The sequence below is a fragment of the Nymphalis io genome, chromosome 25, assembly GCF_905147045.1.
Source record: "Nymphalis io chromosome 25, ilAglIoxx1.1, whole genome shotgun sequence".
Lineage (NCBI taxonomy): Eukaryota > Metazoa > Arthropoda > Insecta > Lepidoptera > Nymphalidae > Nymphalis > Nymphalis io.
Genome location: NC_065912.1, coordinates 8,212,911 through 8,357,089, shown reverse-complemented (window position 1 = coordinate 8,357,089; position 144,179 = coordinate 8,212,911). Strand labels below are relative to the sequence as shown.

Here is a 144,179-nt window from a genome sequence, read left to right as displayed (position 1 = left end):
AACCGAGACTTCGAGCGTCAGAGTAAGCGTAAGATTTTGAGCGTCAGATGACGTCAGGGTTTGATTTGTTATTTACACATCAATTCTCGTTTATCTCGACACTATAACCTTTTTTTAAAACATACCTGGAGTATTTTCTGTAACTGTTCTTATAATTAATTATTGTATAACTCTGTTTACTTGATAGATCGTTAGGGTGTTTTTTGCGTTAATTGAAGTATCTTACAATTGATACATATACAATCAATCAATCAACAGCCAATCGTTGTCCACTGCTGAACATAGGCCTCTCCCAAACATCTTACCCCCTACTCCGCTCGCCAACACGCCTGCCCAGCGCGGCGAGTATGGGCAAACCCCTCCCTTAATGGCAGATGCGCCCAAAAAAAAGGCCCCCAGTTACATATACAATATAAGCAATTATTTTATATAAACTTATTTCATGTATCTCACTAAGGCTCTAACGATTTATATTTATTATTGAATTTAGATAAAATTTAACAGCAAAATTTTATCTAAAATCGATTTAAATAATGTGTTTTCACGAAGTACAAATAATTATTAGAGCTCGGTGAGGCTCGGCCGCATGTAAAAGCAATAATTTGTTATAATATCATTTGTTGTTATAAATATTACTCTACTACTGTCAATTAAATATAACAATTTAAGTGATTTTCTGTTATTATTACTATTATATTTTTTATTTACATATTTGTTTTGCATAGTATATTTTTTATACGCGGATTTGTAACATGTAATAGTTTATTTATTTCTTTTCTTTTGGTTTAGGACAGTTATAAAAAGTAGTCTATATCCTTCCTTGGGTTTTAAGCGTTCTTCACAACAAATATGATCAAAATCAGTTCAATGATTTAGTTAGTAGTGATAGACAGACACAGTCACTTCCTCATTAAAAATATTAATATAAATTCTACAGTCAATTATCGAATTGATTTAATCACAGAAATATATATTTAAAATAAATTTAAATTTATTAAACAGGCAGGTTCACGTCTGCGAGATTTATCTAAAATATTCAATCGCCATAAATTTTCTCAAACGAAAATACTTATGAACTTAAACTTTGTCAGATATCTTAAGCTACAGAAGCGTCCATTAAGAACGGATTTTACGGAAGTCGATTCTCAGGTGAGACCGGGATAAAGTAGGACGAGGGGGTGACAGCTTCTGAAACTGCATCTTAATATTATTGAATAAATGTTAATTTTATACAATATTTTCATGTTATTAAAATAATTGGTAATATGCTAGCAGTTAGCTGTTTTCAGTCTTAAGTTTGTCAAGTATAACCAATTGACTTTTCCAAATTCGTTTTTGTTTAACAAATTTTCAATATTAATTATGATCGAATTTCCTGTGGTTGAACTCTAATTTAATTCGAAAAATGATAGACGCAACTGTAGACTTTATATAATTATTATGTTAGTATACAACGAAGATTACATACGATATTCTGATAAGGGCAATGCTTTGTGAAATTAAATTACAGGTTAATTTGTAATGTGGCTTGGTATTTTTTTTAATAGCCGAGATGGCCCAGTGGTAAGAACGCGTGAATCTTAACCGATGATCGTGGGTTCAAACCCGGGCAAGCACCTCTGAATTTTCATGTGCTTAATTTTGTGATTATAATTCATCTCGTGCTTTACGGTGAAGGAAAACATCGTGAGGAAACCTGCATGTGTCTAATTTCACTGAAATTCTGCCACATGTGAATTCTACCAACCCGCATTGGAGCAGCGTGGTGGAATAAGCTCCAAAACTTTTCCTCAAAAAGAGGAGAGGAGGCCTTTAGCCCAGCAGTGGGACATTCACAGGCTGTTACGGTTAATTTGTAATTCCACAGGGGAATTATGTTGATGTCTTTGCCGTTAAACCGGAAGGTAATAATCTGTACAGTCTTTTTTATATATAAAATAGGTTGGTTGGTGGGCAAGTGGGCCACATGTTGATAAACGATCACGCTTCTTTTATATTTCTAAGACATTGGTGGTCTAAGAAATATTACCATTCCTTAGACAGCCAATGTGCAATCTTGTGTATTAAGACGTTATGTCCCTCGTGTCTGTAGTTACGCTGGTCAACTTATCCTTTAAAGAGGAACAACAATACGAAGTATTGTTCCTTGACTGCATAATACGTGGTAACCATGACGGTTTAGCAAAAAGCCCTATCACCACCACCTTTTTCTAAATTTTCTTACGTGACCAATGCCAGTGAGCGGTGGTGACCACTCACCATTAGGCAGCCCATTTGCTCGTCCGCCTTTTTTTTTACAAAAAACAAACTGAGAAGATAATTAAAAATAAAATTTACTTAAGTCTTCAAAATGCTAAAAGGCTAACCGAGAGCACTAAGTGCATGGTTTAAACAGCTTAGATACTTGAGCTCAGCTTTCAAGCTGAATTCTTGGCACTTAAACAAAAAGCAACACACAATTATCTTTAAATATATATAAATGTAATAATATTTGAAGAATAAGATACATACACTACTATAGAGTATTTCTATCACGGGAGCATTTCATATAAGCGACTTAGACATTTAATTTTCATCACATCATTGATTTCTTTTGTTTTTATAGAATAGGCAGACCTGATGATAAGTGATCATCACTGTAAATAAACATTGAAACTGAGATATTATGTCCCTTATGTAAAGAAAAGCGAAAGATTTATACGTTTGGAAGGGAAACCAGAGTGTGAAATCGACCAAGTGGCCGCTGCCCCACACGATGGTCGGACCAAGTTACCAGCCTCACTGGTCTCCAAGTGACCACAGCCCTGAGGAAAGCTGAGGACAGGAAGGACTGGAGAAAATTCACAGAGATCGTGACCCAGACCCTAGATCAGAGTGGACACGACCTTCAGCAATGAAGTAAACGACCGAGAAGAAGTCCCTTATGTTTGTCATCGACATGAGCTCACTCACCCTTTAAACCAGAACACAACAATACTAAGTATTGATGTTTGGCGTTAGAATATCTGATAAATGTGTGGTATCTACCCAGACGAGCTCGCACAAAGTCCATCACCAGTACACTGTCTAATTTACGCTATAAACAGAACACAACGATACTTTATAGTGCTATTTAGCGATAGAATATGTGTTAAGTAGGTAGCACCTGTCAAGACGAGTGAGCGCAAAGCCATATAGCCATAAGGCTTTCGACGTTCCGATAATAACTTCACTGATAATTAACACGCCATTTTTTACGAAAAAATAGATTATTCAAGATGATGACCAATTATATCATGCTTATTTGGTTGTAGGCATTGTGCGAGATAGTATAGACTATATCGGAACGTATATCGGAACATCGAAAGTAAAATTAAAGATGATAAAAGTAGTTAATTGCCAATCTTAAGACCGAGCGTGAGATAAATTATAAACACAAATTAATTACATGTAAAATGAAGTTTTAGAACTTCGAACTAGCTTGCGTGTTTACGTGTTCTATCAATTTCATTTAAATACAGAAGTGAGAAAGTTTAGAAGCATTTATTATAATAATTAGTATTAACAAACGCTTAATACTATATTCCCAAATGATAAATTAATCAGTGTGATCAAGAACGCAAAGGGAGTAACAATGGTTCTTATAGGATATTTATTGGCAGTAAGTAAGCATAATTGACATTGATAAGGCTTAACTACCATGAAATGGTAGATTGGAAGCTAAAGTGATGGGTATTTAGATGTTCAACTTATAATAATTAGATTCACATTCTATTTCATTCACAACAAAATAGTAGCTATTTTTTTTATTATATAATAAATATGTTTTTTTTCTGAGTCTAGCGGTGCAGAGAGGCAATAGTGCCTGCTATAAGACAAGCTTTTGTTATGTGTATTTTGTTTTTTTTTTTTATTTTAATTTTAAACATTATAAAAATGTCTGTACATAGTTTCCGTTAATTTATTTAAATAAATGCTTTATACATATCACTATTTATACAGCTATATTAGTACAGTTTTTAATAATTAAATAATTTTAAATGATGTATTTTTTTTGACATTAGGTAACTGATGTATGGAGAAGAATCTATCGAGCGGTAGGTGTTCTTATCCAGACTTATATCCGAGACGTATATCATGACTGTATGTCTCCGCGTTCCATATAAACTTGGTGCTTACACACTTGTATAATATGATTCAAATAAGCATATAATGGATAAAAATTTGTAAATTTCTTAAGCCTCACATAGATGGATCGCGATGAAAATTTTCAATTTTACAAACTACGATAACCTATCGACCCGTACAAATTTATGAACCGTTTAATGGAGCTATGAGCATAATTATCTGTTAACGTTACCTACAAACACTGATACTTCTTTCACCATCAATGTGCCCGTAACAATTAAATCTTAGATCGGGAGAATATTCAAATAGTTGGAACCAATTCAGGTAGAGGAAGAGACCCGCTATCAAATGCTGTATATAAATACCTATTACATATATAAATTTATAATTACATTAATAGCAAGTAGACGTAGTAACTATGCACCAATCACAACACACTATGTTTTTTTTTTTAATTTAAAACAAACATGTCATACGAAACAAAAGTCGTTATTTTATTACACTTTAATACCCAACCGTTACTTTAGAAGACATACGTTGACCCAAAAAAATACGGAAAAATGTAGACAATAAACAAGGCAAATGGCCTCGAAGGGCGTAGCTGACATTCATTCAAGGATAGCCTTGGTTGAAGGCGACGCTCCTAAAAATAATAAATGACGTTGCATGCTTTTATTGTGTTCTTGTCTTTTGTAAGAGATCTTTTTGTTACAATTGTTTTACAACCAATTACATGCGTTATAATATTCACAAGCGGTAGACGTTTAAGATTAAGATGAATGTAATTGTTTCACAGTTTCAAATAAATCATTTTATTTATTATATTAGGATATGCAGCCAATTGGCCTTACCTGATGGTAAGTGGTTACCACGGCCTTTGAGAATGCAACACCAATCTTTAGAATTAATATTTTTTTTCTGGTGGTAGGATTTTGTGCAGGCTCGTCTTGGTAGGTACCACCCAAACATTAGGTATTCTAACGCAAAACATCAGTACTTGGTATTGTTGTGTTTCGGTTTGAAGGGTGCACTCACCCTTCAAACCGAAACACAACAATACCAAGTACTGATGTTTTGCGTCTCACCAGCCAGTGTAATTACAGGTATAAGGGACATAACATCTTAGTTCCCAAGGAGGCGATGTAAGCAATGGTTAACATTTTTTACAATTCCAATGTCTATGGGCGTTGGTGACCACTTACCATCAGGTAGCCAAAATGCTGTTCCGCCTACCAATACTATAAAAAAAAAATTATGTTAATAGTGCCTGTTTTACAGCAACATTGCTCTACTAAAAATACATGGCATATTTTAGACTTCATGCATAACACTAATTAATATATATTTAGTAAATAAAAAGCATCTTATATAAACCAGCAATTATTTATTTATTTATTTCGATCTCCAACAGTTGTACATATCACACATTCAAATCACTTTTTACGTTAACTTAAAACTAACTAAGCACAACCAATTACAGGAAAAAACACCATTCTCAAACACAATTACAAAATATACAAAAAATAGAATAAAAACAGAAAATTATATTAATATTTATAAATAGACGTTGGTTGTTCTAAATTATCCTCTAAAAGTTCTTTATTAATTAAAATATTTTGCACGGCGTTTTATCCTTTTCTAAGCCCTCTAAATCTTAACTAAAGGGCTGGTTCAAATAGTTTTAACTTGTTTATTATTCAAGTCGTGTTCGGTTGTGTAAGAAAATAACACGAGAAAACTCACGTGATATTGGAAGAAAATTTGTCATATGCATCCACTAATTCGCTGTGATATAAAGGTGATATAAAAATCTCATAAATAGACCTACCTTGAGGCTATTCCTTGCATTGTGACACTTGTGGGTTGGTACTTTACTTTATATATACCTTAACATTATAAATGAACTTGCTGCTGTAATTTTTAAAAATCTGTGTTATAATAAATATAAAATATTTAAGAAAAGCTTTACGTTTAAGTTCCGCTGCTAAGAGAGTGAATAGTTTTATTGCAGCTACGACTAAAATAATATAACAATGACAATTACCACGGATTAGTAAGTGGCAGTTATTTAGTGATAGGGCTTTGCGCTCACTCGTCTTGACAGGTGCTACCTACTTAACACATATTCTAACGGTAAATAGCACTATTTAGTATCGTTGTGTTCTGTTTATAGCGTAAATTAGACAGTGTACTGGTGGTAGGTACCACCCACACATCAGATATTCTATCGCAAAATAGCAGTACTTGTTATTGTTGTGCTCCGATTTGTAAGGTGAGTGAGGCAGTGCAATTACAGGCACAAGGGACATAACATCGTAATTCTCAAGGTTGGCGGCGCATTGGCGATGTAAGCGATGGTATCTTACAATGCCAATGTTTATGGGTGTTGGTAACAACTTACCATCATCTTATCATCGTTGGCCCATATGGGCCAACGATTATATGACCGTCTGCCTACCTATTCTATAAAAAAAGTGTAATTACAATCTCAAGGAACAAATTTCTTGGTTCTCAAAATTAGTAACACATTGGTTATGTAAGGAAAGATTCATATTTCTTAAGGCGCCAATATCTACAGGCAGTGGTGACCAATGTAAATTCCATTAGTCCATTAGTCTATTCAGTTCATTAGTTCATTTCCAATTATAAAAAATATATAGCAATAGATTGCTATTAGGAGAATTAAAATTATATCTTGACTTTTGTGTAACGCATAGCTATTATTTCTTCAAGTGCTAATGTCTATGGGCAGTAGAGACCACAAAGCCACTTAAAGAATTTTTACTTGATAAATATTTGTCTCGTAAAAATAAAATGTGAAAAATATCAAAAGTTCTTAAAGCATACTTTTTAGTTATCAGATCGTCGTTTGCCAAACTATCGTTGAAGTGGTTTGCAGACGAACCGACGCCGGCTGCTTTCATTCAGGTCAAGAGCAAGCATCGAACGCTACTGAACACTTATGTAGTTGATATCGATTTTAAAACACGCTTATAACCTTTGAAGAAGTTAAATTTGCATTTAAAAGCGAGCGTATTTTATCAGAATGAATATAATTATATGTATGTGTGCTATAATGTGTAACTTGGTTTTTAAAGTATAATGTTCTATATTCAATGTATATTTATTATTATTTTGTAATAATTTTAATTAGTTAAAAATAAGTTAAATAAATGAATGTAAATATCCCACTGATGGGTTAAAGCCTCCTCTCCTTTTTGAGAAGGTTTAAAGCTTATTCTACCACTCTGCGGGTTCCATTGAAGGGTCGGTGGATACTCGAGCAGATTTTCATCCACCACATGTATTTTTCCTTAATTATAAATAATTTCAAAATGTTTTTAAGTTTGAATTTAATTAATCGATTGTTAATATCAATATTATAAGTCGATTTCATTATAAAGATATTTGTTAAGATATTGGGCTTAGCGTAAGAAACATTACGCTACAAATCATGATCTACACACACACACACGCTTTGGAAACCGCCGAGTAAAAATAATTGTCAAATTAAAAATTCATACAATCGAACTTATTTCAAACCTTCAGTTAAAAAACTTAATAAGCAAAAGTTTATATTAAATCAAGATTACATTTATACAGAAAAAGTTACAAATAATAAACTAAGTATGGAATAATTCCATTACGTACAAATTTTACGAAACAGAATATAAGTTGCATTATCAAATATATATGTATATGTATAAATCAGTTCGGCGTCTTTCAGTCCGCTACAACGCGAACGAGGTCAATAGTCAAGGTTAATCGACGTGAATCTATATCCGAAACTGAAACTTGGCTTGCATTGAATTTCATGTAAAAGGAAACCGTACATATTAATGTAAAATGTACATTAAGATGTTCTATTTCTGAATTGTTTAAATAAAAATCTGCATACATACATAATGTATAATAATGTCGTTACTTTCTTTTTAAACAATTGCTAGCTCTTACAAAGACGTTGGTATTTAATTTATGTGTTAATGTTTTTATATGTGGTTGTTATGACTACTTTTATTTTTCGTATTGTTTATTGTTAATTTTATGAAGGTTTATCTTTTTTATATACCATAAATTTTCCCTTTTAATACCTTCTTATAATTTCAAGGGGATGTGTAAACTGAAAACATTGTGAACCTTTTTACGAGAAGAAATTTCAAGACGGTATTATAAATATAAATTGTAAGCTGTAATTCAGTTCAGGGTATTTTTATACAAGCTTGTTTACGTATAAAATTTTATAATTTGTCATGTAATGTTGCAACCTGTGTTCGTTAGTTGTCTAGGTTGATTCTTGCTAATTTTGGAATTTGAACCACATCTGCTTATCCTACGGAGTTGAAATTTTGCATGTTGGTTCAGTACCGATGACAATACCCTCCCTGGACGGAAGATGGAGCTTCGGGCAGCATTTTGTCCAACTTGGCCCGAAGCTCATCAACGCTGCTGCTGCCTTAAGCCGGCTCCTACCAAATGTGGGAGGGCCGGAAACGCCTTGCCAGCGATTATACACTGGTGTTGTGCGGTCCATGGCTCTGTACGGTGCTCCCATCTGGGTGGACGCTCTCACCGCTCGGAACAAGGTTCTCTTGCGAAGGCCGCAGAGAATCATAGCAGTGAGGGTGATACGCGGATATCGTACGGTGTCGTGGACGGCGGCAACACTTCTCGCGGGCGATCCGCCTTGGGAGCTCCAGGCGGAGGTGCTCGCGGAAGTGTACCGGTTCCGGGCGGAAGTGAGGTCGAGTGGCGACCGTCCAGTGTTGGAGGAGGTGCTGCGAATCGGGACTCTCGCCCACGACTCTCAGGTTGTGGTTCAAGCTCCACTTGGTTCTTCGGATCACGGCCTTATATCTACCAAAGCGCCACAGGCCAAGCTGCCGCCATCAGCGGTATGCAAACGTCGCGTTTGGCACTATAAGTCGCCAGATTGGGACGGTATGCGCGATTACTATGCGTCAGTCCCTTGGAAGGAACGTTGCTTCAGTGGGAATGACCCGACAGCTAGTGCCGCTGCTGTTGCTGATGAGATCATGTTAGGAATGGAATACTACATTCCTTGCTCAGATCTCATCAATAGGGGTACGCGTAACCGTTGGTTCACTCGTGAATGTGCCGACGCTGTGTCATCTAAGCAGGCGGCATATCGCGCGTGGATCAACGGCTGCATTAGCGGGGCATCTAACATTGACTCACTGAAACCAAACTACAATAAAAATTCCAAGTCCTGTAGGAAGGCATACACGAGAGCGGATGCACAGCGCATTGTACAGATTGGTCATGACCTTATTTCGCATCCTAGGGGCTCCCGTAGCTTCTGGCGTCTGACCAAGTCTGTGCAAAACAATTTCTGCCAACCTTCGCTGCCACCGCTCAGAAATCCGGACGGATCGCTAGCTCACAGTCCGCAGGAGAAAGCCGACCTCCTGGCTAAACTCTTTGCCGACAACTCTGTGATCGATGATTGTAGTGCGCAGCCACCAACAATACCTTCATGTGGCCACACGATGCCTGACATCAAAATCAGGCAACGTGATGTGCGTGCGGAGCTGCAATCACTCGATATACGGAAAGCTAGCGGCCCCGATGGAATACCAGCCATTGTGCTGAAGAAGTGCGCGGCGGAGCTGTCTCCTGTGTTAACGCGCCTGTTCCAACTTTCTCTCTCTTCGGGATGTGTGCCGGAGGCTTGGAGAAGAGCTAATGTGCAAGCGGTTCCCAAAAAAGGGGATCGGTCTGACCCGGCAAATTATCGGCCAATAGCTATCACCTCAGTACTTTGTAAGGTGATGGAACGGATTTTAAACAACCAACTGATCCATTACCTAGAAGATCACTGTCTAATTAATGATCGTCAGTACGGGTTTCGACCAAAACGGTCCACAGGTGATCTTCTAGCGTACGTAACGCACCTCTGGGGTGAAGCTATCGACAAGCATGGAGAATCGTTGGCTGTCAGCCTCGATATCTCCAAGGCTTTCGACAGGGTCTGGCACAGAAGTCTTCTCTCCAAACTACCGGCATATGGTCTGCCTGCTCAGCTATGCACCTGGATTGCCAGCTCCCTACACAAGCGTAGCCTTCGTGCTTTAGTAGATGGTTGCGCTTCACAATTCTATGTAGTGAATGCTGGGGTCCCCCAGGGATCTGTGCTATCTCCCACACTCTTTCTTTTGCATATCAATGATATGCTCTCTCTTGGGAGCATACATTGCTATGCAGATGATAGTACAGTGCATGGTGGATACCACGGACGCGCAGTGGCTGGGCGGGCGGAAACTGAGGAGAGGCGGGAGAATCTTGTCATTGAACTCGATAGGACATTAGAGCTCATCGCCAAATGGGGTTCTGATAATCTTGTTGAGTTTAATGCCGAGAAAACACAGGTGTGCGCTCTCACAGCGAAAAAGTCACCATTTTACCCTCATCCCTCCCTCTGTGGCACACCGCTGATGATACAAAGCAAAATCGCCATGCTGGAGATGGACGTTCGCTGCGACCTTAGTCCAAGGGATTACATCGAGGCTATTATAAAAACAGCTTCACGAAAACTCGGAGTTCTGAACAAGGTGCGGCGTTTTTTCACGCCACAACAACTATGCCTGTTATACAAAACACAGGTACGGTCTTGCGTTGAATATTGCTCGCACCTTTGGGATGGATGTCGTACGCATTATTGGCGACGTAAAGGTCACAAACACCCTTGAACCTTTACAATTGCGTCGCGAGATAGCAGCACTGAGCGCTTTCTATCGTCTGTATCACGGCGAGTGCTCTGAGGAATTATTCTCTCTAATTCCTGCTTCCCCCTTCCTTTTTAAGTCCACGCGAGCTGGTTCTCGATGTCACCGCCTAACTGTGACATCAATTCCATCGCGCATAAAGAAATTTGGCAACTCCTTTCTTTGCCGCTCTACCAAAGAATGGAATTCCTTACCAGCTCACGTGTTCCCCTCCTCTTACAACCCGGGTTCCTTCAAACGAGGCGTGAAGAGGCATCTTGCGGGCCGGCAAGGCGGGGACGGCTAGTACAGAACATTCAAGAAAGAACTGTACCGGCCGTCGTCGCGTTTGGACTCTGCTACCACTTACCATCAGGTGGAGTAGAGTCATTTGCCATCCCGGGGCATATAAAAAAAAAAAAGCAAGCCCTGATTCGCAGGTGGGAGGAGGATCCGTCCCCACTTGAGTCGCTGGGTAACGAGAAAAGGCGGCACACTGACCTTCAGACTGACTCAGGTGCTTACTGGACATGGGTGCTTCGGTAAATACCTGCACGGAATAGTCAGGCGGGAGGTAACGCCCTCCTGCCAAGAGTGTGGTGCGCCTACGGACACGGCATGCCACACTCTGATGGAGTGTGCCACTTGGGGGCCTCAGCGCCTTTCCCTGGCGACTTTAATCGGCGGAGACCTTTCGTTGCCGAGCGTGATAAATGCCATGCTTGATAGCGAAAGGTGCTGGATGGAGATGGTCTCCTTCTGCGAAAATGTCATGTCGCAGAAGGAGGCCGCAGAGCGGGAGCGCGAGGAGAGTGCCTCCGCTGACCCGCTTCGCCGAAGAAGACCGGGGAAAAAACGTCGGCGCTATGCGCATCTTCTCCTCCCGCCGTGAGTGTCGCCGGGGCCAGGGGGTCTCTGTACCCCGAGTACCCCCTAGGATTTGGAGGCCCGCAGAAGCGGGCTAACCGTCGGGACGGCACGGTAGTATGCGCAAGCGATCCCGTGACGTCCCCCGACAAGACGGAGTGGGTACCGCGGGTTTTTTAGTAAGTATTCCGGCGCCTTCAGTGCCGGCGAGTCCCACATACCCCCCCACCTCATGTGGGGGAAACACATAAATGTGTTTTTCCGGCGAAAAAAAAAAAATTACCGATGACAATGCATATGAATGGTAAGCATGATCTGGTTTTTTACCCAGAATTTGCTCCAAACGAAGGCCAAGAGCATAGACAAGATATTTTGTACATAAAAGCTTGTTATTTAATTTTTTTTACTATACTATATAATTACACAAAAAACGGATAAACATCACGTTAACAGTTTTACGTGTTCATTAAGTATAACTTATGGATGAAGCTGTATAATAAATTTCATTATCAGATAGAAATAATATAGCATCTCTATATGTGCTAAAAATAAAAAAATGACTATCTTAAAAAAACGTTTTTTAATTAAAGATAGCCCTTTAATTATTCTCGTGTTCATGTGATTGCGTTGATGTGAGCGATTATCACTGATTCTATCAAAACAATTAATGTTGTTATCAATATTCATAATATTGTATTAAATATACTGTAACGCCGTTTTTGTCAAAAAAAAAAAAAAAAACATCCGGAAGGAGTCCTGAGTTTCAAGACCATAAATAGATCGGACAGCTCTCTTTTGTAAAAAAAAACATTATAATATCCTGAGACATTTTTCACACACGGCTATCTGATCCCAAATTAAGCTTGTACAGAGCTTGTACTATGGAAACCAGACAACTGATATACTACATATACTATTTTTCTTTTGTAAATACATACTTATATAGATAATTACACCCAGACTCAGGATAAACAGACATATTCATGCACACAAATAATTGTCCTGGGTGGGAATCGAACCCACAACCTTTAGCGTGAAAGGCAAGCATCCACCAACCACGCCAAAAGCCTCGTCGAAAATTATAAACTGTAGCGATATATCAAATTAATATGCAATAAGATAATGCTGTGAACATAATCAACATTTACTAATCATAATATATATAATAGAAATAAATAAAAAATACATTTACATTTCAACTGTCAAATATATAATTCAAGAATATTTCATCCAAAAAAAATAAAATCTAAATAAACTTATCTATGGCAATGTCTGTATGTACAATAACCATCCAAATATCAGTGTTATAAGTGGCATAATTTATTAGTTTCCGGCTGCTTCGCTTTGTCTGCCAAATCGAAAAGCTCAAGGTCAGAGATCAAGGTGAAACAAATGTTGCCAAATGTAATTGGAAAACTTAACCAACTTGATAGATCACATTAAACGTAACACACTCGTTATAAATTTATATTTTAATTGAGACTAACAATCTTTATTTGAGACAAGTTTTATAATTATTAAATCTTATAAAATCTGCAGAGAGGCAATTGAATATATAAATTTTTAATTTTAGTCTTTTGCGAAGACATGACTCCAATGGCTGCTGCAGCAGATCGTTTGCTTTTCTGTTGTTCAAGAGTTTTTACTTTTGCAATATGTAGCTCCGTAACTGGCGCAAGTTCAGGTTTTTTTTATATAATTTTGAGGTATTATAAAAAAACTCTGTAACTTCAGTACTTTATCACTTCAAGGGCAAGTGCGCTCTCTTACCCGCGCACACTTTCCCCGAGAACCCAAAATTCTAAGCGTTGAACATAACCTCAAATTACGCTTACAAATATATATATATATATATATATATATATATATATTTGTATATAACCATCTTACATATATATATATATATATATGTCAGAGGCCTATATATATGCCTCTGACATATTTGACAGATGATTTAAGCAGCATCGCGAAGGCACTTGCGTTCATAGCTAAAGAGACCAATGTGAAAGAGGATCCCTCGGCCGCAATCCCGACAAATGTATGCGCCCTCAGATGGGCGGGGGTTTGAAGCCCGCTCATTACGCCTAGTGGGTTTTTTTTAATAATTCAAACCACTTTAACGATTAAATCGAGAAAAATACTTTTTTGTAAATTATTAAACAATGGAGGGTGATGCGGTGCAATGACGTATATCAACTAATTTGCGTTAACTGCAACTAAGATTAATTCAAAAAAATATTAATTCCATTGTCAAAGAACTTTCTTTTCATGTTACTATGTATGTTATCGTTTTACGATGGATGTCAAGTTATAGCTTAACAATATTTAGACGCATAGCGGATAATACCGAAGCGATTGAACGCCGCAAATTTTCGACTATTTATCCAAATGATATATTTGTTCCGTTTGCAATTAAAACATTTCGAATCGTAAAACATTTCCAGAACATATAACTCTTGACTCATTGCCATAGGTGACAGATTGGTTGGCTTATTTTTCAAAGAAAGATTTGACATTCAAAGGGAAATGCTGCTAATATTCTTGCCACTATTCCACTCGTACATGATTACAGTAGATATTTTTAGATTTGTATACTCATTTAAATTTTGTATAAAAATAGCTTTTTGAAATATTTTAGATAAGGATACTGATACTTGTATTAGAACTTTTATCATCAAATACTAAAATCCGATGTCTCTTTAAATTCAATGATTTTATTATAAATTTGGAATACCAAGTCACGATAACTCGACTTACTTAAACACCTGTATAAGACTCATTCGTTATAACTTATTTATATTTAGAATAGATTATGTGGACATTGGGATTATATTATTTATAAACTTTTATTTTATATTTTTATTATACTATATTTATAAATATTATTTTATTTTGTAATATATAATCATGTAATTTTTATTGTATTTAGCTAAAATTAGATTGAGAATTATATTATATTTGCACGCCAGATTGTAATGTTATGTAACTCAATCTACACAAATAAAAAAATTGAATTGAATTATTCTTATTAAACTAAAGGAAATATCGTTTTATGTGTATTTAGGTTAAAAAGTCCATTTCAATTTTATCTGGTCATATTAAAGGCATGAGAAGGAAACCACGAGGCATGCGGTAAAATTGCATGTCACACGGTGACTGACTCGGTTCGAGGGAGATTGCAGGGGACGGATAAACTTCAATATTGAAAATGCAAAGTTCAACGAATACTTATATATATGTATTTATAATAGACTAGCTGCCCGCCCTGGCTTCGGCTTAATAAGGGTCTGCATAAAATGTTTACATCGTAACAGTAACAGTCTGTTAATGTCCCAATGCTGGGCTAAGGCCTCCTCTCCCTTTTGAGGAGAAGGTTTGGAGCTTGTTCCACCACGCGGGTTGGTAGAATACACATGTGGCACAATTTCGATGAAATTAGACACTTTCAAGTTTCCTCACGATGTTTTCCTTCACCGTAAAGCACGAGGTAAATTATAAACACAAATTAAACACAGGAAAATTTAGTGGTGCTTGCCCGGGCTTGAACCCACGATCATAGGTTAAGATTCACGCGTTCTAACCACTAGGCCATCTTGGCTTATATCTCTTGGCTTATATCTTCTAATAAATAAATAAATAAAATAAATTTGTAATCAAAGTTTACCACTAATTTGCCAACTGAGAGATCCATTCGTTTATTTTTACCATCAAATCCTATATTATTTAACTATATTTGATTCAAAAGAATTCTCCCCAACAGCGTTATGGTTAAGAGAAAATTAATTTATATTTGAAAAAGGTTCACTTCAACATCATCTAATTGATTCCAACCCTTGAAAATAAATACGAATAGATTGAAAAGCCACTTCAATTTCGATGTCCTTATATTGTATACATATATATATTGATAAAATATATCTACATGCTTAGAAAAGCCATTATTAATGGAGAATTATCAGCCCTTAAATGCACTACTAGAGAAAGGTCTCCCCATTATTGTTGAGGAGGTCTAAATGAATAAGCATAGGTCAGATTTTCTTTTGATATAACAGGGATTTACTGACAGTTACTTAAAGTTAAATGTTCATTTGGCTTTTTTTTATAAAATTATAGGTATTGATAGAGGGAGACGAGGCCTTAGCCCAGCAGTGGGACATTAACAGGCTGTTACTGTATTGCTGAAATAGTTGCCTCATTTTTCTAGATAACTAACATAGTTCTAGATCAAATGAATGAAAAGTTATATTAACATCCTTTCATTCCCAAGGTGCCACTAAGCTAGAGAACTAAAATGTTACGTCTCTTGTGCCTGTATCTACACTGGCCCACTCACTCCTCAAACCGGACCGCAACAATACTAAGTTTTCCTTGGTGAGTGGGTGGCACCTACCCAGACAGGCTTGCACAGAGTACTACCACAAAATAAAAACTTATTTAGGTTTTCTGTCATCCTGTAAAGCTGCAGTCACGGAAATCGGCTATGAGGTCATCATTATTAATCTAAAACATTAGATATATATGTGTATACTATGTATCATGTAGCTTTTTATGAGTACGTTTTCATTTATATGGATTTAGGTTACACAGTTTGATTTATCCTCTGAGAACTATTTCGTTTTCCAGTATCGCATGGAGTAGTAAGGATTATCCTATATGACCCTGGAGACCAACTGTCACTATTCTGGTCTTCATTAAGTTGATCTACTCGACGTAGTTGGTAGGACTGGCCTGTTGGTGCAGTTGGCCCTTACGCCCCGGGGCTGCTCCCCCGGTCTAGGTGTATTTTGTGTATATACATTTACTTAATGTCGGCTGTCACACTTATTTACCTACCGTAGGAACAGTAAGTTTAAAAAATTTAGTTTAAAAAAAAACTTCCGTCATCCTAACCATCGTGAAATTTGTATTTCAAATTTTTTTGAAGTATTTTTCTTTTTACTATCACTTTTTGAGAAGAAGTACTATTCAAATATATGAAAACATATGAATATTTCTCACAATTTAATAATACTATTCATTGTGATATAAAATTGTAAATATCCTCCACTCCTAAGGAGAACGCATAGAGATCACTGGTGGTAGAGCTTTGTGCAAGCTCGTCTGGGTAGGTACCACCCACTCATCAGATATTCTATCGCAAAACAGCAGTACTTATTATTGTTGTGTTCCGGTTTAAAGGGTGAGTGAGCCAGTGTAATTACAGGCACAAGGGATATAAAATCTTAGTTCCCAAGGTTGGTGGCGCATTGGCTATGTAAGCGATGGTTGACATTTCTTACAATGCCAATGTCTAAGGGCGTTTGGTGACCACTTACCATCAGGTGGCCCATATGCTCGTCCGTCTTGATATTTTATAAAAAAAAAAAAGATTATCCCACCAATACGGACTGGTTGACAGGATTGTATGTGTAGAGTGTGTTTGTATGTAACCACCGAAGATTTAACTTAGCTTTGTGCAAGCCCTTAGTCACATATTAGTTCCCATGATTGGTGCCGCATTTACGATGTAACGAATTAATATTTCTTCGAGTGCCAATTTCTATGGACGGTGGTAACCACTGAACATAAAGATCCATTAGTTTGGCTATGTAAAATGTTAAATAAATAAAATAAATCTTTACTTATAACACTTTATATAAAACATAAGGATGTAAAAACTCAGTTTTTCTAATTCGATAAAGTTTTTTATCTACTTATAGACAAATAATTCTCAATATACAATATTATTTAATTATATTTTGTAGGTTCATTTACACAGACTAAAGTTACAATATAAGTAATAAAAAAATCTTCGAAAGAGATAATTTAAAATGGAAAAGTCCAGAAATGGCTTTAAAAGTCCTACGCGAAGAATTCCTTCTAAATGGAAATTGTATTTCTGTTTCAGTCCATTCTTTGAAAGTGAAACGATACCTAATATTTTTAGATATAATTTGTTCATTAAATTTATAGGTACAAAAACAGAATACACTAAGGGTATACATTAAAATTACGAACTTACATAACTTTAAGCTAGATTATATTTCTAAACACGTGTACACGGCATACTCATTAAAATAATATTAATACAGTCAGTTGCTCTTTGTATAATAATCAATAAAAATAGTGAATTACTAAATTACGGTAATTAATAATTTAAAATCATGATTTTTATGATACATGTATCAATACTATTAATTTATTTAAATACAATGAGCTCTTGATCAAGTTTCGACTGTTTCAGCCAGATGAGAGATGTTAAAAGTACGTGATTCTGACATAACACATCCTAGCTACTAGAGCAACAAAGTTGTGCAATTCAATTCATTATTTAATAATTGTTTATAATTGAATTAAATCTGTTCCACGGATGATTAATTTTAAATAACTTTATACAGCTTGACATATGTTTCTGCTTGTATTCTTATATATTGTATTTTTAAAGACTTTATTCGTCTGTACTTTTTTTTGTCCTTTATTGTATTGTTTATTGTTGGAAACTTTAAGCACATAAAGCCGATGTTTCTACGCCTCTTTCCGGTCGTGTAGGATTGCCGTCCCATTGGATGATGACATTTGGAGAATAGAGAGTGCACCTCTGTTTGCGCACACATTTGTGCACTATAATATGTCCTGCGCATTTGGCTAATCTCTCTTGTCATTGGCCGCCTTGACCGTTGTATTCATATAATTTATTGTGTTATTATATTCATATTTCTGAATTATAAATAAATAAAAGGGTTTCAGTAAAACCTAATGTTGTATAAATAGTCAGTGAAATTAATATATAATATTAAATTTTGAACTATAATAATCATTAATGTTTTCATCAAGTATTGAATATTATATGAATATTGGTTCGTTTTGATACAAGCCTATATTAATTATAGAAATTCGAAATTCGGAACAGTATTTATAGCCGAGATGGCCCAGTGGTAAGAACGCGTAAATCTTAACCGATGATCGTGGGATCAAACCCGGGCAAGCACCACTGAATTTTCATGTATTTAATTTATGCTATAATTCATCTCGTGCTTGACGGTGAAGGAAAACATCGTGAGGAAACCTGCATATGTCTAATTTTACTAAATTTCTGTCACATATGTATTCCACCAACCCATTCCACCAACCCACGAGATAAATTTTAATAACAAATTCACGCGTTCTTACCACTGGGCAATCTCGGTTTTTTATATATATTTATATTTATTTATAAAATTGAATAATTTCGTACCATATCCCGAGCAGGTCTGGATATAGTATGAAATTATTAAATTTGACCATCATATTGTAATCATGTTCGACGCTTCCAGAAAAAAAATATTGCTTAAGTGAAAATAAAAAATATTTCCAATAAATTCTCAATCCATGTAACGTAAATTGAACCTTACACTATATGAGGTAAGAATGAAAATAGAAATTCGCTTAGAACCTTTAATAATAAATAGCTTGGCGAATGAACATCGAAATCGATAAACTTCTCGCTGTTAAAAATAGCAGCGAAATGAGGATTGACTTTTTAAAACCAATGTTTCCTCATATATTTCTTCCTCTTACAACATTTCTTGTTGTGATATAATAAGAACTGTTTATTGCATTGGTTTCTGGACTGGTTGGAATCTAACGATTAATTAATTATGCTTATGATATATAATATTTTCTTTATATGGTTTTACAACAGGATCACAAAAAGCAACTAAACTGACTTTGATGCTTGAAAAAGATTATTATTTTATTATTCGATTATTCAAGTAGTATGTTACGAGAACTTGAATTGTCATTTTACAATATGCATTCGAATTCAAAGCTATCTATAATATCTGAACAGATGGGACACGTTAACCGGCTATTCATCATTATATATAAAATCAGTACAGTAATAGCCTGTGAAGGTTTTGGAGCTTATTCCACCACGCTGCTCCAATAAGCTGGTGTTGTTTTATCTGTTGGTAGATACAAATGTGGCAGATTTTCATCCAACGAACGCTGTTTTCCTTACGATGTTTACCTTGATCAGCATGAGATGAATTATAAACACAAGCACGTAAGGCCTCCTCTACTTAGAGTGAGAAATCCAGTGCGGTACGTGTGGCAATTCACCCGTCAAACACACGTTTTATTGTTTTCCTTCATCGTACAAGATGGCTTGAATAAAAATTCCACACATCGTGGTAATAAAATTGGAAGGTAGACTTACAAATGGCTATGATGGTAAGTGATCACCGTCGTCCAAATACATTGGCACTGCCATAAATATTCATCAATGTTGGTGGCAACTGGAGATGGAAGGGATTTCTCGAGTTGCCAGTTGGAGACTAAAATGTTATGTCCTTGTTCCTGTAGTTACACTGGCTCACTCACCTTTACAAGGGAACACAACAACTCTAACTATTGCTGCTTGGTAGAATTTGCGATGAGTACAGGCTTGAACAAAGCCCTACCCACAAGAAGAGTTTAAAAGTTGTCTGAAATAACTCTTGGGCTTCCAGTTGATTTCAAAAGTAGTTTCATTTAAAGTTTTGAATTAAGTATACATTGTTACAAATACAAGTATATTTGTTAAAAATAAAACGTTAATGTCAGACGACCGCATTCAATTTCGATACTTCATTTACTGGGAATTAGCAAAATAACAGTATTCCCTTTGAAAGCTTAGCGGTATTGACTATGACTTGCGTAGGTCATTGATAGCCGGGGTCTGATTGTTTGAAATGTTTTTTTTTTATTTTAAATTTAAAATGGAGGCCAATTTAACTTATCTTTACTTTAAGTATCGTTACCTTTATAGCCTTAAGAATTTAATTAATGAGTGAATGGGCTGAAATCGTTGGGGCAGACAAAATATCGAAATATTAATTAATGAACTAATAATAGATTCGAATGGTATATAAAGTGTAAAGCATTGTTGAAGCCACAATGTGTACCAACTTTAACATCAGGTATTAGAGAAGATAATTTTTATCGATACTAAAAACGTACATTAAAACAGAAATACAGCGTAGAAAACATTTAATTCAAAAATGAAATAAATTGTCAAATGATCAATATCATCTCTTGGTCTAGATGTGAAACGCGACATTTGCAATTTAGCTTTTGATACTGCAAATGGCAACCGCGGTTGTGGTATTCACACAGCGAACGTTTGAGGGATTGAGAAAAGTTTCCTTTCAGAGGATTCTATAAAATTGAAAAAGGGTTTTGACTACAATTATATACAAATATATATAATTCAAATATACAAATCTTACAATTTTATCTAGAGGAAGTAAAAAATATATCTGAAAAAGGTTATACCTAAAAATTACTGGCCGGATACAATTGAATTGTATACCTTTATGCGTATCATCACATAGTACTCGTATGGTACATACGAAATCGACTGTATGTGGTTTTTTTTTTATATTCGCCGGGAGGGCAAATGACTCTACTCCACCTGATGGTAAGTGGTAATAGAGTCCAAACGCGACGACGGCCAGTACAGACGGGAAAAACGTTCTGCACTAGCCGCCTTCGCCTTGCCGGCCCGCAAGATGCCTCTTCACGCCTCGTTTGAAGGAACCCGGGTTGTAAGAGGAGGGGAACACGTGAGCTGGTAAGGAATTCCATTTTTTGGAAGTGCGACAAAGAAAGGAGTTGCCAAATTTCTTTGTTCGCGATGGAATTGATGTCACAGTTAGGCGGTGACATCGAGAACCAGCTCGCGTGGACTTAAGAAGGAAGGGGGAAGCAGGAATTAGAGAGAATAATTCCTCAGAGCACTCGCCGTGATACAGTCGATAGAAAGCGCTCAGTGCTGCTATCTCACGACGCAATTGTAAAGGTTCAAGGGTGTTTGTGACCTTTACGTCGCCAATAATGCGTACGGCACGTCACTGCAACCGGTCCAAGGCCTCAAGTAGGTACTTAGCGGAGCCATCCCAATGGTGCGAGCAATATTCCACGCAAGACGGTACCTGTGTTTTGTACAGCAGGCACAGTTGTTGTGGCGTGAAAAAGCGCCGCACCTTGTTCAGAACTCCGAGTTTCCGTGAAGCTGTTTTTATAATAGCCTCGATGTAATCCCTTGGACTAAGGTCGCAGCGAACGTCAATCCCCAGCATGGCGATTTTGCTTTGCATCACCAGCGGAGTACCACAGAGGGAGGGAAGAGGGGAAAATGATGACTTTTTCGCCGTGAGAGCGCATACCTGTGTTTTCTTGGCATTAAACTCAACAAGATTATCAGAGCCCCATTTGGCGATGAGCTCTAACGTCCTATCGAGTTCAATGACAAGATCTCTCCGCCTCTCCTCAATTTCCGCTCGCCCAGCCACTGCGCGTCCGTGGTATCCACCATGCACTGTACTATCGTCTGCATAGCAATGTATGTTCCCAAGAGAGAGCATATCATTGATATGCAAAAGAGAGAGTGTGGGAGATAGCACAGATCCCTGGGGGACCCCAGCATTTACTACATAGAATTGTGAAGCGCAACCATCTACTAAAACACGAAGGCTACGCTTGTGTAGGAAGCTGGCAATCTAGGTGCATAGCTGAGCAGGCAGACCATATGCCGGTAGCTTGGAGAGAAGACTTCTGTGCCAGACCCTGTCGAAAGCCTTGGAGATATCGAGGCTGACAGCCAACGATTCTCCATGCTTGTCGATAGCTTCACCCCAGAGGTGTATTACGTACGCTAGAAGATCACCTGTGGACCGTTTTGGTCGAAACCCGTACTGACAATCATTAATTAGACAGTGATCTTCTAGGTAATGGATCAGTTGGTTGTTTAGAATCCATTCCATCACCTTACAAAGTACTAAGGTGATAGCTATTGGCCGATAATTTGCCGGGTCAGACCGATCCCCTTTTTTGGGAACCGCTTGCACATTAGCTCTTCTCCAAGCCTCCGGCACACATCCCGAAGAGAGAGAAAGTTGGAACAGGCGCGTTAACACAGGAGACACCTCCGCCGCGCACTTCTTCAGCACAATGGCTGGTATTCCATCGGGACCGCTAGCTTTCCGTACATCAAGTGATTGCAGTTTCGCACGCACATCACGTTGCCTGATTTTGATGTCAGGCATCGTGTGGCCACATGAAGGTATTGTTGGTGGCTGCGCACTACAATCATCGATCACAGAGTTGTCGGCAAAGAATTTAGCCAGGAGGTCGGCTTTCTCCTGCGGACTGTGAGCTAGTGATCCGTCCGGATTTCTGAGCGGTGGCAGCGAAGGTTGGCAGAAATTGTTTTGCACAGACTTGGTCAGACGCCAGAAGCTACGGGAGCCTACGGGATGCGAAACAAGGTCATGACCAATCTGTACAATGCGCTGTGCATCCGCTCTCGTGTATGCCTTTCTACAGGACTTGGAATTTTTATTATAGGTTGCTTTCAGTTAGTCAATGTTAGAGGCTCCGCTAATGCAGTCGTTGATCCACTTGCGATATGCCGCCTGCTTAGATAATACAGCATCGGCACATTCACGAGTGAACCAACGGTTACGCGTACTCCTACTGACGAGATCTGAGCTAGGAATGTAGTATTCCATTCCCGAAATGATCTCACCAGCAACAGCAGCGGCACCAGCTGTCGGGTCATTCCCACTGAAGCAACGTTCCTTCCAAGGGACCGACGCATAGTAATCGCGCATACCGTCTCAATCCACCGACATATAGTGCCAAACGCGACGTTTGCATACCGCTAGTGGCGGCAGCTTGGCCTGTGGCACTCTGGTAGATATAAGGCTGTGATCCGAATAGCCACGAGGAGCCTGAACCACAACCTGATATTCCACCGGGTGAGAAGTCAGCAGAAGGTCCAGTAGAGAAGGTGCTTGCCCATCAATGTATGGGATCCTGGTGGGCTGATCAACCAGTTGGGTCAAGTCATGTGTGAGAGCAAAAGCATGAGCAGTCCTTCCAGCATGGTCAGTTTTGAGGGGTTTCAACCATGATTCGTGGTGAGCATTAAAATCCCCCAAAATCACCAATTCCGCGTTAGGAAATTGCTCTTGCGCAGCATCTGCCACCCGACTAAGATGGTCAAATAATCGGCTTGTCTCCAATGGTAACATTAATATTTATTTCGTTAAAAATTACAAAGAAGCTATAATAAAAATTTCTCATCAGATATTCTACCGCGAAACAGCAATACTTGATATTGTTCTGTTTCGGTTTGAAGGGTGAGTGAGCCAGTGTAATTACAGGCACAAGGGACATAATATCTTAGTTCCCAAGGTTGGTGGCGCATTGGCTATGTAGGCTATGGTTGACATTTCTTACAATACCAATGTCTAAGGGCGTTTGGTGACCACTTACCATCAGGTGGCCCATATGCTCGTCCGCCTTCCTATTCTATAAAAAAAAAATATTAACAGGTAGCGGAGTATCCAAGCTTATTGAGTTTCCGTTAAGTTTTAACTATGCACAATTTCTTGTCTATTTATTATATTTTGACCATTATAAGTAGTCACAAATAAATAAGTACATGGAAACTCTATGAACTTAGTGGGATTTGAACATTCTATCAATCGTGCAAAACGATTTTTTACATAAGTTCAAAACATTTCATTCGGATCAAATCTTTTTCTCGGGTCGACCAAAACTCCTCAAATTTTAAACGCAAAAAGTTTCATTTTCACATTAATTATCGCAGCTGTCATCTGTGAGGCCCTAAACTTCTGACGGTTCACACAAACACAATGCCTAATTAATTTGTTAGTCCCGTGGGTCTAGTAGCTAGGTTATGTGGCTGTAGATGGCGTTGGCCTGGGTTTAAATCCTAATTTGAAGGTAATTAGACCAGACTATACCGGACGAATAGTACAGTAACAGCCTGTGGACGTCCCTTTCCTTTTTGAGAAGAAGGCTTGGAGCAGATTCCACCACGCTTCTTCAATGCGGGTTGGTGGAATACACATGTAGCAGAATTTCAGTAAAATTAGTAATTAATAGTAATTAATTAGTAATTTTCCTTTACTATTAAGCACGAGATGAATTATTAGCACAAATTAAGCACATAAAAATTCAGTGGTGCTTGCCCAAGTTTAAACCCACAATCATCGGTTAAGTTTCACGCATTCTAACCACTGGGTCATATCAGCTGATTTGACTTACTAGTAATGACACGGAACTTTACCTAAACTATTATAAACTTAAATATAATTTAATTAACTGTAAAGTGAATATGTTAAACAAATTATTCTCGATAGAACTAAGGTAAGCGACGCTTCCATTTATCGATACATACCAAAAATAGTAAGACAATAACATTTTGAAATTACATACGATTTTATTTCTCGAAATTTGTCGAAATCAGCCTAAACTAAAGGAAAAGTGGTAAGGAAGATTTGATAATGTAATTCAAGATAAATAACTTTCAAGAAGGCACCAAACAAATACTACTATACTCACTATACTCGAAAAGACGCTAATACTACAAAATATTAAGGAAAAATAAGTTTCACAACGCCGCATTTGAGCAGCGTGGTGGAATAAGCTTCAAACCTTCTCCTCAAAAGGGAGAAGAGGCCTTAGCCCAGCAGTGGGACATTAACTGGCTATTACTGTAAGTTTCACAAAAGATCTTATTACTAAAAGAACACTCATACACGACCTTTGGGTCGAGGACATTAAAGTAAATATTATTTATGTGAATGCTTAGCAACAGATAAATAAAAGACCATACGTATTTACATTCAAAAAATAAATGCAATATTCAAAATAATATTAAAATCCGAGTGAATTGTATTTTTATATCTTTTTTGGTAACATTTAGAACTTGGAGTGATAGTGAAAAAGCATTGCTAAAAGCTCCTCTTTTTTTATCACTGGTGACGGGGTTACTAGTCCATTTTTCGTCCAGATTCAATGGGAAAATGCTGCTAACATATTTACCATTATTCCACGTCATCATGATTTGTAGAGCAGCCATATATAACATTTTTTGGAAAAAAAATATTTTGTTTAAGTCCTTAATGTAAATTTGTCTCTTGGAAATAATTGTTTAACAATTGTACAACAATAAGTTAATAATATTATTCAAAATTTATATAAAAGTATATAAAAATATTTAAAAATATATATAGTACCATATATATTTAAATAAAATATATTATATTTATATAAAAGTATATATATATAATTTTATATATAAAGAGGAAACAAGATTATGAACGGCATATATGTGATTCAGTTGAATCTTTAAACGCTGATTTTAAACAATAAAGAACTTTAACTAATTGAATTTGTTTTAATTATTAGTACTTCAGACGAGATATCAATTATATTTTGTTCGTACTTAATATCATGAAAAATGTAACTGTAAGAAATAATCAACCCATAGACCCCACGACAGCGTTGTAGAAAATAAATAAACGAGCGCTTCTTTAAAATCGCCATTTTTTTGGTGCACAGAAAGGTTAAGTAATCAATTCATTATTGGCGCGGCTTCTGAATTGTTGATTTGTTCAATTGTATTATTTGGATTCTTAAGAGTTATTGAGTGTTATTTTATAAAATATATATATAAATGGTAATTGGTCACTACCAATAGAAATATTAACAATCTCTTACATCGCCATTGTGCCACCAAACTTGTAAACTAAACCAGAACACAAAAATACTAAGTATTGCTGTTTTGTGGTAGATTATGTGATGAAGGGATAGTCCCTACCCAGATCATATATAAAAGGTATATTAATATGTTAGAATTACTTTTATAAGCTAGTCCAACTCGGCTGTAAAAAAAGCAATGCTTATTTCAACTAGCTATATTCCTTAAGCTTTTTTTATATTATAGGACGAGCAAAAATGCCAGGTGGCACCAGGTGGTGGTAAGTGGTTACCAACACCCATAGACATTGGCATTGTAAGAAATGTTAACCATCGCTTACATCGCCAATGCCACCAACCTTGGGAACTAAGATGTTATTTCCCTTGTGCCTGTAATTATACTGGCTCACTCACCCTACAAACCGGAACACAACCTAACCAAGTACTCTTGTTTTCCCTACCACTAGTAAAAACTAAATTTAGATATTGTAAAAAAACTATACTCTTATAGAAATCTATTAATAAACTAATCAGATTTACTATATAAGCATATAATAAAACAATGAAACTTTAAATGAAAATGAACAATGAAATTTTGAATTTCGAACAACTTGAAAATCATTCTCGAACAATAGGCGTAATTAATTCTTATTTTAATGAAATCCTCGGTAGTTTGTTTGATGTCGTCTTCCTATAATTGGAGTCTCGTTAAAAGTCAAAAGCTGTACAATTACATGGTACAATTCAAAAAGCAATTGATGTTTGAATAAAAATAACTTTACTCAAATATAAAATAACTTTGCCGGCATATTTAATTCCTTAAGGTTAATAAAATATTATACCGTGCGTTGCTGTATTAGTCATCTTTGAAATATATCGAGGATAAATTAAGGAAAATAATTCAGATATTCATTTTTGTAAAATATTGTTGCGTACGTGTCAAATGCCGTAATGACCCATTGGTTAGAATACAAGACCGATGATTCAGAGTTCCAACCCGGAAGAACTGAATTTCTTAGTTTTCACTTATCATCTGGGCACAAATGGTAGATATAAAAATTAAAGGGTTTAAGTTTGCTTCATACCAAAACTCATCAGACAGCAAGAGTAACTTTGCATTTATAATATTAGTATACATATTATTACACATAATTTTTAACGACGTGTTTGTGTTATTTGTATTAATATTAGTAATGTCCTCCAGACCGATTTCGGTCACGGCGGCCAATCTCAAGAGATTAGCCAACTACGCAGGAGATATTATAGTGCACAAGTGTGTGCGGAGACACAGGTGCACTCTCTATTCCCTAATTCTCATAATCCGATGGGACGGCAATCCGACACGACCTGAAAGAGTACAGGCGCAGGACCAACGGCTTTTCGTGCTTTCCGAGGCACGGGAGTGTACACACTTCCAACTTCAAGACTCCGGGCTGCTACTGAGAATTTTCTGATAGAAAAACCCAATAACTTTTTTATTGGCCCGACCTGGGAATTGAGCCCAGGACCTCCGGGTCTGCGGCCTTATATCAAGCCACTAGACCAACGAGGCAGTTAAGTTATATTATAATTAATATTAGTATAGATAGTAATAATCAAAAAAAATTGTTATCACCATATCTTTCAAAAATATAGCATACTTAGCATCAGATTTGCAACTGAAATAAAACAAAATACATTAAGCTCATCTTAAAATTATTTTGTTGTTTGGTCACGTAGTACGTTTACATTAGAAACCTTTAAATATATTTTTTTACTTTACGAAGGTAGAAGAGGGCATGAGACGGTGGAAGGCATGTTCACCTCCAAACTACCGCTAACAGTCTTAACATGTCATAAACCACGAGATCTATGTAATGTACTTCTGGCGGCACAAAGCTCATCGGTAAAATTTATTTATAATAATGTAAATACAAATATCTTTAAATTCTGTTAAAAAAAATTAGCTATTTTTAAACAGATTATTCTTAATTTGTATTATAAAGACGTTCATTGTGCTTTTCCGCGTCTAATATTTGATTAAAGCCATAATTATAATGTCGTCATCTACGTTTGTTTTGTTGTGTTCAATTGTTAGTTTCAAGTACACATTGAAAACCATGATTGAAAGGGAAGGAACTGTCCACAATAATAGTTGTTCATATATATAAGGCAAATGGTTATCGAATAAAGACATTTTATTGTATCAATAAATGATTTGCATTATTATTATGATAATCACAATTACGATTAAATCTGACATCATAAACGTCAATTAGTATTTTCATTCAATAGACTAACTTAACTTTTTGCTCAGGAACTATTTAATTTGGTTTTTTTTTATAGAATAGGAAGGCGGACGAGCATATGGGCCACCTGATGGTAAGTGGTCACCAACGCCCATAGATATTGGTATTGTAAGAAATGTTAACCATCACTTACATCACCAATGCGCCACCAACCTTGGGAACTAGATGTTATGACTCTTGTACCTGTAATTTACTGGCTCACTCACCCTTCAAACCGGAACACAACAATACCAAGTACTGCTGTTTTGCGGTAGAATATCTGATGAGTGGGTGGTACCTATCCAGACGAGCTTGCACAAAGCTCTACCACCAGTAAAGCTCTTCCTCCGTCACCTTTTTACCACAGAACTGAGAGGCATTGAAAAGATGCACACGTACATCTTTGACGTAAGACACATATGAAACGATTTACTTCCTCGTTTCTGGTACGCACCTCTAAGGTCTGTACCTAGTATGGTACCTTGAAGTCAAGAGTGAATAGGCATCTTCTAGGCAAGCGCGCTCCACCTTAGACTGTATCTTAACTTTCCATCAGGTGTGATAACAGTCAAGCGCTAGTTTATATATTAAAAAAAAAATAACTTGAGACTCAATAAAATAACAAAATCTAATATGAATATAAAACTGCACATGTACAAGAAGAAGTCATGGGTAACCATTGTATTGAAGAATCGATTGCACTTGCCCTTGCGAAAACATTAATATTAACGTTGAACACATAAAGTAGCATTGAATAAAATTCAATCGATTGTAATTCATAATCAATACAAGACAATATTGAATATAGTTTATATGTAACATTGCATTGCGAAGTTGAAGTTATTTCTTGTTAGGTAGAAAAAAAAAAATTCGCAGAGAGAAAATTTAAATTGCAAATCAAAAGGAAGCAAGCGGCTATTAGTGTTTTTGCAATCATGTCTTCATCGTTTAATTTAGAATAATATTATGTATATATTTAAATTCGCTCATGAATAAACCTTTTTCAGAGTACCTTTCAAAGTTGGACTATTCGCTAGTTAGCAATGAGAACGGCTTAACGAAACTATTCTAGCCTGAATAAATTATTTATTTACATATATAATAATTCTGTTACAAAGTCGGTGTCTATACCTAGAAAAAGCGTTTTCCTATACCGTTGCTAGTTTTTTTTTATTATAGGTTTTTTATATTACGGACGGGGATATGGGCCACTTGATGGTAAGTGGTTACCAACGCCCGTAGACATTGGCATTGTAAGAAATGTTAACCATCGCTTACATCGCCAATGCGCCACCAACCTTGGGAACTAAGATGTTGTGTCCCTTGTGCCTGTAACTACACTGGCTCACTCACCCTTCAAACTGGAACACAACAATATGTTCCAGTTTGAAGGGTGAGTGAGCCAGTGTCAACTTACAGCCAACTACTGCTGTTTTGCGGTAGAATATTTGATGAGTGGGTGGTACCTACCCAGAGGAGCTTGCACAAAGCCCTACCACCAGTACGTTTTCCTTTTTTTTTGGGCTCGATTGGGAAATTATTACGAGATTTTATATAATTTTACCCTTTAATTATGTGTCCAATCTGGAAACTCATTTTTAAAATAGTTTCATCGCCCAGTTATTATTCTGCACATTTTTCTATGCTGGTGACATTTTAATGAAGTATACAAACGATATTAATTTGTTTTAAATTGTCGCCGATACATCATGGAGGATTCGCTTTATCTTTTGCAGAGGTTTATCTTAAAATATATTTGTTTAAAACATTAGTATTGATATTAAATGAACGGATAACTTGGTCATGACTTATAATACGTTTATTGATTACGTCGTGGATTCATAGCCTTTCCGATCCGAATCAAAGACGGTTAATCTTAGTCATTTTAATTGTTCCTCCCAGAGTCCAGCAGTCAATAGAAACATAGAGTCTAACAATTTTTTTTTTTTTTTATATTTGTCGGGAGGGCAAATGACTCTACTCCACCTGATATTAAGTGGTAGTAGAGTCCAAACGCGACGACGGCCAGTACAGATGGGAAAAACGTTCTATACTAGCCGCCTTCGCCTTGCCGGCCCGCAAGATGCCTCTTCACGCCTCGTTTGAAGGAAGGAAGGAATTCCATTTTTTGGAAGTGCGACAAAGAAAGGAGTTGCCAAATTTCTTTGTTCGCGATGGAATTGATGTCACAGTTAGGCGGTGACATCGAGAACCAGCTCGCGTGGACTTAAGAAGGAAGGGGGAAGCAGGAATTAGAGAGAATAATTCCTCAGAGCACTCGCCGTGATACAGTCGATAGAAAGCGCTCAGTGCTGCTATCTCACGACGCAATTGTAAAGGTTCAAGGGTTTTTGTGACCTTTACGTCGCCAATAATGCGTACGGCACGTCGCTGCAGTCGGTCCAAGGCCTCCAGTAGGTACTTAGCGGAGCCATCCCAAAGGTGCGAGCAATATTCCACACAAGACCGTACCTGTGTTTTGTACAGCAGGCACAGTTGTTGTGGCGTGAAAAACGCCGCACCTTGTTCAGAACTCCGAGTTTCCGTGAAGCTGTTTTTATAACAGCCTCGATGTAATCCCTTGGACTAAGGTCGCAGCGAACGTCGATCCCCAGCATGGCGATTTTGCTTTGTATCACCAGCGGAGTACCACAGAGGGAGGGAAGAGGGGAAAATGCTGACTTTTTCGCTGTGAGAGCGCATACCTGTGTTTTCTTGGCATTAAACTCAACAAGATTATCAGAGCCCCATTTGGCGATGAGCTCTAATGTCCTATCGAGTTCAACGACAAGATCCTTCCGCCTCTCCTCAATTTCCGCCCGCCCAGCCACTGCGCGTCCGTGGTATCCACCATGCACTGTACTATCGTCTGCATAGCAATGTATGTTCCCAAGAGAGAGCATATCATTGATATGCAAAAGAAAGAGTGTGGGAGATAGCACAGATCCCTGGGGGACCCCAGCATTCACTACATAGAATTGTGAAGCGCAACCATCAACTAAAACACGAAGGCTACGCTTGTGTCGGAAGCTGGCAATCTTGGTGCTTAGCTGAGCAGGCATACCATATGCCGGCAGCTTGGAGAGAAGACTTCTGTGCCAGACCCTGTCGAAAGCCTTGGAGATATCGAGGCTGACAGCCAACGATTCTCCATGCTTGTCGATAGCTTCACCCCAGAGGTGTGTTACGTACGCTAGAAGATCACCTGTGGACCGTTTTGGTCGAAACCCGTATTGACGATCATTAATTAGACAGTGATCTTCTAGGTAATGGATCAGTTGGTTGTTTAAAATCCGTTCCATCACCTTACAAAGTACTGAGGTGATAGCTATTGGCCGATAATTTGCCGGGTCAGACCGATCCCCTTTTTTGGGAACCGCTTGCACATTAGCTCTTCTCCAAGCCTCAGGCACACTTCCCGAAGAGAGAGAAAGTTGGAACAGGCGCGTTAACACAGGAGACAGCTCCGCTGCGCACTTCTTCAGCACTATGGCTGGTATTCCATCGGGACCGCTAGCTTTCCGTACATCAAGTGATTGCAGCTCCGCACGCACATCACGTTGCCTGATTTTGATGTCAGGCATCGTATGGCCACATGCAGGTATTGTAGGTGGCAGTGCACTACAATCATCGATGACGGAATTGTCGGCAAAGAGTTTAGCCAGGAGATCAGCTTGCTCTTGCGGACTGTGAACTAGCGATCCGTTTGGATTTCTGAGCGGTGGCAGCGAAGGTTGGCAGAAATTGTTTTGCACAGACTTGGTCAGACGCCAGAAGCTACGGGAGCCCCTAGGATGCGACACAAGGTCATGACCAGTCTGTACAATGCGCTGTGCATCCGCTCTCGTGTATGCCTTTCTACAGGACTTGGAATTTTTATTATAGTTTGCTTTCAGTGAGTCAATGTTAGATGCCCCGCTAATACAGCCGTTGATCCACTTGCGATATGCCGCCTGCTTAGATGATACAGCATCGGCACATTCACGAGTGAACCAACGGTTACGCGTACTCCTACTGACGAGATCTGAGCTAGGAATGTAGTATTCCATTCCTTGCATGATCTCGCCAGCAACAGCAGCGGCACTAGCTGACGGGTCATTCCCACTGAAGCAACGTTCCTTCCAAGGGACCGACGCATAGTAATCGCGCATACCGTCCCAATCTGCCGACTTATAGTGCCAAACGCGACGTTTGCATACCGCTAGTGGCGGCAGCTTGGCCTGTGGCACTCTGGTAGATATAAGGCCGTGATCCGAAGAGCCAAGAGGAGCCTGAACCAAAACCTGATATTCCACCGGGTGAGAAGTCAGCAGAAGGTCCAGTAGAGAAGGTGCTTGCCCATCAATGTCTGGGATTCTGGTGGGCTGATCAACCAGTTGGGTCAAGGCATGTGTGAGAGCAAACGCATGAGCAGTCCTTCCAGCATGGTCAGTTTTGAAGGATTTCAACCATGATTCGTGGTGAGCATTAAAATCCCCCAAAAACACCAATTCCGCGTTAGGAAATTGCTCTTGCGCAGCATCTGCCACCCGACTAAGATGGTCAAATAATCGGCTTGTCTCCAAGTCACCATTGTGGGATCTGTAGAGGCACACGTAGACTCGACTCTGACGAACCAGGTCCACACGTACCACCAACATGGAGAAGGAGGGGTCCTCCTAGCAGCGCAGTCGGTGACAGCAAACATCCGTCCTGACGAACAAGCATACTCCGGCTTTCGCTTTGAAGGATTCTTCAAGCGTGTAGCCGGGATAGTTATGGTAGCTGGTATCGGCAGGACGGAGTATTTGTGTCTCCGTGAGAAACAACATTGCTGGCCGTGCTGTCTCGAGATGGTGGTGGACAGCGTTGAGGTTAGCGTGGAGTCCACGGATGTTAGAGAACTCGACCTCAAACAGCGAGGGTATGGTGGGGGTGTGCACCGCTGTACGACCGTTATTTCTGCTTTGTTGCGCTGCCATTTGGGGAAAAAAAATGGAAAAGAGACGTGAAGCGAGCGACGTATTGCCACGATAGGGATGGGCAAAGTGTGGAGGCGTGTTTCCCCAAGTGGTTGCCAAAAGGAAAAATACACTGACCCGCCGGACAGAAGGGCCCCCGAACCCCCCCGGAAGTGGCCGCCGGGACCCTACCTACCGGTCACCAACCGGCACGACGGTCCACCCCGAGATTATGCGTGGCCTGGTGGAGAAGCCTCGCGAGCTGGTTAGGCACGCTCGGGCCCCTGTACTATGCCACGGGCGGCCAGCGGAACAGCCGTTTCTTCGGGTCTCCCTGTCCGGCAGGTCAATACAGTTTCCCCCGGCATTGGTTCAACAGCCGTCTCCATTGGACCAACACCCATCGCGGCAATATTCGCTCGGGCACTGGCTGTACGCTGGCTGACCTCAAAACGCGGCTGCAAGCCACTTCACGAGTTTTTCACCATGCGTACGGTGGTAACAAGCCAGGCGGATGTTTAACATCCTACCACCACTATCCTGAATTAAGGCACGGATAAAAGCAATCATTAAATAATAAAGCACGAACGAAGGCTAACAAAGGTCGTGTCTGCAAAAACCGACTAATAATTAATTCTAGGTCAATAAGCAAAGCTAATTTTACGCTGGAATATTGCAATATGCTTGCAGTTTAGTTCAGTTTTAAATAATCAAACAAATTGTGTTCTTTTAGCAATATACGATCTTATAACTGTTGTTTAGCGGGTAATTATATTTTATAAGTAAATACTGTCTCCTTTTCTCGAATGTCAAATCCATAATGAGAGAAAGAAATAAACCGATGTTTAACTAAGCACTTTATAAGGCCGTCAGTCTTTAAATAAAATTTCAAATGACGTTAAACAAAAGGAACAAAATATATTTTGCCTTTTTATATCAGAAATGAGAGAGGTCGGTTAGGGGAGGTCGCCTCGTCCCCTAGAGAACTAAGAAGCTTAAATGTTTCTCTTTTACACAGATCTTTATTTCGAACCACCCCCGCCAGAAAGGAGGTTTTATGGGATATTTACTCATTAATACTTCTACGAAAGCCATCGTTGATACTGGTTCTAGAGACCGCTCTCTCGGCTCGGTGAAGCTCGTATTAAGAGAAAGGGAGACAAACTCATAGTCACCTCACTGACACGGCAAAGATCAATTTAAATTTTATAGTATCAAGTTTCGGACTTTTGCAAACTTACTTTCTTATCCTCAATAGAGTAATAGCTCCGTAAGTGTTGCTGCGAAAATGCTGTTTATGGCTGTTTTATGTAATATATAAAAGTGTACTTCATGAAAAAGAAAAAAATATATTCTGCCATTTAATTTTATTAGAATAACAAAACAAACACAAGCACACATAAACACACATGGAATAACTAATAATATATTGCGACAGGAGTCTATAACGTAAGAATTATCGTTTTTTATTAAAAAAAATATTTTGTGAAGTTCATAAAAATAACTCACTTAAAATATTCTTATTAAAATGGAAACTTAGATCGGACGCAAAGGGATCAGTAGGACACAGTGCCCAGTAAAAACAAGTAACATAGGTACGATTTTATTTTAATAAATATTAGTAATACTTTTTATTGCTATATTATAGTTTTAAAGGCGGGTTAGTCAGGGGAATAACAGGCACAAAGGGCATGACACCTTGTACACCATCTCCTTGACGAAAAACGGAGAAGTACATTTATTATGAATAGATATACAAGTACTTATAATAATTTCAAAAAATTGTATGTACCTTAACAACTTTCACACTATAATAAGAAAGAAGATCCGTGCTAGAAAGAATAAGTTTAGGCATTTTGAACGAAAATTATTTAGCCTCAATATTTGTATTACTATCTCGTAAAAATAAAACTTAGTTAAGTTATACTAAATTAAACATTATAAGTCGAGATGGCCCAGTGGTAAGAACGCGTGAATCTTAACCGATGATCGTGGGTTCAAACCCGGGCAAGCACCACTGAATTTTCATGTGCTTAATTTGGGATTATAATTCATCTCGTGCTTTACGGTGAAGGAAAACATCGTGAGGAAACCTACATGTGTCTAATTTCATTGAAATTCTGCCACATGTGTATTCCACCAACCCACATTGGAGCAGCGTGGTGGAATAAGCTCCAAACCTTCTCCTTAAAAAGGGGGAAGGAGGTCTTTAGCCCAGCATTGGGACATTCACAGGCTGTTACGGAAACATTATAATATTTATTATTATAATAACCTTTTAGTTACTTTATGTATTAATATCGGGCATTTAAAAATATAATAATAAAATGCTTATTACTTTTAAATAGATACTAAAATTAAAATACAAGTACATTTTAATGTATATAATATACTTTAACTATCCGATAAGAGTTGATTAGTGAAGTGATGTCTTGTTCTTTTGCATGACAAATCAATGATGACAGAAAGACAGAAAAAAAATACCTACTAAGCAACGTTTGTAAAGGTAATTGTTGTGATAATTGTCTTACGTCCACACCAGTGTGTCACAAATACAGTGTGCAACTCGAATATTAACTTGCTCGGAAAAATATTGTTATTGTCTTTTAAAACCTCAAGGAAAAACAATTAAATTCTCAAACATTTTTCTTTTCACATCGCTTTGATTTCTCAGTAAATATCTGAGAATAGCAGTCTGTAAAAGCTCACTCGTGTAACGTTGGTAACCGACTTACAGTGATGTGCTTTTTTGATCCTTGTATTCTTTAAATATTATAATTATGATAGACAATCTTGCATACCAACTCCGTATTCTTCTTATCTTAAATTTGTTCTTATAGAATAGCCCTACAGATATCATTATTGTTGTAAAAACATAAAACTAAAAATTATTAAGAAATGTATTTCATTAATCTTTTCTAGTAGATACAGTCTGTTAATGTTAATCTCCTCTTTTTTGAGAATGTTTGGAGTTTACTCGATCAGACTGCTCCGATGCGGGTTGGTGTATACACGTGACAGATTTTTTATGCACCACATGCAGGTATTGTTTGGTAACAGCCTGTGAATGACCCACTGCTGAGCTAAGGACTCTTCTTCCTTTTTGAGGAAGGTTTAGGAGAAGGTTTAGAGCTTATTCCTCTATGCTGGTCCAATGCAGGTTGGTGGAATACACATGTGGCAGAATTTCAGTGAAAATAGACACATGCAGGTTTCACGATGTTTTCCTTCACCGTCAAGCACGAGATGAATTATAATCACAAATTAGGCACAAGAAAATTCATTGGTGCATTCAGGTTACTTGAGGATGAATTACAAATTAAGCTCATGAAAATTCACTAAGCATCATCAAATTAAGCTAAGAGGTAACATTGGGATATTTTAACAACTAGGCCATGACGTTTCATACACTACTATGTAAAAGTCAGGCCAATAAAAAGTGCAAGTTAGTAAGGATTACACTTACAAAAGCTGGTTATAATTTTCTAACTAAAATTGTTGTTTTTCGTAAAAAACGTTATTTAATTTTTAAATTAATTAAAGAATTACTCAATGATATAATTAGTTTAGTCTAGACTTGAATATATGTATACATAGTATATTGTATACTGTTCATTAGTAATATGCTTACAACCGTCGAATATCCTTTGTAATTTGAGAATCGCTCGCAAGAAAGTTCAATTTTTTCCTTTTGATCTATATACGGATTTCATTTCATTGATTTGTTCTCAATCAAGTAATTTATAGAGATTGGAATCTCACTTGATTTGGTGTCGTTTGATTTCAAGTAATTTATTACGATTATATTTTTTCTGGATCAGCTCTTCTTTTTGGTAAGCTGCGATATGTCACAGTTCAGGGCTAAATCCTATTATGTAGAGCTACCAGCTTGGGATGTGGCAGGATTTTATCCGATAGATGCTGGTATCATTACGATGTTTTATAACAGTCAATCGGTTAATTAAGCACATTAAAAATAAACGTCGCTTGCGCAAAAGCTTAACACTTAATTCGATATTATAACATGGCGATTCAAATTTGCTTTAATGTTACTACTTTTTATAATATAATTATTGTGCTTTGTAGAATTAAGATTTTAGCGATATTATATCTATTATATATAATATAAAACATAGTCTGCTCATAATCCTGACATAGACAAACACATGGAACGCCAGACAAAATAAAAGTATGAAAAGAAAATCTTAGACCTGAATATAATATAAAAATATTGGGTTTAATAAGTAAAACCCGACCGAAAAAATATGTTCTGCGAACTAACAAACAAGACAACGTTCTATCTATTAAAGATTAATAAACCTGGGACTGAGAGCTGAAGATCGAGCTCAATGGCGTGACATTGGAGACTGAAGTCTATGTCCAACAGCGGATGACGAAGGATTGATGATGATGATGATGAGCCTTGGTTGTTGTATTCGCATGTCATCTTTCTCTTAGATTCGCTTACTTAATAATACATTTTTGGTTATTTTAACACCCTTTAGACAAGGGCCCGTCACGGTATAAAATCGCGAACCATTATCCATGCCGGCGGTACAATGTAACTGTCACAGGATATCCGGTAGATGGTAAGCATAATTAATGGTTAATAAAGCATTTATTAATACTAATAAATATATAAAAAAATATATTATTGTATTTTGTTAAAATATTGATATGTATTACTTATTAGTAAAATAATATAATGCAACGTAGAGGTATGCGTGCTGACACACAAACGGGAGTAGAATGATGGCCTAGAGGGGGCACAATGGCATCAGAGCGTTATATCGTTTGCCGTCACGGCACACAGTCGACCTTACCCCCAAGGCGCGCCAATAGAAGTTTCACGACCAACATAATTACTCCTTTTTTGTTTATATTTGAGCCTGTTTAAGTACACACGTGCATTCCTGTGTATGCATGCGTGAAGTGTAAGTGCTTAAATCTTTCAGAATATTGTCGACATAAATGTAAATATAAGGAGTAAGCACATTTTAACAACAATACTAAATGATAAAGAAATTTAACTTTTATTACCTTAATTTTAAAGATCATGTTTGTCTACAATTATTTTCTTACGTGTCTGTACTTAACGCTTCCTGTTTCTATTTGCTAAAAGGCTTACACTACTCTCAAATGTTTGACGGTAGTGATGTTACTATATTTTGACATCATATCGATAAAAAATTCATATTTTAAAAGTTGTAGAATAAAAGTTGACAGGCTTAGATATTTGTTATTTCTTGATTCAAATGAAATAGGTATTGCCATGAATGTATTTATTATTGCCATGAATGTATGTATTTGTGTTACTTAAAAACTGCAACCATCAACAATTACAATAAACGAAAACAATCAGATGTAGCTGCATTGCCTATGTATTTCATTTGAGAAAAAAAAATTAATTACTGAGTTTCTTACCAGTTCATAGTAGAATCTAAATTTGAAAACCGCATTACATAAAATTTTCTTATAGGATTAAAAAAAATTTAGAGTGAGAGAAGAAATATTTTGATTTCATTTTGACATAATATTCAAAATGGTGGACAATTATATGTTTTTCTATAACTTTCATTTTACTAATAATTTTCTATTAACGTTGCTTATTAAATACATAGCATTCAGTGTAAGCAGTGTTATTCAACGTTCTCATACATTTTCATATTTATAAATATAATAAAGAACACAAGTGAATGAGTGAATGGAAAAATAAAAGATTGAATGACTTAAGTTAAAAATGTATAAGCTTTTATATTAAAAGCTAAAACATTTAATGACAAACGAGAATTTCAGTTGTAAAATGACTAATACGTATATTATAGTTAGGTATGTATGAGTGTTTCGTTATTATAATGACTAGCTTACTATGCTGCAGGACCGGAGCTTATAGGTTCAAATCACAGGCCGGGCTAAAAAAAGTTATTGAGTTTTCTATCAAGAAATTCTAGATAGCAGATGCGCGTGCATCTCATAAATTATTGATGATAGCATATCTCTCAAACATTTTTTATAATATATTTATAATATAAAATTCATATATAATTATTTGTTTTTATTAGCAAAAGTAATATGTACATTCTAGTAAGAACTAGATTGAAATTAAAAAAAGAATTATTACATAATTTGAGGTTTTTTTCCAATATTTCTGTAGCGTTTCTGACCCTTGTAAAAACTATGAATGATTTTTTTTTTCAACATAATAACTTGGTAACATTTGTCCAACACTAAAGAACTTTAATAAAGTAAAATATTATTTCTATAACGTGTTGTATTGCGTAATAAGCCTTATAAGTTTATTAAGGCTTGTAATTACTAGATTTGTAAGCGTATTGATTTTCTATAGACTCATTAACGAAGCATTTATATAAAACATAGTCTTATATAAAAAGATACGCTACAGCGTAGTAGCGTGTGGTTCAATAAATAGAACTAACATCCAGCAAGAGATTCCAGGGAAACTAATAAGTTTATCTGTTTTCCATGTTCGTACAAGCTTTAAAAACCAATTATTACACTTGTGTACTTTATACACTTATTGAAAAGTTTTATATTGTGACCTGATGATAGATTTACATTTGTTAATACGCTGGTCTATTGGCTAGATGTCAGATGACATAAACTTTACACACAACGAAAAAAAACTTACATTACAAAATTTAAAACGATTAACTTTTTAAACATTAAAATAACTAAAAAAATCCTTTAAACATCGTATAGCACACCAAACATGGTAAAAGTATATTAGTCAAAGGTTTAGCTTAGTTAGCTTAGAGTTTTACTAGCTATCCCCAAATGGGTTTGAATGGTATTGCGGTGCTCACTAATACTGATGATATCTTGAAAGTAAGACTCAATAGCATTTTTATTGACCTAACCCAGGCTTTAAGCTAAGGATCTCGGAAACTTCCGTCTCCTTCTTTCGTATGTCAAATTACTAATGTCAGAAAGAAATAAAAGCTCATCACATAGATACTGAAGTCTTGAATTAATTTAAATTAAAAGTTTATTTAACTTGAACTGACTGTAGTTTGTAGGTATCTCGGCTATTAAGCGAAACATAATTGACTTTAAATCTTCAATAAATTTACGAGGCTGCTATCTAACATGATCATTAAATTAAATATTTTCTTAATATAATACTGTTTTACAAATTGTCGTTTTCTTCAAGTCAATTCATCCTTCTTTGCAAGATGTTCACTTCTATAATAAAGCGGTTTTTAATTAAGGCCAATAATGCTTTGTATAGCGATATGCCGAGATATAGCCGAGATGGCCCAGTGGTACGAACCCGTGAATCTTAACTGATGATCGTGAATTCAAACCCGGACAAGCACCACTGAATTTTCATGTGCTTAATTTGTGATTATAATTCATCTCGTACTTTACGGTGGAAGAAAACATTGTGAGGAAGTCTGCATGTGTCTAAATTCATAAAAAATTCTGCCACATGTGTATTCTACCAACCTGCATTGGAGCAGCGTGGTGGAACAAGCTCCAAAACCTTCTGCTCAAAAATGGAGAGGAGGCCTTTAGCCCAGCAGTGGGACATTCACAGGCTGTTACTGGTATCTATTTGTGCACAACAGGTCTTGTGAGACGGTAGATAAAAAGTTTGGGCAAAGATCACATTTTGAGAACAGATTGTCTCTGTCAATATATGAAAGCTGATTGACATATCTGATGAGAAGCAGTTCACAGGTTTGAATGATCCCCGCTATCATCACGGCATAGAAAGTTACATAACCGTTAAGATAATATATAATAAAAAAACAACGCTTTATAAAAATAGATTATATAATAATACTAACGTAATAAAATTATATATAAAAAGGGTCACTTCATTTTTTCGTATGTTATTGCATTTTTTACGCATCGTTCAAAACGATAATACATTATCCATAAACATAGCCATGTGCGAATGATAATATATAATATTTAATTAAAAACGTAACCAGCTATTCATTATGAAATAACGGATCGATGAAAACTAGTACGACTTCATCATTATGCGTATTCAGTATATAAAAAAAGGAAAGAAATACCTACAAATATAAAATATCTACAAACATGCTCACTTTCGCCTTTATAATATTGGTCATGACAAATATAATTTAGCTGACTTTTGAAACGCGCTTTTAAATATGAACAAAGATGCGTAATTTTTTTTTTAAATATATGTGCGCAGTGATTTTACTCGCATTGAACGTAATACATTTCTTGTTTATACGCTTGCTATATCAGTTAATGTTACATTATTACTCCGCTTCGTACGGTTATAGCTTGATGTTATAAAGCCTTAGACATGTAACCTTTTTAATAAAATATATCGAACGTATTTTTATTTTAAATTGGACTTCTAGTTGAAATTAGCGCTTTTTAATAAATGTTAAAGCTTTATAAGAAGAAAGATGTTAAGCCAAATATTTTTCTTCTGACCGATTTCGGTCACGGTGGCCAATCTCATGACAGATTAGCCAATTGTGCAGGACATATTATAGTGCACAAGTGTGTGCAAAGACAGATGCATTTTCTATTCTGACACTCTCATAATCAGACGGAACAGCAATCTGACACGACCGGCAAAAGTTCAAGCGCAGGACCAATGACTTTACGTGATTTCTGAGGCACGGGAGTGAAAACGATTCCAAATTCCAGACACCGGGGAGCTATTTAGAATCTTCGACAGAAAAACACAATATATTTTTTACTGTCCCGACATGGGGCTGGAATACTGAAAGTCACAACACCAATGAGGCAGTCAAAATAACATAAATGTTGAGATAAGAACACTAAAATAATATAAAGCATTAAATTATCGTAATCGTAATTAGTTTTTTGGACAATAACAACAGTTAAAAGAACATTAGCTTTTATTTATAACAATTCAATCGGCTATATTAAAAATTATTCAAAGGTACTTGAAAGAAATAAAATTATTAACTCAACACAACTTTTTTAAAAAGTTCACCTTTGAAAGAGTTTTCAAATGAAATGATCTAAAGAACAAACAGAAATGTAACAGTGGAGCTATTCAGTAGAATAAACTCGAATTTCACCAAAAAACACGATCTTAAAACTGTCAGAGGATATAGGATATCGACTTTAATAATTACAATATTTAATGCAAACACAGATTAAAATAGCATATCCATCTAAGTCGACTTATAATCTTTCATAAGTGATACACGAAATAAGTCACTTGGTGGATAGACTTTGTGCCCACCTACTCGTAACTTACTCAACCGCCAAACAGCAATACTTAGTATTGTTGTGTTCCGGTGAGTGAGCCAGTGTTACTATGGGCACATAACATCTTAGTTTCCAAGGTTGGTGGCGCATAGGCTATGTAAAGAATGTTTAATATTTCTTACAGCCACCATGTCTATGGTTGATGGTATCTGGTGGCCGATCTGTCCGCATTAAAATACATTTCATCTATTGATTGTCAGACTCTGATTTGAGAAAAACCGACTAAATAAACGCAGGGTTTTTTTTTTAATTTTTTTATCATCTTGTTTTGTAATTGTTTACAAATTATCAGTATAAAACAAATAATCAAGGTGTGATTTCATCCATAAACACTAATTAAATGATAATATTTTGCACAGAAGCTATTTTTTTTAATTCTGCAATTTTAACAACAGAGGCATTTTGAACGATTCCTGGGATCCTGTTATAAAACCATTGCTCCTCCAAAGAGTTACTAAATTTATGAAGGTGACTTCCGTATTTGAAACAGAGAGAAAAACTATAAACAAAGATTGAATCACAGGAATTTGAGGCAGAATCAGCTTTGATAAAAGCATTTTATCCACCGAGTCGTTTCCGTTAAAATAGATTATTGCGTCATTTGTTACATTATAAAAATTCTTTTATATAATTATTTATCGATAAATGTATTGAATGAAGTACGTCACTAGTTACATTTAATGAGCTCGACTTAGACCTCTCCAACTGAAAGTTTCAGGCTGAGGAGCTTTAGTAAGCATTTTAAGATGACATTTGAATTTGAAAATCTATGTGTTCGTATATAACACATAAATTGATGTGCTTAAATGTTTATTATTATTTTTTAGTTTATATTATAATATAATTAGAAAATCTTCAATTTCATAATAGAAAAAATATATTGTTTAATATTAAAAGGATTAGACATTACAATAGGACTATTCTTCAAGAATAAACTCGTAACTGAAGGCAGGAAACGGTTGTGTAATAAAACACAACAAGTGATATGCGACATTGACCGTAATAATCATAACATTTCAAGTATGTACGCATAAAAATAGTATATCAACATAGTCACTTGTCAATATATCACGTATGAGTAATGAGGTGATTTCTAAGCACTGTTATTATAAATGCGAAAGTAGCTATGTATCGTTTTGTTGCCTCATTACGACTACATTTCTGATTTGATCGTTATAAAGCTACACATAGAAGTAGGCTAGAATCTGTCTTATTCATAATTAAATATATTGATTGACGCCGATGTAGTTGCAAGAACTAGTAGTTTTATATAAATTCGAAACAAAATATTTTTAATCGACTTAAAGCAAGGTGACATTAACTGATATAACTTACATTACAAGAATGTATTTTTTATTCGTTCAATTGTATATAAATATATAAAGGTTGTATATAATTGACGGCCAGTGCAGTCGGAAAGAATGTTCTGCACTAACCACCCCCGCCTTGCTGGCCCGCAAGATGTCTCTTCACGCCTCGTAAATAAAATATTTAAGTAACATTCTTATATAAAGACTTATGTAATCATTATTTATATCATTTATATAGGGGGTAAATAACGTGGAAGCTTTCGCAGGTGATTAAGATTATCTTGACGCCAACCCTCCTCGGAATTGGTATTGTTCCCTAGCACCACAAAAGTGTATAATCTTAATTAATGGATGCGATTAATAAAAAATATATTAGTCAGCTCTTACGACATCTACAAATTACATTTTTTTTAATTCTACTTTGAAAGTCACACATCATAAACTTCATTAGATTACAAAATATTATTTAAATTTTGATTCATGATTATTATTGCTGCGTTTATGTTTGTTTATTTGTCATAAAGATTTTTCATTCGTTTTTTTGATTTAGTTTCCAAGTTGTCAATGCTCCGGAAATGTCAACTTTTGTAAAAATAATAATAATAAGTATAAATAATTGTCATAACAAATAACAAAAAACTGCTTTATAAAATATAAGTTGCATATTTTTATTAATATTTTTAGCTGAAGTACAGACTTAATAGATTTTCTTACAAAGCTAGTGGCGGTTTCATTAAAACTTGAAAAGATTTCTTATTTTCAATTCATAACAGTGAATCAGAGCGTGGCTTGTCACTTCGCAACTAAGATGTTTATTTAAAAACAAAAATACATTAATTTTTTTACAGTAGAGGTAGGCGGACGAGCATATGGGCCACCTGATGGTAAGTGGTCACCAACACCCAAATACATTGGCATTGTAAGAAATGGTAACCATCGCTTACATCGCCAATATGCCACCAACCTTGGGAACTAAAATGTTATGTCCTTTGTGCCTGTAATTACACTGGCTCACTCACCCTTCAAACCGGAACATAACAATACCAAATACTGCTGTTTTGCGGTAGAATATGTAATGAGTGGCTGGTACCTACCCAAACGAGCTCGCGTAAAGCCCTACTACCAGTTATGAATATAATATACTTGTACCTGTGTTTTGGTTTAGCGAGCGTTGATTTTTATTAAAGAGTTTTGGATCCATGTCTTCCTTTGTTTATTTACAAGCCTAAGTAATTATTTAAGCCATACTTTATCAAAGACTGGCTAGTAAGTGATGGTCATCAAAAAAACAAATTAAATCAAATATTTTTACAAGTTCTTTTGAATTGTCAAACACCTTCATCCATTTCACTCAATCGTCATTTCTTCACCTTATTTATCTAATATGTTATATCCCTTAAACCGTTTCTTCTGCTGTATTATAGATACATATAATAGAGCAGTTGAAACCGTTTGTCTGTACATTGAATAAATTTATAAATAAATGAGCGTGGGTCATAAGAAGAGTCACAGAACAAAAAAAAACATATTCTTTAATTTTTATCCACCCGTCTATGTATTCCTGATTCTCCAAAACTACTAAATAGATTTTCTTGGTTTTCAAAGGTGGATTAAGTTCAATTAAGAAGTTGGATGACAGTGATAAAGATATACATGACGTGAACATGATTTATATTTCGTCTTTTAAATATAATACTAAAGCAGTAAAAACTATTTTTTTTATTTAATAAGAGGCAAACGAGCCACCGCCGTCAATGGAGATCTACGACATTTGATGGCTTGCAGGTGCGTTGTCGGCATTAAAGGAATCAATAAAACTGACTTTAACGCGGACAAAGTCGCGGGCACCAGATAGTTAACAAATAATAGCTTAGTAGCAAATAATAAATGAGAAAATTACAAAACGATTGTATAATTAATAAAAAAGGAAAAAGGGCGTCTGTAAAAAATGTGATGTTGCAAAAGGTTAATCACGCAGTATATTTTGTTGGCTCTACGACATTAAAACTCTTGGTTGCCAACGATGGTTTTCAGTGACTCGAATAAAAGAGCCCATTATATGTAGTGTCCTTACATATATATATTTTTTTATACGTGTCATATACACTTAAACTAACACTGAACTCTATTAAATGGCTGGACCGATTTTAATGATATTTTTGTTCGTTCGACTGAGTTGGATAGTTGTTTATCGTAGGTGGCGCATCGGGTTTTTGGGATTTATTTTAAATAAAAAAATTATAATTAACCCGTACAAAGTCGGGTCGAATGGCTAGTATGTATATGGAATGTAATTCAATGCGCATGCAAGAAAATTAATTCAATCAATACATAACAGAAGACGAACGTTTTTGTACATTACAAACAATAGACATAAAAACGTTGAAAAAATGATATTTAATTTCAATCAGATAAATAAATAATTTAAGTTAAATTATCCGAATATTTTAATTTAATCGTGACTAAAAATAATATTTTTCAAATTAAATATAAATATAAAATAACCAAGATGATAAATAAAATAAGTTTAAGATGAAAGCAGAAAATAAACCTTCTTGTTTCTTCCTATCATTTATCAATTAATTATAAATCCGTTCTAATTCCCACGATCGCAACAAATATAGATTGCCTGCGAGTCGATCACGTTCAGCTTGAAATTCATACATATGTCTATTTAGTTGGCACATCTATATGTATAACAATATTATAAATGCGAAATTAATTATGTCTGTCTGTTAAACATTCACGGTTAAGTTATTGAACTGATTTTGATGAAATTTGGAAAGAAGCAACCTGAAAGAATGAACCCCAAGTAAGGACACATCTCTTTCAATGTCAATCTCGTATATCATTTTATGATATTTCTCGACTGTTTTCAGCGGTGAGATTCGAGTCTGCTATTAAAAAATAGCCCTACAGCTCGTTACTACAAATTGATCTAAAGACAAATTACGTAACTCGTTTTTATTTAAAAAAACCGCTTGACATTAAACCTTCAAATATTTCATTAGCAATCGTGCACGTATAAAATTACATGCTTAATAAAAAAAAAACATAAATTTTCCATAAATAAAAACTGTCCCATTTTATTTTACCGGAGGTCAAGGATTTTTATTTAACTAAAGATTATATTAAAGTTATTCAAGGTACGGTTGCGTTTTAAATAGAACGTAGCTCGATTTATTAAACACTTTAAATATATGTCCCCAATTTAAAACACCATCGTAAACCGATATTTTAACTATGATAGGTTTTCAACTAAAACCAATACAATTCTTCTACAATTGAAAATAAAAACATTTCTTCATGTGATTCAAGTTTTGTCATATTTAATAAATTGCTATCCGATTTGATAATTCTGAAAATAATTTTGCACCGAGTACAAAGTTTCGGTAAGTTCCATCACATTTGTTACTATTTGTTTGTATAAAAATCAAAAATATAATCCAATTAAATTCGTTTCTAGCTGTTTTATCTATGTTAATGATGCACAGTACAAACATAATATATACAAGTTTGTGAGAGCTAAAGTACTATCACGTGAGCTTTTTGAAATATTGCGCAAATGTGGCTTTTTATAAGTGAATATTTTTCATTGTCTTGCGATATTGCCAAAAAGATTATTTTCAAGGTAATGTTCCAGATTTTAATTTTGAACAAATTTTAATTTTAATAATGAATTGTAATTTTTATTGGGACACATATATTACCAATACTAAACTCTAAATACAGGTAAGGTAATATTCAATGCAATTGTCAAAAGTGAACTTATTATGTATATATATAATTATTTACTTTTTATGTGTAAATTTGCGCTGTTTTCTAGGAAAAACTTCAAAAACAAAACGTTATCTAAATACAAAATTTGAGTCAAATTGTTAAAGCCGTTTCTGAGATACATGAAATATTTTTTTGTGAAAATTTGCTTATTTAACATTATAAGATAATAAGTTTGATACTCATACAAATTAGTATGTATGTCGTTTATGTGTAAAAATATTTTAAATTCACTTTTAAGTACAAATAAAAACTTTATACTCTTTTGTATCTTAATACATCATAAAAATATGATACTTTAGTGAAATCGCTTTATTAGTCAGTAAAGTTTTTTATAGCAAATAATATATCAATATAGCCTAAAGGGGCAATAAGTTGTGACATAAAATAGCCCTTCTTAACCCGTCACAGAAATCACACGCTCAACAAAAGAAAATTCCTAACGCCAAAACGGCAACAATGATTCCAACTGAAGCCCTCAGCAAACATTCTACATCTACTGTATTGAGATACCGTATTTATAGACAGAGAAAAAAATATTAAACGTATCGAGTTAAAAAGGGATAGTGATAACCAATATAGAGTCCGTAGACGGTTCGTAGCTTCATAGCTACGGCAGTATTATCTCGTAGATCGAGCGCGTAGCACGTCTACGCAAAGTACTTTCTATAACATAAAGTCGTAAATATTACGGTAATGAGTGAGTACTGTATACTGTTCTACGTGTAAATTGTTATGTAAAGAGTGGATAAGTTTTTGTCGGACAAGCAAACGTACAATATCATAGTGAGAGGTAATGCGAGTGTATTCTACGGCTTGGAAGGTAATTAAAATATTTAATTCGATAATTTTTTTTTAGGTTACGATTTTTTTTTATTTTTTTTTATATTTATTTTATAAATAGACTGTTTTATATTGGCATAGCGATTTTGTACTAAAAATAGCGTTCTGATGTACATTTAAGCCTTTTCAACGAATTTACTGGAACATTATTTTTTTTTAAAGAGTTATGTAAAATGTCGATTTTGTAAAAGAAATGTATTTCGGAATCAAATGATCCACAGCTTTTGATATTTTAAATATTAAACGACGAAATTTTGAAACAGTAAATGCAATACATAAAAATCATTGTGTACTTAGAAAGTTATTTGGTCTAAAAATATTCCATATTCGAATTTCGTTTGTAAATTCATAGAAATTAAATGTAAGCAAATAAAAATTTAATCGATTCTTCGAACATTTATAGCGGTAACTTTTTTCATAATTTTTTCTATATTTATAGGCTTAATCGAGTAGAACGAAATACAAGCGTGGCTGAGTCCTAGGTTACCTACATATGCAAATCTGTGTCACTGAAGACGTAACCCACATTGCTTATGATTGATATATATTTTAAATAACTTATTTGTAAATATTGCGTTTTTCTCGAGTATTCTGTTTTAAGTTTTTAATATTGCAATTTATTACAACTACCGTTCTAAATTCAAACAAACTCCTCAATTGTTTTAAGTCGTTAACACTGGGGTGGTAGATAATGCTAGGCAATGCAATATAAGAATTTGTTTCTATAATTTATCTTTACAGTTTCTGTGGTCAAGATCAAATTGATTGATTAAAGAAAATCTTTATTTAAAAATAAATACTGAATAACTGTTATATAATTGGTCATACACTTTTTGTGTCAGAACATAAAGCCTCCAGGTAGACTATTCCTTCTGTCCAGATGGAAAACTTTATTTTTATGTTCAAATTTAAATTCATTTGAACGAAATTCTAGAAATCGTTCAAAGATTGAAAACAAAGACTTGACATATTTATTTTTTTATTTTTACATCGGATTAAAATTTCTTTTATATGAAAAATTAATTAAAGGAGATTATTTTTTAAGTCTTTTAATTCACGTTCTATGCTAAGTAAAATTGAAAAGTAAATATCTACTGATAAATAATGATAGATTTTATTTATCTCAACTATCGAACACTGCTTCCATTATATATTTCGAACAGAAATTTGTTTGAAAGTCGAAATAATTAATTTAAACAATAAGACAAATCGTCTTATTTGTAAAGAGACTGCTGTTGTCTGGGAACTACCAACGAATAGGTATTTCAGTTAAGCTAAAGTATTATTTTATTTAATCAGATCGCTTTTTAAAGCATCAATGAGATCTGTCTTGTAACATTTTAATGTATTTTTTAAAATATTTCACTGACGAATACAGTTAGGACTAGCAATAATTAATCTTAATATTATTATGTACTAGAATCCGAAATAATGATAGTTAAGACATGAAAGCGTACCAACAAACAAATAAACAAAAAGTTAGTATATATATTTAAGACAAACAAACAACATTGCTTCAAATGCTTGTATTGATTTATTTATTACTGGTGGTAGGGCTTTGTACAAGCTCGTCTGGGTAGGTACCACCCATTCATCAGATATTCTACCGCAAAACAGCAATACTTGATATTGTTGTATTCCGGTTTGAAGGGTGAGTGAGCCAGAGTAATTAAAGGCATAAGGTACATAAAATCTTAGTTCCCAAGGTTGGTAGCGCATTGGCTATGTAAGCGATGGTTGGCATTTCTTACAATGCCAATGTCTAAGGGCTTTTGGTTACCACTTACCATCAGGTGGCCCATATGCTCGTCCTCCTTCTTATTCTATAAAAAAAAATAAAAAATTTTCATAATATCTAATCACATATCTCAACCTTACACATATAATGAAACTTGATACCTATATACACATACATATATCTATGTCAAAACGATAAACTATCATAATATAATAGTTTTATACCAATCGTATTAATCGCTTAATAATAATAATGTCCTCCAGACCGATTTCGGCAACGGCAGCCAATCTCAAGAGAGATTAGCCAACTGCGCAGGAAATATTATAGTGCACAAGTGTGTGCGCAAACACAGGTACACTCTCTATTTCTTAACCCTCATAATCCGATGGGACGGCAATCCGACACGACCGGAAAGAGTTCAAGCGCAGGACCAACGGCTCTTCGTACTTTCCGAGGCACGGGTGTGTACACACTTCCAACTTCCAGATTCCGGGCTGCTACTAAGAATTTTCTGACAGAAAAATGTAATAACTTTTTATTGGGGCGACCTGGGAATTAAACCCAGGACCTCCGGGTCTGCGGCCGTACATCAAGCCACTAGAATTATTAATTAATACAATACAAATTTTCTACTGCACTCCACTGAGAATACAAAGTGTGAGATTTTTTCCGACACACGTTCTATTTTTTCTTTCACCTTCGAAGACAAAATGAAAAGCAAACATACACTTAGATAACTCAATTCAATAGCCTTTTTTTCTTTTAATGAATACGTATCTTTTATTTATTTTATCTCAACACCGTACATAATGGTTCTTGATGGGAATTGTCATCTCTGATTATACCGGCCATACAAAACAAAAACACTATAAAATACCAATGCGATGCTGATTCTGAAAGCCGCCTTAAGTCAAACATTGATTTTGCTTTGCTTATATAGAAATATAGAAAAGGAAGGCGGACGAGCATATGGGCCACCTGATGGTAAGTGGTCACCAACGCTCTTAGACATTGGCATTGTAAGAAATGTAAACCATCGCTTACATATCCAATGCGCCACCAACCTTGGGAACTAAGATTTTATGTCCCTTGTGCCTGTAATTACACTGGCTCACTCACCCTTCAAACCGGAACACAACAATATCAAGTATTGCTGTTTTGCGGTAGAATATCTGATGAGTGGGTGGTACCTACCCAGACGAGCTTGCACAAAGCCCTACCACCAGTAGAACTACTGTCATTATTGTTTTGACATTCGAAAGAAGGAGACATAACATTGTTTGACTAATCACCCGCTAAATAATGGTTTTAAAGAATAAGACCTAAGACCATAAGTTGTTGTCTTCTGCCTGTTACACTACTTTTTAATAGGTTTTTACTAAATAACTATAGTGGGGTTAGAACCTATTCAGGTGGCAATAAAATGAAAACAGTGAAATGAGTGTAACGTTGATGACAACAAATAATTAACTGCCTCATTCATTCACACTCTAAAGCCTGACCTATAGGTTCACATATCATGAGTTCCTGGGTTCAAGCACTAGTTTTAAAAGTTTATTGATATGCCAGACAAAAAATCTCAGTAGCAGCTCGGAGTCTAGAAATTTTCAGTGCTTACACTCCCGTGCCTTAGAAATCACGTAAATAATCACAACCACCCATTAAAGGGTAATGGGTGGTTGTGATAGTTGTCACGGTATTCTCGTATGTACAGGGTTCGTTCCACCAAGACCGTTACATTAATAAAACTCGTCATAAAGGTTATAAAATTTTAATTATAAAAATTACAACATAAAAAACAGGGGGTGGGCCGTTGACTGTATCTGGTCAATTAAGTTCACATTAATAAAATAAAATATTATAAGTGAGTTAGCTGTAAGTGAGTTGGCATCGGTTAAAATTAAGTGATAGACTTAAATAAATAAATAAGCAGGATAGTGTAAACCCTGAACGCAGTGTCACGATGAGTGAGCAAACAAATAAAAGCAGTGCGAAGCAGCAAATAGCACCAGCAGCAACAGCAGGCCACCGGACAAGCAGGCTCTTCTCCATAAAACAGCAGAGCCTCCAACATTTCCAAATCAGCAACCATTCCTTGGTTGAGTCCACCGAACAATATTATTACAAAGTACAAAGTATGCAATATACAAAGTATATATAAAATTAAAGAAAAATAAACACTCCCTGTGAACAAAACAACTTATTACCTATCTTGCTTAAACACTAAGAAGGTCCTAAGAATGCCCTAGACACAGGTACAAAGAAAAATAAGTTAATAAAACCAAGTAATAACCTAGACAATTGAGGTTATTAAAGTTAACTTTTAAAGTGTCAGAATATTTAAAATTATTGCTTAATTAGCAATAAAATAATATTAGAAAGCAAGAACTATTTTTAAATTAATGAAACAAAGCTTTTAAGCAATTCGAATCACATTAGGAATCAACCCAGGTCACCTAGTACATTGACAAAGTCTATGTTCAGTTTTAGAATAAAATACGAAGAAATTGATAAAAATAAAGATTGATAAAAATAATGAACCACGTGGTATAATGATTACTGAATGTTATTTATGTATCAACTCACCTCAGTAGTGTTAAAATAAGTAGAAGTAAGGCAATATGTGACTTATATTGCACGTGGCACGGTTTTGATATAAAGACTGGAATTAAAAGAAAAATCGATTAAATACAACTCAAATAACAAATAATATGCCTCGATTAAACTAATACGATGTGTTTTACTTACGGTTTGGTAACCCGAACCTCTCAAATACGTTTTACAAAGTAGATGACGTAGATAACCCTCCGTAGTATAATTTTGTATATAATCTGAAACTAATTTAAAAACCAATATACTAAATGTACAAACAATATATTCAATGCCAATAACCCACTATATTCAACGAATATACTTACAAAAAGGAATACATTTAATCGTTTAAAACTAACATGCGTCGGCAAGCGACCGGCGCTTGCTCAACGATCCAAAGGACGACCGACGGCGAATAACGTAGTGCTGCGATCTCTCAAACAGCATAGATAATAAATGTCGAAACAATGAATGCCGATTCGATAGCCGTAATTTATTTTATAAACCGGTTAGATTAGGTAAAATAAATACAATATTTTAATAAAATTAAAATATTGAAAAATTAAAATTTTTAGGGTTACAGAGTTCGGGAATAGTGTGAAATGCCCCACGCAATTGGCTATTCTCCTTTGAGTATAGCTACCGTCTTTGAAAGCGGGCAGAATATCACAAGAAAGTAATATGTGTATTTCAGTTAGATCTCTTTTCTGGTCAAATTAACACTTGACTGGTAACAAGGGCAAAAACACTTTTGACGTATGATATACATAGGTCGAACCTTTTTTTCTGTAAACCTGTCCTCTGAAAATTGGGTATAATTTGACAGTGATTTCCTTACTGAGACATATTTGTATGTATGAATTTATGCATATAAGACCTGACCTATGTAAAAACGACTTTTGTCAATATTCGTTTGAAATAGAGTTCTGACTCTAACATATTTGCTAAGTCTAGACTTACACTCAATTTCTGGGCACGATTTTTTTTATTTGTTACTATCTAATATGTGATGGAAATCCTCCCTATGTATGACATGCCGGACCAAAGAAGTCAATGATTATAAAAAAATTGATGAAAAAAAAAGTGTAATGATTTCAAGCTTTTCAATTACTGGACAGATTGGGTTATAATATCGTTAAAATACTTTTATAACATCTCAAATATCACTGGCTATTAGTGTTTTTGAAAAAAATTCAATAAGGTTGAATAGAACTCGTGTTTTTAATTGCACTTCAATACTCTTTATGTTTTTTATAATTAATTATTATTAAATATTATGTATTTGTTCAATAAAATAAAATGTTTTCTTTTCTTAAGTATGTAATATCTGAGAAAACTGCCTGAAAATGTAAATGTGCGCTAAGGCCTCCTCTACCTTTATAAGGAGAAAAATTGGAGCTGATTCCACCACGCTGTTCCAATACGGGTTGGTGGAAAACACATGTGGAAGAATTTCAGTAAAATTAGACACACGCAGGTTTCTTCGCGATGTTTTCCTTTATCGCAAATGACGAGACGAATTATAATCACAAAATTAAGCACATTAAAATTAAGTGGTGCTTGCCCGCGTTTGAACGCACGATTATCGGTTAAAATTCACGTGTTACCACTGGACCATCTCGGCTTTTTTCGGCTATTAACTTATAAATTGTTAATTTCGAATTAGTTATTATTATATGTTATGTTGGTTATTCTAAATAAATAAAGAATGATACCGCAGGAAAACTGATAGAGTATAAGGAGACAGTACAATTGAAAACGGTGTGATGGCAATAATACAGGTGTTTTTTTAAATTCTCAAACTTATACATTGAAATTCAACTGAGTTAGTTCCTTACCGGTTATTCTAGAAATAATCTACATTCCGGACCCGTACCGACCGACCGTACCGACCCGGTAGGCTTACAATTAATTTATTCATGTAAAATGACGATTCAAAGTTCAAACCGGTAGTTACTGGTGGTAGGGCTTTGTGCAAGCTCGTCTGGGTAGGTACCACCCACTCATCAGATATTCTACCGCAAAACAGCAATACTTGATATTGTTGTGTTCCGGTTTGAAGGGTGAGTGAGCCAGTGTAATTACAGGCACAAGGGACATAAAATCTTAGTTCCCAAGGTTGGTGGCGCATTGGCTATAAGCGATGGTTGACATTTCTTACAATGCCAATGTCTAAGGGCGTTTGGTGACCACTTACCATCAGGTGGCCCATATGCTCGTCCACCATCCTATTCTATAAAAAAAAACCGGTTGTATGATCATACTTGAATAATAATAATTATTATTGTACATTTTGAATTTGATTTATGAAGCAGTCAGCGAGATTTCGCGTTGAAAAAATTGGGTTTCCGAGACCCCAGGATCTGCACCTATGTAAGATAGTAAAGAGGCAGTTTAAGCGCTGATACCAATATTGTTACACTTATCCATGATGTAAATAACTATTTCAACCACATATTTTTAACAGTAACAGTAACAGCCTGTAAATGTCCCACTGCTGGGCTAAGGCCTCCTCTCCCTTTTTTTTTGAGGAGAAGGTTTGGAGCTTATTCCACCACGCTGCTCCAGTGCGGGTTGGTGGAACATATTTTTAATACAATGACATATTCGTAGTTCATTCACTGAACATAACGATTATACTAAACGTTGAACAAAATAGTTTAGTATTTATAAAGCGTTCTGTCGATTGCCCGCTGTTTGCTGTTCGCTAACGATTCGTACGGTCCATTTAATACGGAACCGTTCAAGCTGAGATTCTAAGTCATTTTGTTCTAGCTACTTTAAAATTGTGAAATCTTGCATAAATGCATCTGAGTTAAGGTGGCTTAGTGGTTAGGACAAGTGGATAGCAAAACAAAGGTCACTTCACTTTTGTTTTTTTTGTAAGAGTGGAATGAGCCCAAATCTTTTCTTTTTGGGCAAAGAAGTGTTTTGGTCCAGCATGATTCGTTATGTAATTCATATTATAATTTCATAAATGTAAATTCTTCTAGTTGTAATAAAAGTCTTCCATATATAGAAATGAACAACGTCATTAAACATTAGTACCGTTAAAGTAAGAGCGAATACGCCAAAACTTTTAAAGATCTGCAGAAAACCTGTTGCCATTTATTTTCAAAAGTTTAACAACAAAAGCGCTCTGAATAAACTTACTAAGCTAACTAAGTAGTAATTTTAAAACTACCACTCCATTATTTCCAACTCCGTTAAGTTAAGGAGTACTTTAATTATCCCCCCTTTTCCCACTACTCTACTGACTTGCTATAAACTAATTACAGGATACTTAACCAATAAATAGCAACGTTTTGTCCGATACAAATGCATCCCACTTTGAAGATTAGTGCGTCAATTAATTGCAATCATATGGGACCGAACTGATTCGTATTGCAAATGTCATCAATGACGTAATTAATGGTCATTGCATCTTGTTTTGTGAATATTAAGGAGATAAAGTCACCGTTAACTATCAAATGGCTAATTTTCCTACAGTTTGCATCTAATTTTGTTCGAGTTAACGTGAAAGCATTGACGCCTTTTTATATTTAATTTACTAGTAGATTAGCTTGCCCAGTAGTCGAAATTCGACCGTAATTCATTGTTAATAAAAGTTAATTTTGAAAGGCATACTTGATATTCACATTCAGTTAAAGCTTATATAACTTTTATTCTTTATTGTTATTTAAAAAAAAAAAACGAAGATAGCAGAAATCCGGTTTGGTTTTCAAAACTTGGTCTGTACGGCAATAAAAAAATCCAACGAAGTGTCAAAAATGTGTTTGATAAAATTGGCATTAAGACCGTAAGCAAAATAAGTAATAAGGTATTCATTTTTTTTATGTACAGTATTTGTAAAATATATTCTAAACTTTTTAATCTGAACTCTTTCTCTATATATGCAGTAACTATTCCAAATCTAACAGAACTCCGTGCGCGCAATATAACTTGAGATACAAAGTTTTCTCTTCACGTGTACAGACCAGATGACATAAGAGAAAAAGGAATAAAAAAGTGCGCAAAGACGGTCTCTCACAAACAGCCTTTGGTAAAAGAAGTTTTGTAAGAGAAAAAATAAGTGCAATCAAATGTAGAGATGCATATTTAGAATTAACGTCTAAATAAAACGTCATATTATTTTTTATCTGTAAATAAACATTTATTATTATTATAATTATTATTATAAATAGTTGGATAGGCAAATGAGCCACCTGATGGTAAGTCTAACGGTGTTGGAACTAAAATGTTACTCACCCTTCCAACTTAACCACGAAAATGTTAATTATGGAATAAGCGATGAGTCGGTGGTACCTCCACACAAAGCCCTACCATCAAGCTATATAGATGTTGCAATTAAATTCGACCTTGTAGATCTCAACGCGAACCCAAAAACAATCTTATATATTAATAGCGATTACAAAACTGTTTTAAATTAAAAAAAAAATGACAAGATAAGATTTATTCAGAAGACATGTTTTTAATTTAGAATTAAACAAGAAAAGCCTAGATCAAAGTCTAGTGTAGAAATATGGTTGAGAGAACTAGGCACGACTTGAGTGCTCATTCAGGCATAAAAATGAAAACGTATTTTTATTCTCGTTTAAGTAAAGTTGTGTGACCCAATTTTTTTTTTATTAAGAAATTGGAAAACAGACATACCCATACTCATGCATTGGTACTGTAATAAAAAATCTCTTGTGCCTGTAATTAAGTGTAATTACTCGGCTACTCATGGTTACTCACAATTTAATCAGGTAAGGTGGAACAATATTAAATATTTATTAATGCATCAAAATACATATATAAACAAAAAATTATACATAATATTTTTAATTTAGAATTTTGAAAAAAGTTTTCAATAACATGATAAGGAAAAAGGAGTCATTCACAAGTTGTGTATTATTTATGAACTCAAACAGACATTATTAAATATAGAGTGACTGTCACTTAATATACCAATCAAGTAAAAGTCGAACTCAGAACAGATCCATTATCTTATGTACTCGTATATATGTTTTCAATCAGTTAGTGTTTAAGGATAACTTTTAATCAAAACCTATTTTCTATACAAGCAGATGGTAAATTAATGAGTTATTATTAGTATTTTTTATTGTAAAAACTGTTTGTTCAATAATAATAAACATTTATCTGTATCGAATACTATTGTTATATCAAAATATGCCGAGTCGCAAATATAATCACAATATTTATCAACAATTCAAAGTTCAATTCAAACCAATTGAAGCTGTATTGTCATATATATATACACCAAAATTATTTATCATTACGATTAAAGATATTGCAATAATATTGTGTAATTGAAATATATTACAATTGCTACAGGACACGGATTGTTACTAAACGGTATTGACGGGACGGTTGACGTTGTTGGTAGGGACTTGCCTTTCACGACGAAGGTTGTGGGTTCATCTCACACCCAGGACAACATTTGTGTGCATGAACATGTCTGTTTGTCCTGAGTCTGGGTGCAATTATCTGTATAAGTATGTATTCACAAAATAAAAGTAGTATATGTAGTATATCAGTTGTCTGGTTTCCATAGCAGAAGCTCTGCTTAATTTGGGATCAGATGGCCGTGTGTGAATAATGTAATGTCCTAGTAATGTCCCAGGATATTTCTTTATAAACTTACATAAAAACAATTCAAGCACCAGAAAATCATTATAATATAACAGTAATGATTCGTTTTTGTAGCAAAAATTGTTGTTCTCAAACGTTGCACGCATCAAACTGATATATGTCATCGCACACTCTTTTGCACATTTTTTTTTCGTAAATGTAGAATTCACTCTTTAGATATAAGGCCGCCTTTTGTAATTAGACTACCTATTGCAATCATATATTGTTATATTTTTATAAAGTATTTTATTATAAGTCCATAATTTAGTACTGAATAGTTACAACTGCTTACTAAGATTATATAAACTTCGATTTATGCTATCGCATAACTCTAATGTGAATATCCCACTAATGGGCCTCCTCTCTCTTTTTGAGGAGGAGGTTTTGAAGATTATTCCACCACGCTGCTCCTATGCGGGTTGGTGAAATACACATGAGGCAGAATTTCAGTGAAATTAGACACATGCAGGTTTCCTCGCGATGTTTTCTTTCACCGTCAAGCATGAAATGAATTATAATCATAAATTAAGCACATGAAGATTCAGTGGTGCTTGCCCGGACATGAACCCACGATCATCGGTTAAGATTCACGCGCTCTTAACACTGGGCCTTCTCGGCTTTATTGTAACTGTAATAACTCTAATTCTCTCAACTTAATCAATATTCGTTAAGGAATCACGTGTTCTATTGCGCTATCGGAGCTTACATAGACATATAAAGATTTTCTATTTTCATATGTAAGATTTTGTGATAGTGCTTTGTACAAGCTCATCTGGTCGGTACCACCCACTTATCAGATATTCTACAGTTAAATACTAGTACACAGTATTGTTTTGTTCTGGTTTGAAGGATAAGTGAATTATTGTAACTACAGGTACAAAAAACGTAACATCTTAGTTACCAAAGTTTGTGGCGCGTTTGCCAGTCCACCTAACTATTCTATAAAAAAAAACAACAACCAATTAACCATCAACCAATATTATAATTATCAAAATATATTATTAATGACTTCACTTCACGAAGAATCTAATTGAGACGTGACTTTCATTAATATCCGAGATAATAATTAAATCAAAAAATTAAGCAACGAAGTTTCCTTTCTATAAAATGAAGGACTAGATAACTCAAGGTTTTGTCAAAGGCTTGGAATCTTTTAGTCTAATCTACTTAATGTTCGAAGACGGACTAGGAAACTAGGATAAAACAATTCTAATTGAAGTAATTGCCCTTCTCGTCCCTCGTAACAAAAGATTTTTTATAATTAGTTTCTTTATCCAATTACAACTCAAAATTGGTTCGCAACGCGTACTGAGTCGTACAAAAAATCTTCCTAAACATATTAGGCTTCATAGTTTGTGTTCTAAAATATTACATAAATTGGCGTATCAGTAGATACATTAGGTAATTTTATTTTATATAATAATTCAAACGTAATTAAAATTAACGGCGGTCCGTCGATTACGTCCAACCACGTGATGTGACATAATAGCAAAATTGCATACATTTAAAATTGCATCATCATCATTTACTGGTGGTAGAGCTTTGTGCAAGCTCGTCTGGGTAGGTACCACCCACTCATCAGATATTCTACCGAAAAACAGCAGTACTTGGTATTGTTGTGTTCCAGTTTAAAGGGTGAGTGATCTAGTGTAATTACAGGCACAAGGGACATAACATATTAGTTCCCAAGGTTGGTGGCGCATTGGTGATGTAAGCAATGGATAACATTTCTTACAATGCCAATGTCTATGAGCGTTGGTGACCACTTACCATCAGGTGGCCCATATGCTCGTCCGCCTTCTTGTTCTATAAAAAAAAATAACCACAGGCGTTACAGTCTCACATATATATTCGAATGTCATGATTGTTATTATTAATGTACAATTTGAACGAGAATAGAAGTGCTATTTTCGATAGACTTTAAGTATCTTGTTTATTTTTAATTTAAACTTTGAATCTAATTTATTTAATGTTTCTCGCCGCAGTCATGAGCGCATTAGCTCCTGGACTTTCATATAATTATACGATTCCGATCCTTATTCCGTAGTCGTGATAGCAAGCAACCGATTAGCGCATATGAAAACTCGCCCGCCGAATTAAATAGGGTAAGGACCAAGAAATAAATTGAAATTTTTATTTTTTCATAAAATTCAATGAAATAATTTCACAAGTAACGATAATAATATATTTTTATCATAATGTATTTCTTATCGAATTCGGCTATCGCAGCCATATTTAAGCGAAACTGGCAATATTTGCAGGATATTTCTACGTGAACACAAGTCTTCTCCAATTTCTTTTTATTGACCCGATTGGATTTTAAACCGAGGAATTCGTGGTCTGCGGTCTTACAATCTAGCCTGTAGGGCTTATAAGAGCCACCGAGGCAGTCTAATAGTACTTATTGATTGTAACAGATATGTGTTCTATAATCTAATCCAAATGGCCGGTGACACACTCGATTAAGCATTATACCGCCGGCTTGATTCCAATCTACGTTCACTTGATCCGTTTGGAATTATATTCAAACATAACGTTCTATTAAACAACTACTTTTATTGAAGAAGATACAAAATAATAATTTTATAACGATTCTCACCGTTCCAATGTATTTACGCTTGTAAAACTCGCTTGAAAATGTAAATAGACGGATTAAATAGGCACAAATTCGAGGATCACGTTAAATACCTGTAGCATCATGTATTCAATCGGTGGTGGGGCATTGTTCAAGTCTGAATGGGTACCACCAATTCATTTATTCTACTGCTAAATAGCCCTATGTTAATATTTTTGTGTTCTAATTTGAAGAGTGAGTGAGTCAGTGTATGGTTTATGAAATTGTAATCGGCGCAAGAACACTGCATGCAGTGATTGCTTTCAAATGGACGTACATTAAAATTTTCTATTTTAGTAAATTTTTTGTAGGATATACATATATACATTATATATATATATATGTAATAACCGCTAGTAAACTTTTAAAAATAAATAAATAAATAAAAGTGTAATTACAGTCAAGAGACGTAATTTCTTAAATTCCACGGTCGGTTGCGGCTTGGTGATGTAAGGAATAGTTACAACGCTAATTTCTATGGGTAGTGATGATTACTTCCATGGCAGTCAATTTGCCAGTTCTCGTGTAACTGAAATACAAAATAAAAAGAGCGAGAATCGAGTCCATAACTAGTCATCATAATGACAGTATTTTCAACATATTCTGTATTATAAGAATCTCACATTCCAATTAGGTTTCCTAAATATTTCGGTGAAACTATTTGGTTTCTTAATCAAATCTATTATGCTTTTTTATTAAGACGACATTTTCCTAGTTGTTTTACTAGTTTATTGAAAGAAAGAACAAACAAAAGAAAAATTAATTTGAATCAGCGCACATTGCAGACGAAATTTACATAGATAAAAAATGGTAAAAGAATTAAGTAATGAACTTAACCTACACTTAATAAAAAGAGAATTAAATCTTAATCTTAGAAAAATAAAATAAGTAAAGGGAACTAAAAATAAGAGTAAAATAAACAGAAATAATTATACTTAAAAGTTAACAGTGTAATATCGTGAACGTCGTTCTTGTTTCACTGTTACGAACTTCAATAAATACTCCAACACCTCGGATTTACACGGATTTAACTCATTGCTTTGAATTCGCAAGTTAAATCCTTAGAGTCCACTTAGTAGTATAATTTATTTACTGGTGGTAGGGCTTTGTGCAAGCTAATCTGGGTAGGTACCACCCACTCGTCAGATATTCTACCGCAAAATAGCAGTATTTAGTATTGTTGTGTTCCGGTTTGAAGGGTGAGTGAGCCAGTGTAATTACAGGCAAAAGCGACATAACATCTTACTTCCCAAGGTTGGTGGCGCATTGGCGATGTAAGCGATGGTTAACATTTCTTACAAAGCCAATGCCTATGGGCGTTGGTGACCACTTACCATCAGGTGGCCCATATGCTCGTCCGCCTTCCTATTCTATAAAAAATAATAATTAAATAAAATATTATGAGAACGTATTTCACCACGCCTCTAGACGTTATATTTATCCGAGTTCGTGTATTCCAAGGCGTGACATAATAATTTTAATTATATGAAATAAAGCAAAGTTGCCTGTTTGTTTTTTTACAGTTCTAGTAGACCAGTTTATCTCATCATTTTCTTCGAGGCCTAGCAGTATCATTGTATCATAGATGATTCGGTAGGCAACAGTTTTGAAACTCAGCCTTTCCTTCTCTCTCTTACCTCAGATTAATAAAGATCTAGATCTAGTGCTAAATACAAATCAGTTTGAACTAAAAATGAAGGGAGCTAGTAAAAAAATTGTCTTTATAATTTAAAACAGGAAAGCTGTCGATTAGCATCGTTTATTAGTACTGGGTTCAAACACTTAAAAATTAATGTTTGCGCAAGTTGTTTCAATAAAATTATTTTTATAGAAATTATTGTCGTGCCAGAGAAATACTCTGCAGTTTATAAGGACGTAAGTGGTAGCATCACGTTTCAATCACATGATTCTGAAATGACGCGTCCAAATTGCCTTTAAAAGCCTACTTAACCGAGGCATATTTAGATTTTTTCCCCATAAAATTTCTTACAACATCAATGAAAGTGTTACACAAATAATATCAAACGAATCACCCAATTCAATGTTACGAACCTTTATCTCACATTTGCAACGAAATCCGATTAGAGGTCAACGATAATGGTCGTTCGACTGGGTAAATAATTTAACAGTGAAGATTTAGGCGATTTAACCTAATAGCCTTTGATAAGGCTCTATCTGATGTAATGTGATTCGTTTTAGGACGAAAATTGTTAGATTGGAACACTTATCACGATACTTGGCCGTCTAGCTTAAGGATACCGTTATTTCATTTGTTATTATTACAATAAATCGGGGGTGTTCTTTTTGTTATGCATAGCAAAAATCTGTGTATATTATAACTACCGTCTTTTTACATTTTTAAAACTTCTTTCAGACAGTATGGAAATAGAAATAAAACACTTAAACATGAGCACGGATGCTGCCAAAAAGTATATTATAGACAACATTTTTATATTTTGTACTTTTACATTTTTATTTCAAGTCTGTGTCATTTTCATATCTTCCATCATACATGTCATTTGTAAAATATTTTAAATAGCTCGGTCACTTTAAGTTAGCAGACTAGGTAGCTAATTCATATAATGACAGATACATATACTGATAAATATGTTAGTTGTAGATCTTTGTGCCCTGATACTCTACACATCTCAATACCACTCACTTATCCGTTCTACCTCCAAACCCCAAAATTCTGTGTTCTTATACTCCAGTTGAAAACAAAAGTCAGATCCAGTGAGAATTTTTATATGAATATTTATGTTAGTATTTTTAGCAGTTTCAGTAGTATCAAAGTTATCGACATAGCCCAAAGGATTAGTAAGCTGAAGTTGCAGTGGGCTGGTTACATATGTTGCAGAACTGACAACTGTTGGAGTAGACGTGTTCTGGAATGAGGACCATTTCTTGGCAAAAGTAGCGTAGGACACTCTCCAGCTAGGTGAAGTGACGATATACGCAAATTGACTGTCAGCGGATGGAGATTGAGAGCTAAAGATTGAGCTCAATGGCGTGCCATTGGAGATATATGTCCAACAATCGACAACAAAGGGATGATGACGAGTGTCAGTAGCTATGTACACGGGAAACTTATCAGCAAAATGACCTTTTGTTCGCCTGACTACATAAAACAAATTAAATGAAGTAAGAAGTAAAATAACAGCTTGTAGATTTCACATAGTTGTAAAGGGTTTGAGCTTATTCTATCATGCTGGTATTGGACCAGGATTATAGGAATACACAAGGTGTTTCTTGAAATTGTTTTCTTAAACAATGGTGCACCTCAACCCCTGATAAAAAATATGTATAAACATGATCTTTATACAAACAAAATTGCGGGAGAACCAGAGCAAGTCAAGTATATATAGTTAATACACACACACACACACACACATATATATATATATATATATATATATATATATATATATATATATATACGATCAGTATTGAACCAAATACTTTCTCAGCCCATACCCCAACATAAAACCCTTTATGTTAATATCCCTTTACGCTTAATTCGAATGCGTTCTTTCAAATTTATTTTAATATCTCGCAAACTTTGATCTAAATTAGAAAGTTTATCGGCAATTTTATTCGAAAAATTTACTTAAGATACAAAGCAAATATTTTAATAAATGTGCTAGGGAAAGAATTTTATCGACATTACATATATCTAATTATAAATCTCCCGTTAATGTATTTATTTGCTATTTTTATAGCAAAAGTATAATTTTAGTTTTCAATATATTGAAAGAAATAGCTAAAATAGTATAGGTTAACATATTATCAATCTTGTAATAATTGATCTCCAAATGAAATATATGACATGAAGCCTTGCCCGGTGTCAGTGAATTTACAAGTCGTTGCTTAACTTAATTTCCTCTTAAATAAAAATAATAACTAAGATCCTAAGTCTTGGTTTATCGAGGAGAAAAACAGCCTTTATTGTCATTTCACGAGTAACGTCGCGTAGTACAAACTCCTTAGTAATCTTAATTTTTAATTTAAAACACTAAGGCTTATAATACTACAAGATTATTTATTTTTGTCCTCCTGGCCGATTTCAAGTATGATCGCAGGAGATACTATAGTGCACATATGTGACATGCATATTTCAAAATGAACAATTCCGATCAACTGACCTATGGTATTTTTTCGAAGAATGCTTGACATACTTCATATTGATTGTAGCTCCTCCATTGTAGCGGATATCTGGATGATTCTATAATTAAGAATGTAAATAAAACTGAATTAATTCTCATTGTAGGTTGTCTTGTATTTGGATCATCTCATGATAAGTGGGTCCACCGTCCATCGACTCTGTAAGAAATATGAACCATCATGAATGCGCAACTAACCTTGTCGAAGGTATGTCTTGCGTCTATAATAATGCTGACTGACTAAGCCTTGGAACCCGAATACAACCATACCATGCTTTGTGGTGGGTAAATTTGCACATAAATCAACCATCAAGTAGATGTATCATTAGATATTGAAAGATGAATTAATCCTAATATTATAAATACGAAATTGAGTTTATTTATTTGTATGTTTCTAACGCTTTCACGTCGTAATTACTCAAACGATCATCATAAATATCATCATAATTTTGCATATAAATCGTCAGGTGTAACTTGTAATAGTATATGAAACGTTCATACATAATATTTTATGTAGAATAGTTTGTTCTTTCATATATAGGTTGCTTCATAGATACTGCTTATTATATTTTATAGTAAGAACGATTCAGATTTCTTGGTGAAATGCCGCCCTATCATATCATAGTTAATTTGCATAAGTATCTATCAATTGCTTCTGTATATACAAAACATAAACATCTAACTTGAAACATTTTTTTTTAATAGAATAGGAAGGTGGACGAGCATATAGGTCACCTGATGGTAAGTGGTCACCAACGCCCATAGACATTGGCATTGTGAAGTGTTAACCATCGCTTACATCACCAATGCGCCACCAACCTTGGGAACTAAGATGTTATGTCCCTTGTGCCTGTAATTACACTGGCTCACTCACCTTTCAAACCGGAACACAACAATACTAAGTACTGCTGTTTTGCGGTAGAATATCTGATGAGTGGGTGGTACCTACCCAGACGAGCTTGCACAAAGCTCTATCACCAGTAAACATGTATCATATTACATTATAAATTATATTGCTCAATACAATTCAAAGGAAATTTATATTGCTCCTTTAGTGTATTTTGAATATTTTCATAATTTGATATGATATTTGTAATTTGTATAATTCGTAACGTGCCGTACCACGACAACCGTTGGAGTAGACGTATTCTGAAGACGCCTATGTCCAGAAGTGGACGACAAAGGGATGATGTTGAGTATCAGTAGCTATGTACACGGGAAACTTATCAGCAAAATGACCTTTTGTTCACCTGATTACCTCAAACGATTTAAATTAAGTAAGAAGTAAAATAACAGTCAGATGTTCCATAGTTTAAGGGTTCGAACTATCTATATCTATGTCGCGCTTATTAGACCAGGATTAAAGAGATACATAGTGTGTTTCTTGAAATTGTTTTCTAAATGCTACGCCATTTTTATAATGTGATATATTAATATGTAGCATTCGTAGTGTGCCGTACCACGTTACGCACGGTTTCACGTTAACGACGGCATGGGGGACAAGCTTTAATATACTAGCTGTCTGACTACGTACGGTTAATATAAAGAAACGCATTATTTCGATCGTTTTTCGTCCTATTTTAGCGGTATAATATAACATAGCCTATGTCCATTATGAAGGTCAATTCTATACGAATTTGATGTATAGTTTCAGTTTGATTTGGATGTATAGTTTCAGTAATCACTTCCATAGAAAAAACCTTTTATATTAAATATTTTAACCTACTCTTGTCGATTGCAAGTTAAGGATTGTATTAAAATTGTTAGATATTCAACAACAAAAAAACTTGCTTAGCATGCATGGAATATATAACTATAATGAACAATAAAAAGGATGCCGTGTTGTTATTGTTTTAAATCAACGCAAGTATATTATTATATATTTTATGTTATAAGAACTTTAGCGTTAAGCGTTTCTTTTTTTTTTATAGAATAGGAAGGCGGACGAGCATATGGGCCACCTGGTGGTAAGTAGTCACTAACGCTCTTAGACATCGACATTGTAAGAAATGTTAACCATCGCTTACATAGTCAATGCGCCACCAACCTTGGGAACTAAGATGTTATTTCCCTTGTACCTGTAATTATACTGGCTCACTCACCCTTCAAACCGGAACACAACCTAACCAAGTACTCTTGTTTTCCCTACCACTAGTAAAAACTAAATTTAGATATTGTAAAAAAACTATACTCTTATAGAAATCTATTAATAAAATAATCAGATTTACAATAATATATAAGCATATAATAAAACAATGAAATTTTGAATGAAAATGAACAATGAAAATTTGAATTTCGAACAACTTGAAAATCATTCTCGAACAATAGGCGTAATTAATTCTTATTTTAATGAAATCCTCGGTAGTTTGTTTGATGTCGTCTTCCTATAATTGGAGTCTCGTTAAAAGTCAAAAGCTGTACAATTACATGGTACAATTCAAAAAGCAATTGATGTTTGAATTTTACCCAAATATAAAATAACTTTGCCGGCATATTTAATTCCTTAAGGTTAATAACATATTATACCGTGTGTTGCTTTATTAGCCATCTTTTAAATACATCAAGGATAAATTGAGGAAAATAATTCAGATATTCATTTTTGTAAAATATTGTTGCGTACGTGTCAAATGCCGTAATAACACAGTGGTTAGAATACAAGACCGATGATTCAGAGTTCCAACCCCGGAAGTGGCACTGAATTTCTTAGTTTTCACTTATCATCTGGGCACAAATGTTAGATATAAAAATTAAAGGGTTTAAGTTTGCTTCATACCAAAACTCATCAGACAGCAAGAGTAACTTTGCATATATAATATAAGTATAGATATTATTACACATAATTTTTAACGACGTGTTTGTATTATTTGTATTAATATTAGTAATGTCCTCCAGACCTATTTCGGCCACGGCGGCCAATCTCAAGTGAGGTTAGCCAAAGCAGGAGATATTATAGTGCACAAGTGTGTGCGCAAACACAGATGCACTCTCTATTCCCTAACTCTCATAATCCGATGGGACGGCAATCCGACACGACCGGAAATATTTCAGGCGCAGGACCAACGGCTTTACGTGCTTTCCGAGGCACGGGAGTGACACGGGAGACACACTTCCAACTTCCAGACTCCGGGCTGCTACTGAGAATTTTCTGATAGAAAAACCCAATAACTTTTTTATTGGCCCGACCTGGGAATTGAACCCAGGACCTCGGGAACTAAGATATTATGTCCCTTGTGGCTGTAATTACACTGGCTCAATCACCCTTCAAATCAGAACACAACAATATCAAGTACTGCTGTTTTGCGGTAGAATATCTGATGAGTGGGTGGTATATACCCAGACGAGCACCACACCAGTGAATATATATAATATAAATAGATAGACAGATATATAGGTGCTCTTTTATCGTACACAACATACATAAAAGATAAATAAATAAGTGCTTATCATTAAGTACTCGTTTGTACAATAAGACGGCCTAATCGCTTAGTAACGATTTAATCCAGACAATCTTAGGGTTAGAATCATGCCGTGAAAGAAATGGGCAGTTGGTACAATAAAAATGTAAACGAGTTATTTTATTTTATTTCTTATTTTATATATATATATATATATATATATTATATTTATCTATTTTTATTACTATATATACATTTTATACTATTTTATTTGATATTGTTTTACTTACTATTTGGTATATTTTTAATAAGGCTGACTTGGGCTTAACTTCCAGATTCAATATCAATAACGTTTACCAAAATGTTGAATTTTCCTGTTAAATATGACGAATTTTTACCACGACAATATTAACTAATTTTAAATTTTTATTTAATTGTATAGTTGGATATCTAATATATTCGTACAATGCATCGTTAAAGTCAAAATTTGTTTGTACATTTAGATTTAGAAAAGTATTTAAATATAAATATATAGTAATAAAAATAAATAAATATATATATAATATAAAGTTAAAACAAAATATTTTTAATCAAAGTCCACACAAAACTAAAATATACCTATTGTTTAAATAACACACACTTTTAAAAACCATTAATAAGCTTAACAAAGACGAATAACAAAGACCAAATTAACTTGTATCACAATATTTCTAAATTTATATTAGTGCAAACGAAAATCGCCTTTAAATCTTAGCCTCCAGTGTTGATTATTCTAGTCAGTATTTCATACAAATAAACGAAATACATAGCTTTTACTATTTAAGTTAAAATTAAAATTCGTACCAGCATAGTCCCTGGAGATAAATTAAAAATGATGCCACGAGGCGTATTTTATGTTTTGTTTGGACTTGAAATGCAATCTCTGCTTACATTGGAATATATACTTATATTTATATATATAATATAATATGATTTATTGTATATTATTTAATTTTGTATTAATTTATAAATATCTCTTATTAATTCGATTTGTATTTTTAGTATTTTTATTTATATTATTTTTATTTTTAGCTTTTCAAATGTTATTTCTAAATTTTAGTCATATAACACAAAAAGTTCTGTTTTTGCTTTAGTTCTTTAAGTCGTGTCATTTTAAATTTGTAAAATTCTTAATTTTAATTTTACTATTTATTTACAGTAACAGTCTGTGAATGTCCCGCTGCTGGGCTAAGGCCTCCTCTCCCTTTTTGAGAAGAAGGTTTTGGAGCTTATTCCCCCACGCTGCTCCAATGCGGGTTGGTAGAATAAACATGTGACATAATTTCAATGAAATTAGACACATGTAGATTTCCTCACGATATTTTCCTTAACCGAGATGAATTATAATCACAAATTAAGCACATGAAAATTCAGTGTTGCTTGCCCGGGTTTGAACCCACGATCATCGGTTAAGATTCACGCGTTCTTACCACTGGGCGATCTCGGTATTATATTAGCTGTTAGTTAGTTGTATGTGATGGATACTGTGGTTTCCTATAACTGACGGAGCACATACACTTATAACTCATATAATGTATTAAAGCTTGTCATGTGTATTCCTTGTTGTAGATTCTATTAATATATATATATATATATATATATATATATATATATATATATATATATATCTTGTAAAACTTTTCACATATATTAATATTTAACTATTTCCTCTGCACTAAGGTTGTTGGAAGGATCGCTCTTTAACAGTAAGGTTTCCTTTTTTAATAATAATTATCATATCCTGGGACATTATTCACACACGGCCATCTGATCCCAAACTAAGCAGAGCTTGTACTATGGAAACCAGAAAACTGATATACTACTTTATATACATATACTACTTTTATTTTATAAATACATACTTATATAGATAATTACACTCAGACTCAGGACAAACAGATATATTTATGCACACAAATGCCTGCCCTGGGTGGGAATCGAACCCACAACCTTCGGCGTGAAAATCGAGTATCTACCAACCACGGCAACCGGCCCGTCATAATATATTGTTTTTAACATCACAATATATTGTTATATATTCATTGTTTTCTTGGTTTGTAATCAAGTGTATTGTTATTATTATTAAGCAATATCCTTGGAACATATTACCAAAACAACAGCGCTGGAAAATGAGCAAAATTATACAAAACAATACACAAGTTTCAACAAACGACAATCTCATGTACTTGAGAAATATTTAGGGTAGTATCCGAAGGTAAGTAACTATGTAAGTTTATAGCGGACGTGCTTCAACAGAATCTACTATGTCAGGTAGTTCCAGTATGCAAATAACTTTATAATCATTATTTGCAGTTATGGAATAAATTTGTGAAAATGAAATGAATGGATCGACGATGTTGCCAAAAAATAATAAAAAAAAGTAAATGAACGATAACGTGCAAAAGTTAGACAGTTAATATGGAAATTGTAAAAAATTATAAACATTTCTTAGTGGCTGTTTAGTTAAACGATGTTTTTCTCACTCTGTCATTATTGGTTTGACATTCGAAAGAAAAGGACGCAGCACTGTTTAATTAATCACCCGCTAAACAATTTTATAAGTAAGGCTGTTAATCTTATCAGGTCTCGATTATTCATTGTGCAACGAAATTATCATATACATTGAAAATAAAATTCGAATTTGGAACACTTACAAATGTTTTTAAACTTAATTATCTATAGATGTTCGAAACATATATATTATTTATTCAATAAGCTTTTAGAATATTATAAATATTTACCAATACGACACCAACCATGGAAACTAAGATGTTATTTCCCTTGTGCCAGAGATACTGTGCCATTCATCATGTCTACCAGAACACAACAATACCAAATATTGTTGTTTGGCGGTAGAATATATGTGATGAGTGGCTTGTTAGGTAAAAGACGGGCTACCACGAAGCCCTACCACCAAGTAATTAAAAGTAAAATATAATAAAAAAATAAATAAAAATAATCGTTTATTTATTAATTTAGTCTAGGACTAGCCTTAGATCAATGCTCAGAAGTTCAGTAACAGCATGTGAATGTCCCAGTGCTGGGCTAAAGCCTCCTCTCATTTTTTACGGAGAAGGTTTGAGCTTATTCTACCAAGCTGCTCCGATAGGGGTTGGTGGAATACACATCAGGGAGAATTTCAGTGACATTTGACACATGCAGGTTTTTTCAGCTTGCCCTTTTTCACAATCAAAGGCTGCTGGATTGTGTTTATATAACGCATACGCGGCCTCTCCCGTGCTTTGCTCCGCTCGTAGCTCGACGGAGCTCTCCTCAGTGGGCGAAGGTAATCTCGCCCCTCCGCACACCTTGCTAGTGCATACGGCAGCGCGAGGTCATCCCGGCTGCCATCCTCCTCAGGGCAACCAGGGCATTCCAACCACTGGGCCATCTCGGCTTCTTCGGGATCTTCGACACAGAAGTTCTATTTCGGCTAATTTAGGAATATCAAGAAAACCTACAGTTATACAGTCTGATGTAAATTTGTATATTTAGATATTGAAATAGACACTAGCCTCGAGATCCCACGGGTTTATTTAAGACTTCTTCCCAAGATATGTTTCTTGAATATTATGTTACATATATGCTACAAACATAATAATATTATAATACAAACACCAACAGCGTTAGGCACCTAGCTAACAGTTCAGAATTTTAATCATTTCTTACATCACCAATGTGCCACTGACCTTAGGAACCAAGATAGTCTGTCCCTCGTACTTGTAGTTACAACACAAAGTTGCTAAGTATTACTTTTTTGCTGTAGAATATCTAATGAGTGGTTTATACATACCCAGATGAGCTTGCTATTCATTGCAATTAATTATATTGGAGCAGCGTGGAGTAATAAATTCAAAACCTTCTCAAAAGGACAGGAGGTCTTACCTTTAGGGAAATTTATAAGCAATTTTACTTTTTTACTTATAGTATCAGTTCGAATTATTTTTATTGATTTCGAAATGTTTTTGATACAAACAGGATATTAGAAGAACTCATTGTCACTTTTTCCTAAAGTACCCGATCTTGCACTACTTTGATAGCACAGTTTTTTTTTTTTTATAGAATAGGAAGGTGGACGAGCATATGGGCCACCTGATGATAAGTGGTCACCAAATGCCCTTAGACATTGGAATTGTAAGAAATGTCAACCATCACTTATAGCCAATGCGCCACCAACCTTGGGAACTAAGATTTTATGTCCCTTGTGCCTGTAATTACACTGGCTCACTCACCCTTCAAACCGGAACACAACAGTATCAAGTACTGCTGTTTTGCGGTAGAATATCCGATGAGTGGGTGGTACCTACCCAGACGAGCTTGCACAAAGCCCTACCTAGGATAGACTAGCCCTAGATAGGATAGGAGGATTACCTTACTTACTATATTTCTTTGATAATAACCCTTGTACATTTTTGTAGTTCATATTTATAGTATTATCCAAAATATTGTCAGAACAAAATATTCTAGACACATCTTCATGATTTTATAAACTATAAAATGTACCGTTATTCTATTGTAACCCTATATATATGTAACGGAGCAACATAATAAAGGAAACTCAATGAAATAAATATATGTAAATAAAAAAACAAACCGAAAGCTTAATAACTTAAAATACCTTGGTTATTAGAATTATTTAGATTAAAATGTTGACTTATCTTAAAAGTGTAATTATTATTGAAAATACATTATGTCACTAAGCGGAATATTCGGTTGCGTTATTTAGAAAAGAATGCTTGACATGTGTTTCGGAGTCTTGCTGACAAATTGAACTGTTTCCAGAATCCTGCTTCAAAGTATATTAATGGTGATTTATCTTCCCGCTACCACGACATAAATGTTATACAAAAAACACTAATAAACTTTTACTTGGTGGCTGGGCTCTGTGCAAGTCCGTCTGAGTACACAAAACATACTCTTTCCATATTCTACCGTCAAACAATACTAATATTAACTATTGTTGTATTCTAGTTTAAAGTTTGCGTGAGCCAGTAACTATAGACATAAGGAGCATAATATATTAGTTCCCAAAGTCAATAGCGCATTGGCGATTTAAGGAAATATTTACAGCTCCAATGTCTATGAAGGATGATGACCACTAGCCAGTTTACCTACATATACTAAATAAAAATTTGAAACAGTAGGTATAAATGAATTACACTTATTCTTTATTATCAATCATACTGATCACACTTATTAGCTTTCACACTTTGTACACAACCGGACAGATGTTCGGCTTTCGAGGCGGGTAGTGTTTTTTTTTCGGATTGTGTAATTCTGTTGGCCTTACTGGCCTCTACAGCGTCACCGCGCGGGATGGGCGAGTTGAACTCAGCCGGATGTTGGGAGCCATACAGGGCTCCAGAGAGACGGACGTCCTAAGGGTGCCTCCTGTGAGGCCGGACCTCGGCTTAGGACTCCGTTGAAACCGGTAGGGAGGGGAGGCGGGTAGTAGTATAATACTGGCCCCAAATGAGGCAGAGCAATATATGCTTTATTCCCTCTACCGGAGGCTTAGCTCTGCGGTTGTATTGCACGCGGTCATTGGCGGAGGCGGTGTGACGTAACATATTATATCTCAACAGCATTAAAAAATAATAAAAGTTTTTTACTTTTTTATTATTGTTCAAACCAACTTCATCAAATTATACTTTTCTAAATGTATATCATTTCTGTAACAAATCGCCTCACTTTAAGACATCCGACGCATACCCTCTTCATTCGCAGTTGGATAATCATGAACACAATAAATCTTGTTCATTTCTACTCTGCTGATGACAAATTACAACTAAAATTTAGTAAAATAAAACCATATTACACGAAATTAAAGTTCAATTTCCTTTGATATAAAGTAAAAATTTAGCAATCTTTTTCCTCTCTCCTTTAAAAGTAAAATCAAGGTCACAGTCGATAACAGCTGTGTTCGTATCGATTGTCTAAGAATTTCTAGAAAACCATTTCTAGAAAAACTCTGTTTAAATAAAAGACTATCAGAGAGTAAATTAGTGACTGATAAATTGTATAAGTAGAGAAACCTGCAGGTGACTTATTGCTAATCAGCAACAATTATTATTATTAAGAACACCCAAATTCAGTGGCACATGCCTGGATTTGAACCCAAATTTCAGTTAAATTTCACGTATTCCACTAAGCCAATCAATTTGAATATTCAAATGTCTCTGCTAACAATAAACTGTGCTTATTAATTTATGTTTTAATATATAAAATGAAATGAATATTATATAATTAAATTTTTACCTTATTAGTTTATTATTATCAGTTAATCCTTGATGATCATATAAATTGTACAAAAATATGAACTAGACCATATTTAAAACCGGTTAGGTGCAAGTTAGTGTGCCTACGTATACTACATTTATTTATTATTGCACGTTAGCATTTTTTATTACGTATTACTAACGTAGTTTTAAGAATTGTTGTAATTAATTGCTTTGTTTTTATTTTTATATTTTTATTTATGGTTTTTTGTTTAAAATTAAATAACTGCTTGATTAAAAATTTTATATTCAATTATAATAATAAAATATTAAATATAATGTTAAAAAACTATTTAAATTAAATTAAATTTTAAAATTGTTATTGATAAATATTATTATCTAAAAAAAAAATGTAATTATTTTTTATTATTGTATTGTATTTTAAAATTTGTAAAGTTAAAAAATATGTTTTACTAACACTATATGGGCTAGTCCTGAAATAAAAAGTTTTATTATTATTATTATTATTATTATTATTACTTTGCATAATGTTCGCTACGTGCAAATGCGCTCAAAAATCACTATCCGAACGCAACGCAAAGTCACTACCTAACGAACTTTTTATATATTTCTTAAATTTTACTTTGTTGTTTTTACTTGTTTTTTTTTTTTTGTATTCATATTGGGGTCACCAATTTGCCTGTGTTCGGTTATTGTAAATGTGAAATATCGATCTCTAATATTCTACAGCAAAACGGCAGTACTTGGTATTGTTGTATTCCGGTTTGAAGTAGGTGTAAGTAGCCAGTGTAATTACAGCCACAAGGGACATAATATCTTAATTCCCAAGATTGGTGGCGCATTGGCGATGTAAGCGATGGTTAACATTTCTTGCAACGTCAATGTCTATGGGTGTTGGTGACCACTTACAATCAGGCCCGTATACTCGTCCGTTTACTTATTCTATAAAAAAAAAACTTTATTAGCGATAGAAAAAACAGTAAATAAGCAATAAAATGACGTTATGTTAGCACGATAAAATAATCTTAAAAAACACTCGAAGCAAATGCATGGAATTAATTCTTAACTTATAAAAAAAAAACTTTAAAAACTCAACTGTCACGAATCATAACAATGATTGATTTTTAATTATAATTTTATTTTGTCGAAGGAAGTGACTCCATGAGCAACCAGTCCATTAATTGATTTTGAAATTAACTATTCTATTTTGTATGCTGTACCTATACAGTATACAAATTAGGTCTGTAACAGCCTGTGAATGTCCCACTGCTGGGCTAAATTATAAACACAAATCAAGCACATGAAAATTCAGTGGTGCTTGGTCAGATTTGAGTCCACGATCATCGGTTAAGATTCACGCGGTCTAACCACTAGGCCATCTTGGCTATATAGGCCATAAAACATATAAAATAAAAACAAAATACAAAGCAAATAGTAAGATTAAATTAATAAAACAAATGTTATTTGTTTGACGAGCCGGTTGGCGTGGTTGGTAGAACACTTGCCTTTCACGCCGAAGGTTGTGGGTTCGATTCCCACCCAGAACAGACATTTGTGTGCATGAACATGTCTGTTTGTCCTGAGTCTGGGTGTAATTATCTATATAAGTATGTATTTACAAAAGAAAAGTAGTATATGTAGTATATCAGTTGTCTGGTTTCCATAGCACAAGCTTTGTACAAGCTTAATTTGGGATCAGATGGCCGTGTATGAAAAATGTCCCAGGATATTATTATTATTATTTATTATTATTATTATAAAAAGTATTTTTTATTTTAAAACAAAAAATATATGTCTTTAATGTTTTATGTATACATATATGTATTTAGAGCTATCTACAATTTCTGGACTTCACTATACAACGCAACGTAAATTAATTACGAGAAGTGTGTTCGTGGTTTTCTTGGCCCCTCGTCTTCACCGAGCAATGTCTCTTTTAACAATGCTTCCTCGCCACCGTCCGTATTTCAACGCCGCTTGAGGTCGGGTGGGGATGAGCTCCCACCCGAGCCCTGATTGGACAAAATAATTAGACTTACAACAATTGTTAATGGCGCCCCAAATGTAAAATAATTAATCAGTCCTGTGTAAGCCGTGAGAACTATACCTAATCACATTTATTATGAAGAAAATATAAAATAAATTTAATGTATAATAATAAATAATAAAAAAATAATATTAAATAATGACAATGTATTCTTTATTGAGAGAGAAAAAGAGATGAGAGGCTCAATAAAAGAGAAGGACAAAATACAACCGCCACGGGACGGCCAGCAATGACAATTTTTGAAAATGTTTACAATAATAGAAAACCAAAAAATTAATTTAGAGTAAAAGAAATAAAAAAATAAAATTTTGTTGATAAAATAAAAATACATTTCACGTCACGGCATATAAATGACAGCCTAACCCCAATGACTCCTATAAATGATACACATAAACAATTTTCTAATCCTATTTGGATTAAGCATAGGTAAGCCTATGAATGTCCCACTGCTGGGCTAAGGCCTCCTCTCCTTTTTAGAGGTGATGGTTTTGGAGCTGATTCATAGAATATGAAATATAGCATAATGTTATTACAACAAAAAAAAACTATCAGTAATCTTTGAATAACGCGAAATAATATACACGTATATACCCAAACAATTAAATCAAATATAAGAAATCAAACGAAGTTTGTATTTTTTTAATTCACTATAAGAAAAGGTTAATTTCTTCTTGATCTTCAATGTGAACTTGGCATATTTAAATAATACTTATCACTTTTTATTCCAATGTGACGCTTGAGATAATTCACTTATTTATAACCTTAACGATTTAAAATGAAAAATTCATCAACGTAATTTACCGAATGTTTTAAAGGACTTGGTGGTTGGGCTTTGTCGTTAGCCGTCTTGGTAGGTACCACCCATCATCATCCATGCTCACATCACTGATATTGTACCGAAAAACAGCAATACTTAGTTTTATTGCGAGAGTAAGTATATAGCTACGAGCACAAGGGACAAAATATCCTGATACCCAGAGTTACATCTTACCCTTACTATACTTACATCGCCAATGCATAGGTGCGGTGGTGACTAACTGTCAGGTGGCCCATCTGCTCACCCGCCTGCCAATAACATAAAAAAGCCGGATCTATTTTACCCATTAACCGTGGCTGCGAACTTTAGCCGCATTTCGCGCGTGATCTTGGCGTGAGAAATATGGCGCTATACACTCACATTTACGTTTTCGTTCCCAGTATAACAAAAACAGTTAAAACCAGCGTGAGATCTTCGTCTCGGGGCTAAAAATCGACACTGACCGGAGGAGGTTTGGAGTCTATTCTACTATACAGCTCTGTTCTGAAATGAATACAGATATGATGGATTATCATGCAACTCATAGAAGTTGCCTTGCGATGTTTTCCTTCATCACCGAGCAAGAGATGAATTATAAGTACTAATTGAGCAAATTAAATGATAACGTGGACTCGAAATATTCACGACTTCTATCCCAAAGGCTCATTTGAATATGATAGTAGCATAAATTTAATAAGACTTGACAGAACAATGATGTCATATTTCGATGTATTATGTATGTAGTTTGTACGAGCTATAATTATTACAGATACGATATTATACCAATTTTCAATTATATGTGTAAAAAAGCTCTTTAACGCTGAACAAACGATTAAGTAAAAGGAACAGCCTGTGAATGACCCACTACTGGGCTAACGACTAACTACTACGACGAAATGTAAGTTGGTGGAATATACATGTGGCAGAATTTCATTGAAATTAGACATATGCAGGTTTCCTCACGATGTTTTTCTTCACCACCAAGCATAAGATGGATTATAAACACAAATTGAGCGCATGAAAATTCAGTGGTGCTTACCCGAATTTGAACCCACGATCATATGTTAAGATTCACGCGTTTTAACCACTGGGCGATTTCGGCGTGAACAAATGATATATGATGTAAAAAACAATAAACAAAACGCTACTGCTAGCAATACTTTGTATTACCGTGTTCCGGTTTGAAGGACGAGTGAGCTAGTGAACTACAGGCACAAGGGTACGTTATACGTAACATCTTAGTTACCAAGGTTGGTAGCGCTTTGACGATGTTAGCGGTAGTTAATATATTGTACAGTTCCAATGTCTATCGACATTCGGGAATTACCCGTTTACCAACATACCTACCTAATTTATATGTTTACAGTTCCTAAGAACATTTTCTCGCGTGAATGTAAAAAGCGTGTTCAAATTATTATAAACGAAACTTTAAATCGGTGTATTAGGCATTAGGAAGTCAAGGTGAAAGCTGGTATCAAGGGCGTAGCGTGCAAGGCCGATACGAAGCCTCGTGTTAAGCTATTTTTGAATAATCTTTCGTCTATAAATAGAATTGTTAATGTTAAATTTATTTTGAATTACATTTTAAGCCAATTCATGTAATCATTACTTATTTATTTTTTACGATACAATAATATATCGTTACTTATTATTGTTATTTTTAAAGTGAAACTATTAAAACGCTTTGAGAAAAAGGCCGAAGTTGTGCCGAAATAACAAACGGAATCATGCTCACATATTTTTTTTTTTTTTTTTTATAGAATAGGAAGGCGGACGAGCATATGGGCCACCTGATGGTAAGTGGTCACCAACGCTCTTAGACATTGGCATTGTAAGAAATGTCAACCATCGCTTACATATCCAATGCGCCACCAACCTTGGGAACTAAGATTTTATGTCCCTTGTGCCTGTAATTATACTGGCTCACTCACCCTTCAAACCGGAACACAACAATACCAAGTACTGCTGTTTTGCGGTAGAATATCTGATGAGTGGGTGGTACCTACCCAGACGAGCTTGCACAAAGCTCTACCACCAGTAGATATGCCGTTATGTGACGTCATAGTCCCTCACCGCTGCTTTTCACTTCCTTGTGTTAGAGGCGCGTATACTATATACTTAGTTGCTGTATATAATAATAATAATATAATATTTATTTTATTAACAAAAGTATATTTTTATATTTTAGATACATATTTATAAGTTTTCAAATACATGAAATTTATTTTATACCAAAGTACAAATCTTAATAAATTTCTTACATAATTGAAATAAAGCACAACTTAAGCAAACTATTTTGAACAAGTGTTCCCTATTTAAACCTAAGTGAACTAAGAAGGGGTTTTTTTGAAAATTAGTTTCCTAAGTTTAATAAGAGCGGAAAGTTATGGAAGTTTTTTTAATGTCAGTTTTTAAATGAAAATAATCGGTACGAGAGTTTGTTTGTTTTGAAAATTCGTTATCTAATCAATTTTTATTTGAGTTTCATTTGTAAAACTATATTTATCTTTATATTGTATTTACGGCATTACTCATAAACATTTTTAACGGGTGCTTAGTTAAATAATGCTCTGTCTTCTTTTTTCCAAATGTCAAATGAATAATGACAGAAAGAGAGATATCAGTATTCTAAGCTTTATTTGCAAAATATTTTTGAAACATAATATATAATAATAATTTTATTTATAAACCATCATATCAGATCAGAAACAAAATGTGAACGATAACTGCTATAGTGTAAAACTGTGATGCAGGTATTAACGCCCGGCGAAAAAATACACGACAGAATTAAAATTAGTAAAGTAACAGCCTGTTAATGTCCCACTGCTGAACTGAGGCCTCCCTTTTGAGGAGAAGGTTTGGAGCTTATTTCACCACGCTGCTCCAATGCGGGTTGGTAGAATACACATGTGGCATAATTTTCAAAGAATTAGACACATGCAGATTTCCTGACGATGTTTTCCTTCACCGTCAAGCACGACATTTATTTACACGAGTAAATTATTAATTATATTTTTGTTTCTTTTTGTCCTTTTTTTTGTTTTATCACTGCAACCTATATGTTTATTGTCATAAATGTCTGCTGTTTTAAATAATATTTTATTTCTTAATATCCCAGGAAGAGCACGTTTACATTATATAAGCAATATATGAACTACACTAGTTATATCTAAGCTCAACTGGTTATGTCTAAACTTATCCGGTTATATCCAGAATTAATAGCGGTGCAACTTGAATATACTTTGCACAATGGAGTCCAGACTTTAGATTGATATTTCGCTCAACGTTCAATATTTAACACTACAACTTGCCGCCTTTCCCGGTGTAAGTTTCTTCTTTGTTCTAGATCAAAGGATATTTACTTATAATTTTCAAGAATTACTAATCATTTGTTGGAAAAATCTACATTGAAAATCGTTTATCAGACTTATTTCTTATAAAATTATGATACAGATTTGTCTAACAGCTAACGTTCACCTTAGCAGTAAACGTTAACTTATCTTCATTTAAAGAAAAAGTTTAGGGCATTACTTCCATTTCCCTCGATTTTAAACCGCAATGTTTCTATCTCTTTCAAACAATTTTTGGATAAAAAAAAATGAGTTGTATATGAAAAAAAACTTTTTATTGCATAGAAGTTTATTATTATTTTCTACCGCAAAACAGCAGTACTTGGTAACTATACATAGAACGCGAGTCATATTGTATATAAAACATTACCGGGACCGCGTCGATTTACATCAGGCAAGTCAACGGTCAAACGCTGACCTTTGAGATAAAAAAATAAACAACTTCGATTCAGCCAAGTGTGTAATATAATTTATAGACTGGGCGGGTACCTGGTGGAAAGTGGCTACCACCTAGACTTGGGCAATAGAAGATAAACATTCCTTTCTTCACCAATGCACTACCGACCTTGAAAACTAAGATGTTATATTCTTTGTGCCTATATAAACTGGCTCACATACCCTTTAAACTGGAACAAGACGATACTAAGTATCGCTGCTTAGCCTTAGAATATCTGATGAGTGCTTGATACCTACCCTAGATGATCTACAAGAATTGGTTAAACTTCGCTGTTTTCTTCTTTCGAATGACAGTAAGAGATCATTTTTTAACCTTTCTACAAGTGACAGGTTTTTGTGCAAGCTCGTCTGGGTAGCTACCGCTAAACAGTAGGCCGTCAATATCTTGATGTTTCAAGCCAATTTTTTTTCTAAATTATCTACATCTTAATTATTACAATCAATGACAACTTTAAGAAACGATGCAGTAATATAGACATAAATTATAAAGTTTTAATCATATTGCCTACTCTAATTCTTAATCAGCAAGTTGGTTTATGCCGCCTTTTCCCGTTCAGCGGACGCAGCTTCATAATTCTGTAAGGACGATTCAGCGAATGAGGTCACGTGTTCATTCGTGCAATTAGCTTCTTCATGTTCACCATACGCAACTTTTTAATTAAAAACGTACATTTTTCATACATTTATAAAGTTAATTAACAATGAGATTTGTATTTTTTTAAATTCTGTTTAAAAAAGGTAATAATCCGTAAATGTGTCACTACAGAGTACAAATTATTTTTCTCTTGAGAATAATGTTTTGGAGTTCATTTAGCCACAGAGTTCTGTCTCTTTGGTGCAGATATATTTGAGAATTAAATTCGACACAAGCAGGTTTTCTCACGACGTTTACTTTTACCAAAAAATTCTAGAAAATATTTGAACAGTAAAAACACATGAAAATTGTGGTATGTCTTGGTTCCTAATTAGAACTATATTTAGTTCAGCTACTGCCGGCGGCCTCGCCCGTATAGAGTATTATGTAGCTTGTCTTTCTGTACTACTGTAACAATTTTTTTTTTATATTCGCCGAGAGTGCAAATGACTCTACACCACCTGATGGTAAGCGGTAGTAGAGTCCAAACGCGATGACGGCCAGTACAGTCGGGAAGAATGTTCTGCACTAGCCGCCTTCGCCCTGCCGGCCCGCAAGATACCTCTTCACGCCTCGTTTGAAGGAAAAATATGCTCGTTAAATCATATATTTGGCTTAGTAGATTAAACAAAATATTTCACATTTTTAGAATTAGTACGATAAAACTGCCTACTAATACGCCGACTTATTACTGTTGTATTATATAGTGATCGGTTCGGATTTTACAAGTAGGTTAACATATTCTTCTAGGAGCGTGAAGAAGACTCCCTCAGGATGGACATTATTTTGATCCCTAGAAGGCTAAAATTTCAAACCGAAGTCTCATATTTATCTTCTCGCCTGGTAACATTGTAAATCCAAAGGTTAACACAATCAGAAACCCTTGTGGTAACGTCCCAAGATGACCATCTTGGCTCTACCCTAGCACGAAACCCTGTTTGTACTTCGGTTCAGGCTTAACCTCAACATTTGATAATTAGTTTCATTATCAAAATATTATTCTTTATTATAATTTATCTAAATAAGTATGTATTTACAAAAGAAAAGTAGTATATGTAGTATATCAGTTGTCTGGTTTCTACAATACAAGCTCTGCTTAATTTGGGATCAGATGGCCGTGTGTGAATAATGTCCCAGTATATCCGTACCGTAACAGCCTATGAATGTCCCACTGCTGGGCTAAAGGCCTCTTCTCCTCTTTTTGAGGAGAAGGTTTGGAGCTTATTCCACCACGCTGCTCCAATGCGGGTTGGTGGAATACACATGTGGCAGAATTTCAGTGAAATTAGACACATGCAGGTTTCCTCATGATGTTTTCCTTCACCGTAAAGCACGAGATGAATTATAATCACAAATTAAGCACATGAAAATTCAGTGGTGCTTGCCCGGGTTTGAACCCACGATCATTGGTTAAGATTCACGCGTTCTTACCACGGGGCCATTTCGGCTCGGTCCCAGTATATTATTATTATTAAATTAGTGTTTATAATTTATTAACGTACATACTTATATAGATAATTTCACCCAGACTCAGGACAAACAGACATGTTCATGGACACAAATATCTGTCCTTGGTGGGAATCGAACCCACAACCTTCGGCATCAAAGGCAAGCATCCACCAATCACGCCAACCGGCTCGTCAAAAAATATTATATAGTTTTGAGTTATACTTTTTATATTCAACATCATAATTATTTGTCTTATTTTATTAATGATATTCTATAATTCTATTTATTTATTCTATCTGAGTAGGTACCCAGGTAGGTAGGATGTGTGGCTACGCGCATGTGTAGCTAGTTTTCCGGTTTAGGTTTAGGCTAGTTTTAGAAGCACAAGGGACATAACATCTTATTTCCCAAGATTGGTGGCGCATTGGTGATGTAAGGAATGGTTAATTTTTCTTACAGTGCCTATGTCTATGTGTACTGATGACCATCTACCATCAGGTTCCATTTGCCAGTACGTTTAATATGATACAATATGATTGCATGATACTCCTTATAGGTTCTTTCAAAATCCATTAATTCCGATGTTTCACGTCTGCTGAGAAGCCTGTAACAGCCGCATTTTTGATATACATAAACGTTATTCATTTAAATAAAGACAACACGCACAGGGTTTTCAATAAACACAAAGGCTTCAGAAACATATTAAGTAGCACGTGCTCCCTGGCATTAACCGTGACCCGTTACACAACAGACCTCTGGCTCGCGTCCATGGCATTGCGCCAAAAATGGATTAGATAATGACCTTCAGCTCTGCCAAGTCAATATACTTATTACGTATGAAATCAATACACTATGGATATTCGTGAATAATAAACATCGCTTCCAAAACTTTAATTACTTAATCCGCCAGAAATATTTTTACGTACGTTACGTATATGTGATGTGTGATGTTTTCGTATTGTGTGATATTTTCAATCTGCACAATTTTGACAGTATTACAAACAAGAGATAGTGCTGAGTAAATAATCTTAGAAAAGCTCAAATGTCTCAAATATGGGCTAGTACACTAAGTTTAATGTGCTTAATTTGTGCATATAACTTTTCTCGCACTAGATTGTGAAGAAAAAATTATGAGAAAAACTGCATATTATATCAGATAACACTGACATATCTGCACTGAAGAGTGGGGAAATAAGCTTCAAGTCTTATTGTATATCTTTGGCCAACACTGAAACATAACAGGTTGATACTTTTTTTAGAGAACAGACTTTTCTAAGAGCACCTTGGCTGAGGACTACATTCGAAAGGGTGGACAATTTCTGTCTCAAATATTTCACCCTGATGTGCGCATGTCTCGGTGATGTAACGAGCTTGGGACTTTGTCTCCGACAACGGAAATTTTGTGGGTTGTTTATGTGAGTACTTGCTAACAAGTTTCAGTTGTCAGGAGTAGTTTGGTCGTCAGGATCATTAAAAAAATGTTTGTAATACCAATGGTCGGAATTTCGTGGGAGAATGCCTTTAAAATAAATAAAAAACAGATTTATTATACTAGTATAATAAGTGAATAAAATAAATACATTTATTATACGAGTATTCGTCCACGGTTTGAGTGCCAAGGGGAGAGAGCTCATCTGGGTTCGTACCAACCACTCATCAGATATTCTACCGCAAAACAGCAGTACTTGGTATTGTTGTGTTCTGGTTTAAAGGGTGAGTGAGACGGTGTAATTACAGGCACAAGGGACATAAAATCTTAGTTCCCAAGGTTGGTGGCGCATTGGCGATGTAAGCGATGGTTAACATTTCTTGCAATGCCAATGTCTAAGGGCGTGGGTGACCACTTACCTGTGTGGGTGGCTAATACGCTCGTCGGCCTTCCTATTCTAAAAAACATTACAAAACAACACTTCACAATTAAATAATATATACGTACAGGCTTACTTACGGTTTTAGTATTATAATATTACTATTTTGACACTAAACTTAAAATATAAGTTTTTTTTCTATAAATATGCATATACTGGTGGTAGGACTTTGACCAATCTCGTCTAAGTCGGTACCACCCACTCATCAGACATTCTACCGAAATACAGCACTTCGACAACGGATATAACATTTTAGTTCCCAAGGTTAGTGGCGCATTGTAAGTGATGGTTAACATTTCTTACAATAACAATGTCTCTGGGCGTTGGTATGCATATGCTCGTCCGTCTACCTATACTGTAAAAAATATACAATTTATTACACTTGTTTTGAACAAATGTATTGACCAAATAAGTGTATTATAATATGACAACTGCCTTAACGTAATTAACATAAGAGCAAACAACATAAGCTTAAATATAATTACAGCAACAGTAAAAACATTTTTATAATTACAAGAGAAAAAACTGGACTCAAGTCAAGTGCAATCTAAACAAGAGAAGAGATTGTATAAACCGAGATTGTTGTGTTCGTTGCAGCTTCGCTTGACCTTGTACTTAAATGACTTTTAGTGATTGCTTTTCTTGAGTCAATGGGGGGTAAACTGCAAAGCTTTACAAACTCAGCGTTGAAGGAATTAGAAAGGAAATCAGTGTGACAGCTTGAAATAACTACAGTTGTTTTCAAAAATAGATTAATAAAAGCAAATTTTAAAGCACAATACTAATGTCTTATTACATAGTAGAACCTTTTAATGAAATAACTCAAGCGAGTCATTTAGAACTCTTTAGTGCATTTTCTGTAACTTTTGAAGTCGTTTAGTTTTACTTTAAGATTAAGATTGCTCACAATGGAATGAGCTAATTACTATTAATTTTATTCGAAGTGGATTTTAATTTTTATTAAGGGACTCAACAACAAGTATAGGATGATTTATTTTTAACTTAAAACTTATAATTATGAACTTAATTTTAAAATACACAAAATAATCTCAACTTTTTTTCTTCTATCTTCGCTGATCGTACAAATAAATCTTAGTATAAAAATACTTGAAATGTACTTGTAAAATATCATCTCGTTTATACAAAAAAATACATAAACGTTTGTAACATAAGAAATATAAATAAACTGGCATCCATACAATAAAATATATTACGAAAATTACGAAAAAATATCGAGTTCTCTATAATAAGAATCCTAAATAGGCCAATAACCGTCTGGTTCCCCTGCACTACTTGGGAAAGCGTTGCATAACGGAATGTTTAGTATGACAAAACTTTGAAAACTAATTTAACTACCAGAAAATATTTTCTACAAAAATACGTATTTTGAGTAAAACCTTTCAGTTTTTTTTTGTATAATCTGTTGTTATAAACGAGCATACTATCGCGAGATAAATATATAAATAAAATAATATTACATTAAAAAAATCCTAAATTGTTTAACATTATATGATAATTTGGTCTTGAAAATGATAATGTAATTTACACTTATATTATAAATGCGAAAGTAACCCTGTCTATCTGTTACACTTTTATGGCTATACTACTAAAAGATTATAAAGTTTTTTGTGAAGCAAGCTAAAGCTAGTGTTATTGTATATAAAAATATATAATAACAGTATTTTTTATAAGAACAGGATTTCCTTTATACATTATTAATTATTATTATTTATATTCATGTTGTAACTGAAAAAACTCAACTCAATGGCACGAATGACTAAATCACGTTTGCCTAAACACGACCTCTAATTTAATAGTAAAATAGAAACATTTCTAATCTGCTTAAATCTTTATTAACACGCTAATTTTTAACTCGCTACTTATTTCTAAATTTATTTATTACGTCATGATAACTTACAATTAATTTATATTTTATTTAACTACATGACTTAAAACGAGTTGAGAATAATATCAGTTGTCGAAATCCATCGTCATGTTATATTAAGGTTTTCAACAGTTGTATACACTAAAAATAATACTTAATACATTTAAAAAAAAACACAGCGTAACAATTAATTATAGGTAAACACCGCTTGTAATTAAATATAAAAAAGAAAAAGGTACTAGCTACAGGAAATTAGCTACATCTATGTGAAACCGCCTATATAACAATAATAATATAAATGTGTAATAAGAAAATATGCGGACGGGCTGAATGGCGTGGGTGGTACTTGCCTATCACGCCGAAGGTTGTGGGTTCGATTCCCACCCAGGACAGACATTTGTGTGTCCATGAATATGTCTGTTTGTCCTGAGTCTTGGTGTAATTATATATATAAGTATGTATTTACAAAAGAAAAGTAGTATATGTAGTGTATCAGTTGTCTGGTTTCCAGAGTACAAGCTCTACTTACTTTGGAATGGGCCGTGTATGAATAATGTCCCAGAATATCTTAAAGGGTCTTACGATATCTTAAAAATAGCCTATCAACGTTGCAGGATCTGTTAAATCATGAGAGATATTCCCATTATTATTATTATACACACACTATATAATCTCATTTAATGACCGTGGCTGAATACGGGCGTCATGTTTATGTATATATACAAAAAAAATCAAAGCATATGCCATCAAATATAAGACTTGTTTAGACGTGTTCCAATTCTAAATTGAATTCAAGCAAATAAAACCTCTGTTTTGAACAACCTCTTTGTAGAATTGTTAATGAAACGAAATGTTGGAAGCGTGACGTCAGCATTCATTTAACATTTTTGATAAAGTTGTTTGTCGTTTTCATTTATTTGTTTCATTTGTTTAAGTTACTGAGGGAACGAAGTCATTTTCAGCGTTAATATAAATAAACAAAGCTGAATGTTGGTCGAGATAATCAAATATAATTTATTTATTCAATAAAATAAATGTGTTTTATTTCTTATGTAATGTCTGAGAAAACTGCCTCTAAATGTAAATGCGCCACTGCTGGACTAAAACCTGTTGTCTTTTTTGTTGAGAAGGTTTAGAGGTTACTCCACCACGCTGCTCTAATGGTTGGTTGGTACACTTGGCATTTATCCGCAACATGCAGGTTTCCTAAGAATATTTTCTTCACCGCCAATCACGAGATGAATTATAAAGACTAATTAAGCACAAAATTCAATGCGTGCCTGTTTTTCAACTCAGAGCCATCGGTTAAGATTCTCATCATCTAACCACTGAGCTATCACAGCTCACGGTTTTTGCTTATTTCAATTTGATACGTTTGAGAGGAAAATAGTAAAGTGGTAATAAATCCATCAGGTGTAATAAAACGATATACCATCAAGCGTCCTATTTGCTGGTCTACATATTTTATATATAAAAAAAAAGATTATTTATGTGATCTGCCTGTAAGTTGTTTCTCTGTACAAGGACCGCGCGAATCTTCTACATGACACGCTCATAGCAATAAGATCACATGGTTTTTTTTTTTTAAAATACTTCTGAACAAGTTTCCAGTTCAATGATATTTTTGATCGAAAAACAGTTTCATCTAACACATAATATGCATTATATGGTTCTTAATATCTCACACTTGTTGAATAATAACTATTTTTCAAATTCCAAGAAAATGTCGATTAATTGTAAGCGTATTAATTGTCTATTGCTTTAGCGCTCTGCATAAGCGCTGGGTATTTATATCGCTTTTGATACGAACAAATTTTATTAGTGAAATAAGGTGGTGGATTAGTGTCCTTTACCAAAGGTAATTTAAAAATATATGTAATTAAAAAGATTTTTTTAAGGTTTGTAAATATATTTATATAGGTACAATGTTATTTTAATAATCTTGTTTTATAATTATGGCTGGTCAAATAATTTTAAGCACTGTGAACCCGCTTTAAAGATTAATGGGAATCCCACTTAAACAATTTTAATGTCCCGGTCTAAGCTATTCTGAGGCTTATGTATAGAAATTTATATCTCGGGAATGGCTTAGTAGGTTATTGGTACGAACAGCCTTGCTTGCGAAAATTGCTATTATAATACTTATCAGTTGGGCTTATGTCGCTTCTACTTTGTACATAGATGATAGCTAATAAGAGAGAGATAGAGGAAAAACTATAATTAGTAATATCTTGATACCAGGCTTTACTAGTAATCTTATCCCCAGGGAGTGTACGGCCGGTCGATCGGGAGTCAAGAAAGGGAATAAAGAAAAGTTCCTTTACTCCCTTTTTACTTATAAAATCGCTTATCACTGCTTAATTTTGGATCATAGGTTTATTTTAGAATTTAAGCATCTGCTATGAAATATTTCTAAAACATGGTAAGCCGTTTGTACGCCTGAAATCTTATGGTCGTGTCTGATTATCATCCCATCGGATTGTAAGAGTATCTTATTAGAGAGTGCACCAGTTGCGCACACACTTGTGTAAAATAAACCTAATAATATGAAACCTAAATCGGTCGTCCGTAACAGCCTGTGAATGTCCCACTGCTGGGCTAAAAGCCTCCTCTCCTCTTTTTGAGGAGAAGGTTTGGAGCTTATTCCACCACGCTGCTCCAATGCGGGTTGGTAGAATTCACATGTGGCAGAATTTCAGTGAAATTAGACACATGCAGGTGAACTAGACTAAATCGGCCAGGAGAACATAATTAAGGATGTTTGGAAATTTCAACTTTAAGAGTTGGAAATGGAAGAGCCAAGTCGGGACGAGCAGCTAGTTAAAACATAAAAATACAAGTTTTAATTTTGCGATTCAGACTACTTGTTATTGCGGTACAGTCATATTCGCATCGCAGAATGGCTTTAGGTATTACATGCATTTTTCATGACTTTCTTTTGATGTAGTTCAATAGCGAATAGGCTTGCATTTAAAATACTTTGTAGGTTATATAACTTGTATTGTTTTTGTTTTATTTATAATTGGTGGTAGAGCTTTGTGCAAGCTCGTCTGGGTACCTTCCACTCATCAGATATTCTACCGCAAAACAGCAGTAATTGGTATTGTTGCGTTCCGGTTTGAAGGGTGAGTGACCCAGTGTAATTACAGGCACAAGGGCATAACATCTTAGTTCCCAAGGTTGGTGGCGCATTGGCAATGTAAGCGATGGTTAACATTTCTAAGGGCGTTGGTGACCACTTACCATCAGGTGGCCCATATGCTCGTACGCCTTCCTATTCTATAAAAAAAATTATAAATGTGAAAGTAAGTTTGCTTATTTCTTTGTTTGCTTGTTACTGTAAAAAGGTTTAACTACAAAACTGAACATCATTAAATTTAGTATACACGTTATACAGAAAACAAGATAGGGTATATAAAAACTACCCCTCCCCCCTGAAAGCAGATGCAGGTGAAGCAGCGGAAAATTAATTTATTATAAATTAGATCGCTCATTAAGCGGTTGATTTGATGATACTTAAGTGTTGTTAGTGGATTTATAAACCATTAACTACTAACTCCTGTCAACATAAGCCGGATCTACACTCGCCTATGAATTGCAGCCGCGAACTTTAGGGCGATGCGCGGTCTCTACGAGGAACATATGGTCCTCTGTACTCGCAACGTTCACCGTTTCGTTTAAGAGTAAAACAATTTAACGCAGCGTGAACCCTTTGTTGCGGGACTAAAGCCGACATAGACCGGAAACCGCCGAAGCCGAAAAACCATCTACCAAGTGCTGATGGTTTCACGAATGTAAAGCGGACAATAGATTTTGGCAATCAATAGTTGAATTTCATTAAAATATTAAATAAAGAATAATAATAAGACTTTAAAAATAATAAACGTATAATTTAACTACCTCAAATTAGTTAAATTATATTATGTATAAAATTGATTAATTAAAAGAATATCATATTTAAATTTTAGTTACTAATTTAGGTATGATATTGGATCAAATGTTATCTATATATGTAATATTTTTCTTGCATATACTTATTGTTAGTATTAAACGTAAAATATTTTCTTTCCTTCACGTTTAATTTTCATCCGATGCGTAAATTTTGACACTCAGATGACTGCGATATTATCTTGACATTTCCAAAGAACACATTTCAAAACTTGAACATCTTCAAAATGCTTCAAGCTTTGTGTTTTCGTAAATGCGAACATGATGAATTTCAAAACGAGGTTATTAACAAATTTCAAGAGTTAATATGGCTCGCTACTATACACAGACATTTATATATGAAGCGCTAAAAGAGCTCCTTTTTCATTTTCAATGAGCCACCTGATGGTAAGTGATTACCTCTGCCCATACACATTGCAACAGTAAGAAATATTTTATTGGTAGTAGAACATTGTGCAAGCTCGTCTGGTAGAGCCCAAACGGTCTCTATCAGTTGGACTTGCACAAAGCCAACTACTACGAAATAAGCATTTTATTAGATTTTCATAATTTCTATGGCTCCTCCTATATCTTCTACATTATATTTCTTATGTGAGATATTCAAAATTTAAATCATGTTTTTCTCATTCTTATTCCAAACCTTTTGATGTCATGCCCATATTTCTATTACATATATTAACTTGATTGTACTTTAACTTATATCATTTTTTGTTTTAAATAATTCAAAAATGCTCAAGACTACGTTTAAGAAAAAGTAACTCGCCTATATTAATTAAAAAATTGAAGTTCTTTCCTTACAACATCACAGTGAATTGTGAAATAGAGAATAAATAGATTATATAAAAGAATTAGTATATAATAGCTTTGATATAGCCTTAAATACATAAAAATTATTAACATATTGTAATCAGTAAACGTGTTTTATACATATTTTGCAATCAAATCTGCCACTAGAATCAAATCGATTTTAAACGCAACGATATACATGTAACATATTGATTTGGAAGCGGAAGGTCACTAGCTCGCACTTGGCACTGTGCCATGGTCGCCAGCCAGAGATATTTTGCATAACGAGGCATTGTGATAAAAGTTATAAAATAATTAATTTGCTGGAAATTATTGAATTAAGCGATTCAGGTGTATTCGGAAATTCGTTTCTTTATTCATTTATTACTGACTAACCTAATAAAGTATTCATTTTCGATCATGTTGTTACATTTAGTTTTTTTTTTTTTATAAAACAGCCTTTCTAAGTCCATGAAACGCCGAGCCGTTAAACGATACTGAAAACAAATAGGTTTTTTTATTATATTATCTGACATTAAGTGGTAACCACCGACAATGGATATTGGCATTGTAAGAAATATTAGCCATCTTGTACATCGACAAGCCACCACAAACCTTCCCAAGGTTCCCATCAAAGACGTCAATTGTGTCTATAATTACAATGATTCACTCACCCTTCAAACCAGAATCATATTCAATACCAATTACTGCTGTTTTGCGGTAGAATATCTGATGAGTGGGTGGTACCTACCCAGACGAGCTTGCACAAAGCTCTACCACCAATTATAAATAAAACAAAAACTATACAAGTTATATAACCTACAAAGTATTTTAAATGCAAGCCTATTCGCTATTGAACTACATCAAAAGAAAGTCATGAAAAATGCATGTAATACCTAAAGCCATTCTGCGATGCGAATATGACTATACCGCAATAACAAGTAGTCGAGATGGCCCAGTGGTAAGAACGCGTGAATCTTAACCGATGAACGTGGGTTCAAACCCGGGCAAGCACCTCTGAATTTTCATGTGCTTAATTTCTGTTTATAATTCATCTCGTGCTTTTCGGTGAAGGAAAACATCGTGAGGAAACCTGCATGTGTCTAATTTCATCGAAATTCTGCCACATGTGTATTCCACCAACCCGCATTGGAGCAGCGTGGTGGAATAAGCTCCAAACCTTCTCCTCAAATAGGGAGAGGAGGCCTTAGCCCAGCAGTGGGACATTTACAGGCTGTTACTATAAACCAGAATACAACAATACTAAGCATTGCTGCTTGGCGGGAGAATTTATAATGAATGGGTTCCTACATAGACAGGCTTGCACAAAGCCCTACCACCAACTAAAAGTTTAGTATTCAAATTCGATATACTATCCTGCATAGTTATATACCGGAATATCCTCGGCTGAATGTTATATATAACAGTATAATATTATATAAAGTATAGAAGTATATATATTGTGCATTTAGTATCATGTAGTACTCAAATAATCTTAAGCGGTGATCAAACAATCTGAAGGTCATTAATTATAGAAAACAAGTTCAGGGTCATTGAACTTCTATTATATGATCTTGATAAAGGTTGATCTATTCCAAAATATATTGTAATATCTTTCAATCTATAATGTTTCAATCTTTGAGAGACTAATTTTCAATCTTCTTAGCAATGTTACCAGCTTATTAATTCGATTATTACTAGAAACTTGAGTATAAATTATAACTAATTATTGACAACATCTTCATAACATTTTAATGTAATTAAATCATCTATATTAGATATTGGAAACTTCGAGCTCTCTAGATAAGCACAATATACGTATATCCAAAGTTATCGGATATATTCGCGGTATTGGCCCCATCTCATGTCAGAAAAACAATATTAAAGGCCGGAGCCACCGCGGAAAAAGCTGAATCGAACAAACGGTGCAAATATTCGTCTCATATTCCAAATTATGCCTTTGTTCCGTTTGTAGTTCAAGCACTTGGACTTTGGGGTAATAGTGGAAAAACTTTTATTAAAAAATATAAAACCTATCTAGTCTAGTGGCTTGATAAAAGGCCGTAGACCTGGAGATTCAAGTCAGTAGACCAGGTCAGGCCAATAAAAGTTATTGGGTTTTTCTGTGAAAAAATTCTGAGTAGCAGCCCAGAGTCTGGTAGTTGGAAGTGTGTGTGTGGTCCTGCGCCTGAACTCTTTCCGGTCGTGTCGGATTGGCGTCCCATCGGATTATGAGAGTAAGAGAATAGAGAGTGCACCTGTGTTTGCACACACACTTGTGCAATATAATATCTCCTGCGTAGTTGGCTAATCTCTCTTGAGATTGGCCGCAGTGACCAAAATCGGTCTGGATGACATTGTTATATATAATATGCAATATACATATACTATGCAATCAATAATTTTTAAAATTTTATATTAAATTTTGCAATGTTTTAAAATATACTGAATATTTTAAAACATTGCAAAATTTATAAATTATAAAATACAAATACATTTAAATCGTTATTAATAAGATCAGTCATGTAGAAATCTTATTATTAATAGAAATATTTACTTGATGATTTCGATAAACAAAAATCATCATCAAAAATTTCATATACTGGAGGAAATCTGTTGTTGAAATCAATAACAATAATATTGATTTCTTTATTGCGCACAAATAACATACAAAAAATAAACTATCCACTCATCCACTAGCCATCACGATCCACCAACTTGTGTTGGTGCAACGTGATGGCATAAACTCTAAACGTCCTCCTTGAGAGTAAAGATCTATGCCGATATTCTATAGATTTTCTATTACATGTATTCTATTATATGAATTATTATGTTATGATGTAAAGACGTGTCTGTAGATATTATTACATAGACGTAGCCTCTAAGAACATTCAAGCCTTGTATTGGTTTTGCTTTATCATACACAAAAAATTTCGCACGGACACGAATAAAAAATACGTATATATATATATATATATATATATATATTAAATCCAAAGTCTTTGGAAAATCTGCTAAGTTTGCTATAAAAGTGTCCTTGTGACTTATTGCCGCTAATCTCAAGGGAAAATGGCCAACGTATAAGAGTGTATGCGCAAACACAAATGCAAAAATAATTCGATGGAGTGGCAAACCTGACTCGACCGGAAATAGTTTAGATGCAGGACCAACTGCTTTTCTGTCCGAGGCACGGGAGTATAATAATAATAGTAACATACTGAAACATTTTCACACACGGCAATCTGAAATAAAGCTTGTACAGAGCTTTTACTATGGAAACCAGACAACTGATATACTACATATACTATTTTTATATTGTATATACATACTTATATAGATAATTACACCCAGACTCAGGACAAACAGACATACACACAAATATCTGTCCTGGGTGGGAACCGAACCCAAAACCTTCGACGTGAAAGGCAAGCATCCACCAACCACACGAACCGGCTCGTCAAAAAAAAAGTAACAGTTAGAAAATGTTCCACTACTGGCCTCCTCTCCTTTTTTAGGTGGTTTTGAGCTTACAACATCACGCTGCTCTAACGTCCATTGGTGGATATACACACAATATGTGACACATGCAGCGCGAGATGCATCAAAACACAAATTGAACACATGAAAATTCAGTGGTGCTAACGAAGTCCACAAAAACATCTCTAACATATTACATGTATGTTACCTCCACAACAACCAGTAACAAAGAATAATCAGCAAATACACAATAAAAAAGTTTAAACCTAATCTAATAGACAAATAAATTTCAACCCAACTTAAAATATCGATACAAGTGAACTAACAAAACTAATTTTGGACTATTTGAAGTTCTGTTAAAATAGATGTATTTAATAGTTATTCAATAGCGTAGCGCTACGTTAATTCGTAGCTATTCACTGCTACAATATTCGTAACAGCGCTACGCCGTTTCAAACAATTGTAACAGACGATGTACATACGGTTTGAGTCAATATATATTTAATGAATTTGTGGGACTAAATTTATAATAATATATTTAAAATTAATTCTTAAGGAAATTATAGCTGCAGGCTTTATTTGAGCTTTAAATATTGCTACTCTGTCATATTTGAATGCAACCTTTTTAAGCTACTAATTAATAAAAATGTTTCAGTGAGTGCTTTGTTTAATACAGATTTCTCTCTTTATGTCTATTTACTTGACATTCATGAAAAATACAGAGTATTATTTAACTAATCACTCTCTTAAACATTTATAGATAAAGCTATATATTAAATACTTGAGTACTTAAATTAATAACTAGCGCTTGCCCCGCGGCTTCACCCGTGCCCTAATCGAAAATGCTGTTACCCAGAAAAAGGCCAAAATATATTCATTATGTCATATTTTAAATGAGATAATTCACAACACACACACAAAATTTCATATTTATGTTATTAATGCGATTATTATTATTGTAGTAATTAAAGATAAAACAATTTCATATTGTATTTAATTATTACGCTTTAAAGCATTATAATAAAAGAAAATTCGTGAGTAATTTAGTTTAATCGGTAAATTCTAAATGTAAAGCGATTTAATATAATTGTTATTCGGTAACTTTACAATTATACCAATTAAACGTGTATCCATTCATCAATGAATTTATGTTGGTACAAATTACTTAAATGTTTTAACGAAACAAAAGAAGTTTTCCGTGGTATTAACAATACATTTTACAAACCATTGTTTTAATACGTGGAACTTACTGTTGATATTATTTTAGGTGGGTAGTTGAGCGAATACACGTCATGATGTTGATGACTGATGCTTCGTATTGATTAGTTTTTATTTTTAAGTTTTAAGTCTAGATGGATTTTGTCAGTTTTTTCGTCAAGGAAATACATTATCTTCCATATTAATTCGGATGGAATTGATTTGTTTATTTTATATTGAAGCGATATACTATTTACAGTGAAAATTAAAACCAATTAAAAAGATAAGTCGAGATGGCCCAGTGGTAAGAACGCGTGAATCTTAACCGATGAACGTGGGTTTAAACCCGGGCAAGCACCTCTGAATTTTAATTTGCTTAATTTCTGTTTATAATTCATCTCGTGCTTTTCGGTGAAGGAAAACATCGTGAGGAAACCTGCATGTGTCTAATTTCATCGAAATTCTGCCACATGTGTATTCCACCAACCCGCATTGGAGCAGCGTAGTGGAATAAGCTCCAAATCTTCTCCTCAAAAAGGGAGAGGAGACTTTAGCCCAGCAATGGGACATTTACAGGCTGTTACCTACTTACTTACTAAAAAGACACACAGACAAACACCACAATTAAGAAGTTTTTACTAACAAATTTATGCTACAGTTTTCAGTCAATTAGAAATAAATTATTAAAAAAAATTTTAATTTTATTTTAAATTTAAAGAAGCCGTAGAACGCAATACTAAGATCATTGACCATACAATAGAATGGAACCCAAAAATACGAAACAACAATTTTTTTTTATACTATAAAAGTAGTACGGTCTATTATATTCGCCGTACTCATTTTATTGTAGCTTACTTTAAATTTCAGTTAAACAATTCAGTTATTTTTTTCTTTTTTATTGTATAGTTAGGTGATCACCAACGCCCATAGATATTGGCTTTGTAAGAAATGTAAACCATCGCTTACATCACCTGTGCGCTACCAATCTTGGTAACGAAGAAGTTATGTCCCTTGTGACTGTAATTACAATGGCTCACTCAAACCGGAACACAATAATACCAAGTACTGCTGTTTTGAGGTAGAATATCTGATGAGTGGGTGGTACCTACCCAAATGACCTAGCACAAAGCCCTTTTTTTAACGCATTACGCGTTTCTCCCACGTGATCATTGGGGGGGGGGGGGGTTTGTGGAGCTTGCCGGTGTCCAAGGCGCGGAGTGTGCCCCGAACATCGAAATACCTACTAAAAACCAGCGGTACCCTTTCCGTCTTAACGAGAAGCACCGCGGTATCGCTTGCGCATGCTACCGTGACGCTCTAACGAAACCTTGCACAAAGCCCGAATTACCGTTATTATTGGTAATAAACCAAATTGAAGTAACCAAAGTGAGCTTATTTTTCTAAAGAACTGTATCAAAATAATACAGTAACATTTTTAGAAAACATTCTACTTGATGGGTTATAAAGAAAAGAACACCACAAAACTGTCATATTCATAGGTTTTGATAACATAATACAAGCTGGAAAAAATGGATTCTTCAATACAAATATAATGTACCCAATTTTTACGCCAATCAATCCGATAGCATCCCTATAAACGATAATAGGGATCGAAAACTATCAGATTCCCATTCGATATTCAAAAAACGTAAAATACTTTTTCCATATTGATTTATATAAAACTTGTATTACAGACGTTGGTTTGCTGACGTTACGTTTTATTACAGAAATAATAATAAATCACACGTATTCCGTACATTCGAAGTTGTTTTTCATTATATAACATTGTACCAATGTACAAGTTTCATAATTGGAATTGCCCTAATTAGAAGCCGTGAATTTCAATCAATACTCAACTGAAGTGTTATAAAGTCATTATTTTTTTATGGTAATAAATTGTGTTATATAAGCCGACATAGCTTTGGTTAGTTATGTAGATGATTATTAATTCAAGGCATGTAATCGATTCCAAGTATTATCAAGAAGTTGGAAAGTTAAAATGTCATGAGAAAAATTACTATTCATTATAGAAGCCCGAGCAGATTTTCTTTACACCAAGCTTTATATGCAGCTTTAGCCTCAGTGTTTATATAATAATTGCAATAAACTGCTTCAATAATATAGTGGCTAAATTATTATAAGGCTTATAAAAAAATTAGATATTTCACGAAATTTTCAATAGCACTTTGAAAGTTTAAAGTCGGCGTAGCATATTCCCTCCGTGAACTTTTCTGGTTGAGTTAATTTGTTATTCTAATTAATTTTGAGAGTGAGTTAATAATGATACATCCATTCTATGCACATACGTATTATATGATTTAACAATAACATATCATATGCTCTGAGATTCCTTGAGAATTTCCAACGAGGCCGAAATAGGTCAGGATTACGACATTATCATTATTGCAGCCACTTACAAAATGACCCTTTTGATTAACTTAATTCAACGCCGAACTACTTGGTTAATAGGTAAAAATATTTTTAGTTATATAACTATAAACTTGGCGCATAGACGTTCAACTTCCTGTTTGTTAATGTTCTACAGACTGTTTGTGGGATTGTGTCCTGAGGTCCATACGCCTTATCCTACTATCTCCTTTCTTTAATTTGGGTACGAGACGCAATGTAGTATACCAAGCATATTAATGTATATACACTACCACACATTTGATATGAAAAATCAAGGGATACTATATTTTATACGATACGCTATTTGTTCCTATAAAAACCTGCAAAATTTAATTTAATATTAACAAAGCTTTCAATTTATATTGTTTTGTATTTCATATTAATAAACATAAAGCAATAACTCGCCAACAAAATAAAGAAAAAAATAATTCAATAGCAAAAATTGATAATCAATACTACATACCAATTAACACTAAGTGATCATAATCATCACGTTGTCGCATTTACAAATCCATCCGACTCCAAATGCTATCTATCAAAAAGTAAAAACACAAAAAGACAGAGTATACCTGCTGTGCATTCAATAGTATGGTAGATAAGCCTTTTTCCTCAAGCGCTTTTAGCTGAGCAGGTTTTGATTTACAGGTTGTTATTGAATACATTCTGTTACAGATAGACAAAGGAATACTTCGTGTAATGAATCATGAACGAATTTAATAACATGCACAATACGTTCCAGGCATACGTTTGGCAAAATATTAGCAACGTGCCTTGTTAATTGGTATTGTCAATAACGGCTTGCGTTATTTTATTTTTTTATAGAATGGGAAGGTGGACGAACATATGGGCCACCTGATGGTAAGTGGTCACCAAACGCCCTTAGACATTGGCATTGTAAGAAATGTCAACCATCGCTTATACCCAATGCGCCACCAACCTTGGGAACTAAGATTTTATGTCCCTTGTACCTGTAATTACACTGGCTCACTCACCCTTCAAACCGGAACACAACAATATCAAGTATTGCTGTTTTGCGGTAGCAATCTGATGAGTGGGTGGTAGCTACCCAGACGAGCTTGCACAAAGCCCTACCACCAGTAAATAGTATATAATGAATAAATTTAATATTAATATTTCGTAAAAAAAAAAAAAAATCGTATAATTTAAAATTAACATATCTATTATTATTTGTTTATATCAGTTTTATTAATATACGATTTTATTGACTTACAATTTCAGTACTGACATATATATATGTCAGTCGCAATGGCTGTGTTATTTTGTATTTGTTAAAATTTTACCGAGAAAATTGTTCTATTATAATTCTAATGTATGTATATTCGAGTGAATACTTACTCCGCGACTATGAAAGGCGTTACACAGACTGCCACTTGCCCTAGTAACCGAAATGGTACACTAATACTAAATTTAACATTCCATCTCTAAACTTTATTTAATTTAAAATATTTTTTCATTACAATTAAAAGAAGAAACTCCTAAAAATATTCACGTTTAGGTATAACAGTTTATATTTTTGCTTCCGTATCTAAAACTTGACTAGTGGCGTAAAATAAGTAAAACTCCGGACTAAAAACTCGCAGCACTTTATCAGGATTAAAAGCTCTCAAAGTTGTTGAAAGCTTTGCGGTCGAATAGTGAGCTTTTTGGAAGCATTGTAGGTAAAATATAATAGAAATAAGTTGTAAAAGTAACCAATTCACTAACGGTTTGCGCTTGGGTAACTTAGTGTTGTCGGTGAAAAAATATGCAAATCGGGCTCGAAGGACCAGAAAAGTTTTACATAGTATAAAAATAATTTGGCAAAATATTTTTAAAAATTATACTTTACTTCATTGTATAATGTTATATTTTATATAAAAATCTTGCAATTATTTATAAAAAAAAGCTATTTTATATTATATATTCATTCAAACTAAGTTATGAATCAAACAATGACATTTAGAAAGTGTACGAATATATTTATCTACAACTCTATAGCGTCTGTATATTTTAAGCAATGAAAAAATCTTGAAAAATTATACATTATATACAATATATAATTATTATACAAAATATAATTATGTCATTACCATAAACCTAACATAGGCTTCAAGCGAGTTTAGCATAATGTCTTTATAATGTACGTGTGGACTGACATAAGCTACGATTCCATGGAAAATATATTTTTGCAGAAAATTGGTACATCATGACCTAAATTTACCTGCGTGTAAAATTTATGTTCAGAGAAATCCGAAATAACTTCGTTATATTTTTTAAAATGATAAATAATAATATGTCTAATTTAAATTATATATCAATTAAGTTAAGTAAATTATAATAAATATTAATCTCCGAATCATGATTCCGATTATGATATCTAACACATTTATTTTTTAATGATTGAAACAAATGAGTAGGAGGGTAAATAAAAAAATGATACTAAATTAAGAATATGTCTTATCGTTATAACATTTCTTATGCATAAACCCAAGACCGTTTTGATGAGTGTCTACATTTCTCGAGCGACCCTCATTAAAACTTGCTCTACATGAAATTTGAGTTTCCTTTGTGAGTATCTTATTATTTGCCGTTTTATGAAACTTTAGACGTCAGTATAATGTTTATTTACACTTATGAGAATATTACTTAAGTTTTTTTTTTTTATAAATTACGTTGTTTATTGTATTAAAGCTATGGTACATAGGCATGTTGATATTCTTTAATATGAATATTTATATACTATAGTTTAAATTTTTATATTCTAAAAAATGTGGGGTGAGTACAATGTTACAAATTTTTTGTGTTGTTGACAGATGGCGCTCTTCGAGGGGAGGTAGATGCACGCGGGCGCGGCACGGAGCCAGCGTTACTCCATGAGCTCCACTCAACGCTGCCGCCTGCCGCGCCCGAAACCTGGCACACGATTTCTCTCATCCTCAAGGGGCTCGTCTTTATCACAATCATACTTGGGGCACTCCTTGGGAATGCTCTTGTAATCATATCTGTCCACCGTCATCGCAAGCTTCGCGTCATCACTAACTACTACGTCGTCAGTCTCGCAGTTGCTGATATGCTGGTCGCTTTGTGCGCAATGACCTTCAACGCTAGTGCCGAACTAACTGATACTTGGCTCTTTGGGCCACTTGTCTGTGATATCTTTAATTCCCTTGACGTGTATTTCTCAAGCGCCTCCATCCTACACTTGTGTTGCATATCCGTAGACAGATATTATGCAATCGTTCGACCCTTGGAATATCCAGTAACCATGACGCACAGAACAGTCTGCTTCATGCTCGCAAACGTCTGGCTATGGCCAGCATTCATAAGCTTTGTTCCTATATTTATGGGATGGTACACTACAGAACAGCATCGCCAACTACGAAAAGCGCATCCGGATGTCTGTATGTTCAAAACTAATATGGTCTATGCCCTAATATCATCGAGCGTTTCCTTTTGGATACCAAGTGTTGTCATGATATCAATGTATTGTAAGATTTTTAGAGAAGCAATTAGGCAAAGAGAAGCGTTGACAAGGACTTCATCAAATATTTTGCTCAATTCCGTTCATATGAAACATACCTCACACAGTGCACATCATTCTCATTATCTACATCCTGACCGAAGACCTTCGGATATAAGTCCAAACTACAGCACCTTTACGGAAGTTGGCCCAGAAGAGACAGAATTTGGAGAAGTTGTAATGGCTTTGGGCGATATTTGTCCTAGTAAGGAAGCCAGTCCGAGGAAATCGGTGAATATAAGCTGTGATACAGCTAGTTCTGGATATTGCTCTGGTGGTTCCAACAAGAGATCATCAAGTGGACAGCCACCCCCTGGATGGAGGGCCAGCTGTACGTCAGCCGTGGCGAATAGAGAATTAGCAAAAGCAGCAACTGAACTAAATTCACAAGGTAAATACTGTATCTTTATAAACATATCTTAGGTATTCTCGTCACCATCCTAGGGGATCATGATATTCTGTACAATAGCAATTGCAATTGTTTTATTTATATTCAATGCCTTAATGTAAATAACTCTTATGGAAACATATATACATATATTTCCCAAAAACTTTTCGTTCTCACATTATTTTAAGTTTAAAATCTACAAAGGAGATATCAAAGATCACATTTAAAATACTTACTTAAACTAAAACGCTTCAAGATTTTATTGTCATATTGTTGATATAATAGTTACACCAATTTATCACTAAACACTTATAATTATCAACTAAACAGATAACCTTACGAAGTGATACGTCTTTAAAGATGTAAACAATATAACTGTACAATTAGCAACTATCTAAAAAAAGTAAAAGTAAAAGGAGCCGAGATGGCCTAGTGATTTGAACGCATGAATCTTAACCAATATAAAGGCAAGGCAAGGCATAATTTCAATAAAATTAGAAAGTGAAATTAGTGTATTCTATCTATCTAAGCTAAACACTTCTCCTAAAATGGGAGAGGAGGCTTTAGCCCAGCAGTGGGATATTAAGGCTGTTACTGTACTGTACTGTACAAAAAAAATACACGACGTCTATTAAAAGGCTCAAATCGATTTAAAATAAACTTACCTTTAAAATATTTACACAGATTTGAAAAGTACCAGAGACTGTAAAACACATTCAGTAAGTTATTTAAGATTATAAATAAAGATAGCAGTTGAACATCGAGCTGCGATGAGAATGAATTCCTGACGTTTTAACATCAGATAAATACCTTTGATATTTGTTGGCGTATACTCACTTGATTATTATCTCTATAAATGTTGATGTCTTGATTAAAACGATATTGGATATATTTATGTAATTTCTATTCGTATTTTATGCCCTTTTCTACATATTTTACAAACGTTGGTCCTCGCCTGTTTCATGAAATACAAATTTGTACATTCCGACAATTAATTGTATGTTCGTCACGTTTATGATATTTTCTTTTATTAATTAGAATGCAATTGCAATTAAATATAAAATTAATTTATATATTAAATGGACTTTGCCTCATTTTTCAATAACTGTAATAAAAAAAAACTAAAAAATTATAATATTTTATTACTTGCTACTCAAGTCGATAAACTCAATTGTTTGTATTTGATTTATCTATATTAAACTGAGAAATATCAGCAAAATACAAATATTCACGCCTTATATTTTAACTGAAGATAAAATAAGAAACTCTTAGGATACTTCAAAAACTGGCACACAAAAAAGAACCACTAATGACTCAGATAAATGAGCGAGTCATAAACGTGATAAAGATAACGGAGGTCTTACTCTTTCTACTCTAGGGTGAGCCGAAACGTTTTTCTTGAGGATTTTTTGAAGCAACATGTTTGCGAAGTTTTATTTCATGAGCTAAGCCCGTGACGCGTCAGCACGTATAATAACAGACGATGATCCAATAGAAAGATTAAATGGAGATATAAGAGACAAAAACAAAGCGATAGCGGCGAATTAATGGAGCTGTATTCGTATAGCACGGCATCATATATAGAGTCATAAATCAATCTCAAATCTGCTTGATTTCAAATAGAGAGATGAATAATCCATTATGAAATCATTTCAAATTAAATGTACATGATTCATCACCAAATATCAATAAGCGAATAGGAAACTTTGTATGTTGACTCCAGAAATGGACTTCCTCTGTACCATATCACTATTAGTAAGCCAACATAGTGTATCAAAAGAGAGATTTTATATGAAAGCCAAGGAGCAAATTAATTACCGTATCGGACGTTCGTCTATTATATAGATACAAGTACAAGCCACTTCTTATATTGTCAATGTGCAAAAGCCGGGATGGCCCTGTGGTAAGAACGCGTGAATCTTAACCGATGATCGTGGGTTCAAACCCGGGCAGCACCACTGAATTTTCATGTGCTTAATTTGTGATTATAATTCATCTCGTGCTTTACGGTGAAGGAAGACATCGTGAGGAAACCTGCATGTGTCTAATTTCACTGAAATTCTGCCACATGTGAATTCTACCAACCCGCATTGGAGCAGCGTGGTGGAATAAGCTCCAAACCTTCCCCTAAAAAGAGGAGAGGAGGCCTTTAGCCCAGCAGTGGGACATTCACAGGATGTTACAGTTACAAATAAATGATAGTAGTAAATGGTAGTTCCATTAGCTTTTAAAGCAAAATTGACAAAATATAATATTAAGTATAAACTCAAAAAATATTTGCTCAACGGTTCAATATCATAACGAATAATACTTTTGTAATAATATTTAATACTGTAAGTATCTCTGTACGCTCATAATACGTACTATATTAAAATAGCTTTGTTTTGCTTTATTTAATGAAAGCTTACTTGTATATTATTTAATTTTACTTTGTTTTTTTTTGTTTTTCTTTCATTAGGTTTGATGTATGTGTGTGTGTTTTAATTATATATGTTAGTTTGTGTAGAGTTATATTTGTTAGTTCAAGCAGCACCCAAACAAATTGACAAGGCTTATGGGTGTCAAGAATAAAAATAAATATTAATATTTACTTGTTAATAAATAAATGAATAAATTCACCAAGGAATCGAATATGATATTCTGTAATTAAACTGGCTCACTCTTTCTTCAAATATAGCAGTACAAATTATTCATATTTGACAGTATAATAACGCACGCACAAAGCCCTCATCAGGTATTTAATTAATCTTTTTAAACGGTAGTGTTTAAATAAATCAATTAATTGAACTTTTAGATGAAGAAAATATTTTTCAAGTTAAATAGTATTACCATATTATTACATATAAAACAAAGTTACGGTTCGCTTGGATTGCAGAAACTGTCAAACTGATTCTATCTGATCAAATGAATACCAATATTCAGACTGATCAATCCTTACTCTTGAAGGATAACATTCAACTAAAATTCAACTCTAACACCAAATGTTACAGTTGAAAGCGGACCACCAAATTCGCTTCTAGGCATATTTTTATGTGATCTAAAATATGAATTCCCTTTGAGAAAATGTTTTAGAAGTGTAACTTCTTTTGTGATTTTCTTGAGCTGCTAAGATTGAGAACGTATATATATTTAATGATAACGCAAAACATTTTCAAATATAATATACATTGTAAGTTTTAAAGGACAAGGTTTTTCCAATCTAATATCACAACAAATGTCGCAAAGTCAAGAATGTCGAAGAATTTTCATTAGACAACTTTACATTTTATAATTGTCTAAGTGTCAACTGTCGACAGCAGCAGGTGAATTTGAATTTAATGCTACAAAATATTTGATTCAAATATATTTTTGATACGGAATACGAGTAGAAACCATAATATAAAAAAATGTATTTTAATTTATGTTAAAAACTAAATACATTCAATATTTGAGATTAGCCCTACATAAAAATATCTGATACAGAAGATCTTGACATATCAATCAGATATAACTCATATGGAACTTAAACAAAGAAATTATAAAAAAAAATTCAAGATAATTTCGAACCAATTTAGAAAGACCCTTGAACTTTAACAATTTACACGGAAATCGGAATCTATAAATATGGATGTATATCTCTGAACGGAGTCATAAAACTGCATCGTACTTCAATTTGCATATGTATTGACAATCTCGTGATTCAAACGATAGTATGTGGCTGATAGACTTCATCATTTCTTTAACACAACACAGCAAATTCAAAGCAACAGGCATTGACATTTGATATAGAGATACAGTAACAGAATATATTGATATTATTATTTAACCTTACCAAAAACATAATAATAATAATATCCTGGGACATTTTTCACACACGGCCATCTGATCCCAAATTAAGCTTGTACAAAGCTTGTGCTATGGAAACCAGACAACTGATATACTACATATACTACTTTTCTTTTGTAAATACATACTTATATAGAAAATTACACCCAGACTCAGGACAAACAGAAATGTTCATGCACACAAATGTCTGTCCCAGGTGGGAATCGAACCCAAAACCTTCGGCGTGAAAAGGCAAGTATCTACCAACCACGCCAACCGGCTCGTCATTCACATCTAATTTTACTTTGTGGTAGGGCTCTGTGTAAGCCTGTCTGGCTGGGGAACACAGCAATACTTACTATTCCGGTATAAAGGATGAATGAAAGGTATAACATTCCCAGGATAGGTAGCGCATTTGCAATATAAGGAGCAGTTAATATTTTTTATAGCGCCAATGTCCATGGGTTATGATGACCACTTACCATCATAGGCCCATCCCCCAACCTATTTAAAAAAAGTGGAAAAAATGAACGAAATAAATGCCAAGTGAAAACCACTGCTGGGCCAAGGATTCCTCTTATATTAGAGAAGATTAGTTATTCCGCCACGCTACTCCAGTGGGCGTTGGTTAAATATTAATCAGTTGGGACAGAATTTCATTTTCGCGTCCCAAATATACTAAAAATCCGTAAAACTTACCTAGATTAGATCCGACAATCTTCAATATGTTTTATGCAACAGACCATTTTGGCCTATTGTCTTTATCTAAAGTATACAAAATCTTAACCGTGGGACAAACAAAAATTCCTCTATTTCTTTTTTACCTTCCATCTTTAAATACATCGCTTATAAATTATAACTCTTTTTTATTTTTTCCTTAAGATGCTTTTTATATAAATCTTAGAAAATTATGTGTCCAATTGATTTATAGTTCAAGAAAGTGGTGTTCAACTCCCTAATGCATCTCAACTGGCTCCCAATGGGAGTCATCAATTCTTTTGGTAAAGTGCGTTTTAATTTAGATAAAAAATGAATCATACAAGAGCTGAATAAGAAATTTTAATATTATTTTATCTTATAATGGATGTAACTTTTTTTTTTTTAATCTACTCTTAGTCGTAACTTTTAAAAAGTTCACGGTGTTAAAAGAAATTAAATATTCGTAACTTATTCCCAACAGGTGCATCGTTACGGGTGGCAGGCAAGTCGTGGCGTGCTGAGCATAAAGCTGCCCGCACTCTGGGCATTATAGTCGGAGCATTCTTATTGTGCTGGCTACCATTTTTTCTTTGGCAAGTATAGCGAATACTTAAAACTTCTTAAAAATTACTAATGCTTTGTAAAGTTAAAGATAACTAGTTTGATATGCGTCAAATGTTTCTTATATACCATACTCTGAATTATTACTTGTAATCGTTAATCCATTCGTCGTTGGATTATTATTAATGATGATGATAGATATTTAAATATCTTGGCACTTGGTACATGGTAGGGCCAACTGAGATTTCGAGTGTCAGATGACGTCAGTGTAAGATTTGTAAGTGTGTTAATGTGTGCGTGAAATCGGTACATGAGCTCACATGCTTACACTCGTGATTACCTCGACACACAATTTTATTTTTTTAATTTCCTTATATAATAAAACAATTTATTCACAGGTACGTCACAACAAATGTATGCGGCGAACCGTGTGATACACCTTCAGTCGTCGTTGGAGTTTTATTCTGGATTGGTTATTTCAACTCTGCGCTGAACCCGTTAATATACGCGTATTTTAACCGCGACTTTCGAGACGCGTTTAAAAACACGCTCATGTGTGCTCTGCCTTGCTGTTTCAGTTGTTGGAAAGACACTGGCACGCCATCATTGGTTTGATAGAAACAACAAGTCCTCAATTTTAAATGTATAAAGATAACTTGAATGATTTCTATGGGGACTATTTATTTGTTACAATTAAAAAAAAATTGTCATATGCAATATCGTTACTGTCATGTAGTATCAATAAATTGATAAAAATTAAAAAAATATATATTGTCCAGCAAATAAATCCAGTTTAACAAATTTAATACAACCACAACGAATTTTCAAAATTACAATAACCTTAAAACATAATGTCATTTGAATCGCCATCTTGATTTGGTATGTCATTTCTATTACATTCCGTTGTTCTGAGGTAATGTATGAGGAATCTGTTTAAAACCAATTATTCATTAATGAATATAATATTCATAAAAGCAATAATTTTATTAGTCAGTCATCTTAACTAAATGTTTAACTTGTAAATAGTTTGTTATTATATTAAAATTCTTGTCTGTAAATAAGGCTTGCTATACACTCAATAGATTTTATTAGCGTTTGTTTTAGCTTAAAAACAAAGCAGGTTATTCAAAATACGATTACATTATGATACATTTTACTGATCGTTAGAAGCTATGTAAAATATTACTTTATTACTATTTAAAATATAAAACGTATTAAATATTTATATAACTTACAAACCGTGTGTCCGATGAGATATCTCTTACATATATGACGAATTTCTGTACAAATTTTCTTTTTCCATTTAACCCCCCTTAAGGAATTAATTTTATTAATCGGACGAAGTATATCACATACCATTTTCATATTTTATCTATAACTATTTACATTTTACCGTAAAATTCCGTACGGTTACCGTATAAGAAACATTATATAAGGAAAATTTAATAGCCTATAGCCTCATCATTTATAGTCTAATTAGTCCGTCATATTTAAAGACAACATAAGTCGTATTTTATATAACTTTTTAATAGTTTACAATCTGGGTATAATTGTTAAAAAAAACTAATAACTAAAGGCCCTAACAGTTTTCCGGTAACATCTACACATACATAAATGCCAATCTTCATTAGACATCAAGTGTATCAAAATTTTTGTGTACAGCAAGCCATACTTACAATTATACAATTCGTAAAGTTTTTTTAAGAAATTTTATTATACGATTGTATAAAATGTTAGTTATTATTATAAATTAAATATAATTCTGTATAAATTTAACGTCATATTTATTGTATAGGTATTATTATATAAATTGGCAATAATGTAAGGATTTGAAATTAGAATTAAGACTATATTTGTTGTTTTTACATTTAAGGTACTTTTGATTTTGTTAAAGTAATTTGTGTGTTCATTGTTGTCTATTGCTTTTAAATATTGTTGTTATAAAACTTAGTTTAGACTCTGCGTTGAGTTGTCAATCTGTCTTTCATTTGTATGCTATTATCTAAATACAGAAGTAAAAAATATATTTATTATTCAGCGCGTAAATGTATCACTACTGGGCAGAAACCTCATCTCCTCATATGTGGGATTCTTATCTATAAAGCGAAGGCAATTTTTTTTTTTACTATTAATAGGCCAGCGTTTGACCGTTGACTTGCCTGATGTTAAGCATCGACACGGTCTAAGATGTAGCACGCTTGCCTATAAGAAACCTGTTCACTCTGGATTTGAAGACACCAACATTGTACCTATCGGGAAATAAGGACTCAGGCAAAGCATTCCAAAGTTTCGCAGTGCGAATGATGAATGTAGACTCAAAGCGCTTCGTACGTAGGCGGGGAATTTCCACTGTGTACCTATGGCAATGTGGTCGCGTTTGCCTGGCCGTTCGATAGTAAAAAGGGGCTGGAGGAATCAGTTTGTGTAATTCCTGAGCACATTCTCCGAAATGTATCCGATACAAGACCGAGAGTGATGCAACCACACGTCGATTTTCAAGATTTTGGAGCCTAGACTCGACCAATGCGTCGTCTCCTATCAACCTTCTGGCACGCCTCTCAATCATCTCTAGAGCCTGAAGGTGGTTCTTGGCAGAGCCATCCCAAAGGTGAGAGCAGTACTCCATACATGACCTCACTTGTGCTTTATATAAGTTGAGCAGTTGTTCTGGAGTAAAGTAACGTCTCACTTTGGAGAGGATACCAAGTTTTCGAGCGGGTATTTGGGCTCAATAAAAGAACTGAAATTTAGAGTCGACGTGAGAGTAATGCCAAGAAGGTCAAGATGGTTAGTTATAGGTACAGATACATTTCGGAAAAAGGGAGGTAGCTGGAATTCCCTCTTTTTAGCGGAAAACAAACACGCCTGCGTCTTAGATGCATTGAACTTGACCAGATTGGCATCGCCTCAATCGGACACTGCCTTAAGGGTCACGCTCAGGCGCTCTACCATGGCCTCTCTCTGAGCCTGGATTTGGGTCTCACTAGCTCGCGCGTTGGACTTGTTGTTGGACAACTGTGCAATCATCTGCGTACCCATAGATACCGGGCATCAGCAGATCATTAATGTGCAGCAGAAATAGTCTCGCCGAGAGCACTGACCCCTGGGGAATACCGGCATTTATAGCCATTTGATCCGACGAGTAGCCATCAACTACTACTCGTAACGATCGATTCCTCAGGAAGTCTGAAATCCACGCACACAGGCTTGCAGGCAGGCCATATGCAGGAAGCTTGCTGATAAAGCCATCATGCCAGACCCTATCAAAGGCCTTCGAGATATCCAAAGAAACAGCAAGTGCCTCCCCGTGTATCTCGATGGCCTCACTCCAGATGTGTGTGACGTACACCAGAAGATCACCAGTGGACCAGTTTCGGCGAAACCCGTACTGTCGCTCACTGAAAATGTCATTGGCTTCCAGGTACGTTAAGAGCCTAGTATTTAGGATACGTTCCATTGTCTTGCACAAAATGGACGTAACCGAGAGGGGTCTGTAATTGGAAGGGTCAGCATGAATGCCCTTTTTGGGCACGGGCTGCACGTTAGCAAGCTTCCAGGACTTAGGCACTTGACCAGTCTCAAGAGAGAGGCGAAACAGACGTGTCAGGATAGGAGACAGTTCAGGCGCACAGTTCCTCAGGACAATTGCTGGAATGCCATCAGGTCCGCTTGCCTTTTTCACGTCTAGACTGCGTAGTGTTTTGCAAACTTCCTTTTGCCGAATGCGTATATCACTCATATGAGTGTCGGCGCTAGGTGTTGCTGGAGGTGTCGCGCTACCAGCGTCAAGACGTGAAGACAAACAGAGACGCAAACAGTTCTGCTTTCTCTTCAGCGGTGTGAGCAAGCTTCCCGTCAGACTACTGAAAGGAAGGCAGTGAGGGACGACAAAAGTTCGCTTCAACCGCTTTAGCTAGGGACCAATACGCTTTGCTACCCGAGGGGTACGAAGCCAGTTTGTTCCCTATTCGACTAATGTGATCGAAGCGTGACTTTTGCATTGCTTTCTTGCATGACTTGGCGGCTTTATTAAAGGCTCTCTTCGGATTCGGCGGATCATTTATAAATATTATTTGGAAATACTAATTAACCAATTGAAAAAAAATGTACTTAGTTTGGACGTTTAAAATGAAGACTCAAGACAGTTGTGGGCAGAAGACAAAAGAAAAATGTAATTTGAGCTTTATATTGTGACTTGCCCCAACTTTTGATTAAAACTCATATTAAGTTACTACTTAAGTCTTGAATTGACATATGCTTACATTATGAAACAAAGTTACAATTCAGCTTTCTTGATTCTGTAATTTTGATAATAAACCAATCAGGATAAACGATTCTATAAGTATAGATTTCATAATCATTTTTTCACCAAACGAAATAATACATTTTAACATTATAGCAATATATATTGGACATAAATCTGAACCAATGTTTGGAACAACATTGGCCAAATTAATTTGATTATTAATTTTCATCGGTGATATCTGCTATGTGTTCATTTCATAAGGCTGATTGGTCTTTATGTAGTATATAAATATGATACATATTTGCTTGTTTTTAATTTTCGATATATACAAGTATTGTTGACCGATTGGCGCATTGCTACTACGACTGCATAAAATGCTTATTATCGTAATGAGCATTAATTAATATTGATATTAATTTCAGTATTTATCGTATTTTTCTTAACAATAGTAATAATAATTGGTGTTGGTTTAAGATCATGATTAAGATTAATAGACTTGACCTCAATATATTATATTTATTATCATGAAGGCTTACATATAAATTTTATTCTAAGATAAGTTATAATGTTATCAACTTTCAGAACATCAGCTGAAATACAGTTCAACCGTTGATAATTGATTTATATATACATAAACAGAATCAATCTGTTGGGCTTTGTAGATCTTTTAACAGATAGAAGATCGTTTAACACTCAAGGATACTAGACGCTGGCCAAGTAATTGTTATGACGTCGATACGCGTTTACGCGTTGAAACGTTAATTGTGAAAATATTAAGAAATTCTTAACGCATGTACTACTTAGGTAAATAATATGTTATCTCTATATGTATCAAATGTTATTAAGCACATTTGTAATACTTTAGTGTCATACTAACACATACACAATTGAAAAGTAAATATATGTTATTTAAGTAAACTCTTATAAGACCTGAAGAATAATTTTACATAACGTAAAAATTAACACCGGCTTAGAGCTGAAATTTATCGTTAATTATTTATAATTAAAAAAATCGTATTCGAAAATTATGTCTGAATCAATCTATTCGTTCACAGGAACAAAATTGCGTTTATCGTTCGTTCATAAAAATATCAGATAAGTAATTGAAATAAAAAGAAAAATGTTCGTTCAATCCAATTAATCCATCGGTCACGGAACTCGAGTGACCGAAATGACGTTAACTGAAGTTTAACTGTCGATTAACATGCGATATCACGTGCTTTTATAAGTTAAAAAAAATATTCGCTTCAGTAATTCTGTTAACAGTTTAATAATAACGTTTTATTTGATTTAATCTAATCAAACAAATTATACATAACAATTAAGATTACTTATTTATATATAAAAAAAAATCTAATTCTTTAGCTTAAAATTTTGTATTTTAAATAATAAATATCTTTTTTTTTTTATAGAATAGGAAGGTGGACGAGCATATGGGCCACCTGATGGTAAGTGGTCACCAAACGCCCTTAGACATTGGCATTGTAAGAAATGTCAACCATCGTTTACAGCCAATGCGCCACCAACCTTGGGAACTAAGATTTTATGTCCCTTTTGCCTGTAATTACACTGGCTCACTCACCCTTCAAACCGGAACACAAACAATATCAAGTATTGCTGTTTTGCGGTAGAATATCTGATGAGTGGGTGGTACCTACCCAGACGAGCTTGCACAAAGCCCTACCACCAGTAAAATCATTTAAATCATTAAATCATTGAAATCTTAAGATTTTATCAATGAAATAACAGTGTACCTTGTTTCTTGTATTTGAAAATAGATGAGTACAAACATTACTGAACCTTATAACATACAGACAAAACATGTAGGTTATATATTAATGTGTATAGTGAATGCTGTAAAATTATATACATAATATATTGTAGAGAGAAATGTTGAAAATATGTGTTGTGATAAAGTTAGACTAAAGTTATTTGTTTTTAGATTATATTAGTAAACATTATTTGTAGGATATCTGTAGTTAAATTTAAGATTATTTATTTGCAAAGGGGAAAACGAATACGTAAAACATTAAGTTATATGTAGTGTCTTAATTGGATGTACATATTTATATTATAAGCATATACTGCTTACTGAAATTGCGATAATTTTTGTTGAGAGATTTTTTTAAAGGTCAAATAATGGGATTTAACGTGATGTGACTCACCTTTTATAATTAAAGGCAAGGGATTATCAGAAATAAGCTCCAAAGTCGGCGCCACACTGGTATTATGACGTCATACTGTTTAATAACTTCTATAATCTCGACCGCACTTTAAATTTATATCGGCTCAATTATATAAATCTCTTAATTAAACCGATTTGAGAGGACGAGTCAGGAAGAGAGCAATATATTGCTATCTCTTTTTATCTCTGAATAAAAATATTCATTTTTGAACACATACACGAGTATATACAGGTGATCTTATCGCTAAGGCATCGATCTCTTCCAGACAATTTTGGTCATAGGACTCGATATAACAACATGCATGAAGTGTTCACACTGTAATAAAATTATAAATAATATCAGCCATACTTATGGAAGTTGTCTAACAGATGATTAAGAGTCTGTTTTCTTGCTGTCATCATTAATTTGAAATTCGAATGATTATTATTATTATACACCCGAAACAACATTTGAAGGTGATAAAGTTTTTATGTCTTTAAGTAATGTCAAAGATCTTAGAGATCTCGTTCAGAATGGGCACAGTCGATACGACTGTTGCTTAAAGACCTGAACTTCATGTTTACAGCTCAACAATTTAGCTTTCAATGTTGAAAAGTAGAATGTAGTAATGTAGAAAGAAATCACCTTTAAATCGTAAATGTATATTAATCTGCATTTTTTTATCTATCTACCACAGCAAAAACCATCCGATCGGATTCAACGTAAATTCATAGAAGTTCAAAACTGTTCAAAACAAAGGTATATGGAATAAGAAACTAGCGCTAAATTCATGTCACTGACGATCAACGTAAATTTTACTTGAAACTCAAGGGGCAACACAATAATGCATAAAACAATAACTTGAAAAAAAAAAACATGACAAATCTTTTTTTTCCAAGGCTATTATTCCAAGGCAATGATAGATATACAAAGTTCTTAAAAAAGGCAATAAAACCTCTTTTCAAGGTCTAGTCCGATTATTATATATTTAAGTTATATTTTATTAAATAATAAAAATACACATATGTACAGCGTATTATAAATAAATGCTGAAATAAACATATAGTTATTATTTAATATTGAAAGCTAAGCAAAATTAAACAATTAATAAATCGAGTTTAATTTTAGAGATTCTATAAAATATTCATGTTTGTTTTTTTTTATATTAAAGTAGTTTTAAATTTATCAATAATATGCTTAATACCGATAGAAATAAGATATATTAGAATAGAAGTACCTTTATTTATAATTGTATATAATGTAAAATAAAATTATAAGAAAAATAAAAGCAATAAATCAATCGCATTAAGCTTATAGTATTTCTGTATATTAGTTGTAATCATAACTGTTTTTAAATTTCGATCTTGTTGCAGTATTGTATGTCGTATTGTAGATATTGCGTCACAGTTATAATAAACACTAAAAATACATTCGCGTATTTTAATTACTTCTTTTATCCCAGATGATTTGATTTTAAAAGATTCGTGACGTCACTAGTCTTTGAAATAAAATCGAGTTAATGCGTCATAAGCCGATATGGCCGAGTGATAAGAACGCGTGAATCTTAACCGATGATCGTGATTATAATTCATCTCGTGCTATACGGTGAGGGAAAACATCATAAGGAAAACTGCCTAAAAATGTGTCTAATTTCACTGAAATTCTGCCACGTGTATTCCACCAACCCGCATTGGAACGCCCTTAGACATTGGCATTCTAAGAAATGTCAACCATCGCTTATAGCCAATGCGCCACCAACCTTGGCAACTAAGATTTTATGTCCCTTGTGCCTGAAATTACACTAGCTCAATCACCCTTCAAACCGGAACACAACGATACGAAGTTCTGCTGTTTTGCGGTAGAATATCTGATGAAAGGGTGGTACCCAGCCTTTTTTTTCACCATATAGCTCCCATGCCCCCCCCCCCCTCCATAGCGTTATGGGATTGGGTTGTGTGGGATTATTACCCACTAAAACCGCTGCGATGGCCGTCCTTGGCTTGGATCGGAGAGGCACGGCCCCAGGGTTACGCCCTATCTTTTAAGCCCCGGGCGTCGGGGTTGTGGGAGTGCTGAGACGACGCTGATATTGTCGCCACCGAGCAAAAACAACCGTGACCGATCATTACCTGCGTAAGTCGTAAGGTGACTCGTCGCTTTCGTCTCATCCAGGCTTCGATGGCTGGCAGGATTGCTCCAATGACGCGTTTGTGCGTTTAAATAATACGTACGGAGATCGCTGGATAGGGTGCGGAGGGCCTGTGCCATGGTCAGCTCGCTCTCCAGATCTTTCCCTACTGAACTTTTATTTATGGGGGGAGGTAAAACGTCTCGTGTATGTTACATAGTATGCAAACAGAGAGGAGTTGAAATTAAAAATTACCAGTGCTTTCGAAACTATTAAAAGTGACCCATTCGTGTTAAATCGTGTGAAAGACAATATGCTTAAACGTGCCGAACTGTGTATCACACGAGAAGGAGCTCACTTTGAACATTTGTTAAGGTTAGTGGAGTTATGTAGGTAAATAGGTAGTTTAATGATTGACCATGCCATAACATGACCATTGATCATGCTTGTTTACCAAAGGTAAGCTACCCTGTTAACACATGGCGGTGTTTGGACGTAGGTAAACTAACGCGCGATAATTAAATATACCTACTTACACACCTGTTTTGTGTCGACAGCGCAGCTAGGGTGTCCAGACTACGCGTAATTAATTACATAACTGTTGGTTAACTTTACGTAGAAGTTTATTAATATTTATGTTATATGTATATTTTTTTGTCATATATGATCGTCAATTATCACGTCCTTAAGTATCGATAATATTCAACCAGTCATGTTGTATATATATAATAGGAGATATGATTAAGATAAAAATAATAATATCTTTTATATCTGTTTATAAATTCGTGGTCGTATTTTTATTTTTCATTAGAATACTATTTTTATAGAATTTTCTTGATAACTGTTTCATATTATTGTTTACCTCTTTTTTATAATTAATAGGCAAGCGTTTGGCCGTTGACTTGCCTGATCTTAAGCATTGACACAGTCTAGGTATATCAAGTAGCACGCCTGCCCCCAAAGGACCCGTTTACTCTGGATTTAAAGAAACCAACGTTACCTATCAGGAAATATAGACTCAGACAAAGCATTCCACAGTTTCGCATTGAGAATGATAAATGTAGATTCAAAGCGCTTCGTACGTAGGCGGGGAATTTCCACTGTGTACCTACGGCGCTTTGGTCGTGTTTGCCTGGCCGTTCGATAGTAAAAGGGGGTGGGAGGAATCAGTTTGTGTAATTCCTCAGCACATTCTCCGAAATGTATCCGATAGAAGACTGAAAGTGATGCAACCACACGTCGATGTTTGAGACTTTGGAGTCTAGACTCGACCAATGTGTCGTCTCCTATCAGCCTCCTGGCACGCCTCTCAATCAACTCTAGAGCCTGAAGGAATAGAGAGGCGAAACAGACGTGTCAAGATAGGAGACAGTTCAGGCGCACAGTTCCTCAAGACAATTGCTGGAATGCCATCAGGTCATTGCGATGAATTATTTACTTGATAAAACTTTATTGGTCGATGTTTTATCTTTATTTTTCTTTATATAAATGTGTTATATAATGTTTTTTTTTCTTTTAAATAAAAAATACTAGGCTATGGATATTTAATATACTATCAATACCCTGGTACACAATTATAATTACAAATTTAGAACATGAAAAATTAGTTACTTGCAGAAATGAAAAATTTGAACCGACTATTTTTAGTTAAGGTTTACATATTCTATTATTGAGCTACCTCTACTTTTATATTCTTTATATTTAATTATCTTAAAACGAAAAAACCAAAGTTAGTTTTATATAGTTTATGGTTATTACGTCATCACAGAAACTCAATATGGTGGACACCGCTCTGTAATATTGTCCCGCCAACATTACAAAGTCAACAAAATCCTTTGTACTGAAAAATTCACCAGTTATTTTCGTTAAAGTTATTTGCAGCAATGTACGCTTTAATCAACTATTTCCAGGTAAACCTAGCCAATAATATCATGTTTTTTTTTTTTAAATAAAATTGTATTTAAATATATATATATATATATTTATTTATTTAAATACAATTTTATATATGTGAGAGAACGGGAGATAAAATAAATAGTAAAACCAATTTATAAGAAAACAAAGTATATTTAATACAATTACAAGTTATTATACTTATTTCTAAACACTGAGTACAATGAATTCGATACATAAAATAATAAAGTTAAATTACATAATTAATAGAATAAATACAAAAATTACCACCTGGGTAATTACCAAATAAACAGTTCAGAGCACCGATAGTGCCGTGTTCAACACTGAACCACTTCTGATCTGTTGACATCTGTCGAGCCTTATATAAAGACTTGCCATTTGAATCAATTGAACAACCGTGTTAAAATAAGACCGGATTTTGATTAAAAAATATTATCTCCCACATATACATACACAAAGAGATTGTTACGTCGGATAAATTTACGAAAATAATGTTTTCTTTGTCTACCCAAAAATAGTTTGACGTTTAAGAATAGAAAAAAATATATTATTTCTTGAAAAAATTAATTTTAATTTGTACATTTATCTAAACAAAAAACAAATCTAGATAAGAAAAATATCATCGGATTGTGATGCTACCTATAAATATGCTAAAGATACACTATGAAACAAAAAACGTGGACACAATCAGAGATCGGGAAGCTCAAATCCAGAAACTACCAAGTTTTTATGTGCTTCATATTTTGTGATTATAATTTATTTCATACCTGTGATGAAAGTAAACAAATAAGTATTGTCATATATATGTATATGTATCCATCAACCCGTACTGGAGCATCATGGTGGGATAAATTCCTAACCTTTCCCAATGAAAGATACTATATAGAGGTAGGAAAAATTTATTTAAAAATATTCTTTTGATTTTCCGTATATGTTTATTTGAATTTTACAACCTTCTATAATAATAATAATATTCTGGGACATTTTTCACACACGGCCATCTGATCCCAAATTAAGCTTGTACAAAGCTTGTGCTATGGAAACCAGACAACTTTTTACTTCGGTTAAAATCCATACAGTGTTTTCTTTTAATCAATCAATTTTATAAGAAGATTCTCTACATGAATGTATGTTAGCGTAAATTTAATTTTTTATTAGTAAAAAAACGCCTTTATTTATAAACGTCGTTTAGAAAGTTATTAGTTAAACAATGCCGTCTTCTTCTTTGAAATGTCAAATCTATAATGACAAAAAGTGCGAAATGAGTATTTAACTAATCAGGAACGCTAAGAAACGTTTATAAATACGGCTGATAATGTATCTATAGAAATGGTTATTCAGTTTATATTATGTTGCCTTAATCTTATGGAAATACCGCGTAGAATTTCAACCACTATCAAATTCTGAGAACGGTGAATTCTCGGGGGACAAATTCACAACTATCCCAAAAATAAATAAACTTATACATACATCGAATATTGTCTTATAAAAATACATCACATTAATAATCTAATTATATATGTATGCGCTACACGTATATAAACAATTACGAGATAAAGTGTTTGATTTAATTTTAATGGTGATGTACACTTTAAACATTGGCAATAGCTCAAAGTTAATTTGCAATATACCAAATTGTTTTTGTATATCCGGATGAAAATCGTTTTCGCATTTTGAATAAATAAACAATGCACTTGAGACTTACATGTCGAATACGCGATGCGTACAAAATGTTCTATTTCCTTCCCAACGGCTTTTCAGACATATTTCGGATCGGAAAATCGGAAAGACAGCTTTTTCGGATACACGTGGGCTCGTCAATGTCCCGCTGGAAAGACGCGTGATATTGAAGATATGCTAATCTATATTTGTGTGTAAATGTTGATTTGAATATTACCAATATTCAAGTCATTTATTTTGAAAAATGTTTTCTTTGTTTTCATTACATATATATTACAGCTAGGGCTTTAAATATAACACTGAATTGTCGTGTCCTAAATTTGTGTTCATAAATCATTTAGTGCTTGGTGGTGAAGAAAAACATATGTATTACGGATGGAAATCTATTAATTGTGTATCCCGAACCATCCAACAACCCGCATTAGAGCAGCGTGGTGTCTTAAGTTCCAAACGTTCTCCTCAAAATGAGCCCTTAGCCCTGACATTTCCAACAGTACTACGTATTGCTGTTTGGCGGTAGAATATATGATGTGGGTGGTGCTTACCCAGACTTTCAAAAAGCCTTACCACCAAGTGAATAAGCAGCCAAAATCTATAGCATCAACTATTTCTGCAAAGCAAAATTACCGTTTTGCAATTCAAACCAGTACTTCCGGATATATTAAAATAATGGTTTATTCTAAAAACCTTTAAAATATAAAAACAAGGCTAAAAGGTGTAACTCATTCAGATAAACGATGCGTTGCGTTGATGTTATGTTCGAACAAGAACAAGCATTAATTTTGTATAAATATAAAAGTTAAATTTTATTTTTTATGTTTTTATTCGACCATACATTTAAAATACAACTCACATACTATGCTTTTCAATGAATTGAAAGCTCACAAAAGTTACAATCACGCTCAGCACGAGGAAGCAATTACTAAAAAACTTTTGTACAGCGATTTAAAACCGAACTATTTTATATTTCTGAAATAGAGAAATTTAAAGCAATCAAGCAAAAGGACGCTTTAAAGCATTACATTATTATTAATAAAACATAAACTAAATTATTCAGACGATATCTTATTATTCTAGTTTTAGTAAGAGTATTGAGTATTTAATAAGACAAGACTATTACTTTTTATGCAGCACTTTTAGTGCTTATGATCGTATCGGATATAGTTAACTTGGATATTAGAATTCGTTGAAAATTAAACTTTTAAAAATCAAACACATTCTCCGAATTCATTCATGTTTAATTTTTAATGTAAGCAAGGTACCAAATACACTAAATAACAGCCAATTCACTAACAAGCTCATAAACCGACCCAGCCTTATACTGACATAAGTTTTAATTGGTAAAGTTATTTAGAACAGTCATTATATCATTCCTCTGGTTCAGCACATCGTTTTACGTCTGCAATGAAGCTTTGGAGGCGAATATTAAAATTTACTAACCTCATAATGTAAACCCCTTTTTCTATAGACAGCTTGCGGAAAAATAACAACGTCTTCCCAATAATTTTACCTTTATCTCGTGAATCCATTTTTACAAATGGAAATTCTTTTTTCTCGCAAGATTTTATTTAACTTCACCTTTTAACTTTTGGGGTTGTACCTGATGGTAGGTGATCACCAACGCCCAAAGACTGCAAATAACATTAACCATCTGTTACATTGTCATTGCGCTACCAACCATGGAATCTGAGATGACACATTAAGTGTAGTTTATAATTAAAGATATTTATTTGTTTTGATAACTTTTTATTTAAACATGTGTATATACCATGTACTTCAACTGCAAATATTTTTTTCTAAAATATATACAATAAAATACAATTCGAAAACTTCTTTCCGAGGCAATCTAAACAGGTATTTTGATTATAAAGGAAAGTTAAAACTATGATAACTCAATATTTGTCACGGTGACCAAGGAGCTACTACAAGATTTTTTTGTTTTTGACAAAATCTTACTCAATTTTAGATTCTTCAGCTCAGAAAATAAAATCTTATCGCCATCCACATAAAATGTTATCATTATATTAACGAGACATAACACCCCTTTGATCGATTTTGGCCATGCGGTCATTCTCAAACGAGACCTCCCAACTGCTCATGACATATTATAGTGCACAAGTGTGCGCAAACACAGATACGCTCTCATAATCTGATGAAACAGCAATTCTCTGATTACACGTCCGGAAAGAGTTCAGGCACAGCATTGTACACACTTCCCACTTCCAGACTCTAGGCTGCTGTTGTTGTGTTTTTTTTTTCGACCGGATAACCTAATAACATTTTACCACCTGGGGTTTGAACCTTCTAGCTAAAACCAATTCATAATATCGACTTAGTGTTCTACACTACAATAAGATCAATATTTGTTGAAAACCTCATAATTAATTATATTACAAAGTTGAAAGGACTCTTAACAAAGTATTCACATGAACTTTCCTTTTCACTTCATTAAACGATTAACCATCAGATCGAACACTTAACTCCAGCTGGAATGCTAAAAGACATTCACAAGGGTACTCTAAAAGCCTTACTCTTGCGGTAAAACCTTTCGTCATCAATACGTAGACGTAGGTCCATTTTGTGGCCTTTTATACTTACACCTTTAACAGGGTTACAATAAAAAGGCTTAAATGTTCATATAAGAATTTTGCGAATGTTTCCATTGATATTAATAAAAAGATTTAAGCACACAAGCTTAATTAAATAAAAATTCATGATTTTTTCTTACTTTAAATTTTTTTGTACATTTTGATGGTGTGACGTTTAAAAAATGAATACAGTATTATCAAAGGAAACATGATAATTTTTCATCATGATTATATGATGCAAAACTTCAATAATCAAAAAGATTAGTTCGCGTCCTAAAAAATATATATAACCTTCCCCCATTAGCATAATATGTATTATTATTATTATGTATGATCCATAAAACGTGAATATATGGTAATAGTGGTCGATCGCAGTATCATCTGATTTTATAGACTTGGTAATAAAGATATTTTTTTAGGCAACAGTTCATACTCGCATTTGAATGAGAGATTTTTATATTCATTCTAAATTTTTATGCAAAACTAATATAGTGTATTAAGGTTTATTAGGAATAGACAATACACAGGTGATGTAAGAGCATGGAATTCGTATTAAGAAATATATAAATTTAATTATAAACAGTAGCCTATATCGTTGTATTTCATTTGAGAAAATAAGTAACTACTAAGCTTCTTCTCGGTTCTTCTCGAAATAAGTTATATTCCGAAACGGTGGTATTTTTGCATTCAGTAAAATTCCAAAGAACCAATTCGTCATTCTCTAATTAGATCTTTTAAGTCAATCATTTGTGGACTCACCCGTACCCTTACCCTTTGGTAAACACGGGGTATGTGAGTTTTTTACGCATGTATAACTAGCAAAATAACCACTGCGATTGCACAAAAGTGCAGAAAAACTTATCTAGTTTTGAAGCCGTAATCTTCAAATAAGTTCCACGTTTTTTATTTTCTGGACTATCTCGGCTCATTGAAATATATATCTCGAAAGAACACCTTATTGCGTCAGTGCAAAGCCAGCGAGCGGTAACTTATAAACGTTATAACTACGGAGAATAAACTAGAATTTCAAAAGTACTTACCAACATAAATTTTTGATATCGTTTTTCGATAATAACTTTCGTGAAGCATAAACTCGGGATAAAATTTGTTACATGCTTCTTCTATTACCTCAAATCTTCTAATCGAGTAGAAAAACATGTGCCTTGTACAAAAATATTTGATAATATATTTTTAATAAAATGCTATAACAAGTCGATGACACTCTTAACATGCTCATGATTATGTGATCAGGTTTGGTCTATGTTCTTTCATTTTCCAAAACAGCGGTAGATTATGTACATGGATAATTACTACGTCATTGTCATGTTGAAAAAAGTGTATTCTTTGATATGCTGGTAGGAAGTATCCAGGCTGTCTTTTTTGAACTTCAAGTTGAACAACGTACAGTTTTTTGAATCAAGGTCCTTTCGCTTACAGAATGTGTAATTTCTACTTAAATTTTCTAGAGTTAGAACGTTATGCGCAGTTGGCTTGTCTGTCTTGAGAATTTCAGTGAGCTATCAAATTTGTCAGAAGGACGTGATTAATGCAAATAATCAACATCACAATCATTTTTATTCTAGAGCCAGATCACGTATGTGTACGAATTTTAACAAAAGAGAATCTCGTCTTTGTATTTCTAAGTTTATGATCTTGCGTAAACTTTTTGTTGTACTTGTTTTCGCTGAGAGTAATAAAACTGGAATCCGCAGGTTTAACCACGTAATCTTGAGTTTAAGTGTTTTATAATCATCTAAGATTTATACCTCTGCGGCTATAATACAATATTTTTTTTCCGGAACCATATAATCACTTATTACTTTACATAATATTAATTTAAAAAAAAGAACTACATTTAATTATCACTTGGTGCCCACACAAGATCGTGTATCCTGGGTACCCATTTTTTATTTAACAAAGCATGTTTCAAAACATGCATTTGAAGAGCTAGAAAAATAACACTATTTATGGAATAATAATCCTAGCTAGAATTAATTATAAACGGTTATCAAACTAATACAAACTACTTGTACTTTAAATACTATAGTTGTTCCGAATAAATTAAGCGTTGTTACAGAAATCTATAAATCAAATGTTTAACTAAGCAAAGTTACAGAATTATTAAGCAACTCGCATTTGTTTGTGAACTTGAATGTATTTCTATAACAATTGAGGCTGGGTAAATATTCGTCACATTTTACAAACATTGTAGCTAAAAAGTTAATGAAGTTATAATGAATGACTAAAATTGATTTCGCTTTTATTATTCTCTTCATTGATAGGAGGGCTGGTTAATTTATTACCATGAAAATCAGTATTGGGAACATGATAGCTACAAACGTTCTGATCATTATTCCAGTATAACATGATTTATTTATAATATTTAAAAAAAGGAAATTTTAATAATCTATAAATATCCCAATAATAAGCAAAGATCTCCCATCCTCTTGAGAAAATGTGATATTGAGTATAGAAATATGAAAGAATTTCAGGTTTTCCTCAATATGTCTTCATTATAAACACGATTTAAGTAAATACCATTTATCTGTTCTTTTCTCGGAGTTGGGCCCGAAATCTTTGGTTTAAATTATGTCTTTTTAGGCAACAAGAAATCATCAACACTGTATATGAATAATTTATGCGAAAACTTTTAATCGCTGTTCACGTAACAAGTGAAGCCTAAGACAGATAACAGCTAATACTAATTAGCTAATAGTATACAAATGTGAAGTTAATATTGTCGACCGATTAGTGCTAGAACATTAGTAAGTTGGTCTAGTGGCTAGATGTACAGCCATAGATCCTGAGGTCCTAAGTTCAACTAATCTATTTGATGGTGACCACTTACCATTGCCTACCTATTTTAAATATAAAAATATTGTGTAAAATTATCTATATAAGTATGTTACAAAAGAAAAGTAGTATATGTAGTATATCAGTTGTCTGGTTTCCATATCATAAGCTCTGTTTAATTTGGGATCAGATGGCCGTGTGTGAATAATAATAATTATTATTATTACTGTTCAAATCCATAAGTGGGACGGAAGTATAACACAATTAATTTGCAACAAAAACTAATATTTATCTCGTACTCAATGAAACACATTCACTATTCTGCCCAGCAGCAGAAATACTTAAAAACATCCAAATAAGCGTAAGAGCGTACAAGATTTGTATTAAATACATTGTCGTATTGAAATCCCTCGTGCCGTTATTGCGTAAACAAAATAAGTTATGACATAAATTTCATATTACGAAGCGAAAACAAATAACGTTTCACAGCTGCGCTACAAATTAAACACGATGTTTTTTATCAGTTTTGTGTCATCAAATAAACCAAAGTGAAATTTATCTTTGTAATAAATGAAGATATAATGCTTACCCATCTAATCCGATCCATTATTGAAATGAATTGTAAAAGTATTTTTATTATTTTCGATATTTTTTTTTATGAACTGGAACGACTGTCGATCTAGACAATAAGCGTTCGGATTCGAGGAGATTCGAATTCTTAAACGCAGCTTGGAACTTAAATGTTGGTAATGTGTTCTGTATCTTGGAAAGCACGTAAAGCTTTAAAATAAAAGTAGAGTCTAAAAGTTTGATCTTGATTTATTTTTCTTCGTATTAGTTGTATAGAAAACAGTTCCTTGTGCTATGGACTGGTCTCCGTAAAGGAGTTTTATTATTACATTTAATTTTACGAGCTCATAAACGTTAGCTTAATGTTTTCTAGAGCAGTAGATGAGTGGACCTGAAAGATTCAACTCCATACTTTACTTTGAAGCGTGAGTAAGTCAGTGTAATTACAGGCACAAGGGTCATATCATCTTAGTTCCCGACGTTGGTGGCGCATTGGCGATGTAAGCGATGGTTAACATCTTACAATGCCAATGTCTATGGGCTTGGGTGACCATTTACCAACAGGTGGCCCATAAACTCGTCCGCATGCCTATACTATAAAAATAATAATATATAAACTAGTATCATACACGTTTCCATCAGCCGTACCATTTCGATATTTTTATTCAAATAGACTTTTAGAAGTACTTTAGAATCACCAAGAAACTCCGGTTTGGAATGAACTAGAAAGAAAATCAGCAGTTACTTTGGAACTAAAGATAAATAAATATCAAGAAATTAGTAAATCCTGTTTGCATCAAGAACTTTTTACTCAAACGTATACAAATATAGCATTCATCTTCGACTTTGAAAGTTTACCTAACATTTGATATCATATGCAGAGGAAGCCGCGGGTGAGAACTAGTTCTTATATCGTTATTATAAAATAATAAAAATAAAGCAAAGTATTTCCACAATATATTTTTACAGTATCAAGAAATATAAATTCCTGTATAAACTGTCTTCATTCCCAAGTGTATGTCGCAAAATCCATTTCACATATCACTTATTCTGTTCCATTGACAAAATAATACATCACTTTTTATGTTATTGAAGAATGATCCATAAGTACAGGAAATAGAGTCGCATTTCAGTTGAAGTGAGTATGATTTATTTTTTACAATTCTGAAAACCGATTAAAAATCAAAACTTGTTCGGCAAATGACCAAACACAGTATTATAGGCTGAATGTCGTAATTAAATTTAATGTAATTTAAACTTTAACTGAGAATATTACTTTTAAACAGCCATGTGATTGATTGTGTGCATTCTAGAACCTTCAGTCATAGGCTATTTTCAATAATATAAGTAGATGGACGGGCAGACGGACCACCTGATGGTATGAGGTCACCACCACCCATAACATTGGCGCTATAAGAAATTTTAACCATTCCTTAAATAACCAATGCGCCACCAACCTACCCCACTTATGCAGATGGACTTGCACATCATCATATTCAGCCCACATTAATCCACTACTGGACATAGGCCTCCTCACAGGCACGCCAGTTCTCCCGGTCCTGTACTAGCCGCATCCATTGCACAAAGCTTAAGTAAAATTCAATACCTATTGTGTGTTAAGGTGGAATCAGACGGTTCAGCTTTCGTTCATTTTGCATCTTTTACTTAACGTGTAAACAAAAAAAAAGAAAAAAGTGACAAATGAATTCATTAGTGAACCGATCCAACAATGTTGGCTATTGGCTTGAATTTGGGCGGATATAGTAAGGGCGGATCCAGGTGAGGGAGGTCATTAGGGTAATGACCACCTGGACCGGTCTACCACCGATGTTTTTTCTTATCTCATTATTGAATAATATTCGATTAAAAAATTTTGATGTAAAATAATAAAGTACTATTTCTTTTTTTATTTAAATTTACTATTGGAATCGAATTGGATGATCCTGACTGGAAGCTCAACTATGTGTCCCTCTGTCTCGAAGGCTGGAACCGCTCTTGTATACAAGTGTCATTACAACATTAAAACATTAAATTGAACAAATAAATTACAACATTAAAATTCGACTCGATCGGATGAATGATATAGAAACGCATACAGGCCGAAAAGAAACGTTTTTTTTAAATAGTTGTAGGTAGCCGTGCGTCGATAGTTTCATGGACGCGTTTTAGCACAAACTAAAAATATTTTTCAATAAAAAATTTATGGTTACAATAACACTAAAACTCGTATCTCTTTAGTAAATAAATTTATGTCTTTAGGTAAATTATATTCATTCATACATAAGCACGTATATGATGATAACTTCCTGTTCGATGTGATGGCGTCGCATGATGTCCTGAACATGGTGACCATTATCAAGAGATACTAACCAGCAGCACAGGACACATTATAGAGCACAAATGTATGCGCGAACATAAGTGAACTCTCATTATCAGATGATATACTCTGACGTGACCAGAAATAGTTTAGACGCAAAACCACTTTACGTGCATTCCGAGTCACGGCAGGACAACTAGGGCCTTGGTTGCTTCTGAAAATATCGCGACTGAAAAACCCTGTAGCATCCTTACTTCTATTCGAGAGTTACGCTTAAAACAACAAGGTCTCTATTAATGTATAAGCTAGCCATTAGAGCAACAAGTTTAAACACATATAACATACAATGTAACATGTTAATAGATCATATTAAAATACTTATATAAGCACCGAATGACGGATCCACTCGCTCGACGTTTAGTATATAAGCAAAATTTATGACCTCACTCGTGTGACGTCGATGGAACGAACGACCAATGAACAATGTATATTGCAGGTCGCTCCTGCGCACCAGCTGCTTCACTAACCGACATAGAATCTGTATATAAATAGGCAATGACAAAAAGTTCACACCTTTGTCTCCTCTGTTTGGTAAATGTTTATTTTAATTGGTAGGTTTTGAGAAGTTTTTGTATATAAAAATATATATAAAAAAATGGAACTAGTAGTAGAAAAAAAGTGTTAAAAAAACAAATATAAGCCGTTGTCGATCTCTCCCCATACGGGCAAACCCGCGTGCTTAAACTAGTTGTTTAATAAATTTACTTGGTATTATTGTGTTCCAGTTTGAAGGGTCTGCCAGAGTAATTACATGCACAAGGGACATAAAATCTTAGTTTCCAAGGTTGGTGGCGCATCGGCGGTGTAAGCGATGGTTAACATTTCTTACAATGCCAAGGTCTATGGGCGTTGGTGACCACATACCATCGGGTGGGCCATATGCTCGTCCACCTACCTATAAAAAAAATTTATCTACATAAATACATATATCCACCAACCCACATTAGAGCAGCGTCATATAATAATCTTTAAAGTGGGACAATTACAATTGTAAGTTTTATTTTTAAATAAACCTTGTGTCTTTAATAATAAGAATAAATGTTTTTATTCAAGCTTTAATCTCCTAGACAATCCCCTTCTACCAAAAGCCTTCACTACCGATCAACGTTAACGCTTATCTGGTTTATAGAGCTCAATGGCTGGCGATGTCCACTCGATATGTGTTAAGAGGCCTAGGAATACTGCAAACGTAGCGATTATCGAACAACGAAGTCTGGTACTTGAGGCAAGGTATTATCGTATTATTCCGTATCGTATATATATATTTCAAAATATAACCGTTCTTTTCTTATTGTACGATTCTGACTGACTTTTGAACGGTAGTCATTTTAAGAAATTATTTATTCGTTTGATGATTTTAATATATACAAAAATTTATTCTGATTTCAGCTTAAGATCACCTGTCAGTCTTAAGAGATATTACCTAAATGCGCAAAACCTATTATAAGCACACACATACAAGTGCACACTCACTTTCATAATCCAAAGGGAAATCCGATACGACGAGACAGATTTGCAACTTTACGTGCTCTCCGAAGCCCGGGATTATCAACACTACCATATTACAATCATCAGGTACTGAGAATGACATGACAGAGAAACATAATAACTTTACGCTGGCCTTATCTGTGATTTGAACCCAAGTATGTGATCTGCAGTCTTTTAATTCAGTACAATTGGTTGTGTCCTTTGAGGTGGGCGTTATTAACTGCGACAGCTTAGCACTATAATACACCATGGGTATTTATATCGGTAAAAAATACATTAGTGTGCAAAAAAAAATGAATGAAAAAGAAAAAAATAACAATTAATCGTTCAGATTCGTGTGTTTTCACTTCACTGAAATTCTGCCACATGTATATTGCACCAACCCGCATTGAAGCAGCCGATATACCATTGGTGGAATAAGCTCCAATTCTCCTCAAAAAGGGAGAGGAGGCCTTAGCCCAGCAGTGGGACATTCACAAGCTGTTACTGGGTGTGTATTTCTAAGATTCTAAATAAATTTTAATATTATATTAAGCTAGTCACTTGACTAATGCGACAATAAAACACCTTGACATTTATTATGAATTAAAGCACGCTATCTTTATGAAAATTCATAGTAATTATAGTAATTTTGGTTTCGAGTATAAAATTAAACTTCAATTATTCATTCAATATCTTTATCAAATATAATTTGTTCTTAATTTGAAGGATAAGTTATTCTATTTTTAAACCTTTATATATTTTTAATAATTTAAATTTAATTCCTATATTACAATGTCTATGAAACTGCTAGAGGTTCTATCAATAAGACCTTTTCTAGTGATCTGCTTTATCGTTAACTGACAGCTCTTTAGCTTTGTAATATCTATACCTTACTTGATGTTAAGTGAACCTACGAGGAGGTTTCCCGTAAACGAGCCGATCCATTGTCTTCATGTTCTCGACATAATAGAATATGTAGTTAAGCGATATATTTTTTCAAATATTCCTTTTTTAATGTTAATAGAAAATTAAGCACATTCTAAATTCTCATGTTTTTATTTAACCAAGTAATGGTAAGTAGGAGTAAGTACAATAATACAAAGGTCCATTTTGATTATTAACGTCTAAAATCAAATTAAAAATAATATCCTGTTAAATGTCCTACGGCTTTCTTAAGGGCTTATTTAAAAAATAACTTTTATACCTATTTCACCAGGCTCACGCCTGGAGCGATTGGTTGGTGGTTGCAAAATAATATATAATCTTAACAGCTTAGTAAATAAGCTTAACAGCTTGTAATCCATATGTCGACTCATGTTTTATGTTTGTGTGTTTAAATAAATTATTATTATTATTATTATTATTATTATTATAATCTATTAAATTAAAAATAAGAAATATTTAACCAACTATTTAAACACACGACATGGATTAGTAAATTTGTTTTTTGCGAACTGTAATACCTTATTTATTTATTTTTATTATTATTTTTTTATTTATATTTATATGCATTTATTTTATATAATATATACATGTATGCATTTCTTCGCCCGATCGATCGATCTAGCATTAAAACTGAAATTGTTTTATTATTTTGATTTAAGTTTTAAATAGAATTATTACTTATCTCCTTTAGTTTGTTAAATTATTTCATGACAAATATAATATGGAATGATAAATTACATTATTAATTTGTGCCAAAAAATTTTGAACTGTTTGGAGAATATTCCACCACTCTCCTCCATAATAGATTCATGTCTGGCAAAATTTAATACAATTCAATATGAAGATATTCTCACGGCCTTTTCACAGCATTTAATCTAATCTAATTATTAAGTCAGTCATACCGACTCATTACCACTCACATGCAAACCCACTAAGGATGCAAGCTGCTACTCGCTAAGAAAAGTGTTTTCGAAATTTCAACTGTAAAGGAAAATGGGAAGTTTTTATTAATTTTACAGTATTATTAAATTTCATTTATAAATTTGTAATTTCTTATAATAAAACGCTCTTCGCTTATAAGCCAAAAACAGTGTGAATAATTAATTTCCCACAGTCGTTAGTCACAAACTACTTTAGAGGTATTTTATTATCTTTGCACTTTGCTTATATATAATACTAGCTGACCCGGCAAACGTTGTTCTGCCATATATATTATATCTACTGAATATTTTGGTTTTTAAATAAAAAGTAACGAATTTATTGTAAGTGTGAGGGGATCTGTGACAGAAAAAGGAAAGGAGCGCTGTAGAGGATAACCACCGATAAAAACAAACAAACACCAACATTTTCTCAATTCGATGTATTTCATTAATGTAATGTACATATTCATTGTTTGATTAAAAGTTAAATGTAAAGTGAAAAAAGTAATATATTTTTGTCTTGAAGCAGTTGATTAATTTCGAAGAGCAATTGAGTGTACGATATGTTTTGTCAGTCCGTCTTTAGCCAACACAAATAAGCTCGAGGGTTTGCCCACCCGAGAACATGCCACGTATGTACGTACGTCTGTGTGATAAACATGATGTGCCCAAATCTAAGCCAAAAATGGCCTTGCGACTTATCGATTGTCATTATACATATACGCATAAAGCACCACCCTGCGATTTTTTTCATGCGTTTATTTGTTATTGTTTTCTTAGGTTATGTCTACGGATTTTGTGTGTTAGTGGTGGTTCATCGTACATTCGTCCCTCATTATGAGACGGAACTTTTGAAAAAGGTAGTCCGTTATTTGTTTTCTTTATAATATTAGTAAATGGTCACCACCACCCATATACATTGGCACTATAAAAATATTAACCGTTCCTTACATCGCGAATGCGCCACCAACCTTGGGAACTAAATTCCCTCCCTTGTGTCTGTAGTCACACTGGCTCTATCGCCCTTTAAGCCGAAACACAACAATACTAAATATTGTTGTTTGGTGGTAGAATATGCGATAAACATAGTACATACAAATGGAACATAATCTTTGCGCTAGCTATTTCACCATCGCATCGTTGGCCATCACCACAATTTTTCTTCTTGCGCGAGAATTTAAATTTTGCCGTAACTCCTAAGATATTAATTTAAATTAATCCTTTTATAATTGCAGTGAGGTAACCGCGTCTTTTTATTGCCTTTCAATCGATTCAATTAGTAGCAACTAACAGTTTCTATTAAAACGAACAGATTGAATAACTGCTAAATATTTTTTTAAATATAGTTTTATGTTTTACACAACTCGAGATGATTTATTTCACAAAAACTATATAAGCAACATAGTCTGTTCGAAGGTGGCGTTGCTAACATAATTCAAATGGAATTAAGTTTATTGCATTATTATTTATTTTTTTGCATTAAATAATTAAATTTGATTCAGAATAATGATAATATTTCTAAAAGATTTTGTTTTGAATGTTGTCAAAATAATTTAACCCTTTAACAAAAATTAAAGATCAAAATTGTCTTTAAAAGTTTCAAGCAATCAAAACAGAGTCTGCTATAAATTAAATATTGTTATAATAGCTTAATAAATAATGGTCGTTGATTTTGTTTTTTTTTTCTTTCGATAGTTTTTTCGACGCTGAGCATATGATTATACTATCACTTCTCTGATTATACTTTCAATAGTAAACACTCGAATCATGTGTATATTGAATGTATGTAATGTTTGTACACTTGAATTTATTTACATGATTTATTAACTTATTTTTGAAGATTGCATTATTTACACTTGCTAAAATTTCGGTTTCTTGACTTTCCTCCATAAAATTGCGATGAAGACACGATATAAGTCCCGTGTAAATTAAAATGATAACAAAAAAACAATGTACGGTTGGGGAAAAGACCCGGGGAGGAACGAAGTCCTTTGCGATATTTTTTCATGTGCGAATGGACTTCAGGAACAGACTTGCTACTGGATACGTGCCGATGAGCAAACCGTCATGCTCACACGCACATTTTCGTAATTTAGTTGGATTTGTTCGTCTGTTCTTTCTGCTCTATTTTTAAGCATGCTTGATGCTTTATTAGTTCGACGGCCCAAATGGGCCCCCTTGCGTCTTGCTGGCATTTTTAACTGTAACACACACACACACACACACACAAATAGACTAAACTGTTCTATTTAGTGATAAAAACGGTATATCGATAATGTATTTGATCTTTTAGTATTTTACCAACCTTTCCAATATCATAAGCAAGTTTTTATTTTTTATCAATAAAATAAATCGTTTAATATTTTGTTGTCATATGTTTTAATCGTTAACAAAATGGGATGTTGGTTTAGGATGGCGAAAATTTGGGATTATATGTATTTTTGACGCTAAATCTAAATAAAATACAAAATTAAAAAAAATCTGGATAGGGACACCTTTAACGCCTAGCGGTATGAAATATACTTTACAACCGATTCTCATACCTCCCAAATATACATAACAAATTTCATAAAAATCGATCGAGCCGTTTCGGACGAGTTCGTCCACAAACACCGTGACACGAGATTTTTATATATTAGATAACACTTAACTAAGAAGGTTTACTTTTTGTAATTTATGAATATATTGTAAGCTATAGATTGAGTCCGAAAAATATTGATACCTAAAAGCTTCAAAGCCGTGGGCTGTGTAAATTAAAAAAGTTATAATATATAAAAAATATGGTCAAGTTTGTTTCACCATGAATGCAAGATGTGGGTTGGTGTCGTCGAGATATTTTTCTTAACACCAAGCTATCTTTACGAGATAAATTAAATATAATATTATATAATTATATCTATATATAAAGTAATTTAAATAATTATATTATTACATGGATGTATAGTCATCGCTTCAAATTCTTTATATTTTTTAGTTACTATCAAAATTAATGATCCTAGACTATTGCAATAACTCATAAATTGAATGTATTTAAGTTAAAACGTTGCATCGACGAAAATAAATAGAACTTGTATTTCTTTGAATATTGTACATGATATATTTATTCCGATTTATAATTTATAGTTTACACACAGCAATTACTTATGAATTAAGCGTTGGTGTGCAAAACAAATTAATGAAAAAGAAAAAAATAACAATCAATCTTTCAGATTCATGTGTTTTTACTGAGCCGTCTCAGTTTTATTTCTGTCAAACGTACTGGATTATAAATACTATTCTCTGTAGCAATTTCGGTTTAATGGCATTACATTGTGTCAAAGTAGAATTGGTTAACATGCTGCAATCCCGAGAGTCACTTTTTGCCGACTCTATCACCACTTACTCTAAATCTTCACGTATTCTCTATATAGTGTTACTTTTATTATCCCTTTTTTTTGTTTGGCATGTCTTAAAAAGAAATTATATGAAGCTTTTTCTTGAATAAAATAAATAAATATTTATTTACAGATAAAATCCATAGGATAACAGGAGTTTTTTAGCCGAAAATAAGGTTATAAAATTAGAATACGAAAAAGTGTATTTTCAGTCAATCTTTGCGTTTATTTTACCAAATATCACCGCGATCTGTAAGCCGATTTGAATTTTGAAGCCGTACCTGCATGGAATTCAGCTTGTGACAAAAAAATTCAAAATCTGCCAATTAAACGTACATAATGCCTATTTGAATTATACATATAACATATTTTCTTTATTTGGTAGATATATAGTAGCCTAAAATAAAAATAAAATATCTTTTGATTTTGGTAACTCGCAAATAGCCTTATTAACTTTAAAAGAGGCAAATATTTTAAAATCACAAATTATATTATTACATACCTGATTGGTACAAAGTTGGTGTCTTCAAATCCAGAGTAAACGTTTCCAGAGTAAAGGTTTCTTTTAGGCGTGCTACATCCTTGTACGTGTCGATGCTTAACATCAGGCGAGTCAGCGGTCAAACGCTGACCTGTATGAGACAAAAAAATCACAGGCAGACAGTTCAATTTTATTTATTTGTATAGATACATATCTTAAGTGATAACAAATAAATTTGACAGAAAATCACTCCTAAGGGTACAGCAAGATTGTAAATCAACAATTAGGTACTTATTTCTTGGCGTACTTTCCCGATTTTAAAAACTCAAGCCATTTTTAAGTATACAAACCATTGCATTATTTAATACAAAAATGTAATTTGAATTTGTTATATTTTAAATAAAATGAATGTATTAAAAAGATTAAAGCTTAAATAATTTATTTTCTCGACAAACCATCGTAATCACTTTGAAATATAGATGAAAGGTTATATAAAAATACATTAATTTAACACTTACATTTCGAAGCATTTCTCTGAGAAATATAACGAGATATTTGAATAAATGAATGAAAATTATAATACGGAGTAAGTAACTGTTCGCAATGTAGGACGCATTGGCAAATATTGGGGACCAATTCTACTAATCTGTAACGATTACGATACGTTTCCGATTCAATTCCAATCCAACTTTGACTGTTCTTTTTTTTTTACCGAATAGGAAGGCAGACGAGCATATGGGCCACCTGATGGTAAGTGGTCACCAAACGCCCTTCGACATTGGCATTGTAAGAAATGTCAACCGGAACACAACAATATCAAGTATTGCTGTTTTGCGGTAGAATATCTGATGAGTGAGTGGTACCTAACCAGACGAGCTTGCACAAAGCCCTACCACCAGTAAACATAGCCAATGCGCCACCAACCTTGGGAACTAAGTTTTTATGTCCCTTGTGCCTGTAATTACACTGGCTCACTCACCCTTCAAACCGGAACACAACAATAACAAGTACTGCTGTTTTGCGGTAGAATATCTGATGAGTGGGTGGTACCTACCCAGACGAGCTTGCACAAAGCCCTACCACCAGTATGTTCTCTATTTATTCGGATCGAAAGCGAACCGATATGATGTTAACATGTACGGTTATGTCAAAACCGAACTTAATTGTTACTTTTAATGCCAATAGTTGATAATTAAATGAACGAAAAGGAAAACGGATAAACGGTAACGATAACGCTTCGATTCGATTGCGATAAAGTGACAAGTTGTTAATAGAATTGTTTAATAATTAATAAAAAAATGCTGGGTCATTATTCACACACGGTCATCTGATCCCAAACTAAGCAGAGCTTGTATTGTAGAAACCAGACAACTGATATACTACATATACTACTTTTCTTTTGTAAATACATACTTATATAGATAATTACATCCAGACTCAGAACCAACAGACATGTTCATGCACACAAATGTCTGTCCTGAGTGGGAATCGAATCCACAACCTCCAAAAGTCAAGTATCCACCAACCACACCAACCGGTCCGGCAATATATAATAATAATAGATCGCCTGATTTTGTAACCTGTAGATTGTTACCTAATCAGTGTAAAATCCTTATTTTACTCTTACGAAAATAGGACAGCGTCTATTTATAAATAAATAACTCTTGCTAGCTCTGTTTCAAAATGTGACACCGTAGTAAAATGGTTTTCTATAAAAAATATTTTTTTTTTGCACACCTGCCTGCTCTTTCCTGCGCTTCCTAAACCTCACTATAGAGATTGCTTATAATATTAAGCCCGCCCTCTTTAGAATATATTCTATGTTTTCAATGAAGTAATAAATAAATAAAAAAGTTTCTTAAGCTTTCATACAGACAATTTCAAATTGATTTTTGTGTAAATTATGTGTGCATTATATATAAAAATAATAATATTTTATAAGTTATTTTTTATAGGATAGGTAGGAGACGCCTAGGGGCCACCCGATGGTAAGTGGTCCCCAACGCTCATAGATATTGGCCTTGTAAGAAATGTTAACCATCGCTAACATAGAAAATGCGCCACCAAGCTTGGCAACTAAAATGTTATGTCCCTTGTGCCTATAATTACACTGGCTCACTCACCCTTCAAACCGGAACACAACAATACCAAGTACAGCTATTTGGCGGTAGACTATCTGATAAGTGGGTGGTACCTACCCAGAAGAGCCCTACCACTAGTATATGTTTTTTAATTGAATATACATATTTACAAATCAATCAAGTCTGTAGGATTACTAGCAAATATGTAAATTAATTGATATTATAAATTTTATTATATAAATATACTATAAATGTAATTTTTTGTTAAAGAGTGACGTAGTTCTCTCGTCATATAAATATATGAATATCGATCAAAGTCAATAAGCTGTTTAATATAAATTGTGGCGCTACCTGTCTAGTTTTAATGCTGATTTATGTAAATAACGTAGACTTGCGTCTGAAACACGATGGATATTAATCCGTTAAAATTATTTTAATTTATATTCAAAAAATATTACTATTGTTTAATATATATTTATTGTTTAATATATACATATTCGAAATTCAATTGTGTTGTTACAAGTGTGAAACGTGAGCAATTTGTGATTCCCTCCTGTAGATTATCCTGGACAAAAAGACAAAAATTCAAATCATTAGAGACGAGCATTGAACTCGGTATTTAGCCTCTCTCTTCATTTAATTCTAAATAAATAATAAAAGTGCTATTATATAAAACTAAAGTATATAAATTGGCAAGATAGTTTTTGAGTTATATGTTCAGTGACAAAACTTAGTGTAGAAAGACCTAAAAGTGATCAAAACTTTAATACTTATTATTCAACAACTAGTGAAAACAAAGTTAAGAGTGTGGGTCTATTGGATTCATTTTTCAACACCACCCGCTTTTACAAATATAATATCAATCATACTTTACGAGTACAAGCAACTAAAGCAGAAATTCACCGATTCCACTAGCAATCGGCTGGTCCAGCGGTGCGAAACTTGTTGATCGCTCCCAAGATTTAGGGTTCGATCCCCAGTCCTGCCGCAACTTTTTCTTTATTTTAAAATATCTGCCATATCACTAATTAGTATTCCTCATTGAAAAATGACAGAAACAGTGTTATCTTGGGGATGTTGCAATGCACGTATAGGCGATGATGAATACGTTCAATGCTCAAAATGTAACGTCTCATATCATTGTGGTTGTTTGGGTATTGAATTTAATACAAGAACTCGTCATAATTGGAATTGTCCGAAATGTTGCGGAACAAAACCAAAAGGCGTTAGAAGTGATGAGACACCAGTACGGTCAAGTAATCATCGCAGTAATGCCCCTATAAATGAAACCAATGTCACAAAAAGATCGCACAAAAGACAGGCACTTAGTTCTCCAACGTCACCAAATGAAACAGCATCAATCACTCAAGAGCAGGTTCGCATTATTATTAGTGAAGTAATTGAAAAAGAAATATCTTCTCTAATTGATAACATTAAAAAAACCATCACCTCCTCCATCAGTACTCATTTAAAAAACTTAGAAATTAAGATTGAAGATCTACAACAATCAGTATCATTTATGAGTAATCAATATGATGATATGAAGAAACAATTAGACTCATACTCCGAAATAACTCTAAAACTGCAACATGAGAACCAGTCACTACAGTCCGCTGTCTTGGATCTTTCTTACAAAGTTAATCAAATGGAACAAAGAGCGCGAGCAAATAACATTGAAATTCAGTGTGTGCCCGAGTCTAAAAATGAGAACTTAATAAGTATCGTAAAACAATTATCCAATACTGTTGGCTTTAATATTGAAGATTGCAACATACAAAATTGTACGCGAACTGCAAAAATGAATCGTAATTCAACGCGACCGCGATCTATTATCTTACAACTAAATTCGCCATCTGTTCGTGATCAACTATTGGCAGCAGTTATAAAATTTAACAAGAAATATCCAACTGCAAAATTAAATAGTTCTCATCTAGGTATTGGAGGAAATACTGTGCCAGTATATGTATGCGAACATTTATCTGCAGCCAATAAATTACTACATGCAGCTACGAGGCGCAAGGCAAAGGAATTGAAGTACAGACACGTATGGGTACGAAATGGGCGTATATTTGTGAGAAAAACCGATAATTCTGATTACAAAATTATATTTAACATGGACTGTCTTGATAAGTTAAATTAGTCATACTACTTTTTGCATGTTAACTTGATTTCAGTTGTGTAAAATTCAATCGATTAAATATTTATTATCAAAATGTTCAAGGTTTACGAACAAAAACTAATGATCTATATAGAAATATTTGTTGTTGTACGTATGATTTAATAATACTCACAGAAACCTGGTTATGTGACAGCATTCTTAATTGTGAGATGTTTGGCTGCAATTATAATGTTTATAGAAGGGATAGAGACATGTATAACTCTAAAAAAAAACATGGGGGAGGAGTGCTGGTTGCCGTGTCCAATAGACTTATTTCTCGAAGAATGGTCCACTGGGATAGTTCTTGTGAGGATTTGTGGATCGTTCTAGAAATAAAACCATCTATAAAAATTGCTATTTGCGCAACCTACATTCCTCCACCAGTTAATAAAAAAGTCTTGGAAACATTTATGGACAATTTTAATCGTGTTACAGAACAAACGAAATATAACACACTAATAATTGGCGATTTTAACTTAAGTTGCATTGATTGGAACTTGGCTGATGGTCCCCATGATAGTTACCATACGACTACTTTAGCTCAATCTTTAATAGACTTTTCCCATACTAATTGTCTTCGTCAAATGAATCGCATTAAGAATGTAAAAAATAAAGTACTCGATCTAGTGTTTTTTAATGGTGAATCGTTAACGGTTACAGTAGATAATGCCCCTAAAGAATTAACTCGCATTGATCCACTACACCCACCCCTTAATATTGATATTGTCGTAACACACAATTTGCAGGAAAACTTGAGGATTAATCAAGATATCAAAAAATATAATTTCGCTAAGGCCAATTTTGTAGCTATAAATGAATTTCTTAAAAGTATAGACTGGAGTGAAAAATTTGCAGAGCTTCATGATATTAACACAATGGTTGATTACCTATATACGAAGATATATAATTCTATAGAACTTTACACGCCGAATTTCAAAAGAACAAAATCATTAAAATATCCACCTTGGTTCAACAAAACTCTAATAAAGAGAATAAGAGAAAAGGAAAAACTAAGATTGAAATTTAAAAAATACAAAAATGCTATGGATGGTTTGTCACTTACGCTCTTAGAAAAACGATGCGATAGACTATCTATTGAGTGTTACAATTCTTATCTTAACTTTGCAGAAGAAAAGATTAGATCCAACAGTAAATTTTTCTGGTCATATATGAAAAGCAAACGCGATAAAAATGTTAACACCTATCCAACATTAATGAAAAATGATGAAACTGTAGCGTCTGATGGCTTAGCAATTTGTAACCTATTTGCGTCACAGTTCTCTTCGCTGTATGAAGAAAACGAGAGCAAGTACGATATGGACAAAATACTGCGAACCATGGATGCTACAGTCAGTTGCAATAATAGCCTACCTTTGATCCAGCTTGATGAATCCGAAGTCATTAATAAATTAAAGAATTTAGATATAAATAGGGGTTCTGGATCTGACAATATTCCGCCTAATTTTATTATAAACTGTGCCCAAAGTCTTGCTGTACCACTAACAATTATTTTTAACAAAGCATTAGTCACCGGAATATTTCCTTCTAAGTGGAAAACTGCGAAAGTAGTCCCTATTTTCAAAAGTGGAGAAAAAAATTATGTAAAAAACTATAGGCCTATTTCAATCCTTTCTATCTTTGGTAAGGTGTTGGAGTCTCTAATATATCCATATATTTACAGTCATGTTAAATGTTTTCTTAGTACCCACCAGCATGGCTTCATAGCCGGTAGATCTACATGCACAAATCTAGTAAATTACTCCGAAATCTTATTTGAATCTGTTGATAGGAACAAGAGAGTGGATGTTATCTACACAGACTTAAGTAAAGCATTTGACCTGGTTCCATGTTCAGTACTAGTCTTGAAGTTGTCCAATTATGGTATTGTCGGATCTTTACTGAGATTTCTAGCATCATATCTTACAGAAAGACATTTTTATGTTGTTGCCGGCGGTTATGAATCGGTTGAATGCGATGTAAAATCTGGAGTCCCACAAGGGTCACACCTGGGTCCGCTGCTCTTCAATATATTCATAAACGATCTGCCTAATTGTTTTAAATATTCTACACCATTTCTGTATGCTGACGATGTCAAACTTCTTAAAATGATTGAAGAACCAAATGACACTATTCTTTTACAAGATGATCTGACAAGATTATACCATTGGTGTAATGATAACGGCATGAGACTTAATTCAGTAAAATGTTCATGGATATCATTCACCAGGAGTTTAAAAGAATTTCAAACGAATTATTACATAGCTGGTGCCCCTATTAAATCTGTGGACAGAATTTCAGACCTGGGAGTAATCTTCGACAAAAAACTAACTTTCATACCTCATATTGATGGTGTAATTAGCCGTGCCTCGAAAATGTTAGGTTTTGTAATAAGAAATGGAAGATTATTTCGAAATCCTAGAACAAAAATTATTTTATTTAATAGCTTAGTCAGGAGTATACTGGAATACGGAAGCGTTGTTTGGAGGCCACATTATGCAACACACTGCCTAAGACTTGAGAGGATACAGAAACGTTTTCTTTATCATCTTACTTTCTCGTTAGGTAAAGGGAAAATACTTCCTTCTTACAAAAAAAGATTGGAAATTTTCAAAATTCTTTCACTAAGTGATCGGAGGGATTTGTTGGATTGAAAATTTCTTTATAAAACACTTAACAACAACTATGATAACTCGTTTCTGATATCAAAAATTAAATTGAATGTTCCCATTAGATATCCACGTAAACCAATAACACCATTAGTAAGACCTTTCCGCAAAACTGTTTTAGGAAGCAATTCACCTGTATCTCGCATATGTGGAATTTTGAATGAGCACAGTGCTGTTTTAGACCCTTTTGGAGACTCATCAAACAAGTTTCACAAAAAAATATTGTCAAAATTGTCAGCTAACTAATTTATTTTGTTTATATTTGTATTTTATTATTTTACTATTATTGTTAATTCTTGTCATTTTTAACCTTGATTTACTAACAATTAATTATTTATAAGTTTGTCATCTCCAACTTCATCTTTGCAAGTGGTATTCACCTTAATAGGTAATGCATTTAGTTTTAAGTTGTATTAAAATTGTATACCTTTGTACGTGTTGATGTATTTACCACTGGTGAATCTTAAATAAATAAAATAAAATAAAAAAATATAACCGTAGTAGCCGAGATGGCCTAGTGGTTAGAACGAATGAATCTTAACCGATGATCGTGGATTCAAACCCGGCAAAGCACTACTGAATTTTCATGTGCTTAATTTGTGTTTATAATTCATCTCGTGCTTGACGGTGATGGAAAATATCGTGAGGAAACCTGCATGTTTCTAATTTTATTGTAATTCTGCCGCAAGTGTATTCTACCAACCTACATTGGAGCAGCGTGAATAAGCTCCTTCTTCTCAAAAGGGAGAGGAGGCCTTAGCCCAGCAGTGAGATATTAACAGGCTGTTACTGTTACAAATATAACCGTTTATTTAAAAACATTAGAATATACTAAAACACACTCAACTTATTTATTGAGAATTGACATTTGATTTTGAAATAAGAACTCATGATGTCCTTCTGAGCGATTTCGGCCACAGCAGCCACTCTCAAGGGAGAATTGCCACTGCGCATTATTGCTCAAGTGTGTGCGCAAACACAGGTGCACTCTCTATTCCCTCACTCTCATAATCAGATAAAACGGCAATCTGACACAACCGAAGAGTTCAGCTGCATGACAAACTTCCAGACTTCGGCAGTTCTCAGTACAAAACTGAGAATTTATTGAAATAAAAATGCTTGACTCCCGGTTCGATCCCAAGACCTTGGAAGTGGGGCCATTTATTTAGCAACTAGACCAACGAGGCAGTCACGAGTCAGTGTTACATGCCGTAATAATAGGATACATATAATTTATTACCTAAAGTTTTTACATAACTCATATCGAGCTAGTTTTATTCAGGCCAAAGAGATGGTCTATGAAAATATTACAGAGCAAAGTTAAATAATAGATTTTAAT

The 144,179-nt window shown here is 34.1% G+C and overlaps 1 protein-coding gene across 1 annotated transcript; it reads left to right on the top strand.

Annotated features, from left to right (window-relative positions):
- Positions 1-48,390: 48,390 nt before the first annotated feature.
- LOC126778218 (octopamine receptor beta-3R-like) lies at positions 48,391-108,899 on the top strand. The gene is made up of 4 exons (XM_050501696.1): positions 48,391-48,579; positions 102,126-103,223; positions 108,205-108,316; positions 108,683-108,899. The coding sequence occupies exons 2-4, from the start codon at positions 102,383-102,385 to the stop codon at positions 108,897-108,899; spliced, it is 1,170 nt and encodes a 389-aa protein (XP_050357653.1). The 5' UTR covers positions 48,391-48,579; positions 102,126-102,382.
- The last annotated feature ends 35,280 nt before the right edge of the window (positions 108,900-144,179 follow it).

Bases quoted from the DNA above. Each gene is read 5' to 3' on its own strand.
- LOC126778218 (XM_050501696.1), top strand. From the start codon at position 102,383: ATGCTGGTCGCTTTGTGCGCAATGACCTTCAACGCTAGTGCCGAACTA. The intron at 103,224-108,204 runs GTAAATACTGTA...TATTCCCAACAG, and splicing joins AACTGAACTAAATTCACAAG to GTGCATCGTTACGGGTGGCA. The intron at 108,317-108,682 runs GCAAGTATAGCG...ATTTATTCACAG, and splicing joins TGGCTACCATTTTTTCTTTG to GTACGTCACAACAAATGTAT.